At 38.5% G+C, this 133,892-nt stretch overlaps 8 protein-coding genes across 23 annotated transcripts; 6 read left to right on the top strand and 2 right to left on the bottom strand.

Annotated features, from left to right (window-relative positions):
• The first annotated feature begins 2,522 nt into the window (after positions 1 to 2,522).
• atp6v1h (ATPase H+ transporting V1 subunit H) lies at positions 2,523 to 40,219 on the top strand. 9 transcript variants are annotated; one of them, XM_079452994.1, is made up of 14 exons: positions 2,523 to 2,582; positions 3,168 to 3,289; positions 4,671 to 4,770; positions 4,984 to 5,073; positions 6,226 to 6,339; positions 8,203 to 8,307; positions 16,374 to 16,427; positions 17,397 to 17,494; positions 17,996 to 18,188; positions 24,889 to 25,067; positions 25,267 to 25,392; positions 26,142 to 26,243; positions 30,933 to 31,046; positions 39,926 to 40,219. In XM_079452994.1, exons 2-14 carry the CDS (start codon positions 3,186 to 3,188, stop codon positions 39,990 to 39,992), a joined length of 1,446 nt encoding a protein of 481 aa, XP_079309120.1. In that variant the 5' UTR covers positions 2,523 to 2,582; positions 3,168 to 3,185; the 3' UTR covers positions 39,993 to 40,219. The 9 variants fall into 9 exon arrangements, with proteins under 9 accessions (XP_079309120.1, XP_079309125.1, XP_079309122.1 ...); XM_079452996.1 differs by having other exon boundaries at positions 2,576 to 2,598; XM_079452995.1 differs by lacking the exon at positions 2,523 to 2,582 and adding an exon at positions 2,650 to 2,947.
• A 10,593-nt stretch (positions 40,220 to 50,812) lies between these two features.
• oprk1 (opioid receptor, kappa 1) lies at positions 50,813 to 53,223 on the top strand (the record flags this gene model as incomplete). The annotated part of the gene is made up of 3 exons (XM_079453690.1): positions 50,813 to 51,057; positions 52,191 to 52,543; positions 52,688 to 53,223. 3 exons carry the CDS (start codon positions 50,813 to 50,815, stop codon positions 53,221 to 53,223), a joined length of 1,134 nt encoding a protein of 377 aa, XP_079309816.1.
• Positions 53,224 to 57,205: 3,982 nt separating this feature from the next.
• Positions 57,206 to 59,333, top strand: chmp5a (charged multivesicular body protein 5a). Its single transcript, XM_079451482.1, has 8 exons — positions 57,206 to 57,342; positions 57,426 to 57,530; positions 57,631 to 57,677; positions 57,772 to 57,865; positions 57,939 to 58,010; positions 58,101 to 58,209; positions 58,292 to 58,407; positions 58,536 to 59,333. Exons 1-8 carry the CDS (start codon positions 57,277 to 57,279, stop codon positions 58,584 to 58,586), a joined length of 660 nt encoding a protein of 219 aa, XP_079307608.1. The 5' UTR covers positions 57,206 to 57,276; the 3' UTR covers positions 58,587 to 59,333.
• A 981-nt stretch (positions 59,334 to 60,314) lies between these two features.
• bag1 (BCL2 associated athanogene 1) lies at positions 60,315 to 62,710 on the top strand. The gene is made up of 7 exons (XM_079453226.1): positions 60,315 to 60,407; positions 60,706 to 60,831; positions 60,981 to 61,063; positions 61,180 to 61,293; positions 61,865 to 61,972; positions 62,083 to 62,145; positions 62,228 to 62,710. The coding sequence occupies exons 1-7, from the start codon at positions 60,371 to 60,373 to the stop codon at positions 62,315 to 62,317; spliced, it is 621 nt and encodes a 206-aa protein (XP_079309352.1). The 5' UTR covers positions 60,315 to 60,370; the 3' UTR covers positions 62,318 to 62,710.
• A 392-nt stretch (positions 62,711 to 63,102) lies between these two features.
• On the bottom strand, positions 63,103 to 64,881 carry myl12.2 (myosin, light chain 12-2). 2 transcript variants are annotated; one of them, XM_079453227.1, is made up of 4 exons: positions 64,783 to 64,881; positions 63,981 to 64,188; positions 63,717 to 63,878; positions 63,103 to 63,604 (listed from the first exon to the last, which is right to left on the bottom strand). In XM_079453227.1, exons 2-4 carry the CDS (start codon positions 64,162 to 64,164, stop codon positions 63,432 to 63,434), a joined length of 519 nt encoding a protein of 172 aa, XP_079309353.1. In that variant the 5' UTR covers positions 64,165 to 64,188; positions 64,783 to 64,881; the 3' UTR covers positions 63,103 to 63,431. The 2 variants fall into 2 exon arrangements, with proteins under 2 accessions (XP_079309353.1, XP_079309354.1); XM_079453228.1 differs by having other exon boundaries at positions 63,112 to 63,604; positions 64,789 to 64,875.
• Positions 64,882 to 64,960: 79 nt separating this feature from the next.
• Positions 64,961 to 83,930, top strand: myom1a (myomesin 1a (skelemin)). Of its 2 annotated transcripts, XM_079451492.1 has the most exons (37): positions 65,263 to 65,410; positions 65,797 to 65,982; positions 67,695 to 67,823; positions 68,037 to 68,214; positions 69,152 to 69,309; positions 69,656 to 69,748; positions 69,925 to 70,013; positions 70,345 to 70,380; positions 70,462 to 70,623; positions 70,767 to 70,928; positions 71,369 to 71,510; positions 71,596 to 71,795; positions 72,109 to 72,165; positions 72,504 to 72,628; positions 72,727 to 72,910; positions 73,092 to 73,266; positions 73,371 to 73,492; positions 74,962 to 75,158; positions 75,308 to 75,434; positions 75,531 to 75,706; positions 75,917 to 76,031; positions 76,110 to 76,266; positions 76,356 to 76,462; positions 76,663 to 76,707; positions 77,034 to 77,170; positions 77,272 to 77,416; positions 78,778 to 78,837; positions 78,931 to 78,998; positions 79,117 to 79,242; positions 80,297 to 80,384; positions 80,727 to 80,765; positions 80,907 to 81,012; positions 81,271 to 81,434; positions 81,574 to 81,610; positions 81,901 to 81,923; positions 82,219 to 82,274; positions 82,773 to 83,930. In XM_079451492.1, the coding sequence occupies exons 2-37, from the start codon at positions 65,849 to 65,851 to the stop codon at positions 83,031 to 83,033; spliced, it is 4,380 nt and encodes a 1,459-aa protein (XP_079307618.1). In that variant the 5' UTR covers positions 65,263 to 65,410; positions 65,797 to 65,848; the 3' UTR covers positions 83,034 to 83,930. The 2 variants fall into 2 exon arrangements, with proteins under 2 accessions (XP_079307619.1, XP_079307618.1); XM_079451493.1 differs by lacking the exon at positions 65,797 to 65,982 and having other exon boundaries at positions 64,961 to 65,410.
• Positions 83,931 to 84,147: 217 nt separating this feature from the next.
• lpin2 (lipin 2) lies at positions 84,148 to 102,865 on the top strand. 6 transcript variants are annotated; one of them, XM_079451497.1, is made up of 21 exons: positions 84,148 to 84,405; positions 89,715 to 89,915; positions 92,199 to 92,294; positions 92,389 to 92,687; positions 92,990 to 93,040; positions 93,583 to 93,690; positions 94,019 to 94,139; positions 94,483 to 94,807; positions 95,406 to 95,505; positions 95,657 to 95,844; positions 95,921 to 96,014; positions 96,235 to 96,304; positions 96,419 to 96,511; positions 97,202 to 97,287; positions 97,634 to 97,784; positions 98,325 to 98,473; positions 99,408 to 99,494; positions 99,625 to 99,777; positions 99,863 to 99,977; positions 100,318 to 100,421; positions 100,622 to 102,865. In XM_079451497.1, the coding sequence occupies exons 2-21, from the start codon at positions 89,724 to 89,726 to the stop codon at positions 100,767 to 100,769; spliced, it is 2,730 nt and encodes a 909-aa protein (XP_079307623.1). In that variant the 5' UTR covers positions 84,148 to 84,405; positions 89,715 to 89,723; the 3' UTR covers positions 100,770 to 102,865. The 6 variants fall into 6 exon arrangements, with proteins under 6 accessions (XP_079307623.1, XP_079307625.1, XP_079307626.1 ...); XM_079451495.1 differs by lacking the exon at positions 84,148 to 84,405 and adding an exon at positions 87,249 to 87,451; XM_079451498.1 differs by lacking the exon at positions 84,148 to 84,405 and adding an exon at positions 87,523 to 87,541.
• On the bottom strand, positions 102,814 to 115,222 carry emilin2a (elastin microfibril interfacer 2a). The gene is made up of 9 exons (XM_079451494.1): positions 114,836 to 115,222; positions 114,269 to 114,394; positions 112,947 to 113,131; positions 110,916 to 112,823; positions 105,727 to 106,071; positions 105,606 to 105,656; positions 105,078 to 105,128; positions 103,869 to 104,006; positions 102,814 to 103,645 (listed from the first exon to the last, which is right to left on the bottom strand). The coding sequence occupies exons 1-9, from the start codon at positions 114,970 to 114,972 to the stop codon at positions 103,317 to 103,319; spliced, it is 3,270 nt and encodes a 1,089-aa protein (XP_079307620.1). The 5' UTR covers positions 114,973 to 115,222; the 3' UTR covers positions 102,814 to 103,316.
• Positions 115,223 to 133,892: the final 18,670 nt, after the last annotated feature.

Consider the following 133,892-nt stretch of genomic DNA (forward strand, 5'->3'; position numbering starts at 1 on the left):
CAAGGGGCAGCATGTATATGGAGAATAGCAAGGGTCCTAAAACCGATCCCTGTGGTAATCCATAATTAACTTGCGTGAGATTTGATGATTCCCCATTTAAATGGACAAATTGATGTCTGTCTGATAAGTAAGATCTGAACCATTGTAGTGCCTGTCCCTGAATACCGGTATTATTGTGTTAGCGATCCAGAAGTATGTTATGGTCAACAGTATTGAACGCAGTACTTAGGTCAAGCAGGACTAGGAGTGAGATGTTACCTTTATCTGATGCTATAAGCAGGTCGTTTGTCATTTTAATGAGCCCAGCTTCAGTTCTATGATGCGGTCTAAAGCCTGACTGAAATTTTCTGTGTATTTCATTATTTTGTAAGAAAGAGCACAACTGAGTGGACACTACTTTTTCTAGTATTTTAGACAGGCAAGGGAGATTTAAAATCGGTCTAGTTTCCCTGTTTATTGGGGTCTAAGTTTGGTTTCTTGATAAGAGGCTTAATGACGGCCAGCGTAAAGGGTCCTGGCACATGGCCTAGATTAATTGACGAGTTGATAATGTTATAAATGGGCTTGATTGCAACGGGGTAAAACTCTTTTAATAATTTAGTTGGTATGGGATCTAATAAAGCATTTTGTAGGTTTAAACGTTCAAATAAGTTTAAATAAATCTTCCTGTTTTATAGGTGGAATACACTGTAGCCTTTCTTTTGGGGCAATGGTTGGTACTAAATCATAGGACAGACTTGAAGGTTGAGTCATGAATTAATTGCTACCAAGGTGCCGTGGAATAACCAGGTCAGGAAATGTCTGTTTATTAGTTAATAAAGCAACTGTACTAAATAAAAACCTTGGATTGTTTTTGTTAGTTTCTATGAGGTTGCCGAGGTGCTCAGCCTTTGCTGCTTTTAGTGCTTTTTGATAACAGTTTGCACTCTCTTTCCACACAATTTTAAAGACCTCTAATTGGGTTTGTTTCCATTTGCACTCCAGTTTACGTGTTTCTCTTTTAAGGGTGCGAGTGGTGCTATTGTACCATGGTGCTATGTTTTCTCATTAATCTTATTTGACATCATAAGTGTGACAGCTTCTGATCTATTAGAGGAAATAGTGCCCAATAAGCTTGTCATGCCATTGAGCGATTCTGTATATATTGGTATGGTTATGAAGGATGTCAGATCTGGCAAGCTCTTTGCAATACTATCTTTAGTAGTCGAAGTAATGGTTCTTCCCTGTCGATAACGAGTGTGTGATGTCTAGTTTTTTACAAATCTGTTCAAATTTTAAAAGTCATTTATGTATTCCAGCCTTATGTCTTAATTTGACCATTTTTAACCAAAAAACCTTTCAAGTGATGTTAAAAATTGATGGACTGTGGCAGCTATTCTTTGCATATTCTGTTCCACCAACTTAATCATGCAACCATTAAGTCAAATACTCTTAAACCCCACTGAGACAAGAATGCGCCCAGAATTAACCTGCTCACTGACAATAAATAGCATCCAGTAGCCATTTTTAGAAGTGGAATCTTTGTATCTTTTATTTCTTATCCCATCAGCCTAGTTGCCAGAAATGATGTACTTTATAATGTAAAACGTATGGTTGTATGGTTATTGGCTAGTTTAGGCTATATATTATAAGACACATTTCTAGTTTAGACATCAGAGAGGCTGGTGCATACTGTACCTGAAAGGATAGGACATCCTTTGCTCCATCGTCTCCACTGTCATCATGTTCATAACGTCTTGTTGTTAAGTAACTCTCGTTGTGCCGACAGGCCAGGAGAAGACGCCGTAGCTGCCCCAACATCCGAAAGGGAGAACGATGTATATACTCTGTACCACAGAAGACCTCCCAGACAATCCGGTTACCTTATCCTAAGCCTTTCCATGCTGTCAGAGTGCTAGTAAGTTCACAAAGATCGAAAACCACAGTGTTTATCATGATCTACGGCGGTGTCACACACCTGTCAACAAGTTCTTGGCAAATGAAATGCGGACGGTGAGAACAGCGCTTGGTGATGAAGGCAGAAAAGGGATTAGGCTACACTTATATGTCCCATTGGGCATTTCAAGGGTTTAGGGAAGATTAAAAACAGGATGTATGCGTGCACTGTGCATAGCCGTAAGTTTGTGGCTTGAACAACAGTATATGATAAATAGACCTACATGGATTCATTGAGCTTCATCTGTCAAATCGTTTGCTCTAATAGTGTCACATCAGCATATAAAGACATGTCCAAATACAAATAGCTGTACTTGACAATCAGTATATTTTAACTAATAGGTCACTTTCTACAACAACTAAAAAAGCCACTGATTTTATTGTACTGAGCATCATGCAGAAAAACATATCAGCTGCTGGAAAGATTCGGCTTCATGCGCGCTGCCCAGCAGCAATCTGCGTATCACATCAAAATACCGCGATAGCTGTACCAAAGCTCTGACTCTAACGCGGTACTTTGATGTCACACGACGATCAGTCTGCGCAGCGCTGCATGCATATCAAATTTGTGGGCCCGCTCACATGACAACATCACGTGATATTGACCCCGTGACGTCTCCTGCGTTTTGACAGCTAAGCTGCAGCAGGTAAGCAAAATCAAATGTATTTGTCACATTTATACTATAAATACTGTTTATTGCGTAAAGGTCATTTTCAGGTAACCGTGGCAGCACGTTTAAACGTTAGTGTTGACAGTGACACGATTAATCCCGCTCTATGCTTACATTAGCAAATGCTAAACTCTCAATGTGTGACGTATTTAACATCAAGTAAATTCACATTACAGATTAATCAAACTTTAAACGATATTCATCCAATGTTGTTATGTCTCAGGCTTTTTAAACGTCGTGTCTATGTCTACTTGTATTTAAACCGTAACGTTTTCTAGGGTTTGAATAAAGTGTAACCCCTATAGCTAGCCGATGACCACTGCAATGCTAAATTAATTTAGGTGTGTATTATTGACACGCCATCGTCTTATTTGGTTGTTAGTAAGTTACGTATCATTTGAACCTGTTCTCAATTTTCACTGTATTTGTTATCTATGCTAACATCACAGTTAGGTCATTGCGAAAAGAATTAGCGAGCTAGCTAGAAGGAGATGCTGCAGTGTTCATCACGGTTCCTAATGGTGGCTTCATTATTTCTATGTGTATTTTTATCTGATATAGAAGAACAAAGAGCTTAAGATGGATATCCGAGGGGCAGTGGATGCCGCCGTCCCCACCAACATCATTGCAGCCAAAGCTGCTGAGGTCCGAGCAAACAAGGTCAACTGGAAGTCCTACCTCCAGTAAGTATATCCGAATATAACTTCTGCTTTTATATATCTCTTCAAGATCTGAAACTCTTTATATATCATCTGAATGGAGTGTTTGTATTTTGTTGTAATGGGAAATAAACCTGCTAGCTAACTAGATATCATTTTGAGTTATTATAGTATGCTGTCGCTTTTTAGTTTATAATACCCAACATTACACTCAGCGGCGTTGCTCTCTGAAACAGGAACGACGTTTAAATCCTTTGAGGAAACTGAGCACCGTGTCATTGTCTTGTGACAGTTACGGGGCTCTCAAAGTTTGTGTGTTCTGCGTGTTTCTCGGTCCATTCTCCTGTCCCGGACAGGGTTTGAGCCTAGTCCCAGACTAACTGAAATGTTAGAAGTTTCTTGATCGAAAACAACTTGCAATGACATATCCTAAAATATATCATTGTGATTGTTTTGTCTCAATATGTACACTAGTAATGTTCTTTGTAAGTTATGTTTTTAAACGGACTTAAATATCCTAATTTAACTAAGTCCTTGTTTAAACGAATCCCTGTTCGGGCAAACTGCACATAAATGTTTTACAGTTTGTGATTTCGCACTTCTCACAGTGTTCTCTGAATGCTAATGATGAAATAACCATGCTACATTGTTTAAAAAATAAGTTACAGCATGTATTATTAAAAAATGTACTTATAATTGATTTCTCTAACCCATATGTGATAGTTACTCTTCAAATGGTAGAATAGAATGCTTCTCGCAGTATTGCATGGGGTTAAAGCAAGCCAGGGGTCCACAAGAAGGATTTCGGATGCAATTTTTTTTTAAATAACATGTCAATTATTGGATTGTAGGTTAGCAATTGGATTAGGTTTTCTCATTTAAATCAGAATCCTAAATGAAACTAAAGTGCTTAAAAAGGGCAAATGGTGCAGAGCATTACAGGTTTTGTGTTCAATTTTCATCTCTATGTCAATCACAATTTTGACCAAACCTCTTCTATGTTAGTAAGATAGATACTTGCTGACATATGAGCACAATTCACAACAACACAATACGCCACAGAAAACCAGTTTAAAAGCCATAATGATACGCATTACGTGAACAAGATCAATAACGCAATAGGGCCGAATAGGGCACAGGACCGTTTTGCCCAGGGCTATCTGATCATATGTTTTGTTGAGCCCTTAAAACTGTCCCTAGATAAAAGAAAGAGACTTGTGCAGGCTTCTGCGTCAAATGTTTACACTGAATGCTAGACAGCGATAAAATAAACACCTTTCTTAAACAAAGGCACTAAGAACAAATATGTTTCATTAAAGAATCTCTATGAAAGGTGCATTTTGTTGGATTGTCTTTTATTTTGTCCGTCTCTGTTTGGCCATTTATAAGTTTCATTATTCTTCAGGGGCCAAATGATCTCAGCTGAGGACTGTGAGTTTATTTCGAAGTTTGAGGTTGCCAAGTCTGAGGATAAGCAAGAGATTCTGATGAAAGAAGGACATCAGGTTGATATCTGTTTTCTTTCTAGACTAGCTTTACATTACACAACATGTTTTGTTTTTTAAAAACAGAATTTAAGAGACCCGTTCAATGGTATTTATTAGTAAATTGACTTTCATGATTTATACATTTGTCCAAATAAAGGCTCACATTGTATATTGATGTGTTGTAATGTGAGATTATACAATCAACAAACTGTCTGAAATATTTTATTTTAGTGTGCAAAGACCTTCCTCAACCTTATGTCTCACATATCCAAAGAGCAAACAGTTCAGTACATCTTGACCCTGATTGATGACACACTGCAGGTAAAACATGTACATTTTCAGATATGTAACAAATGCATTTTCTCATAGCATGAGTCTACATTCATAGCACTTAAATGACTGTAAATATAAAAATTGTGGGGTGTTATGTATTGAATTAGATGATAGAGTTGTTAACCTTCAAATTGTTCAGAAAGGAAAAACAAAGGTCTTTAGGTTGACATTGATTCATAACATTATTCTATCAGATTCTTTAGAGAAATAAATAGTAGCCAGCATCTTGATCCAGACAAAGGTTGATGCTAATGTGTAGCTTGTGGCAATAGACTGTCTGTCTTGACTTTTGATTTATTTTATACCGGTACTGTGGACTTCAGTGTGTATATATATATATATATATATATATAAATATATATATATATATATATATATAAGTATCTCTCTATTCATATAATGACTTCTCGCAACTCATTTATCCTGCAAGCCCATGATGAGATCTTCCATCCAAATGCAAAGTTGTTATAACTCTAAAACCAAGACAAACAGGCTGATCTTTCCTTTTAAAAATATTTTATTATTAAAAGCTGTCTCTTAGAGACTTAAGAGTTTGTCGGACTCTGCATGTACTGTCTCTTCAGATGTTATTAGCAGTAGATGTAAGGCACAACACATTCCAAATGCAGTGCTGGCAGTTGTACTGTATGCTGTAGTGGCACTGAAACCGAGACGGTACTTCATAGTTGCAGATGGTAGTTTTTGTAATTGGTTTCCATAAGATAAATACTTTTTTTGGCCTTTTAGTTAACCTCAAACAAACATTTACAAAGTTGAATAACTGTAAAATAAAGGACATTGAGAGTATTCACTACACATTTAAGGTCAATTGTTAAAATAGTATTTAGGTATTTTAGACTTCTTCTTATCACATTTGAAAATATTTGGAATCTCTGTTTGCTCAGAGAATCTCATCTTATTTTTGTAAAGGAATACAGAATGTTTTTTTAATGAAATATTGATTATTGATAAATGATGGTTCTGCGCACATGGTTCTGAGGAGCTCTCACCCACCAAAATGTGCTGTGATGACTTTGGTGGGAAGACAAAATGAGATAAAGACTTCATACTATTATCAGAAGATGTGCCTTATAAAGGTATCTTATGTTGGTTTAATGGTTATTTTGATTTACCGTGCAGGAAAATCATCAGAGAGTGAATATCTTCTTTGATCATGCCAAGAAGACTAAGAATACTGCCTGGTCATCTTTTCTGCCAATGCTGAACCGTCAGGACCTTTTTACTGTTCACATGGTGAGTTAAACTGCCAGCAAAGGGTTATAGATCTCTTCATCACGGATTCTGTATTGATGACAGCACATATAAATCATACATTCCACTGAATGCTTGGTCTAGCAAGAACTCATGTCATACTACCATAGTTAATTATAACTATCCAGCCGCATGGGGATACATAGCCGACTTCAATGGATTCTATATTAGAAGCCAATTATAATATCTAATTTTAGTAATAATATCTATTTTTTTCTATAAAAAGCAGTATACACTGGTCTAAAGGATTATTTGGAACACCTGTTCAATTTCTCATTTATGCAATTATCTAATCAACCAATCACATGGCAGTTGCTTCAATGCATTTAGGGGTGTAGTCCTGGTCAAGACAATCTCCTGAACTCCTGAAAGAAAGGTGATTTAAGCAATTTTGAGCGTGGCATGATCTTCTTGCACAACCATTTCTAGGGTTTAAAAAGAATGGTGTGAAAAGGGAAAAACATCCAGTATGCGGCAGTCCTGTGGGCGAAAATGCCTTGTTGATGCTAGAGGTCAGAGGAGAATGGGCCGATTGATTCAAGCTGATAGAAGAGCAACTTTGACTGAAATATCCACTCGTTACAACAGAGTGATTGATTGGACTCTAGTTGGGGACATTATGTATATTGTTAAACCAAAGATTGAGAAATTCTCACCGTATGAAATGGTGAGATGTATGAAATGTTCACAGTATTTTGATGCCTTTTTATGTTTAAAATATGGAAATTGTGAAGTGGAACTCCACCCCCCCTTGAAATTTACCCTGTGGACTCTGTTCCTCTGTGTCCCCGCCCTCCCATTTCCAGCTTTGGTGATAGATTGCCAATAAGCTATTTCAGGTCAAAAATATCCAAAGTCTGCCACTCTGTATTTCGTTGATTGCACATTATAGATGTAAAAAACAGCTTTAATAAATCGCTTTATAATAGCTTTATGACGTGTTATTCAGCTCAGTGATTAAGTGAATAACGGCAACTTTTATATCCTTTTTTAGTCTATAAATGAGTGGCCTCCCTTTTGAAAGCTCTAATTGATGTGGAGTGCATCAATAATCCATCAAAGGTCTCCATGCATTGGTTTGAACGGTCATTCAAAAGCTAATTGATTTCCTGAATACCCACATTTTTAGGACGCCTATTCCACAGGCAGAACAGCCTGAAGTCAGACATCACAGTTTAATTACCCTTCAGGCATAGGGCGATCTCAGGGCTCTGAACCGTGCATTGATTCCTCCTGCCACCCACACCTCGGCGCTTAATGAAACAGTCGCAGGTTCTCTTTATGCATTACAAGCCCAGTAAATGTCATGTCTTGTGGAAACATCCGGATGGCTCTGAATGCATTCATTACAACAGGACACTCTCAGATGAAGAAATGACTCAGTGAATTTCTTCATATGGAAAGTCATTTTTCACCAGATCCGTTTAATTGGCTAAAATGTTCATTCGGCATGCCTTGCTTCAGTTGGATGTTTCAATTGGATCTAATGCAATGGCCACCTTCACTTACTAGTAAGGCACTTCGTTGACCTTTATTGTCTTTTGGTCAGTTGCCATTTAAAATCTGTGAATGATAAACCAAATGCAAGATAAAGCTTTGATTTCTGTGAGGATGAGAGTGCTCGTCCTTTTAAAAAAGTACATTTCCTACCGCCAGATATTCCAAATGAATATATTTGAATTGACATCATCATCAACTTTTTGATAAATGACCGAACGTAAAGGCTATCTTACTTACATAGTTTCAGAAGAATTGCTGCTAGGTCTTGTGATTTGTGTGGAAGTCACGTATAACAGAAATGCATTTTTAAAGCCATCAACACAACGTTTCTTTCTTGCCCCTCAGGCTGCGAGGATCATAGCCAAGCTGGCTGCCTGGGGACGTGACCTGATGGAGGGAAGTGACCTGAACTACTACTTCAACTGGATTAAGACCCAGCTCAGCTCTCAGGTAGAAAACACCAAAATTCCATTCTACAATCATCAGAGCTTCTCTGCCCAGACTACTAAGATTTTTAATTAAGATTTTAACGTTTTTTAAATGAAAATTTTAATAGACTCTTGTTTTCAAATGTGGAGTGCAGAGGAAATCTTTCCGGCAATTTCAAGGAAGGCTTTTATTTGTGAAATAGATTCAAAACAGCCGCCTCTGAAATCAATCGTCCGCACTCACAGAACGTACTATATCTGGCTCTTCTGTGCCTTGTGATGTGAATTTTTCTATGCAATGAAACTTCAAAAGATGCAACCACTTTATTTTTGTTTGCATTGCTCTTGCTTTGTCACCGGAATGGGAAAAGCAGGTTGAGACACTGCTCAACAAAAATGAAGGGAACAATTTATCAGCACAGCATAACATAAAGTCAGTTAACCTTAAGGAAAATCAATCATCCTGGTTAGGAAGCATAAGTGATTGTGAACCATTATAACTTCTTTTGATGCAAATAAAACTGACAACAGGTACACTGGTGACGCGACATCAAGGGTGGTCTGGGAAGAACGATCCTTAGAGGGTCTCACAGACCTCCGCATGCTATGAAGTATGGGGATGAAATCCTCAGATCTATTGTCAGATCTTTTGCTGATAGAGTACAGGGTACTGCTGGTGCATGATAATGCCCGGCCTCATGTGGCCAGAGTCTGTGGGCAGTTTCTGGAGGATGAAGGCATTGACGTTCCCCAGACCTAAATCCATTTGAGAACCTCTGGGATCTCATGTATCCAAAGCTGTCAAGTAGCACCATAGAATGTCCTGTAGCTCACTTATTCTCTGAGGTGAAGATCCCCCAGGACACCATGTGCCATCTCATCAGTAGTACGCCCTGACATTGTTGGTAGTGCATATTAATGCACATTACTGACTAACATTATGAGTTACTGTGATGAAGTAGAACCAGCCAGTATTTTATTTTGTTTTACAGTGATTTTACTGAATGTGTTTATGGTTTTGGCTTTCATTGACCATTGTCTCATTATTTTGTAATCACAACATTATGCAAAGTACTGTATATGCAAAGTACTGTATATAAGTGAAGAGTTTTAACCGGGATTTTTCGTTCATTAAGATCTACACAATGAGAATACAGTGTGATTTAGGTGTATGCAGTGTATGAATTTGTGATGTATCAGGCGATTGTATGTTAGATTTATTTGGATTGAGTTACACTTATTATGTGTTTGAGTGGATGCCTGTGATATGGAAGAAAGTTGAAGTCAGAATGCACTTGTTGTATCTATTGTCCTGCAGAATTTACTAGGGATGCACCGATACCAGTATCGGTATCGGGCCCGATACCAAGCTCATGTACTCGTACTCGTGAAAAATTCCCCGATACCAAAGACCGATACCTCACGTGACGTAATTGACAGAACGTTCCAGTGCACACAGAGACACCTGCCGTAGCAGACACAATGTCATAGAGTGTTCACACCTAAATCGCGCTATTCGTGTGTAGTTGGACGCTTGAACATTTTGAGTTTACTCGCTTCATTCGCGTGTGGAATTCGCTTCAATCGCAAGTGAAATTCGCATCATGGGAGGGTTTTCTGGCAGGCGGATCCAGTCTTTTTGCGAAATGGCGAACATGGATTTTGTTGAGCAGGTAGCTGCGCATTATGTGCTATGGGAGGCTGAAGATAGACGTAGACTCGGTCTGTGCCGTGTTTGGGTCCATCAGATCCTTCAGAGGCGCAGTCCTTCATTGTTGTTTCAGATTTCTGCCTCCGCTCGCTATGTCATAATCACGTCACTACTACAGCAGGCGCCTGATTGATTAACGTGGCGAAAATTTTCGCCAAAGTTCAGATTTTTCAACTCGCGCGAATAACGCGAACGCTCAATTCGCGCCGTCTCATTCGCGTGAATCGCACCGCAAGTAGGTCTATCGCGTCTTTGCATTGACTTAACATGTAAATCACTCTCTCTTAACGCTTCATTCGCTCAGTGTGGAAATATTTCAAAATCAATGATGAGTTTTGTCCTTTGGAGGTTATTGGACACTGTGAATTTTGGCTTTGGAAAAGTTTTGATAAGCACATAAGATTTATTTATTTTTTCATAATATGAGTTGAAGTTGTTAAAAATAAAGATGATGATAGGTTCATTAGTCTCATTGTGTTGTTCTTAGAAAATTGCCACAAACAAAAAAAATCGAGCATCGGTGTTGGTATCGGTATCGGCGAGTACCAGGGAAAAAGTATCGGTATCGTACTCGACTATCGTACCTAGAATTTACAGTGTTTATATATAAAGATATATATTGTATCAGCTTTGCAAGACAAGAAGAAAAAACTGCTTTTCGTCTTTACCAGTTTAAGAGATGCTGTCCCTAAGCTCCATCTAGCACTAAACTAGTTCCTGTAACACAAAACTTCTTCTTGGCTAGTTTGGCATGTATTGGGAAATCGACCTCTATATTCTCCATCACTCAAGTGGATGTGTCACGTTTAGCACTTACTGAGCTGTACAAACACTGTAGCTTTCTAGTCTTTTCTCAATGACCGCCATCTGTGACAAAGCTCTGGAGGAGGATTAAAGCTTATTTTTCAGGACCAGTTTTTTTGGGCCAGTGGTGACGTGGAGTGGAGGTAATGTGGAGCTTTTGAACTTGCTGTTCTAGAAACTAGACATCACACCGTCAGGCTTAAAGTAAGTGTTAGCAAGTATTGACTCAAACTGAGTAACAGCTTGAGTTTCAGCACCTCGATTTTGTTTTAAACCTTGGATCAGTGAGGTAGCAAGTATATTTGTTATTGAAAGTTGGTGACGTCTTTGTGGGAGTAATTTTGAATTTTCCACATTATTTGATCATTTTGTAATTTATCAGACTGCACAATTATCTCTCCATTATCTCTAATATTCAATGTGCCCTTATTCAGTTTTCACACCGTACCTTCCGTTCCTGTTTCGACTGACGTGTCATTAGAGCTGCACGATAAATCGCAATTCCCATTCAAATCGTAATTAAATCGATGTGGCTTTTCCGTGAAGCACGGCTCTGTGATCTGTGGGAAATGCTGCTCCATCTGAAAGCACTGTGCGTTTGAGTCGCTTGAAATGCGCATTTAAAAAAGCAACAACTGTAAAACATCAACAAACATCATTATAAATATACCTATAACCATGAAAATAACTGAGAAGGCTTGAAAAACAGCGATTGAAAGTTGCCAGAAGCAGATAGTAACACGGCATTTCGTGGTTATACATGTGGTACTTCTTCTATGGAGCATTGGAGTTTCTGTGCGAGAGCGCCCTCTGGCTTTTGATTGCAGCTGCATTTAACAGTATTTCACTGACAAAATGCGCATAAAACATTGCAGCCTACTGCCAACCGGTTTCTTCTTGTTTTTCCGTTCTTAGGCTTGTCCTTGTATTTTCTAACTAATTTTTTTAGATGTAGTATCGTTCATTTAGATTTAATATCGTTTTCTGACTTATTTTGTTGTCAGATTTGTCATTAATTTGGCCAGAGGTAGTTTTGTTTTGCACATCCTGGCCATCATAATTTAGCTTTTCTCCTTTGCTTTCGTAAGATTTCATCTCTGGACAGGACACGTTTCTAATCACAGTTTAGAGTTTTTAAAACAATCAAGAGTAGCCGTGCCAGGTCATCACTGCAGCAGACTTAACTTTAAGGACAAAGCCACAAGAATGAACAGAGACGTGTCTAAAGCACGATTTCAGTCTGGAATCCTCCTGATCGGGGAATGAGGTGTTTATGTCACCTCACTGCTTGAGAGAATTCGGAGCACTGTATGCGCTCTGCTTCAATGGTCCAGCCACATTTACACATTAAGGAATTCACTTAAAGAGTTATTTACCACCAGCACATGGGAACCATGCAGGGCTTGACCTTCTTAATGATGGAACAAATCGAACACTTCCTGACTTAAAAAACAGGGGTACAACATTCTGTAGTAATCGAAATGTTATGTATTTGTTTTATGCATTTAGTTTTACCTTTTTGCGTACATAATCTTCCCAAAAGGACCTATTGTTGTACCTTAAATGTACAGTTGTTAAATGTTTTGTTATCCTAACAAAAGTGTACCTTTAAAGCCACAAGTCAGTTTAACGCCATGCATGTTAATGTATCTAAATATTTCTATTCAAGTTGCTTTGCAGAATTTACCATATTTGTCTGAGACTATTTGAAAATCTGAGTGTGCAAAAAAAGTAAATATTGAGAATCTCATTTAGAGTCGTCCATCTGAGGCACTGTAGCAGGCCGTTTGCTAGTAAGAAACAGGTTTGTTTTAAAGCTTTCTATAATTGCATTACCGCTGTAATGATTTTGTGGAGAGTAGATGAACCCGAAGGCTGAAATTCTAAGCTTCACAAGAGTTGAGTGGGCAATTGAGCCGGCAGCAGTGAGTGAAGTTTGAAGGCTTGTTTCCGTCCATCCTTTTTTCGCAATTTTGCCGCATCATCTCACAAAAAATATATACGGTAGAATTGATATATTGATGGTAGAATATTGACAAAATATCTTCATGGAGCATGATCTTTATTTCATATGCTAATGATTTTTGGCATAAAAGAAAAATGGATAATGTTGACCCACACAATGTTTTGTTGGCTAGGTTGATTACCGCCTCCACAGAAGAACATGGTTCGTGAATGACAGTACTGAAGTAACACAAGTGGCGCGGAACCAAATAGAGCGAGCAAGCAATAAACATGCCGTTAAAAAGATCGCTAAATGTTGTGCAATGCCTTGTTGTGGAAGAACAGAGTCGCTCCATAACCTGCCTTTGGATTCCGCCATAAGGAATGCGTGGTTAAAGTTTAATTTTAAAGACGTTCCAACTCTTACTGTTGCTTGCTTCACTATTGCTTTGTTAGAGATCGCTATATATGTCCTGATTATGTGTAACCTAACGTTACGTGTCTAACCAAATTCACAGAAGGCTCCAACTAAGTTTACTAAGCAAACTCCTATCCAATCATAGCTGTGGGCTTTTACTTCCTAGTCTTCATTTACATTTAGTCATTTAGCAGACGCTTTTATCCAAAGCGACTTACAGATGAGGAAACATTGGAAGCGATTATAACAACATAGGCAACAAAATACATAAGTGCATCAAACTAGTCCATTAAAGCCTAGCACAGTATACAAAGCTAAGAATAGTGAGGTTAGTAAGTGTACGTGTTGTTTTTTTTCCTTAATAAAGGAAAGGGAAGAGAATTGGGAAAAATCAATCAGCAACGTGTTGACGGAAGAGATGCGTTTTTAGGCGTTTTTTAAAGATGGCAACCGAGTCTGCTGATGAGTCTTCAATGCGGCACGCCCATAAAACAGAGCGTTGGGCCCTCGGGTAGAAAATAGTCTATTGCTTATTGATTGCTTTCGAATGTTAAAAGCACACAAACTTCGTAAGTTAGACCTCAGACAACAGTATAAAATAATTAAAACGTCCAGTTCAGGACACTTTAAAGACTGGTTTTGTGGTCCAGGGTCACAAATGTTTCGACTAAATGAAAATTGTGAGGTTTGTGTGGACTATTCAAAATCATGCTTTCACTCAAGTGTTCAGTACCCGGCAAGGTCTGTATGGCTTCAGTAGACGTATGGAAAAAAGACCCCATAAAATCACAGTGATGCACTTGTCAGCAGAATGTTTAACCTTGAGAAACAGTACATCATTGGAAACTGCATTGCCTGGCGTGATTTGATCCCAGCGCGATAACAGTGAATGAAACATTACGAAACAGATTCTTTAGAATTAATCCCTGTAGCTCAGATGCCACAGCTTTGCACTGTCAAGGCCAAGGTGAGTTGTTCACAACTGACAACCAGAACATCTTGAATGCATTGTTGCTTGCTTTGGATAAAAATGCACACTTGATGTATAAACGTAAATGCTTCGAATCTGGCAGTGCTTTATAAAGCATTGATTGTAGTGAAATGTTACCTACAGATATGACATTCGATTTACTTGAGATATTTTATGTACATAATAAATATTTTATTGAGGATGTAAACAAAATGATCAATGACAGAACTGCTTTATCATTGAATTCCATGGGTTGCAGAATCAGTAATGAAGAATCCAAAACAGTATTTTGATTGTTAAAGTGCCATCAAGCACTTTATGTACAACCCGAATTCCGGAAAAGTTGGGACGTTTAATTTGAATAAAATGAAAACCAAAGGAATTTCAAATCACATGAGCCAATATTTTATTCACATTAGAACCTAGACAACATAGCAAATGTTTAAACTGAGAAATTTTACACTTTTATCCACTAAATTAGCTCATTTAAAATTGAATGCTGCTACAGGTCTCAAAAAAGTTGGGACAGGGGCATGTTTACCATGGTGTAGCAAGCCCTGGAGTTTGGTCCCATTATTGCCTTAAATAGGTTTCCAGAGATCTGGACTACAGGCAGGCCAATTCAGTACCCAGACTCTTCTATGACGAAGCCATACTGTTATAATAGCAGTATGTGGTTTTACATTGTCCTGCTGATGTATACAAGGCTTTCCCTGAAATAGATGTCGTTTGAAGGGAAGCATATGTTGCTCTAAAACCTTCATATACCTTTCAGCATTCACAGAGCCTTCCAAAATATGCAAGCTGCCCATACCGTATGCACTCATGCACCCCCATACCATCAGAGATGCTGGCTTTTGAACTGAGCGCTGAAAGCACACTGGAAGGTCTCCCTCCTCTTTAGCCCGGAGGACACGGCGTCCGTTATTTCCAACAAGAATGTCAAATTTGGACTGACCATAGAACACTATTCCACTTTGAAATAGTCCATTTTAAATGAGCCTTGGCCCTCAGGACAAGACTGCGCTTCTGGCTTCCTTTTTGCATGATAGAGCTTTAGTTGGCATCTGATGGCACGGCGGATTGTGTTTACTGACAGTGGTTTCTGGAAGTATTCCTGTGCCCATTTAGTAATGTCATTGACACAATCATGCCGATGAAGCAGTGTCGTCTGAGGGCTGAAGACCACAGGCATCCAATAAAGGTCTGTGGCCTTGTCCCTTACGCACAGATATTTCAACAGTTTCTCTGAATCTTTTGATGATGTTATACACTGTAGATGATCTGATTTGCAAAGCCTTTGCAATTTGATATTGAGGAACATTCCACAATCTTCTTACGCAGTCTATCACAGATTGGAGAGCCTAAAACTTATTTAGTCACTAGATGCTCTTCCAGCTGAATCTTTTCAAAACCGCTTGCTTTTATAGCCATTTGTTGCCCCCATCCCAACTTTTTTGAGACCTGTAGCAGGCATTCAATTTTAAATGAGCTAATTTAGTGGATAAAAGTGTAAAATTTCTCAGTTTAAACATTTGCTGTGTTATCTAGGTTCTATTGTGAATAAAATATTGGCTCATTTGATTTGAAATTCCTTTAGCTTTCAAAAAACGTCGAGATACGAGTAGAATTCATATCTAGTATGCTAGTGTGGAGTAGCAAAAGGGTCGGCTTCAGTTATTAATATTGATAGAGGTCCTTTTGATTCATACCAATGGCTTAAAATGACTGTATCTGCTTATAGGTCATGTGGGAATGTCTAGCTTTCATTTTCAATTCCACTGTAAAGTATACTGCTGTAATAGGATGTTACGTTTTGCATTCAGTCTCATATTTTATCCTGCTCTCTGAATTAATGAATGTTTGAGAATCATAAATAGAGGGCCACTCTTACATTTCATCTTTATGAGATATTCATAAATGTGTTTTAAATATCCGAGCTGAGAAGGCTATGAATAAATGTTTTTTGCGAGGTTATGAACAAATGTTTTCACGATTCAGAAAATGTTGTCTTTACTAAGCCAAAAAACTTAAGTAATGTTTTAGTTTTGCATTTGTAATCGTTTTTTTTTCAATGCAGCTCTGAGCGAAATGAACTCATGGTCGCTCTTTCCTAGAATCTCACTTACACAGAAGTCATCTGTATTACCCCCATCATTGTTCAAGCACACCTCTCCAATATATGTTCCCTCTGACAGGGTCCAAAGTCACAGGTTTTTGTTTCTATCTTTTTTTTGTTAGAAACTACATGGTACAGGTGCTGAACCTGGAACAGGGACCATCTCTCCCAGTGAAGTGAGTATGTCAAGGAGGCTGATGTGCAGCTCTGCGAACGAGCCTCCATCGCTCTTCAGAGGTTGAGATCTTCACCCTGTTTTTGAGATCCTCTGCTTTTTCCCCATTCATTTTCACTGAATCTTTTCACTTTTCCCTGCGAATTAACACAGCTGCACTTTTCTAATTCAGCACCTTTTGTCTGCGTCCATCTAGAAGCGTGCAATGTTTTTACCACGTGCCAGTGGTTACGGTCATAATCCAGTTCTTCTGTTGTTTTTCTTTTTTTGGCTTCGAAGACCATCCCACTAGACCAGATAAAAGGACCACCAGATGGCTTTTGTCTTGCTCCATAGCAATCTTCCTCTTTCATTTGTTTCTGCGCTGTTTAGAGTTCATTTGAAAGAATATTTTGTCTTTCATCTCTTTTGTGTCGCCGAGCCTAAAGCTGCCGGTGCGACTCAAGCAGTCATACATTTTAATTCGATTTCCTCTCACGGCTCTTAAGATGTCTCCGCTGTGCTATTCTTCATGACCTTCTTATCTCTGCCAGTCTCTGGACCTCTCTGCTTTTATGCATATGGTGCTGATGTACGACGTCACCTCCCTCGGCTAATGGCCGAGTCTCTCCCCTCTTCTAACATCTCTGTGATTCACTCACTCTGTCCAGGTCTCAGGGCTGCTGTATTCTCTCTGCTGCATTGTGGGATTGTCTCTTTGATCCAGCATGTTACTCGAGGTGTTCTCAAAGTCAGAATCTGAATGCAAGTGCATAAGTGAATGTTGAAGTCGTGTCAATGCAGCCAGTTTCAGCTTATTCCTTTGCTAGTTTCTTAAAAAGGACAGGCTTGTTTTCATGCATACATTTCCGAGCTTCTCTGAACTGCTCTGTTCTTTGTGTTCTGATCGTGTTGTCCTTTGTATTTGTGTCTGTGCTAAATTATGCATGTGTGTGTTGTGTACGTGTACTTTGTCTTTGGACCCAAACAGAGCTCCCAGTACGTCCAGTGTGTCGCCGGCTGCCTGCAGCTGATGCTGAGAGTCAATGAATACAGATTCGCCTGGGTGGAGGCTGACGGAGTCAACTGGTAATGTTTCTATTTTCTGAGTTTACAGAGTTAACATGAATCAAAGTGAGTTTGAGAGTCTTATACTGGATATTGAATACATTAAAACAATGTACAATAAATACACAAAATGTGTATAAATATCACTTGTCTATAATAGACTTCCCTTTACTTTCTATTTTTAGCAATATTGAATATGTCCTCCTTTTTGCCACCCTCATCTTATCCCCTGCCATATTAAAGAAAGCACCTTGGAGAGCAAGAAAGCATCCCTTATTGTCCTAGCTCAGTCCTGTGATCATAAAGGTTCTTTTGTTTAGTCGTGTTCAGACAGGAAAAAGAAAATGTGGCTTTTATGGGAATTATGTTTTTTTTTCTTCCCCCTCAAGTAAAATGTCCTTCTTGTAATATTCCCTGTATCCATTCAACCATCAGGTCCAACTCTCTGTAGAGAATCCTCTCAGCAGACCTCTAGGAGCGAGATGTCCCGCTGTCTGCTAACTCTGACTTTTCTTTCTGCAGCATCACGGCAGTGCTGAGCAATAAGTGTGGCTTCCAGCTGCAGTATCAGATGATCTTCTGCGTCTGGCTCCTGGCCTTCAGCCCTCAACTCTGCGAACAGCTGAGGCGCTACAACGTGGTACCTGCGCTCTCCGACATCCTCCAGGAGTCTGTCAAAGAGAAGGTCACCCGCATTATCCTGGCTGCTTTCAGGGTATGTGGCATATAACATGGCAGCTCAAAGCCTGGCTCATTAGCAGCCCTATACTACTTAATGCCAATCATGCAATAACACTTTGTGTAAGATTTTTGCATTAAGACATCCAGAAAAACAGTAGCACATTGAAAAATCAGCTAAAGCCTTTATTTTGAGATTCACAATTTTCCACATTAAATCCAAAATATTCTCAGAACATTGCATATTCACATCTGGGGCTGAGCAGTCCCGCTGCGGTGAAAATCACATTTTAGATATCATTGTATGTTTATGTGGAGTTTTGAATAATCCTTTAAGATAAACCATGTGCAAATTGATCATTTTAAACCATTGCAGAAAATTTTCAGTTTTGAAAGTTTGAAACTGTTTATGTTTATGACGACATAACGCTGTTACTGGTCAGGTTAACAGATTTAAGCCATAAATATATAAGGGTGGTTTCTGCTCGTACGACGAATGAGGCATCTATGTCTATATAATCAATGTTCCGAGCAACGTCTGTTAACGGAAGTCATGCCACTCGGCATCCATGTTTGCCACGCCTCTGGGCAGTTATTTACGTCTTAGCAAGACAACAGTCCTATCTCCTTGAACGATGGATGGGGTGTCGTAATGAATCTTTGTTGTTAATAAGAAGGACTGTAGCAGGCCCTCCACTCACAAAAGAGTCTTTATATATTTACGGTAGGAAATATACAAAATATATTCATGGCACATGATCTTAACTTGATATCCTGATGATTTTGGCATAAAAGAACCATGACCAATACAATGTATTTTTGGCTAGTAAAATTTTTCCCATGCTTCTTAAAGGGACATTTCAGCCACAAAACAAATTCCCCCCATTTTTCCCAGGCACTGAATATGACTTTCTTCTTGAAGAATAATGCAGTACGAGTTGTAATACCACATATAATTTTTCTTCCATGAGAGTGAATGGGGGGCAATTTTTTGAAAAGAACTGCTCAAAACGGCTCTGTGGTCTTAACAAAGGTCTTCTGAAACTAATCAATGCATTTGTTTAAGAGAAATATCCATATTGACAATGATATTAACGATAATGTCTAACTTGCTTTTTCCCTTGGCTGCACGTGAGAGGCTTGTTTTTCCGGCAAATGATGCGTGTTGTAAGTTCCAGTGACGAACGCAGCATTTTTCATTTTGTTCCAATAGGATACCGTCTTCTCTTTTCGCCCACGTAATTTGCAGGAAAACAAGCCTCAGGTTCACACACAGCAGATGAAGTCCATTAGCCCATCAGTCATACTTTTATTCTGAAAGGATTTAATTTACCCGAAGCTCTCAGAATAAATGCACCAAGAAACCCATTATGACCTTATTAGGTTTGCAGATTCACAACAGCTGTCATAAAATTTTTTGCATGCTCTGGTTGTCATTGCTCTTTGACCGCTTGGTTTTTAGAGACAGGAAACTCATAAAAAATACCTTCCTGCACATGTTGATCATTCGAATGATTTGATTGAAGCTGTAGTGCGGCCAAATTTAGTCCCAAGGCATTTTATCTTTCGCCTGGCTTATTACTTTTAGTCTGCGGGCGCATATTTGTTGAATAAATAGCGGAGGCACAAAACAGGCTCCTTGTTATTCTTATTTGGTGTTTCATTTTCACTCACGCTGACGGCGGGCTGGCAGCAGGCTATGTTTAATGTTCAAATTAGCCCTGAAAGCCGGCTTCTGTTGTTGGCATTAGAGTTGCGTAATGAATTCATTGTCCACGTCGCTGACAGTATTGAATTAGAGCGCAGCACTTCATTCATCTCACCTGCCGGAGAGCTTATTAAGTTGCCCTGACCAGGTATTCTCGCTCTGTTCCTGTTCATTATGACATAGCTTCTATTTTGCACCTATCAATGGATCTGCCTCTGCCCATTTTCCATTATTTATGCGGCACATTTGCAGACTATTAACCACAGTTCTATATAGGTCTGAGGAAATGCTTAAAACACTCAAGATTAAGATAATTGGCTTCCAGGTTAGTTTTGTTGTAGTCTTCTATGGGTGCTTTTAAAACTAATCTAGAGATATATCTTTATGGGTGTTGAAAGTTTAGCTGCTCAGGTCTCCCTCTCTCTCTCTGTTCTTGAAATAGATATGTATGAGATTATATAGAACAAGTATGTATTCAAAGCGGTCATAACTCTTAACAGTTTCTGTATATCTCAGCTGTACGATTATTTCCGAAAACATATGACTCATGGGGTGGAACTAAAGCACTTGCGCACACATTGCCAAGAAAACACAGACATCAGTTTCACTTACCGCGTGCGGTTCATGTCCAAAATCATTTAGCACTGGGACCACTGCTCCATCTATCAGTTTCAAACAATCTCCAAATCCAGCGTTAAATCCGCCGTTTATATAACATTCATCACCCAAAGGCACATAATAAACAACACAGCTGAACTTCGCAAACATAGAGCTCTCGCTCCTGCACACAAATGAAAGTGACTTGTGCGAATGCTCCTTCTCCCGCTCTTCTTGGTTGATGCGTGGCTGTGCCGCGTGCTTTTCCAGGACATTTGTCCAATGAGGGACTAGGAAAAGTTGTTACTTAACAATTTTTCGTGTTAATAAAAAAACTTTCCGAAACCTGTACGAATGCTGTATCGAGCACAGAAATACTACGTAATACGTCCAACTCATTTTTTTGACAAGTTGACCATGTTAAGCATGAGAAGACAACACGTTTAACAGTGTTAAGAAGTCAGAATGCATGACACACAGTTGCACCACCCCTTTATATCTGATGGAGTTCTCCAACAGAACATTTGAAATGTTAAAAAATTGAATGAAATCGCTATACACGAGACAGCGGTAATAATGGTTATATATTATGAGCATTATCACTTGAGCGAGAAAACTGAATGCGATCATGGCAGTGATTCGGCTGCAGGCACCAAGCCACATTTTCAACACAATGCGGCTCATTTTTAATTCATTTTGGCTCCACTAATTTAAAAGTTCCAGCCATGAACTGTCGCACATGCAGTGAAAAGTCTAGAATTATCTCTCTATTCATATCCATTCCACAGTCGGTTGTCCAGACATTTCCTTATAAATGTCTCATTTAAAATGTTCATTTACTCTCATTCGAGCTACACCAACTAGTCATCCATCAATGCCTTATTTGCAACGAATGAGAAAGTAGTGTTTAAGAATGCATAGATGTAGAAGGCAGTGATGGGAATAACAGGCGTTATAAATTAACGGCTTTAGTTTTTTCAGTAACGAATAATCAAAGCAATTGCTATTTCCCCTTTACAATGCTGGTACTGACAAAACTCCACAGGACCTGCAAAGTCTTTTTTCTGCTGTGTGTGTTGGGGGTTGGACACATAACTGATTTTGATATGTGTGTGTGAGTGAGTGGGGTGGGAGGCTTAGGTAAAGTAAATTAGCATCTTTTGCCAACCAGAAACCGAGTAGGGTGGGTTTTCACACCCAAACACCGTCGCACATGGTACACCAATGCCTATGAGTCAGAGAGCGATAGCAAGAGCAACAAGTTCAAATGTAGCTTTCGCAAACTGGAAATATAAGCACTGCTTTTCCCTCGTAATTGTGAAACAAGGAATGTATATGTAAGGTTCAGCCTATGCTCAGGAAGAAAGGGGCTCCACGTAGGTGGCAAGTAATTCTAATCTAATGATGCACATCACATTGTCACATGCCGCCACAAAATTAGTAGCTGAGACCTTGTCCATACGTTTCCCTTTGAAAACAGAGATTTCGTTCTAAAGTGGTCCTTAACCACTCTAGCTTTTTCATTTCCAAATGCTGCCTATCCACACTGGAACGAGCTTAAACGTATACATCCATGCTGTGCAGTAAAACATATGGCATTTGTTTACTTTCTGCCTTTATGTCAAGGCAATGTGATGCAAAGCACAGAGTACAGATACTGTTTTAAAATGGATGGAATGATCAAGGATGCTGTTGCGGGAAACACAAGACTATAACATTTCTGAAGCGAAAGTGAAACTATCCTCTTAATAACTGTGAGTAATTGAATATACCTATGCATGAAATAACATTGCATATAGGCCTATGCATGAATATATAGTGCGAGTGGTTGATAGATATATATAACAGCATCCACCCTAAACTTCCATGGTGTATCCATAAACACAATGGAAAGAACGTAATATTTAAATGATATTTAATCCGTAGTTTTGATGTTAGGGTGGTACTTCAAGTTAGCATCAAGTATTTTGAAGTTATATATTAGCCTAGCCTATTAAAAGATGCTTTTTAGCATTCATGTCTATAGACACAGTCCTGGGGGTCATAAATCACTACCTCAGTAATTACCCGCTTGTCATCCATCGCGCTGCCGTCTTGTACTTTCTGAACTTACTGGAATTTATCCAATTACTATAGTTATTAATACTACAAAATATTGTAGTGTTCACTACATAAGTGTGGTAATACTATAATATATTACAGAATAATACAATTTACTAGTAAATAAAAAAGATTTCATCTAGATCTTTAGTTAGGAAATATTGGTTTATTTTGTAGATTTGAATTATGAACATGGCACAGCATTGTGATACTACTTGGAATCATGATACATCAGTTGGTATTGTATCGTAAGATATGTTTGTGGTATTGTGACAAAACTAGTACCTAGCATCCTTTGGGGAAATGAATGTATCCCTTAAATCACTGGAAATGGTGTAATCACACAAAACATGACAATATAATTTAGGGGTGTCCTCGACTAAGGATTTACATAGTCGAATCAGAATTATCAAGTCTTGCCTATAGTCGACTGGTAGACGAAACAGATGCACGCACCAGTTGGTTAACAAGGGTACAGTGTAAATTGACAGAATTTGTTTAGAACAGAATATACCTTTATAATAAATAAAAATGTAATCAGCCAGATCCAAGTCACAAGACGTGACAATTCTGATTCGACTATGTTAATCCTTAGTCGAGGACACCCCTTTTTAAAACCCTTAATTTCATTATTACAGGTAATTGGATTGCATTAAATCCAAATATACAAATATAAATATGTTATTCGCAATGCATCATGGGAGTGGAAGATAACCACCTAGCTCCAGAGGATGTTTTAGTTTCCATGGTAATAGCAACATTTCTGATTTGTGGATCTCTCTTTAGTATTATGTATGATGGAGTTCTTCTCTTGATATTTCCGTATTAAATATGATTTAACGATGCAGAAAACACATAGATTTGTGGCATGTACAGAGGCATAAACTGTACCATCGTTTAACACCTCTGATCTCATTGTATGCCTGTCTAAAACGTGTATAAACTATTGTTATTGCTACTATATATATACTAAATTTACAAGTTCATTTATTTTTTTCAGGTTGTGTTAAATTGCACCGACCAAACTACATCTAGACAGTTTATTTGTCTACTGCAGATTAAAATTCTCGAGCCGTTCATCAGCTGTTTAAAATGCATTAGTGTCGTAATTCAACACTGCGGTTCTCACTCTATTGGGAATCTGCCACTACTGCATGATAGAAACTATACCTCCACCATCACATATTCTGTTTAAAATATCTGCTTCCCTCACATTTGACATCCAGACTTCATGCAGGACAGCAGAGCTTTTTGTAACTCTAATTGCTCAGTTTTATCGGAGACATATTGTATGATAATGTCTCAATTCAACGGATTAAAAGCTGCTGGGAAGCAATGAGATGCTTAATAATTATTTGATTTGAGCTCGGCTCGCTTTAAATGAGTGTCTCGGTAACAGTGGTTCAGACCCATTGGAAATGAGATGTGGTTATGTTTCATCAAGGTAATGAATATCTAATTGACTTGAGGTTCTTCTTGGAGAGCTTGCGATGAAAGGACGTTATATTTCACTTTGAGTCTATGATAAAACTTAAAGCCAAAGGTCCAGGCTGTATTAACACAATACACATGACAAAATGTTTTCATTTGTTTCATTAGTTATCTGTTTGGGTTTTGCATCTGAGTATCCTTATATACATAATCAAGATTTGGTGTTGCGTACGGTGGGATTTAAGTTATGAACTGGTCGCATCAGGTAGGATGGTCAGAGAGGACATTTTTAGGGTAAGCAGACAGTGGCATGATTGACAAAAAAAAGAGCTTTCAAAAGCAACACCTAATCTTAGTTTCAATTGTTACATGAGTGTTTCCTGGGAAATGAACCATATCTGTTCAGTGTTTTTAAGACTGAAAAAATATGTATTTTTTGCAGAAAATCTCAGTAAAGGCAAAGAAATCCTTGAAAAGTTTTACTAAATACGCTGGCGTTCTTACAGAATACAGTCTTAATAACTGAGTTTTTATGTAAAGGGGAATTTATTTTCATGCTTCTGTATCTCACTCTCAACAACTTACTGTATCATTTGACTACAGAGGCCAAGGATTTTTTCATGGATTCTGTTGCTCTAAAATGTTTTGCAGCTCTTCAATACCATCTGTAATAATAAACAGTATCGAAACATTGTGTCCAAGACGAAACCAATCTATATTTGCGACCTTTTAAAAAATATGTCATTATATAACCAGTACATGTGTTTGTGGTTCCTAAAATATTTTTGCCACTACGCCACATTCTGTCCAAACACAACTCAACTAAATGACATGTAATGTTATCTACTTAAACTTTCTTTTGGTTATACAGTCATCACCGTCTGTTTGTCTGTTTCTGTAGAACCTCCTGGAGAAGTCAGCAGAGAGGGAGACGCGTCAGGAGTACGCTCTAGCCATGATCCAGTGCAAAGTGCTCAAACAGCTGGAGAATCTGGACCAGCAGAAATATGATGATGAGGACATCACTGATGACATCAAGCTCCTCCTGGAGAGATTAGGAGAGAGCGTTCAGGACCTCAGGTGAACACTGTTGAATACTGTATGTCCTCTTCGTAAAAAAACGTGGCTCAGGTTTTGTATGGAAATACATTTGTATGTATTCACCACACATATTATGAGTCTGTATCACTGCTGAACTATTAAATGGATAGTTCAGTGGAAATGAATACTCTATTGTTTATTATAATGTAAAGTAAATTTTCTCCTGTTGTTCATGTAGCTCTTTCGATGAGTACAGCTCTGAGCTGAAGTCTGGCCGGCTGGAGTGGAGTCCAGTACACAAGTCTGAAAAGTTCTGGAGGGAAAATGCTGTTCGCCTCAATGAAAAGAACTATGAGCTGCTCAAGTAAGACAGTAGGGCTGGACGCTATAAAACACACAAATGTGGGACGCATTGGCGGCTGGTACACACATTTTGTGAGGGGGCGTAACAAGCCTCTTGACGTGATGTCATATGACTGCTCATCTAAAACAACTTTGAACCATCAAAGGATTTAATAGTGTTTATTAACTGTAATAAGGTGCCAGTCCAAATGAATAAGAATCGGCAGCAGTCCAGATGCTCATTTTCATCATTATGTCTCAGTAGTTTAATCACGCATCACCTCGACCCTTCTGACAGCCCGCTTGAAATCCTAATCTACTCATCTCATCACCACACTCTCCACAATCAGCTCAAATTCGCTCAAATTATGATCCTCCATCTCTTGCTCTCAGTGTGTAGGTGATTTGGTACGTTTGAACCTTCTCGCTCTATCCTGAGCCCCTCATTTTGTAGTTTTCGCACGACTTATAATTTCCCAGCTTTCTATGCGACGCAGATCCATCTCGCACTTAACCTATTGTAAAGGCTTGGGAGAAATGCCTGAAACGATATTCCTCAGATCAACAAGCCTCCCGCTGCGTGTTTCTCCATATTCGCGTCTTATTGAACCGACAGAACCTTTACTATTTTCTCAGACGGAAGCGATCGCCACGTCTCCAGCTGTACAGTAAACCAATATGTATTTGCTCATTCCGGGTTTAGCTTCACCCCGGAGCTGTTTGTGATTGCTTTCAGTCACCTGAAATAACTGTGTCCGTGCTTCCCGCCAGGATTCTGACCAGGTTGTTGGAGGTGTCTGATGACCCCCAGGTTATTGCTGTGGCGGCTCACGACGTTGGAGAATATGTGAGACATTATCCTCGCGGCAAGAGGTGAGACACATCGTCCTACACGCTTTATCAGTGCATGTCGGGGATTGTTTTTTAATACCCAAATGTGTCCTGTAGCTCTGGATGATTATAGAGCTGAGAACCGCCTAGGTAAGAGATATTACCGTGCCGTGTACTAGCACACACGATCCTATCAGTCACAATTCACGTTAATATTACTTCAAAGAGCATGGCGTACCAGCTCATCCAGTCTGACCTATTGCCCGGTAATGCCACAACTCTGCAAACATTTGACATTTTGATACATAGCATTCAATGTATTTTAGACCCATGCGTATATTTTGCTTTTACTTTTTGACTTAATGTGGTATGACTTTATAAAAGTGTGTCGAATTAGATGCTGCTCAATTCCAAATCAACAATGATTGGCTGATACTTTAACCACTCCAGACTCTTCATTCCCCAAGGGTGACCAGTTAAAACACACACCTAACTTTCCACGTTCAAAAACCCAACTCTTTGAAAAGATCACATCTATAGGGAGTCGCTGGACCGAACCACCCCTGGTTTTAACCCTATAATTCAGGGCTATTCAATTAAAGTTCCAAGAGGTCTGGTCTTTATATTTTCTTCCAAACGGATGTTTTTTTTAAATGAATATTAAATAAATTTAGCAGAGTTGGATATACTGTATAAAAGATGTGATCTTTTATCAGGCCATTTATTTTATATTTTGATATATGTATGTATAGGCTCTGTGGATTTAGGGGAATAATAGAAGTCTGATAATTAATATTAGTAAATAAAAAAAACTATACCAAGACAACATGCAAACATCAAATGTAATGTAATATTTAAAATCATAGACTGAAAACAAAGTTACTTACTAAATTAGCCTTTCCATACCATTGTCACCTTTTCACTTTCATACCAGAACTACTTCTATCTTTAAATAATTTCCCAATTAAAATGTTCATCACAAAATGTGAACCCGCTTGTGAAAACCAAGCAAAAGTCCTTCATAAAACCATCCTACAGAATATTCTGTGAAAATGATCAGCCTTTCATCCAAATCTGGTTGAAAGGTTGGAGACATATAGCAAACAGTAAACAGACTGACGGAAACAAACACTTGCTGCATTTTGTTTACTGTTACCTGCTCTGTCCGCGGTCCGCCTATTGACGATGACTGATATACAGTGGGTACGGAAAGTATTCAGACCCCCTCAAATTTTTCACTCTTTGTTATATTGCAGGCATTTGCTAAAATCATTTAAGTTCGTTTTTTTCTCATTAATGTGCACACAGCACCCCATGTTGACAGAAAAACACAGAATTTTTGACATTTTTGCAGATTTATTAAAAAAGAAAAACTCAAATATCACATGGACCTAAGTATTCAGACCCTTTGCTGTGACACTCATATATTTAACTCGGGTGCTGTACATTTCTTCTGATCATCCTTGAGATGGTTCTACACCAACATATAACATTGGCCAACATACAACTTTATAAAACTCTAGAATCTGAGGGTGCAAAATATTGAGAAAATAACCTTTGAAGTTGTCAAATCGCCTTTGAAGCAAGCCGTGGCTAAGAACAGGTTTGTAACATGGAACATGATCTGAGGGAAAATCATTATTTGATCCACTGCTGATTTTGTAAGTTTGCCTGCCTGAAGGGTCTATGATTTTTATGGTTGGTTTATTTTAACTGATAGAAACCGAATATCAACCAAAAAATCTGGGATTTTTTTATATAAACGTTATAAATTGAAGAACGACGTAGACTCGTTCGGCGCTGTGTCTGGGTCCATGTTCATATTATAAATTTTAAATAGAATACTTATTGGCGTTTTAGAGCACCCTGGTGGCAATTAGGGGATTACCATAATAGCTTACAGGAACCTGTTTATGATGTGATGTACTGGAATTAGAAAAATATCTGTAGGACTTTGAGACCACTGTGGACATCTATACTTTATATGTGTGAAGTAAAGATATTTTATTTAAACATATAATTATCTTGCAGGCCACAAATTGTTGAGCAATCTTTTTTCTCTCCAATTTATCAAGTTTCTCCTTGTGTATACGACGAAAATATTGGGAAAGGATAATTCTACTCCAAAAGACTACAGAGCCTATTATCAGTTGTCTCATTTAGCAGATGCTTTATCAAAGTAGGAGAACATTTAACATACATGGGATTGTGCGCGACGTGACAAGTTTCTTAACAGGTTCTATCAGCTTTTGTCGCTTCGCATGACTGCACCCTTTACAGTAGGTAAAGCGTCATCATAACGTAAAATTTGGATCACCTGATCGCATTTCTTCACGACATAACACATACTTACAGTGTGTGTTTCTGCGCGGAATTTTGCTCCCTAACGGATGAATGACAGAATGAACGAAAGGCAAAAATAAGATTTGTATCTAATGACAGAGGCTCCCAGAGGGCTTGTGATTGGATGAATGTTAGTTCGCTCAAATCGAAGTAACAAACCAGAGAACAAGGGCGGAAATATTGGCGATTGGTCAAAAAAAGTGAAGAAACCTTAAAGATTTACAGAGGAGTGGACTAAAATTACACATGTGCAAACCTGGTGACCAACTATCAGAAATGTCTTACGTGCTTGCCAACAAGAGTTTTTCCACCAAGTGAAAAGTCACGTTTGGCTCGGGGGTCAAACTTATTTCACTGACTGAAATGCAAATTAGCCTTCAGGTAAAGAAAAATAAAGATTATTATTGGTTTCTATCAGTTAAAATAAACCTACGATAAAAATAATAGACCCTTTATTTCTTAGTAAGTAGGCAAACCTACAAAATCAGCAGGGGATCAAATAATGATTTCCCTCACTGTAATATCCTAGTGAATTTTGCCATAAACGAAAAATGAATAATTTTGACCCATACAATGTTTTTTTTGTCTATTGCCACAAATATTCCTGTGCTACTTAAGATTGCTTTTTTTATTTTTTTAAGAGCCACATAACATGAACTTACATTTTAAATGACGTACTTTTAGTTATCCTGTTGTGTGTACAGTACATCTTCCCCCTCATAGGTTGTGGGGGACTTTTCTGCAGACTTTTCATGTTAATTCCGCACTAAAATTTTGGGGAAATTGCAGAATTCTGTGGAATAGTATCAAATGTCTTTACATTTGTCCACAAATATAATTATGTGTAAATGTATTCATATATAGTCTTAAATTCTGCAGATTTAGTTCATCTTTGAAGCTTTGTTATTTATTGATGCTAAGACAACTGTTTAAACTCTGAATACACCAGACCACATTTGTACTCTGAATTAATTTGAACCAACAGAAAAGGTGCATGTCAAGACCATATTCATATATTATATGTATACTATATGAAAGAGTTATAATTTTATTGCTTAAAGAGTAGTTTAGTGTTAAACGTCTCAAACATCACATTGGCAATGAAGTCGAGTGCTCTTACTACACGCTATGCCACCTCTTGGGGTCGGGAAGTGAGGTTTACCTCCAGAGCTCCCTTTCGCTCTCGTTGCCATTCGCTATAATGGATTTTCTAAGTGCACCGCTTTCGTTGGATTTTATTTTTAAAAGTAGTAAATAATATAACTCGCAAATTTTTAGTCGCAAGTGCGACCGTTTTAGTTGCAGTCTGGAGCCCTGTGTGGGTGAAAAATCCTCTTAATTCATGTATGAACGTGTTATAAAGATGTTTTGGCTGTCTCATGTATTTATCAGTTCCAACAAATCCAATCAGCTCCAACCAAGATTAACAGCTGCTTTTTTGGGGGGTTTTGTTGATAGATATAAAGACAGTTTATATTTATATGGTTTATGTCAGTTAAAAAAATGGTGTTTGATATTTTTATTAACATGGGCATGGGTCAACTGCCTGGGTCACGAAACACTGAAACATCATGGCAGTAAAAGTTTTCATTATAAAACATATAACACAAAAAAGGATCACAATGACGTAAATGGGCTTCTCTACCTTGCACATAGCATCATTCGAAATATTTATTGAATTATGAGCACATTTAATGTTGTAATTTAACCAGTTAAATTAAACAGTCTGAAAAAAAAACAATTGGACAAGATTTTCTGGAATGACAAAAAAAATTGTAACAAATCTTAGCCGTATATTCATGTAAAATAAAAATGAATAAGAAGTAGAAATAATACGTGTGATATTCTGATAATCTCACTCTCCATTTTTAAAGGACTGTTACACACACACACACACACAAACGTATTTACATCAAGAAGAAACCTTTCAAACGGGTTACCAGATTACTTAATATTTTTCTAGTTATTCTTGCTACGTGTACTTCGTTTTGCGATACAGGTAGTTTTCCGAATTTAAAAAGATTTTACATATAAAATATACTTCAATAATTTGCCATTATGTATGATTAATAAAATCTTGCTTAGGCATCATGGCTTCGTATTTTTAGCTAAGGAATCGTGAGAATCACCCTCATCCCAACAATAGACTTGCATCTTGTTGAAATCAAGGCCGGGATTAAAACTGTCTCCTGTAACAGCGTGATTTTTGTCATTTTGTTTCTGCTTTACCGCGGAGTCGCTGATTGTACTGAGCATTGCCTGAGAACTCCAATTGTTGTTCTGCATCCTTCCCAGCATTAGATTGAAATACAAAAACCCCCAGACCGCTTTGTGCTCAAGCATCTGACAGAATATAGTAATCTTGACCTGCATCTTTCTGTCCTTCAGGGTGATTGAGCAGCTGGGTGGTAAACAGCTAGTGATGAACCACATGCATCATGAAGATCAGCTCGTCCGCTACAACGCCCTGCTGGCCGTCCAGAAGCTCATGGTGCATAACTGGTAAGAACGAATGCGAAATGAAAGTAATTGTGCCGAACAATGTTCTTAGCAAACATCAATTTAGTGTATAAACACTTAAATCTGCAAATGTATCTTAACAATATAAGTTTAGCATATTCCTTGTGCATAATGTAATGAATTATTCAGTGGACATTTTGTCCTTCTAACATTGATGTTCGATGAAGATCCGGAGCACACAAAAACCAGAACAACATGACTAACTTTCCTCTCCACTGTGTATGGTGTAGCGCACTGTTGTATTAGGCTGCCAAGTTGCCAGCTCGGCTTCAGGTAGAGCGCGTGCAACCCAACCCAAGCACCTCATTACAGTGCCTGTATTCATCCCTGTGAGCCTCAGATTATACTTTCAACAACAATGATAAACCCCACAACACAGCCGATGCGTTTAAAATGCAACAGACGTTCATCCACTCCTTCAGTGACTTCACACTCGGGTGTCATACATAGAAATAGTTCCCTGTTACTATTATATTCAAATAACTTTCAATCTCTTTATTCAAATGGAAGATTTAGCCCCAAATTGAGTAGAATCAAGTGGCGTTAAATGCTGTCCGACTTGTGTTACCACGGGATAGGGGGCGTGCGACCAAAAAAAGTAAAGTACCTGAATAATTCATCTTGACCATTGGTCTCGCCTGAGGACAAATAAATATAAGAAGGTGCAGTTCCCTGCCGGCTCTCAAATGCCCTCTTTGCAATCCGCTTGCATCCTCAAACCCTGTTTCCTTTTACCGTATTCTTCTCAAGAATTTTCAGGCTTGTTTTTCCGTCGTGATTATCAGATGTGTCCTCACAGGAGGGACATCTGTTTCCATGGCATTCATTGCTATGCATCACACATTGTTTTTTTTGGGTACTGATCAAAATGGATCTTCTTTTGCTGTTGTTGTTGTGCATCCTCTTTTTGTTTGCACTCAGCGGGATACAAAAATTAACCCATCAGGAGAGGTTTTGCTGTCGCCACGCTATGGCTGACGTTTTTCCCTGTTCTCACTCTGTGGAGACTGTTTGGTGTCATGGCAACGGCAGAGGCGAAGATGCTTGAGTTGGCACAGTTTTGGATGGCTTTCTTGCACAGCGCTGGCTTTACTGTATCTCTGGAGACGTGGTGATGTGATGCCCAGTCTGAGATGTTGCCATAGTGCAGGTTGTTCGATGGAGCGTAGCGAGAAATCTCTCAGCCGTGCCCAGTGGTGTAGTCTAGGTTTTGTAGTGAGTATACTCTGATCTCCCCAGCCTACTCACCCATCCCAGAGCCCATGAGCACCACCACACTCACGAATGCATAGAGGAGGCCACTGATCAAGAGCATTCTGGAAGATTTATTGCAAGCTAGATTTCAATAGCCAGCGACAGCTGGGGGGACTTACTGGTTTTGTTAATCACTGTATAACAAGGGTTTTACACACTGGGTCACACTTATGAGTGCATTTGAGCCTATTATTTACACTGATAGTGTAATGATCCCTTAAAAATTGACATTTGTGTAGTTTTATCAAGCACCCGTTGCAGTATCTCTAGCCTGTCTTTTACAATGCTGGCCGGGAGTTCTCAGGATCTCTTATCATGTAAAATAATGATGAACATTGTGGTGTTTTTCTCCTCCCTTCTCCCTCAATTGATTCATCACACAAACTAACGTTTGTGGCTAGTTAGATACGATTGAATATGCCAACAATCCCTTTGCAGTTATGTTAATGATAACAAATATGCTCATTTTCTAAAGATAAAGCACACACGCAAGTGTGCACACAAAACAGTGTTTCTAACATACGCTGTTCCTTTGATTTAGTAACTTTTACTAGCGCTTTAGACGCTTTTGTTCAGGAGTAGCACAAAGTGAAATATATACTGTATATGTTTATATTGATATAATGTTGATCAGGTCTAACTACCTTACTTTTCCGATTTTTAGCCTTCGATATTAGAATATCCAGAGTGCTTTGCAAAATGTTTACTTTCACAGACTCGTAAAGGCTAAAGAAGTATATCTATAAGATTCATTAATGCCTTTTAACACATTACACGCTTACATAAGAACGTGAGTCGCGAGGTGTTTGTTACGCAAATAAAGTTGAACAAATGGACAAATGACTCTTATAGTATAATCATTGACAAAATGTGCCCTTTTATTCTTAGAAAAATGAAGTTGTTTATAAGAAAATATTTGCGAATTACACTTAAGAATATTCTTAAGAACGTCCTATAATTTATCTTAACAAAGTTCTTATAATTTCTCTTAAGAACCGTTTTGTGAGACCGGCATGTTTGTGTGTGAATTCTGGAAGAATCTGATAGAACTGAATAAATAGGTAGAGGTGAGGCAGTGTGTGCTTGCAAATGCCAGTGAGCAGGGAATTGTCTTGATATTGTTGTTGCTGGTCCAGAAAAGCATTGTTGTGGTGTGAATCCTGTATGTCGGAGAATGTGACCAGGTGTTGATATTGTCCTTCAGGTTGTGACCATAGTTCGTATCTTGGCAATATAATCCTGTATAAGATAGAGGTGTTTCCTACACATAGTACCCTGTAGGCTAATTCAAAACTTTATTGTGAGCACGTGTGTATGGAGGGGATCTACAAGACACTTGTGCCCAGGGACCCCTGAATTCTTAATCCGGGTCTGTTGAAACGCGATAGTGATCCCGGGACGGAGGGGGACCCCCTGTAGCGTAGCATGAGCCTCATGGGGCAATTTTCTGAAACGCATGCTGCAGGTACAGCGTCACCAGAAGCGGCAGTAGCTCAAGGGGGAAGGCTTACGAAAACACTGAAATAGTGTTGATTAAATGCTTGCCTTTCATCATCTCCTTTTGTTTCATATCTCCCGGTTGCACCAATAGTCCAAAAGTCAGTGTTGATGTTACATATCCTCGTGCTTTTTTAAGTGGGTATAGAAATCCTTGATCTTTTCTAGTGGATATATATCGTATACCTGCGTATTTTAGATACGCTTATCCTTCGGGAGTAGAATCCAAGACTTTGCCGTTGTTAGGACCGTGCTTTGTTAAACTGCCTGACAGATACATGAATTGTGGATTTGAAGACAGGTGCTGTGTAGTGGAATGTGAAAGGATATTTCACATTACAGCCATTTGCTGACTAAAGAAGTTCTAGAGATATCTACAGTCCTAAGGCAGTAATGTTCATCGCTAGACTGCGGTTACATCTGTGAGTCTGGAAACTCATTATAACAATTTCTTAAAGTGGGAATCATTTGAAATGTGGATTCATCATGAATCATCGTAATGATAAAAGTTTCACACTAGAGACTGAGACAGATTATTAACTAGACTTCAGCGCAAGGCTCGTAAAAAATCTGTCAAAATCTATTTTACCCGTCACTATGGTGCAAGGTGATATTAGCCGCTAATTAGCATGTTTGTGACATCATCGTGACGTACCGGCTTATACTCGAACTGAATACCCACTAAAGCCGAAGTCATTTACATATTTACTGTCAGACATAAAATAATAATTACAGACAAATGTTTATGTTCATATGTCCAGTCACAATGACAATGACAGGTGCTTGTAAAGGTGCTGTTTTGTAATCATTCATTCATTGACTTACAAGTAACTGTAAGCTGCTGTTTGGTCATGAACGGAGAAGACACAGAAAGACATTTTTACACTCACTGAAAGTCAAGGGGTCTTGGGTGTGTTATAGTTGCCCATGTGTGTATTAGACACGTAAAACGGCTAAAATGAAAATGTCGGAACAAAAGATGCATTCTTTCTAAAAGCGAATGCTCACCCAGACCTGCCTGAAACGCCTTGTGTAACCACACCCCCACAAATCTACATCAGTTCGTGGTATGATTTGACTAAGACCGCACAAATTTATACACAAGTAAGGTGGGCGTACCTGTCAGTACAATTGCTATGGTAAGAGGCGTTACATTTCCGTTACACGCTTGCAGTATTCGACCAATCACTACGCACTGGTTAACTGGCCAATCATAGCACACCTCCATGTTATGAGCGATGAGCTTTGTAAAAAATCTGCGCGTTTCAGAGAGGTGGGGCGAAGAGATTTTAAACCTTAAATCGTGTATACACATTGCATTACATCTAAAATAAACAATAATATTCGTTTTAGCCGTGTCATATGACCCCTTTAAAGTTTATCCAAAATAAGGCTCGTCCCTATCGCTCTCTGTAGGAAAAAGGTCCACTGCACCACTGGTTGTGCACGCCTGTGTATGACGCGGAGGTCCGATTGAGTGAAAGATGCATGCTTTGCAGAAATAACACCACAAAGTACGCTAGAGATCGCTGCGTAAAAAGATTTTCAGTTTTAAACTATGGCGAAACAAATTAGATGGTGGCAGGCCGTCATAGTCTGATGTCTTGTTGTTTATACACATGCCTGAGTCTTTGCTGATCCCGTGTGGGGTTTCCGTGCGTTTACACGTAATGAATGGGAAACATGCGTCCTTCACGATCGCGTTCAGGACAGGGGTACTTCTGGCTGCTTATGAACACGTTCCGATGAAAATGAATGATTGGATGCTACAAACTCCACAAAAAGGGGAATTACAAACCGCCCTCATTGTAATCCGTCAAAATGACGGAAGGCCTTCAGATTTTTCGTTTAATAAATCTGTCAATGAAGAAAAATCTGTCATTTTTCGGTTAATGGGACCTCTACATTTTTGTACTTCTGAATTAAAAAAATTCAGTATTAAAGGTATTTTACTTTTTCGCCACTCATAAGATCACTTTATTATTCCTTGCTACAATTCCACAATAGAGGACGAACAAGGATAAAAAATGACATTGACAGATTTGCTGACTTTCCTTTGCTGTACCTTTATAATACCCTGATGTCAAAAACACAAGATTGCGTCCATGAAAAGAAAGTCAAAAGGCTCTTAAACACATCAAGTGGGCATTTCGCTTCATCTGAACGTTGGGAAAATTTTGTGCATCCTTTTTGTTTTTAAGCACTTTATTTGCATTTGTTTTGTTCTTCAATGCCCTTCGGAGATGCAGTATGTAAGTTAAACAAAACACTTTATATTAACACCGTGTCTACACCGGAAGCGACACGACAAAATACATTAGACTCAACTGCCCAATCAGAGCACACCGCGCTTTCCAGAGCACACTGTTTTCTTCAAATCAACGCGTTTTAGAAGGGGGGGCATAGAGGAGCTAAAATAATGTACGGTGAAAAATAATGATTTTTCCCTCCTTAAAACGTATAAACACATTGTATTGCACCGAAGCCCCAAGTTCATGTTTTTAATCATGTCATATCACCCCTTTAACAAAAAATTAAAAATACTTCTACAGCATTTATGTGCCCCGGTATCTGATATCTGAGCGTATATTAAAGCACGATGAAGAAGTACAATCCAAAAAGGGTATATCAATAAATCCACAGGAGAAATGAGCATCTACACGAAGTAACAAACAATAACCGACCAAGAACTGAGGATAACACAGGGTTTAAATCCACGCCGAACATAGTCAGGTAGAACAGAAACGTGCGGGACTAATGATGAACTCGGGTAAAGGAACAGATTTTTTCTTTATTGTTTCATGTTAGTTAATGCATTTCCTAACGTTAACAAAGACCGCCCTATTATAAAGTGTTAACAACAGAACAACCGTATCTCAGACATTGACTCTGAAAATGAAAATGTATCCCAGTATAATGAACATCCAATGTGAACTACATTCGAGAGGTAGAGTAATGTGCTTCTCTGCATATTGATTTTAGACCGCCATTATAACTAAAGTTTCTAAATGACTTCATTCAGAGTCAAGGTGGAAATGTGCTTTTTAAAATGAACAGCCTTTATCAAAGTTAACATTTCCAAAAGACCCTTTTTAATGTGGAACATCTATTATGAGGCTGCGCTGAAGTGAACACAGAACAGTGTGGTTAATCTTACATTAATATTCAATTAAACATGCTTGAAAAAATGTTGTCGCCTGTACTATATATAAATTGTTTGCAGGTAGCTTGTCTATCTTGAATCCATAGCAACACATAATTCAGTATATATTCACAGACATTAAAGTACAATTAGTTTGTGATGCAAACACACCTGTCATTTTCTATTTATACAAGTAACTTATGAACATAAGAGGGCTAAATCCAAGATCAGGGAAATTAGTATGTTTTCTCCTTAGTAACTTAGGGACAGGTTAGCCATGTGATGTAATGACAAGCGCAACAACAGAAGTTTTGAGAGACAGGTTGCATTAACAATGTTACGTGGGTTTTGTACAAGTAAACAACACAAGTACAGCACATTCAGAGCTTTTTATTTTCATGTATTTTCCTTTTTACCTTTTAGGGCTATATGCTTTTGATAAAAGTAACCAAAGGAATTGCTGTAATATGCATTCTATTGTAGTATTAAAAATTGAATTGCGCCAAAGTGTTGATTAAAGACCTGATTAAAATGACCATTTAAGCCAGCGGTCTCCAACCTTTTTTAATCCATGGACCGGTTTTGTTTTTAAAATATTCACACGATCTGGCTGGTGGGGATGGAGGGTAGTACAATGAAAATAATTATCCATTACAAATACCTACTTATTTCGTACTTATTTATTATTAATTTAATGGAAAGTTCCTTTCCAAACTGCGCATTCATGCCAACTGTCAAAGTCAATTTAATTTTGTTGAAATCGTAAAACTTCGCCTGTATGCGCACCGGTCTCGTATCAATGAGGAGATCAGGAGCAGAAGAGGAGGAGCCACCGGACTGTCAGTGAGAGAGGAGCAGGCCTGGCTTTTGTTTGTGTGTGTCGTGGTGGGCTGCCGGCTGTCTATTTACGTTTTTATTTATTAATTAAAAGTTGTTTTATGTTCGCCGGTTCCCGCCTCCTTCCTTCCTTTTATTGAACTGTTTCAAACTTCGCCGTCATTCCAACTTCATACAACTTAATAAACAAAGACAATTTATTTACATTAATTGTTCCAACTTCTAAATAACAAAGAAGTTCTAAATAAATTCGAAATAATAAACAAAGCCATTTACAAACTCACCATAACTCAATTAATGGGAGCCTTGGGCTTGTTTCCCCGCAAAGATACTGTCCAAACAACGACAGTGAAACGCGAAGTGTGTTGCAAATGTCCAGCCTGCTTCGTAACTTTGTTTTTGTTGCTGTCATTGTTTTTCAGTGCTGGATGCTTAGTTTCAAGATTGACTCATTCGCCAATTTAACTCCACATATTACACACATTGGAGCTTGTGAGCTGCCGGTAGCGACAAACCCATAATTTCGATATGAATCGTCATACTTTTGGTTAAAGGTGGCTTTCTTTTTCTTGTAAGTAACGTTAGCTGTCTCTGAATCACAATCACTTTGTCTTTTCTTACCTCCTCCACTTAAGAATCCATCGAGCGATGTTTGTTTGGCACTCATTTTAATTCTGGTTGAACATAGAAAGTCTCATCATTGCTTAAAAAACGCGCCCTCTGTGACATTTAAACGTTTGCTCTTAAAGGGCCAAGGCATAATAAAAATATACAGGACTTTTGATAACATCTAGAATAACTAAATCCACCAAAGGGGGGTCGAGCTTTCTCATACGTAGCACCTAAACTCTGGAATTGCCTTCCCGACGCTATTCGAGGATCAGACACACTCGCCCAATTTAAATCTAGATTAAAGACACATCTTTTCAGCCAACCATTCACTTAATGCAAATATGCTAAATAAACCACAGGAAGACTGCTGACATTAGGTATTATTTACTAGAATAATGTAACTTGTTATATTAACACCATGCAATGTGTATTTTTGTTTTTTTCTTATTTTCCCCTGTATAGCTGCTTTGGACCAAGGCACATTGTTAAAAGCGCTATATAAATAAAATCGAATTGAATTGACGTAACAGGGATTTTCAGCACATTCTTGCGACCCGGCAATGTTGCATTAGCTTTACAGTAATTACAACATGTTTCATTGTTCATGAAAGTCGGCTGAGACTGTTTTGCGGGCTGTACGTGGTATTCTTTCCCGTGGGCTCATGGGATATAGAATGATCTCAAAATCCATCACAGAGTGCTTCAGAATCTGAGCTTAACCAGTACGCCATACAGGAATTTCTAACCTACTCTTTTATGAATACTTAGGATTCGAACATACTATAGTATATAGTATCGCCCACTGCTTTTTGCCTTATATACAGTATGAAAGTATGCGATTTCACATTCAGCTCTCTCCAGCTTATCACTTGATGTATTGAAGACTGCCGACTCAGTAGCTCTTTAATAAGCTGTTTTGTCCGCCAAGTGACAATTACTGAATGGCAGGTGTGTGCTAACTTAGTCATTTGGCTAAGAAATGAAGGAAAGATCTATTGTTCTCTCTTTAAATCGTCTACTCATTTAAAAGCTGAGATGTCTGAAGCAGCTGATGTCTGGAGTAAAGCAAACTGTCACGGTTTAAGGGAAACGGTTATCAGTGTTTGACATGAAGAGCAGACGGTTTTGACACCACTTCAAATGGTGGCCACTTACAGTAAGTCTCGGAAAGATTCAAATGACAGCGATAGCCTCACCTGAAACCACAGATGTCAGGATTCACTGTATAATGACGTTTTTAAGTGTTCAGAGAGGAGGGAATGCAACCTTTATTCAGATGGATAAGTTGAATTGAAGGCTGTTTGAATGAATTTGTGCTGAACTAAAGAGCTGCGGGATGAGAAATGCTGTGAACGGACTTTCATGTCTTTGTAACCTCTTTCATTTCCATTTCATTTCCACCATGCTTAAAGTGCCGATTGCAATTTACATCCATAAAGCCATGCATTTTATCCCCAATTACAAAGAGGGACGTTGCAGTTGTTAAATGCATAATGCTTCTTTTGTGTTTTTTCTGTAGGGAGTACCTGGGAAAGCAACTACAGTCCACTGAGCAGTCGACTCCAGCTGTGGCTACCCGGAGCTGAACTGGCCCTGTGCTTGTGTGTGTATGATCTAGTGTTTGTCTGTGTGAATGTTAATCTGTTCTATGTAATGAATATTTCAAACAAAAGCCATTCGGCGAGTTGATGTACTGTATCTCTTATTTTTGTTGTGAAATCACGTAATCTAGAGCATTAAGAAATTGTATTTATGTCTTTTAATGTTAAACAATGAGTATGCATTTCAATAAAGAGTCTCGTGCAACAAATAACACGGATTTATAATTACAAAACTTGAAAGATTTAGTCTTGTTGGGGCCTATATACGGTTTCAGCGGCAACAACATAAACAAACGTTGCGTGGCCCAAACTTCCTCAAAGAATCAATAACTGTTCATTTAAATCAATTCAATTGATATACAAATATAAAAATATTAGCATAAATGAATACTAATTAATTAAATCTAACCGTCTAGCCAAATCATCTTTGCATCGACATACAGTATTGCACAAAAGTGCTTAGGCCGACCCGGATTACTGTCCTTTTTCATGGACTTTTCTATTTCCCCATATACGCCTCAGACCTGCACCGCTGACACAGATTTTTGGTCTTATCACCAAGAGCACAGTCTGCAAAGGAACAACGACTAGTGGTACCATCCCAAAAAGGAAAAAAGTCCCTCTCGCGTACCTTCTCTGGATCTGTTCCACATTGGTGGAATGATCTACCAGCTGCTACAAGATCAGCAGAATATGTTCCCATCTTTAAAAAACGCCTGAAAACGCATCTCTTCCGTCAACACGTTACTATTCTTAGCTTTGTATACTGTGCTAGGCTTTAATGGACTAGATTTGATGCACTAATGCATTTTGTTGTTATAATTGCTTCCAATGTTTCTTCATCTGTAAGTCGCATTGGATAAAAGCGTCTGCAAAATGACTAAATGTAAATGTAAGAAATCTGGCCTAGACCATCTAAATTTGAATAATAACAGACCCATCTCTAACTTAACTGAGTGGCAACTACCTACTCCAAGGTTTTTGCGAGGATGTTAATAAATGATGTAAGTGCACATGATTTCTTGGAACCCTGCCAGTTGTTCTTTTGCCCACAGAAACAGCACTTGTTCTGTAATGAATGATATTCTACTATTGATGGATTCTGGGTGTACTACCATCTTAATTTTACTAGACTTAATTTCAGCATTTGTTACTGTCTGTCATCACGTTCTCATTTCTCGTCAATCAGAACTTGGCATCAAGGGCATTGTTCTTTCTTGGTTCAAATCATTTTTCGACAACAGAAAATACTTTATTGCTATTGAAAGCTATAGTTCTGCCACAGTTTCACTCACTCAAGGTGTTCCACGAGGATCTGTTCTCGGTCCATTACTTTTCATTATCTATATACAGCCACTAGGTGACATAATTCGAAAATATGGTCTACATTTTCATCTCTATGCTAATGAAATCTAAATTTATTTAACCACTGACTCAAGGATTGCATCGCTGAAATCAAACACTGACTGGATGTTGCTAAATTTCCTTAAATTAAACTGTAGCAAAACTGAAATAATGCTTATTGGATCCGCTGCATCACATACAAAGGAGGATTTATATTTCAACATTGATGGGGCTCCTCTTAAACCTTGAAACTCTTGTTTGAAATCTAGGTGTCCTTTTTGACACATCTCTTTCACTCAGCTCTCATATTGTGCGCAAGATTGCACATCTTCGCTTTTCTCTTAATCTGGTTGATACAAAAACCCTAGTGCATGCTCTAATGACATCACGGCTAGATTATTGCAATGCTCTGTTTATAGGTCTGCCAGGGAAACATATTAAAGGTTGCAATATGTCTCGACCAGTCGCACTGCTCGCATTACTCCACTTCTACACAGTCTTCACTCGCTACCTGTGTCCTCATGCATTCAGGTTAAGATTCTCCTGTTGACATTTAATGCTCTGATTGGTCTGCTGCCGATGTCCGACATTTTTTTTTTAGCTTGAAAGTGCTCACTGTAAAGCGACGTTGAGCTTGTGGAAAGGCACTATATAAAAATAACTTCTTCATAGTTAATGTGTGACAATCGAGCACTTTAAGTACATTACATAAGTGTACTTTAATAAAGTTTACTTGGCCCACTCTCATCTCGCTTTTCTTTCATCTCATTTGCTGTCAATAAAAGCTACTGTATAAAGGCCAAAAAATATTTTTCACTTACATTATTCAAAATATATTCTCTTGTGTTCTGTTAGAAAGAAAGTCATACAGGTTTGAACTAAGCGGATGAGTCAATGATGACCGAATTTGTGTGAACTGTTCCTTTTTAATGTGTTTTTGTCGGAGCTAGATGGAAAATATAACTACAATAAAGTTATTTAGGAGGTTATAAACAGGAATTGATTTTCTGTGAAGTCTCTCCTATTATAAGATTGGAATGGTAATCCTTTTAAATGAGAAATCTCTGGATCATATTACTCGTCTCAGTTGATATGAAGCATAATAACCTTCAGGTTGTAATTTGATTTCGGTCTTACTACCTTTAACTTGTGAAAAAGCCAAATAAATTACAGATTCTCAGGACTTCATTACATTTTTACATTTCAGATTTGACTCCAAAGCTAAATGTTACGGACCTTTTAGACATCTTTGTTCTTTTGAATAACTAACGTGACCTCATACACGGAAACCGATGTAAGATTCTCTTGTAACGTAATGACACTGAACCTCAGATCATAAAATATTATTTTTTATGGATACCTTAAAACTGACCAGACTTCTCTCTCGATCAGTGATACTAGAAAGAGCTCTTTACATACATTATCATATCAGTAACATACAATACACTTCATTTTAATATCATCACAAAACATTTTAATCCAATGAAAACATTTTTGTTTTGTTTTAAAGCACACTTTTTACAGCTTTGATGGTGAGGCTATAGCGCACAGAATCGTAAACAGAAATCCATTTACCAATTTCACAGTTATTTGTTGCATCCCATCTTTAAATAACCCCTAAAACCTTTTTAGTAGACGACAGGGCAGAGCATCACAGAAGAGCAGATACAGCCATTGGCTAATTTCTCTCTCTCTCTCTCTCTTTGTCCCTAAATGGAAAACCAGCTATTGCCGTAGCGCAATCGGCGCAATAGTCAGTTAGCAAATAGGTGAGTACTCCATGTGCTTTGTGGATGTCCAGATAGAGATAACCTTCAAAGCCCATTACCACTCCACTATCAGACTGATCCAGACTGGATGTTGTTATCAACTCTGCTGTAATGTGTTGAGGGTCATTTCTAACGGGGTAATCTTCGGTTGTATGCTGTGTGCCCAGGTCTGGTAAAACAAGGTTGTTAGTGGCATTATCAGATGTCTAATCAAAAACCTTGTCATTCCCCATTCACATCACATTTCTATGCAGCGTTCCCTTTGTGGTGACGATGAATTGACTGATGGCTGTGATCTTGCGTCTCAGAGCTGGAATGAATATGTATCACATGCCTATTTACTTACAGGACACTTCCCACACTGAGTGGGAGCTTTGACGGCTCAGACGTCTTTATGTTCAAAATGATGATTTTCTATAGGAGCTCTTGGAGCCATGTTGCCTTTGAGACCTTTTTGCTGAGGACTTCACCAGAATGGATGTATTTATACAAGCAGGAATCTCAAAGTAAAGTATTTCTGCATCTGTCAACAGGTGAACTGAAACGAAAATCTGAAATATTTCACACTTTGTTTTATCGTTGTATTTTTTTATAATTTTTATACATTTAAAGACGGTTCACTCGAAATGTTTTATTATATTACGATTTACTCACCCTCAAATCGTTATAAATGTCTTTGTTCTGATGAAGAAAGAAAAACATATTTGGAAGAATGTTTGTAAACAAACCGTTCTTGGACCCCATAGACTAGGAACATGTCTTTGTTAATTTCTTTGTTGAACACAAAAGAAGATATTTTGAAGAATTTAGGAAAGCTAACAGTTCTTTGACTCATTGTTATTGTTCCTATGGTAGTCAAGAACTGTTTGGTCATAAGCATTCTTCCAAATATCTTTATCTGTGTTTATCAGAACAAAGACATTTATACAGATTTGGGTGAGTAAATGATGACAGAATTTGAATTTTTGGGTGAATACAATTTTTCAGCAATATTAATCCTGGCGAGACGTCTAGCTCCCGATCAGCATCGCCCTGGAAACGGGCACAATCAGCGGTCATCAGCACCTGCCCCCCCCGTTACCAAACGGGATAAAAGCACACAGCAGAGAGAGATGGGTGAGCTACGACTCTGTTCGAGATGTGCCTACTGTGCCTTCTTTTGTCTCCCTATGAAGACTTCATTGTCTTCCCTATGAAGTGCACGGATCCTCACCGTGCACTTGGAAAGACACCTCTGGAGTCAACCCAAAAACTTTTCACTTACACGTTATTCTGCAGAAGTTAATAAATCACCCACCGGGTAATTTTGCACTGCTACTGTGTTCGTCTCGTGTCTGCTTTGCCACACTTGTTAATGTTAGTTAATGTCAATACAATTATTATTGTTAGTTTAAGGTGCATTAACTATGTTAACAGTTTCAACTTTTGATTTAAAAATGTATCAGTAAATGTTGAACTATAAATGTATGTTAGTTTGTTAACTTATGCATAATAAATACAACCTTACTGTAAAGTGTTACCATTTAACCTCATATAATGCTTTGTTTCTTTGCATTTCAGAGCTTTGTAGAAGACCGCCGTGCCTAACCAAGCCTGTTCACCTGAGCCATGGCTTTGTAATACACATGGAATAATATCGACTAGACATATTGACCAGGTCCCTCCTCTCTTGTTGACAGAGGTCACAGATTGCTTGTCGCCATGGTTACAATTAAACAGGAGCGACTTGCACAGCATTTGAGTGAGTCCCCGTCATTCTAACTCAAGACGCTCTCAGACAGAAGACAAGATTCATTGTGCCGTTTCGTTGTTATCAAATAATTCATTCCCAGTGTCTTTGAAACTGCATGAGAGTTTACACAAGAATTTAGTTTTAATTTGAATAGAGTCTGTAGATTAATTCTGATAACAAGCTAAATAAATAACAAGTAACATTAGCAAGAAAGTTAAAAGTATGTCAAGCCAGTATTCATTTGGGTTACCAGTAGAAGAACTGTTACTTAAACTTAAATGAGACGTTACACAACCCAGACGCATGTGTCCGACGAAATTGTCCGATGAAATTCTTCCCAAATACTAAGAAAGTTAAAAAAATTACCAAGGGTACATACTGTATATGAATATTGGATTTCTAGCGCTTGGTTACAATCAGGATGCATTTGATACCTTTTCTTCTCCAATGAACCTTTTACTAACAACAGGAGTCCCTTTTCATCTCCTGATTGCTGCGATCAGGGCCAGTTCATGGCATGCAGGTACTGAAACTACCTTCAACTCGACAAAATCAGCCCATCACTCCATTTATCAAGGCACAGAAATCAGACTTCCAGAACGTGTTTCTGAGATATTTTCTCATTAAATGTAGACATTGAGTATAAAGTGCAACAATTAACTAAATAACTTTGTTTTGGGGAGTCTTAACATCCTTTAACCATATATACAATAGTCATCAATAAATAACATGATAAGCTTAAACCAAAATGCCTAAATAACGCCAGCCGTCTCTTAAATATGACTTTAACTCGCTCCTTTCAGCCAGTTTGCTATTTATTACCGGGTGATATTGTAAAAGGCGCAGCCACGGCGCATAAAGCACAACTCTTTCCAGAGCCATAAATTTGTTCTCTTATACTGTACCAGCAGCACTAATGGCTGTTTAAGAGTGCTCAATCTTCTGCTGTGTGCTAGCCTGACATGGGAGGACTTTGATCAACCTTCAGCTGAGCCATCTGCTCATCATTTGGAGAGGCTCTTTTGCTGTGTACAGGTGGGCTGAAATGGAAAGTCTGAAGTTTATGTTCCTTTTTGCCTTGTGAGCATGATGCATTCTGTCCTGTTTTTAGCACAGGATGTTGCTCGCTGCATTCACGGGTAACGAGTGAATGAGACGGAGAACAACAGGCCAGAAATAATCCTAGAGCTACTTTGTCCCAAATGTGCAGTCAAGTATACAGTAGTGAATTACTTCTAAGTGTTAATGTCAACATCCGTGTGTGTGCTTTACGTATACCCAGGTGAAAAAAAAGTATTAAATGTAAAAAATGTACACTTAAATACCAGCAAGTAAATCTATGGTACATTGTTATTTTTGGTGCTCAGTAAAAGTGTAAATGTTTTACACTATAAATAGATACAAGTAAGTTTATACTCTAGTAGGACTTAAGTGCACTTGAATAATCCATTTAAATGCTATTGGTATTTAAAAAAAATCGTGTATTGATATAAAGTGTACTTAAGCAAAAATATTTTATTCGTGTATTTTTTAAAATGTGCTTTCAACGGTGCTTTCAATTTCTTAAAAGTGGTACTTAAAATCAATTTAAGTGTCATTGATAATAATGCATTTATTTTAAGATTACTTGAGTGCTGTAATTCTAAATTTAAATGATTTTTTGAAAAACATATTAGTAATATACTATTTTTAAGTAAATTTCACAAAAGTTTTACTGAAGTACATTTAATTTAAATGTATTCTTAGCACTAACACATAGGCATAGGCTTTATTAGTTTAAATTAAAAGGATTTTAAGAAAAACATATTGATAATATATTATGTATACGTACATTTCTTTAAAGTTGTACTTAAGTAAACTTTATATACTTTATTATTATAACCAACACTTAAATTGATGTTGTGTGTTGTAATTCTAAGTTTAAATTAAAATGATTTTAAGAACAAACGTGTAAGATAAACGTGTTCTGATGAAGCTAAGATACTGTTTTCTTTGTTTGTACATACCCTACCTGTGCTGTATTTTCTATGTGGTAATAGGCTTTTGAAAAAACATATAATACATATGTGAAATACAATCATTTTGAAATGCAGAGAAATTATGTTAAAAGCACCTTTTTGTTCATGGTGTCTCAACAAAACACTATTGAGTAGATGTTAAGTTTATCTTAAGAAGTTTTTAGTATATTAAGGACAAATTTAGTTTGCGGAAATAGAGCACTTTAAGTACATTATACGTAAATATACTTAAATGAAGTGTATTTTAGTGCTTTTTTTTTGATGGGTTAATACATTTTGAATATTATTTCAATATATTACTATTATACTTCAAATATTTATAAATATACTTATGATTAATTTAAGTATACTTACAGTTGTAAGTAAATATTTTTTTTGCTGAGATAGTATGTTAAAACTAGATTTTAGTTCAACTTCATGGTGTCTCAAAATAGCACAGTTGAGTACACTTAGATTATCTACTAAATACTGCTTTTTAGTATATTAAGTACAAACTTAGTGTGAGTAAATAGTGCACTTTTAGTACATTATATGGAAGTGTACTAAGTGAACTTAAAATTTGTGTATTTTGGTGACCTTCTTTTCACCTGGGTACAAGGAATCTTCCAGTGGAAAGATACAAGAAAGGAAACATTTATTCTTGCCTACTTAATCCTTTCTTCATTGAATTTGTTGTAAGGTTGGGAGAGTTTTTTTTCTTTCTCGGAATTAAGACTATGGCATTTCTACACTTTTGCCCTTCCAAGATCTAAGAAAAGTTGGTATGAATATTTATGTTGTGTGAATGTTGTGTTTGAAGGAACAGTTCTCCCAAAAATGAAAATTCTGTCTTCATTTCCTCACCCTCAAGTTGTTTAAAATCTGTGTTTATAAATTGTTTTATAAATGTCTTTGTTCTGATGAACAAAAATAAAGATATTTGGAAGAATGCTTATAACCAAGCAGGTCTTTGCCACCATTGTCTACCATAGGAAAAAGGCAAGTCAAAAGTGCCCCAGAACTGTTCGAGCTGAACTTCCGGTACACATTCACAAACAATGCCTGTAGATTATTTCTGATAGCAATCAAAAGAAACTGAGAAAAGAACCGTTAATCGGCTAAACTTGTCTCTCCAATATTTTGATTTTAGACTGCGATACCAAGATCCACCGCTAGATATCAACGTACCAAACGGTTTGTTTAAATGCGTTAAAACTACAGGACCCTTTCATCAATTTGTTTTTTTAATAAAATGAACAAACAACAACATTCTAAAAATCTTTCATTTCATTTAATCCTTATAAAACAATCTATTAATATCAATTAATATGAACATGAATTAAATTTAAATATGTTAAAATAAATGTTGACTAGACACTAGACATAAACAAACCGGAAGTTAACTGGGGGTCATCCGATGCTGCGTTCTATACACAGATTTGGAACTAAAGAGGAAACGGTGACTGAATCGTTTTTTGGGGAGGGGGGTGAATTGTTCCTTAAAGTTTAACTAAGCATTTGTGGATGTTTATGACTGCACATTAAATTGTGATTCTGCTGTTTGCTTTACGACTACCTCACAGCTACAAACACCTCCAGTAAATGCATCGTTCTTCTTAGAAACAGCATCTTAGTTGTCAGAGAAAGTGTTGATAACCTGTTCTCTGTTCTCGGTATGACGCAGATGCCGGTGTCGTCAAGGTTATGTTTGATTTCCTATTTTGTTCTGTTCAAACGGTCTAGAACGTCTCTGGTTTCTGATGCTGTCACTCTCACATGCAATCTGTGAGGCACCAATAATGCATTTCATGGATCAGAGGTCTGAAGTTTAGCATGAAATCACACACATCCTGAAGCGCAGCGCCGTGAATGTTGCGCCGTGAATACATAGAAAATAAACTTTGGTTGCCGTGACAACTGTTTCTACACAAACTTTCTTATTCAAGGTTGCTGGAGAAAAGAAAGAAACGATCTCTCTCTCTCTCTCTCTCTTTCAAACGCAAGCACACACATGCATTACAAATAAACTATGCAAACAGAATAATTTTGTTTTCTTGTATTGGCTGAAATTTTCAGAGCACCAGGGACTTTTTTCAATGTGTTTAACAGTTGCTTGTGTAAAGTTAACAATATTTAGGTTTTGAAATGGATCTGTAAACGATTCGACGATCTACTTAATTGTTTCCTTCTTTGCTTAACATCAGACCCGTCTAGACACGCATGTTATCATTTTTTAACAGGAGAAATTCAAGCGTAAAATAGAACCAATAGCTCTACTTCATATGATTTGTGCACTCAGGTCTGGAAATCATTCGTGTTTTCTTCATGAAATAGCATTAAACTACATATTCAGGGTTTGCATCTTTGGTTTTAAAGTATAAAGACCGTCTCCAGTCACCCAGTTTCTCTGGTATTTCCAGCACTGTGTGTGCACCCTATTTCACATTTTTGAAACCATATCTTATTATCACCGTGCAGTTTATTTTACACAGACATTTTACTGGCTATGTTAAGTTTCTTTACCGCTGTGTTTTCTCACTAGGATTTTGCATTAACAATTAGGCTTCTAATGTTCTTCCCCTATACACATGAGTTTATGAAGGGCAATCATACCTACCTATATGTCTCCTAGCAACCCATACAGAAACGAAAGAAAAAACAATGTGAGTTCACACTAGTACGCCATGTGAACTATGCTTAGGGCATCCGTTCATGTGACAGAACTGTGTTTTTTTATGTAAAATCAATCATGAGTAAACGGAAACATTGAAGCTAGTCATGCATTTTCTTCTTAAAGTTGTTATAGGCATCTCTTTAGTTTTTTACTCCATTTATTTTTGTTCACCATCTAAAAAACGAACACTTGTAAAAACAACCGAAGACTAGACGATGGTGTCGCATAATTAACACCATTGTGTTATGTTTCTAACATTTCTATGTTGGGATAGTTTAAATGTGACAGTAACTGGATATTCAAAAGTAAATGCAGAAGTTCAATTCAATTCTTTTTCATTTATATAGCGATGTGGATTGTGTCATAAATTAGTACATTCGGCTAATAGATGTACATTTTGCACACGCCTATAGTTTTTCGAAAATAGATATCTGCGCATTACACATTTCACAGAAAAGACACGTGGTTGTATTGTGGTAAATGTACGATCTCGTTTAACTTCGGAACAGTCAGTATTGGAGCAACGCGTACAGTCCGTACTATATATTCGAGCAATTACTGTATGCGTGACGCAACACAATTACGCGCAACTATTAATGCGTCTTTCACGTATTTCTCGCAGAGTAAGGAAGTCTTGAAATATTCGGTAGATCTTCGTTTCTCCAGTTTCCACATTATCTGTATTGAGCTCGTTCGCGTCTGTGTGGTGGATGCGCACGCGTTATGAGTCTCCAGAAATGAACTTTGATAAGACGCATCTCATTTCATCAATACTGTTTCGACATCACTTTCGAGAGGAATGTTAAGGACCTATTAGTGCATGTTTGTGTTAAGTCTTGCAGTTTGGCTCAGCGCTGTTTCACATGGAGACTGTCACATGAGGTCTGATGTCATTCGGGACGAGCGCACAGACAGCCGCTCCGGTAAGGTGGCAGTCATCAATTGAGTAGGATCGAGCCAGTGAAACCAGCGCACTGCGCACTTGCACCATTTGTTGTTGTTTTAAAACCTTTGGATTTCAATCTCAAATTGGCAGCTCGCAACTGATAATAAGGTAAGACTATTTTATTTCTCTGTTGGCCAACTGTGCAAAGAAAACCCGTGGGCATCAGCATACAGTATGCGTTCCACAAGAATACAAAATAGACTTTTAAAGCATGTTTGTGTATATATATATATATATTTCTTTATTCGTCTCATCGTGGCCTTTTATGAATCAATGCGTTATGTACAGTAGTAACTTTTCCAGTAAATCAGACACACGGTAAGCTTTCATTCTTACACAGGAGATGGACAGCAACGTGGCCCAAATTTTCAAGGAGGACAAATGCCCCTCTGCTCTCCCCGAAAAGTGTTTACCCAACTTCACGTGGCAGTCTGCCGTCTCGGACATATATAACTATTCAGTGAATGAGACCTGGGGAAGCGAGCAGGAAACGATGTCCCCCATCATTCCCATCATCACTGCTGTGTACTCTGTGGTGTTTGTTGTAGGACTAGTGGGAAACTGCCTTGTGATGTATGTCATCATCAGGTAAGGAAGACACGTCATTGTGCCACGATGTATCGCTTTGTAATAAAGATTAGATATATGTGTCTTTTAAATAAGTGGTGATAGGCTTCGGTTTGGACAGCGTTTAATACTCCTGATGGGATGGTTAATGGTTTGTTTGATAGAGCGCATGTTTTATGGGGAGTGTAAGGTATGGTTAAGGGTTCAAGAATAAATCAGCAGGTGCACTTTGTCGTCACCTTGTGGAGTGCAAATGAAAGCGCATTACGGTCAAATTACCTCAAAGTGACAAACTAAAAACAAAATTTCACCCTGTTTAACTCATCCTAACTGAATATGTTTTTCTTCTTGAAGAATAATGTAGTCGGAGTTATATTACCACGTATCATTTTACTTCCAAGCAGTAGAATGGGAGTGTATGGGTGTTGATTTTTTGAAGCTCCAAAAAGTCTCTCCATCGATCAAAGATCTGTTCAACATGGCTCTGTGCTCTTAACAAAGGTCTTATGAAGCAATCGATGCGCTTGTTTAGGATAAATATCCATATTGACAGCACTATTGAAGTTGGTGTCTAGCTTCCGTCATATCTTGTTTAGCGTGAACAAGCGGCTTGTTTTTCCGGCAGATGACGCAGGCGTGTAAGTACTGGCGATGAACGCTGCAATTTTCGATTTTTTCCAATAGGATACGTCTACTCTAGCGGGAGCTTTCGTGGCCGTCATTTGCCAGAAAAACAAGCCTCTGGTTCATGCGAATTCGAGAGATGGGAGAAGCTAGACGTCAACAAGCGCATCGATTCAGAAGACCTTTGTTAAGACCATGGAGCCGTGTCGAGCCGTTCTTTGATCGATGAACATTCTGCTTGGAAAAAGATGTGTGGTATTATAACTCCGGCTGCATTATTCTTCAAGAAGAAACCCATATTCAGCCAGGATGCCTTTAGGATGAGTAACAAATGGGGAAATTGTGATTTGGTGGTGAAATATCCATTTAAATGACTTAGACCTACAGAACACTTTATTTATTCTTGTTAAATATTGTATTCTTCTGTGTCAGACTGTTAAAGGTAATATTTCTGGTACGGTGGGCTGGTCATAGCTTGAGAATCTAAACAACAAATAATTTCTTCTGATGCTTGCTCTGCCTTTCGGCAGATACACTAAAATGAAAACTGCCACCAACATCTATATCTTCAACCTGGCCGTGGCTGATGCTCTGGTGACCACCACCATGCCCTTTCAGAGCACAGATTACCTGCTCAACTCGTGGCCATTTGGAGAGGTGGTGTGCAAGGTTTTCATCTCCATCGATTATTATAACATGTTCACCAGCATCTTCACCTTGACCATGATGAGTGTTGACCGGTACGTGGCAGTCTGCCACCCTGTGAAAGCCTTGGATTTCCGCACACCAACGAAAGCCAAGATCATCAACATCCTCATCTGGGTTTTGTCCTCTGCTGCCGGTATTCCTGCAATGGTTCTTGGGAGCACTCAGACCAACAATGGTAATATATGTTCTAATAAAACATTATCTGAATATTAATATAAAGTCACTAGATGTGTTTGATGTTTCCACCAACAGTGGTTACACATCATTACCCTGCACTCACATCCTATTAATAATTAACAGTTGTTTGTCTTTTCCACAGGCACTACTGAGTGTGCTTTACAGTTTCCAGACCCATATATCTACTGGGATACGTTAATGAAGATCTGCGTCTTTATCTTTGCCTTCGTGGCTCCTCTCATCATCATCATCGTGTGTTACACCCTTATGGTCCTGCGTCTCAAAAGCGTACGTCTGTTCTCGGGCTCACGGGAGAAGGACCGCAACCTGAGACGCATCACCCGCCTGGTGCTGGTTGTGGTTGCTGTGTTTGTAATCTGCTGGACACCCATACACATCTTCATTCTGGTCAAAGCCCTTGCAACCGGAGTGCCCGAGACCACCGCCGTCATGGCCGCATACTTCTTCTGTGTGGCATTGGGCTACACCAACAGCAGCCTCAACCCCATCCTGTACGCGTTTCTGGATGAGAACTTTAAACGGTGCTTTAGGGACTTTTGCTGCCCAGGCCGGAGAGCAGGGGACGGGCACATGGTCAGCCGGGTTAGAAGCACGCTCCGTGAGCACACATGCCCTGCGGAGGGAAAAGGGGAAGGAGGCCAGGGAAGACCTGTATGACTAGCCGTGGAGATGTCCTCCTTTCATGGTTGGGAAGACTCAAATGATCTGGGACTGACACAGATAACCACTGGAATCTGAGGAAGAACCCTTTAGACAACTTCAGACAAAGGGTGTTAGTATAACCATTGCCAGAGTAAAACAGAAGGCTGCATCCGTTCTAAATCATACACATCTTACAGACGTCTTCTAGAGGTCTATATGACATCTGACAGCAGACGTCTCAGAGATGTAGTGCAGATGTACAAAAAAAATATTTTTTGTCTTGTTCTAACTGTTTGTTTTTTTAATGTCCGGTCATTGACCAAAGATGGTGTAGTATGATGAAAGTCCTGGTCCCCTTATAACTTCTAGTTCACCTCTCATCACTGGCCCAAATAATGATATTCATATTTTTTTATCAATTTAAAATGATAGTCTACCCAAAAATATTAAAAGAAAACTAATTTATTCACCTTCATGTCGTTAAAAACCTGCACATAACTCTTTCTTCTGTGGAACACAAAAGCAGATATTTTGAGAAATGCCTCAGTGATTTTGTGTCTATAAAGTAGAAGTCAGTGATGTTTGGTTACCAGCGTTCTTCAAAACAACTGCTTTTGTGTCCTGCAGAAGAAAGTATTGGGAAAGATGTCGAAGACATGAGAGTGAGTAAATGCTTTTTTATATTTAGGTCCCTTTTAAATATATTTTGCATTAGTACACAAAGTGTAGCCTAAAAGCAACAAACAAACAAAAAACAAAGTTTGAATGCATGTGTCTATAAAAAGTCACAAAAGCCTTTATTTTGGATTTTGGGACGGTCCTAGTTTGTATAAACGAACTATGTAAAATCAATAAAGTGTATCATATTTATAACATATTGTTTATTTTATATAATTTTATTTTCATTTTATTTATATTAAAATGTCATGCAAACAGTTTCCTTAAGGCTACATCAAACTGCCTATAAGAAAAATATTCCATTGCATGCCCGGTTAATCCAACAACTCCGCTTTAAATGTGGGAGTTTGAATTAGCACTTAAAGAGTTACTATGTTAAATGTTAATGTACAAATGTTAATATTGTACTAAAGTGTAAACAAGATATATACCTATAATAACATACCTATTATTTATGAAAAAAATACAATCACGTTTTGTGTTTTTGGGCATAGGGCTTCAAAACAACTGACGGAAGGACTGAAGTTACTTAGTCAGGTTGTTCATAATACATTGTTGTTTGTATAGATATAGAAAAAAAGGTAATTCTCTGCATGTTTAACAATGATCTTTGAGTGGAATAATGTTAATGTAGATACAATATGTGACTGCAGTGATGAAACAGAGCTATTTATATCTCAAGCAAAACACTTAATACAAAATGTAAATATGCCGTGTGCTGTACGCATACTTCTTGTATTAATGATATTGATGTAAAAGTTGACTGTCTGTGAGTATTTCTCACGCGTATGGTGTGTTTTTACAAACCAAAAAAACACTGTAAAGAACTCCTGATGAAGGACATCCTCAGATGACTTTTAGGGGTGTTTGTGTTCTGTGGGTGGGTGTTACTGGATGGAAAACAAACTTTTATCGTCGTTCACGCAGTAAGGTATGACATCATCAGTAGGCTACTCTATTGCCATAGCAGTATTAATTGCAAAAGTGTTGAGTATGTTACGCCCTTTGTGCCTTTTGGTTTTAATGGTTAATATGAATATCATTACTGCTTACTCCATTTGATAGTAGATGCTTTCTTACATAGGACATTGAAATGCAGAAAAAGATGCTTTTGTTGGTTGATTTTACCGTAACGATTTGCTTGTATTATGACAGATGATTTAAGAAAAATTGCCATTCAACTTATTAATACGTACATTTTTAAACGCCTAAAAATGATTGAAATGAGCTTTGCTATGACATAAGCACAGTACCTTGCTTGTATAATATTACATGTATTTGAAATATATTGTCAATAAATAAAACCGTTAAATGAAGCCAGTGTTGAGACTAGTCATGCCTTGTTGAAAGCGCTGGACCTACATTAATTGACAATCGTCAATTATCCAACATGGTGTCAAAAAAATCATAGAAGACAAGAAAAGCATATCCATGTGACAAAGGCTGTATTGCCATGGCAACTCATTGTGCATCTTATAGCTAAATTCACACAGCAAGACGAATTATTTTTCTCACATCTTTGATGTGTGCCATGGAGTGTAATAAGGAAATGACACCGCAGAGACGATAACACTACGATAGGCTTTTGAAATCAACATACACTGATTTTCACAAATTACTTGATTCACCGTTTCAATAAAAATAATTTATGTTAAAAAACGCAATGAATAACAACGAACTTTCTCTCCAACCTTCTCCGATTGAACATTAAGACTTTTCAGACACAGCTCTTTCAACACAGAATGCAGTTCTTGGTAAGTTTGATGGTGTTGACACGGTAGACCTTAATGGATAAAGATAGTGCTTAAGGCCACTCTGTGTGGTCGCGAAACATCTGTTTCTCCGCCATAAGACATGTGCTTTTTGCATTATTCTATTGAATGAATGTCCTGTGAGGTGCAGTGTGGGTTCAGCAGTTTAGTGAGCCCATTAAAATGACAGTACTTGCACTCTTCAGTAAATTTGAAAGACAAGATGACATCTGCCATCTTTCAAGCCTGTACTTTGGAATTTAAGAAATTTATAATAAGATTACGAGGAAGGTCCGGCCACACCAACACAGCGAGAACGACACAAGAAATATATATAAAAATTGTGTTTTATTATTTCTATAAGTTAACTTTGAAATGACAATATTAAAATGACATCTCCTCAAAGACCCAGGGAAACAATAAAATCAGGGTTTGTCCAATGTTCTGTCCCAGGGTGAACAATACCCAAATCCAGTCCCGTCTGGATTTAGTTCAGTGTTTCCTCTGTCAGCAGGACTTTGAGTAGATAACGTGTTGTTGCGCTGCTTCCTTGCACTTCACGTGGGTCCATCAACAATACTGCCGTATCTGCTGCTCCACCGCTGACCACCGGACCTGGCACCTTCACAAAAATAAGCAATAACTAGAACGGGTCTTCAGCTCAATACTAAAAACAAACACACACATCAGTGTGGAAGAAAAGGACCACTTCCCTTTAGTCGGAGGTTTTGTGAGCGTTGACACTGTGAGATCTGTGAGTCAGCTCCACCAAAGCACAGGGGTTCCAGTCAGCCACAACGCTGAGGGAGAATAAAATTATCAAGTCAGTCCACAGCAGCACATCCGTCCATCCAGAGCGTTTTTCTCCTACTGGTAAGAGATCTTGCCTCCTATTTATTTGGAATGGTCTGATCAGCTGGCCAATGAATTAGTTGATTTGATCAGGGTTTACAATAAACCAATCCACCACAAACCAAAGAAAAACACAGCAACTAATATAAAATCAGAGGAAAATCGCCACATATATTAATCAGCAAAAGTTACCCATCAATCACACTGCTCCACTTGTTGTATATTACATGACATACCCAGTACACATTCTAGTTGGAAATGGAAAATGTATTTTATTTTGTGAAAGGAGAGCGTGACCGTGATTTCATTACTCGGTGCGATACTCCTCTAGTATTATCTGGACTAACTGGTTTATGAGCCAATCCAGGAGATAAATTAATTGTTTTTATGTGTGTCCCTTTTATGTGTGTTTTTTTCTTTTTTTCTTACTTTGTCTCTTTGTAATATGGACCATTATTTACGTTTCTGAAATAAATAAATAATGATAATAATAGTAAAAAAATAAAAAAAATAAAAGGCATCATATTTTAACAACATCTTATTTTTTTTAAAACGATTATACACAGATGTAGTCATAGAAAAAATAGAAATATAATAAATTGAATACACTACGTTTAAGAAAATACACATATCTTTAAAATGGTTAGTCAACTTCTGTGGGAATCAGCGCTTACGGCAGTGACTTTTATTATGTTTCTTATTCTCTGCGCAACCGGAACAAGCCCGTTGTGATACTCTGCATTTACATATCTTTACAAATCACACAAAAGCATTAGTCCCGTTAAAAATGAATCGGCTTTTCGGTCGTAGCAAGCAGACGCCAACTCCTAACCTGTCAGACTGCATAGGCAATGTAAGTACTTTTGGCTCTCAAAGATCGTTGTTTCATCCTGATGTCAAACAAGCATGTGGATGCTGTGTGATGGCCCGTTATAGGTGGATGGGAGGATCGAGTCTCTCGATAAAAAAATCGCACGAATCGACGCGGAGCTGGTGAAGTACAAAGACCAGATGAAAAAGATGAGGGATGGACCATCAAAAGTGAGCATCAGAGACACAAGTTGATACAATCTCAACATTGCACCTGTCACTCTAGCCATAAACAATTCTGTAAGCGCGAGATACTGTAATCTCTTTACAGAATACAGTGAAACAGAAGGCGATGAGAGTGCTGAAACAAAAGAGAATGTGAGTTTTTGCCCTTACTAATATGCATATTCTATTCATAACACATGAATAAAGGACTGTTTATACTGAATCAGTTTATAACTATGTTATGTAGGTATGAGGGCCAAAGAGACCAGCTCACCCAACAATCGTTTAATATGGAACAAGCCAACTATACAATCCAGTCTTTAAGAGACACCAAAACAACAGTAAAGACTTGCAGCATCATAATTTCCATTTATTTTCTTTCCAACTGCCCTATTTATATGAAATATTTTATAGGTGGAAGCCATGAAGATCGGAGCAAAAGAAATGAAGAAAGCGTATAAACAAGTGAAGATGGACCAAATTGAAGTGTGTAAATGAATTATTTGAATACCGGCTGCTGTGATAGAAATGTTCGATGGCAAAAACAAAATGTATCATTAATGTTTTGACCGATAGGACCTGCAGGATCAGCTGGAAGATATGATGGAAGAGTCCAATGAGGTCCAGGAAGCACTCAGTCGCAGCTATGGCACACCAGAAATCGATGAGGATGAACTGGAAGCAGGTAGTCGCGTGGATATGTGTGTATGCGTGCATGTGTCTGTGTGTGTTTGGAGCTTAAGCATTTGTGTTTTATTGTGTTTCAGAGTTGGATGCTCTTGGAGATGAGCTCTTGCTGGATGATGACAGCTCTTATCTTGATGAAGCTTCGTCAGCACCGTCCATTCCTGAAGGAGTACCCAGTGACTCCAAAACCAATAAGGTACAGCCTGCATTGTTAAACATCCAAAATATATATGAATATGCAAATCAGTAACCTTTTAAAAGTTGTGTTTGTGACATTTATCATTGGATTTATTTATAAATGTGTTATTTGTGCGCATTTCTTAGGATGGAGTTCTGGTTGATGAGTTTGGCCTACCACAGATCCCTGCGACTTAAAGAATATGCACTGAACCTGTTGCTGTTCTGAGATCAGTGTTTGAGTGTGACAGTGGAAGTTTCCCCTCAAACCTGTCTTTGATAATATATGGTGCTAAAGGTGCTTTGTTGTATTTATTGGCAAGTCTCCACATGACATCGTAATTTATGCTAAATATTAATTATTATTTATTCCATTAGATGTGGCCTGCAGCTGCATTCGCTACCCACCTGATAACAAGAAATGTAATTTTCGGGATTGGCTGCAGAAATCATTAAATTAATTGCAGACGTTAAAAGGTTGATAGTCAACAACTGGCGCTGGTATGCCAGGGTAGAATTTGACCAACCCAGCAGGCACTTACCCAGTTAAAGTGCTACATATGAGTCTCAGTATGTTAAATATAGAAATACCTTTTTATTTGCAATTACTGTACATATTTAAGTATTTGCTTTATTTACCTATAGCCAAATTACAAATTGGTCAACAAGACAGATTGTGTTTTTCTTTTCTGGTTGATCTAGATGTTGAAAGAATTATCCTGGATATTGTTCAGGTACAGTATTCCACTTCCACTAAGCAGGTCAGTCTAACAGAGGCAAATGCAGTTTACAAATTTAACATGATCTTGGTTCTGTTGATAATATATTTTATTAATGAATACAATATAAAAATCTGTTATACAAAATGTTTATTTCGAATGTAATATTAATGGAAAATGTATCACAACAGTTGCTTTCAGGACATTTAATAAATTGTTGTATTTGAAAATACTGGATTAAGACATTTCTTCGCAATGACACAAAAAGTGAAAAATAAATTATAGAAAAGCAAAGAATTAAAGTACAATGAGATTTGAAATAAACACAAAAATAATGGAACACGCAATGGATTTTAACCATTTTTGTTTATGAATTAAACATTTTACATACAACATAAAGTTGGCAACATAATCAAAAGAAACTAGGATGTAGAACCACTGTTTGGAGATGCAATTCCAAAGAGTCTGGTGTTTCTTTTAAGAAAGTTTTTAGTATGAATTTTGTGGATCTACAATGGTAATGTTAATATGTTAAAACAAAATGTAGTAATAAAACTAAGAAATACTTTAAAGAGGTGTTTTACAAAGTACTGAATTGACCCTTAAACATGTTTTGATATTATTTAACTCACAGGGATCAAACATTTTAAATTCTATCATTATTTACAAATTCATATTTGGAAGAATGTCAGTAGCCAAACGGATGTCATCCCCGGTTAAATCCCACAATATTCCTTTTCCCCACTATGGCAGTAAATGGGGAATGAGATGTGATGACAGAATTTTCATTTTGGGTGAACTTTCCCTTTCATATTCCTGTGAATTTTGTGGACAGGAAAAGAAAAATGTATCTACTCAAGAATAATTAGAAATTTGGGACATTTTGTAGAAATTCGTATACACAGTGTATATATATATATATATATCGAGATTTGTATATATATTTATTGTAAAAGGTAAGCACCATATTCATAAACCAATTGCGCACTTCCTAAACCAGATTCCTCACATTTCATGAATGATTTAAAATTATACTTGGAAGTGAGAAACCACAAAAATAACATGTAGCGCTCATAACTTATGTTACTCTTTTTTTGTATATGGCAACAAATGTATGAATAGCCTTTAGCCTCGTGGAACTGAATAAAAAAGTGACATTTAAAAAAATGAAGATCGATCATAAGTGAAGCGGCAACGGGAAAAGCGTGATGCGCAGAAACGCGTCACTTCCGGTTGCGAAGCGACAGCTAACAGCGTGCAGATATGTCGGACAACACATTGACAGTGACAGTTGCTTATGGTAAATATTATTTACCACATTTCAAAATCACAACAGTGATATATATGCGTTGGATATGTGTCCTTTTTCGAGACTAGCTTTATACGTTTCGGTAGATTCAAAATGAAGCTAACGTTAGCTAAGTTACATGAACTGAACATCATCTTAAACCAGCGATGTATATTGTAACGTTACCATATTCCTAATGCATCGTTCTCTCAATATTGTTATGGAGTAATAAGGCTGGTATCTCGCATGTCCTCTCATTTTGAGTAATAATCTGCACATATTTTGATCATGATGACTGTTCTTGTCTCAGGCACGACCAAACACAGCATCACTTTAACAGCACAAGATGGACACGAACCATCATTAAAGAATTTGTCCGACGCTCTGACAGAGGCCACGGGAGTACCAACACCATCCCAGAAAATTATATTTAAAGGTGCTTCTGGCTTTGTTTATGATGTATGTGTGTCACAGTTAGCATAACATTGCTGTATTGTATCACTAGTTGTTAGAATGTCTGTATTCATTGAAATATTGAAATTGATGTACTATTGATCATGTTTATCTTCATGCCTCTGACTGAAGGAAAATCATTGAAAGAGATGGAGGAATCTTTGTCCAGCTTTGGAGTAAAACAGGGCTGTAAACTAATGATGATCGGAAAGAGGGTAATAATGTGTTTTGTGCATTATCTACGTGCATGGTTCATGAATGGTGGTGAAGAAGCTGTATTATACAAGTCCGAATTGTATCAAACTATTTGAATGCTGCTTTGTTTTTATAGAACAGTCCTGAGGAGGAAGCAGAGCTTAAAAAGATTAAAGACATCGAAAAATCCGTGGAACAAACAGCTAAAAAGCTTGAGAAAGTGGATGGTGAACTTACAGGACTAAAGAATGTACGTCTGACATGTTTAAAGGGGTCATATGGTGCGAATACGTGTTTTTCTGTGTCTGTGGTGTATTGCCCATGCATGTTTTAGACACATAAAATAGCAAAAAGATGCATTCTATCTAAAAGCGAATGCTCATCCGGCCTGCCTGAGACGCCTCGTGTAACCACACCCCCACAAATCCAAGTCAGTTCGTGGTATGATTTGACTAAGACCGCCCAAATGTAAACGCAAGCGTACCTGTCAGTACAATTACTTTGGAACCTGATGTTCCAAATATGGTAAGAGGCGTTACATTTCCGTTAAACACTTGCAGTATTTGACCAATCACCACGCATTGGTTAACTGGCCAATCATAGCACATGCATGTTTTAGAGAGGCGGGGCAAGGAGGAGATACAAACAGTGTTTTGAACCTTAAACCATGTATACACATTGCATTTCGTCTAAAACAAACGATAATATTAGTTTCGGCCGTGTCATATGACCCCTTTAAAATCTGTTAATTTCTTGAACACAGTGCATTGTATACAGGGTTAGACTTTATGTACAGTTCATAATCAAAATGATCTTTTTAGGGTTTTCTTGCAAAAGAGTTGCAAGTCGAGGCTCTTAACAAACTGGACCACAGGGTGAAAGTTGCTTCTGAGCAGTTCATGAAGATCCTAGAGGAAATAGATGCTCTGGTAATTTGTGTTTCTTGTTACTGTTTAAACATGACATATTTATGGCATTGAAACATTTCATTGTTAATTGCTGTTTGTTTACTTTGAATGAACTCCAACATTACTTTCAGGGCCTGCCTGAAAGCTTTAGCGATTGCAAGATGAAGAAAAAAGGACTTGTGAAATCTGTTCAAGTAGGATTTTTATTATTTAAGGGTTTTATGTAGTATTCAAAAACATGTAAAACTGAATTCATTTTTCCCTTCTTATGCACAGGGGTTCTTAGCTCAGTGTGACAAAATTGAAGCTGGAATATCTGATCACTTGGCCAAGATTCAGACCAAAAATTTAGCCTTAGCAGAGTGAACCTAAAAAAACCTGAAGACTGACATCAGTAGTTACTGGAGCTGCTCTGTGAGCAACCGGAGGAAAAACCTCATCCAGAACTTTGGCACTCCAACAGTTAACCAACAACACACCCTGTGACCTACACATGCCTGCTATAAAAGGAAGAACAAGGCAATTTATAAAATGTAAAAAAAAATGTTCATGTTATGTTGGAATTTCTTATGGCTGTGCCAGGTTATTTGATGAATCAACTGCTTGGGCCATCCTGAATCATCAACCTCTTAGTTTTGTGATGTACCCCATGAGTTTTATAAATGTTTAAGCCATAGTGTTTTTCAATTGGAAAAGAAATGATGGTGCTGTAAAATGTCCTTAAAAAGGATCTAACCTAATTAAATTATATAATTTGTCTTGAGGTGTTAGCATTTATTTGGCTTTTCACGCTGTACATGAATCAGCGTTGTTAACACATACAATATGTATAAATACATGCAATTAAGAGTTTTGTATTTATAAAGTCAAAGGGTAGTTTGATAGTTCCTTACCAAAAATAAATCTCAGGGTGCCTCGTGGTTGTCTCCTAAGATGTTTTTGAAGGCAATTAAACATTTGAAGACAGTTTTCCATCTGGTGTCATTCCAGCAACGTAACCATTCGTCTCCCATGGTGGTTTGCTTTACATTCTGTACAACTGAGCTGAAATCAATCTTTGTAAGTTAACTTTTTCTTTTAAAATATACGAGGAAAGACCCACTGCCTTGTTTTTCCATCCATTAGCTCACATTCTGTAATAAAAATGGGAGGACTTGCATACATTATTTCAAATCGTTTATTAATTATAAAATGTGAATTCACCTAAAACTCCAATGGCTATACAATAACGTCATATATTCAGAATTTATTTTTCAACATTTACTTACCACAACAGCATTGTTTTATTTTGAGGTTTATCACATATTACTAATCTTCGTGTGTGTTATAATTATGTACAAGTCTACTTAGACTGTGTAAGAGAAGGTCCATAAGCAATGTCAAATTATATCACCTTGCTCTAGCCCATGTGGGAAAAGGAGACCAAACACATAATATTACAGTGTAGTTTCCATTAGTGTCAGTAGTGCCCAGCCCTGTCCTAATCATCTTTGTCTCTAGCCCCGTGCTTCAGGATACGTGTGAATTCCACATAGTTGAAGTTTCCCTTCTTGTCAATAGGGGCCTCTCTGAACAGCTCATCTACTTCATCATCTGTGAACCTGTCTCCCATTGTGGTTAAGAGATCCCTAAGGTAGTCCTCCTGAATGGAACCTACGACCAAATATTTAGCGGGTCACCAACATTATACTGATTGTGATGACAGACTATTCGCTAAGTGCTACTTTATTACAGTAGTTGATGTTTCCCATTTCGTAAAGCTTACCTGTGCCCTCCTCGTCGAAACAAGCGAAGGCATTTTTAATAACATCCTCAGGATCCGTTCCATTAAGTTTCTCTCCAAACATTGTGAGAAACATTGTGAAATTGATGGGACCCGGTGCTTCGTTCATCATCGCTTCGAGGTAATCTTCCGTAGGGTTCTTACCTGCCAAAATAAACCAGCATGTCATTCGATCAAAATCGGTTTTTATCTTACTAGGACTGGCAGATAGAAGGGTTTCCTTGACCAACTTTACTGTGTCTTTACCTAATGAGGCCAACATATCATGCAGATCCTCCTTATCAATGAAGCCATCCCGATTCTGATCAATCATGTTGAAAGCTTCTTTGAATTCTTGGATCTGTGACTGGTCAAACATGGCAAACACATTTGAGGTGGCCCGCTGGGGGCGCTTTTTGGTGGTCTTTCCCTTAGCCCTTTTGCTTGACATTTTGACACTTCTGTGCTGTTACAACTGAAATAAAACATTTTAAGATAACAAGTAAGCAACAGCACACACGTATTGTGTAAAGATGACATGAAGACAAGAGGTATTAGTAAACACACACACACACAGACACACATACATAGATACACATATACAACAACAAAACACATTCTGCCTTCATTAAACAAGACTATTTCTTTATAATGTCTTTATTGAGCACTCATGCTAACAACTGACACTATTTTAAACACGCGCATTAAAACAGCTGACTATCTATAGGACTTTTTCTGATTGTTTTGCTAACTGCGGTGACATTAGCTGAACAGCAGACTAGCTAACGTTAGCTAGTCAACTGAACGCCACAAATAGTTATGATTATTTAGATACATTTCATATTCGTTTGGACACATTCAGTTATGATGTCTTTGATGAGCACAAATAAAACACGAAGGAAGTTAACGTCACTAATAATGCGCCCGTTAGCAGACGAGCTCCCTTATTTGTAATCACATCAATAATGTGTCGTTCGCGAATGAATGAAAACTATTAAGGCGGACAGAACCACTATGAAAATATCGGGATCGCGATGACATGCATGAAAGAAATGACACTTAACGTTACCTATACCCTGCGGTAACAAAAAGCCGGGACACCTCAGAGAACGCCTGCCACGCTAGTCACTGGAGCTCGGATCACCCCTGTGAAGTTGACCGCAATGGGAAAGTCCCTTAGACATATCATTACATCACCGACTGGAATAGTCCATGAGTTTTTCTGCGGGGTGGAGACAAGTAGTCGGGACGAATGCCAAAACGACTCCCACTAGAGCGAAAGATGAAATGTAACGGGTGTAGATCGCACACCTTAAACACGTTAAATTGCGATGTGTATATATAAGCGTAATGTCAAATATTGTGAGCATTATTTCATTAGCGCCCAAGTTACGCTAAGTCAAGACCACCTTTAGTATCAATTGGTCATTTTGTTGATCTTTCATTGTATGAACATCTTGAATTTCGCGCGTGTGTCAGTGTGCACAGGTTGAAACAGGCTGCCCCTCTCGGGGTCTATATTTAACGGAGCCGGTGGCCATACAAGGTCGTGGCTGTCCACAGCAATCTGCAGAGTGGCAGCATTATTTTGGTTCCCGTCGGCTGCCTCATACCCTCCGCAGTGCCTGGATTCTCACACGCGTCTCAATTTTGGGGATTTTTCCCGTTTTACAACTTTTCCTGCCACTTTGACTTTGGTGAGTGACAGTGTATTTACAACAGAGGCCCACAAATAGAAAATATAGTGTTTGCTCGGCCAGTTATGTGGAAATTGACATGCTGTGACTTACCATCACAACAAAACGGGTTACTGAGCAAATGTCTTGTCATTTTCGTGTTGTCCTATAGACACGCTTTACTTTAAACGTATCTATACTGTCTGCTCATGTACTATTTCACTGTCATCTTATCATCATTTTATTTTTCCAAATAACTCTTTTAAATGAAAGCAGAATGTGTATTTGAAACTATGTTGGAAAAACAAGCAAGAAACATACGTCGACCTATTTGTTTCCTAGTTCCTTTCAGCATTTGTTGTCAATTCTGTTTTATTTTGTGCATTAACATTCAATGGGAATTTGAGGCCGCCAAGAGAGAGAAAGGGGTTCGTGGGCCGATCATAAAGCACACTCAGGATGTCGGGATCCATGGAAGTACGCAAGGAGCAGCAGCAACGGGACCTCGAGACGCACTATGAGAGCAGCTATCATCACAGCTCCTTGTCATCTGTTAGCAGCCATTCTTACGCGGCTTATGTGAGCGGCCATGGGTAAGAGGACAGAGGGGACGCGTGCCCCCCGTGCTCATGCTGCCCTCAAGAATGACTCCTGTGGCGCAACCCCTTACAAGTGCTGCTTTCCCCCCTCTTTAACACAATTCCTCCTGCTTTTCTAAAGACTTCTTCCGTATAACCTATTGATGTTTATCTGCCTTCTCCTAAACAAAGCTGGTTGGCTTAGTAATAGGGTTAGAAGAACTCTTTACTGGAAATCTTTTATCCGGCTAGTACAAATCTTCCAGGTTTCTTGGTATCTATTGCTTTGATCATGCTCGTGTTAATGAGTTTTGTGACTTTGTATGTTTACAGCATTTCGCAACTTTTATTATAGAGGAACGGTTGTGCTGTTTAGGACAGCTTGACTGTCAGCGGCAGGAAGAATTTGAGCCTCTGTGAGAATGAGCCAAAGTTATTAATGGTTGTAAAAAGTTTATTTATAGTCGTTGAAACTTGAAATCACATTAGTTGGGGTGGACTGTAACTGTACATACATAAACCTGATGGGCTTGGAATACTGAGGAAAGTGTCTGCACTCTTAAGTGCATTTATTGTTATATGTAAAGCAGTGGCCTTGCGGTCTGTAGCTTGTCATTTTTTTACAGTTTCGTAGTGATTTGATTTGTAGATTATGTTCCTGACAATATTTGTTGAACTATAGTGAATATGTGTAAATAATTCTGACACTGTCTGTTGTAATTTGTTCATCTTCACTTAATGTTTCGTCAGCGCTTCTGAATGACTGTATTTATTAGGAAACAAATCCTCAGAAGGACTTGAAGCTGCTGTAATCCAATTATATTTTCCAACCGTGTAAGCGATAAAAAGATCAGACTGGAATTCAAATTGAACGCTCTGCTTTATCTTTAAACCTGACTAAAGCCCATAATACTGTTGGCAGAGTGTCAGGATCAGTTGGATATGATTAGGTTTATCTTCTGATGATATGTGTTTTTAGAAATGTTTCCCAACTGCTCAGGATCTTTTGTACGAAACGAGGGAAAATGATATCAAATGTATATTTAAATCGAATCATAGGCTATATTTCTGCTATATTAATAAGGTGGTCATGTGTTGAAGTGATGTGCTGCAGACAACAACAAGCGAGTCTATATCTATTTCTTTATATTCTACAATGCCGCTGCTTCTCTTGTTTACAATAACATTTTTAATAAATGCTTAATATTCAGAGTGTCTCTGCAAATATTTACCGGCCACTAACACACAAGACTCTGTTTCATCCCATTCTGTTAAGGGGGTAGTTCACCCAAAAATTTCAATTCTGTCATCATTTACACACCAATGAGTTGCTCCGAATTTGTATAAATGTCTTTTTGTGATGAACACAAAGAAAGATATTTGATAGAATGCTGATTACCAAATATATCTTGGACCCCATTGACTTCCATGGTATATAGGGAAATTGTTTTGTTCAACGTAGATGTTTTCAATAATGTAGGACAGTAAAACGTCTGGAGCACTTTTGACTACCATGTAATTTCTTCCTATTATGGTAGTCAAGAACTGTTTTGTTACAAGCATTCGTCAAAATATCTTTCTCTGTGTTCAACCATAAAAATAAATTGTGTCCAGGTTTGGAACAAGAGTGAGTAATTCATGACAGGATTTTATATTATTATATTGAACAGTTTGCTTCTGTTTATCAGTTTTCCCTTTTAGTTTTTGATCTGACTCTTGTTGTTTAGGGTCAAGACGTCAACTAAGAAGAAGGAGAAGACAATAAGTGCAGTCACCAAAAAAGACAAGCGAGCTCGCCTGGCAGTGGACAAAGAAAACGAGGTCATCGGATACGTTGTGCCGGTCTTTAGAAGCAGGTGATTGCACACATCAGTTGGGTCACATTCCATAGTGCGATCGGGAAGTCTGTAAACTGATACACTTTGTAAAGACGTTATATCAGTACAGCTGAAATTGACCATTTGATTTTAAATATTGTTATGCGCATCATGGTTATATCTACGATGTACCAAATAGCATGAATAGTTTCAAGGGCAGTTTGTGCTTATTAATTTAATCTTGTTGTTCAGTCATTTAGCCACCCAAGAGCTGATGGAGAGCCAGGAGGAGGTGAAGGAAGAGGGTGTGGGGTATGTCGTCATGAGGAACCTGTTCTCCAGGGATACCGACTTCAAGATGAGAGTTCATAAGAAGACCAGGGAGACCAGTATGAGAGAGTCCGCCGATCGCATGACTCTGAGCAAAAAGGTTTGATCCAATATTTAAGATGTTTCAGTGACTTCCGATCTTCTGGGTGATTAATGGGATCGTTCACCTGAAAATACTTACCTCTTTGCTGCAAAAATGTTGAGGATACGAAAGCTGCGTCCTAATTTGAAGGCTGCTACCTTCTAAGGGCGCGGACTTTAAAACCAGGACTTGCTCTTCCGGTGCACCCTCAGAAGTTCACGAAGCGAACTGAAATGATACGGTTTAGCTTTGCGGAGGATTTCCTAATGCTCCTGTTGCCTGTTGACAGCAGCGGTACATTTATTGAAACAAATTTTCATTTGAGAGAATATGATGAATATGGCGTTTAAGTAGATTGAAACAGTCTAACTGTATATTAAATTAACCTACCTAGAAATGTAAAACAATAATGCACCAATTATGTTAATGATCAGCATCATATATAATATTAAAACACTGACGGAATATTTTTGCTTATTACATTCTTATATTTAACTAAAGTTTTAAATGATTATAAAAAATGTCCAGCCATAACAGGCGTGCAGTGAATCTCAGGATAGCCTAGGGATAGGTTTTTAACGATACATTCGTTCTATCCTTAAAAACCTGTGGAAAAAAGGTTGCCTTTTCGAATTGGGATAAGCATTACCAGCCTCAGTCGCGCCGCTGTGATGCAATTGACATTAAAATGCACCCTTCAAGGGACGCAGTCCCCGAATTGGGTCACACATAATTTTAGCAAATGGGGACTGGGGCTGTCAGCCACTAGGATTTGGGTCATACAGGCCTCGATCTGTAATTATCGTGTAACCTTTACTATTTAAAGAGTTGTTTTTTCCTCACAGCTTTGTCCAAACTATTTAAATTGAAAGTGGACTTATTGTAACAGGTGTCAATCAACTTGATTTTCGAATAAGATCAGTATTCCTCTCATGTCTTACTTTTTTTACTCAAGCTGTATGAGAAAGATGAGTTCCAGAAGAAGATGAATACAGACAGTTTGACTCACCCACCGGAGTTCATTGTGAATCCACGTGGCCAGACCGTGTGGGAGGGAAGGAGTGTGACCTTGCACTGCACCGTGGCTGGATGGCCCAAACCCCGTGTGGCCTGGTTAGAAACCACATAGAAAATGTTACTATTAAAATTACTTGGGTTACACTTAACTAATTTGGTTGCACTTTATTTTAATAGTTGACTTTAGACAACATATTCGATGTACAGTATACGTGACTGTGAGAGTTAGTTGACATGTAGTTGCAATGATTTCATAGAAAGTATTTGCATTGTCTTAATATTCTACTGACTGGTAGTTGCCAAAATGTTGCAAAGTTACTTATCATTTGTAAAATAAGTGAACTATCAAAATTGAGTGTTACCCCATACATATTTAATGTAGAGTGATACGAGTATTGTTTATTGTAAACTCTGATCAATTGCCCTTCACCTCTTCTTTCAGGTACAAAAACAATGTTGTAATCGATGCAAAAGCTCACCCTGAGAAATACATCACAGAGAGCCAATACAACATGCATTCTCTGGAAATCAAGAAGTAAAGAAAGTTTTTATTTAATTGTATTATGTGTTTTGTGCTACCGCGTTCCCTTATTATTTTGCATAAAATGCGTTAAGTTCATTCTTCATTAATATCAGCAACATGAAGTGTTGCTAAAATAATATAATATGATATAAGAATATTTATTTTGTGTGTATTCTTGTGGATTGCAGCTGTAATTTCAATGACACTGCTGAGTATCGGATCTCTGCTCTCAATGTGAAGGGAGAAAGTTCTGCTTTTGCTTCTGTCATAATTAAAAGTGAGTATATTTACATGCATTTTTCTGTCTGCATTGCCATGAATGATCAACAGTTGTTGTCTTCTCAAATTTAAATTATGTAAGTGTTATAAGTTAATGAAGGTGATAATGAACTGTTGTACGTGTATGTTTACTCTAACAAGCCGTGTCTAATCTACATCTTTCTATTGAATGTAAGAGCTGTGTTTAGGTTCTCCAGGTCTATTCTATTTCCATTTGTTCTCTGCGAAGGCCAATTAATTGTAATTAATTGTTTCCCTAGAATACTATGTATAACCTTTCATGTAGCACAACTCATTTGTTTGTCTAATCCTTTGCTTCCATTCTGAAGGGTTCAAGGATGAAGAGGAGGTGATCGAAAGGCCTCGTAAGTTTCACATACCATAGAATTCTCTACAACTGTTGGACTTGTTTTCCTTTGAGCTGTTTCTGTTCATGCTCTCTTTAGATGGTTTCAGTCCTGAGTATGGGGTCACCTTTCATACCACCATCATTGACAAGTTTGCCGTTTCATTTGGCTGCGAGGGAGAGACTATGAGTTTGGGATGTACGGTCATTGTCTACCCCAATGTCAAACGCTACCAGCCAGAGATTGTGTGGTCCAGAAATGGTGGGTCCTGTTTGAACTCATTGTTAACTGCACTGTAAAACTTGCCTCCTCTGTCATCATGTTGGAGATCTGTACTGTTGTAAGGATCTGATAAATAATAAGTAGTCTAGCAGTCTTTGATGCTGACTTCACTAATTCATCAGGTGTCGCCTTGTCACCTTCTAAGTGGGTAACCATGCATTGGAGTGGAGAGCGGGCCACTTTGACTCTTGTGCACCTCAACAAAGAAGATGAGGGTCTCTACACCCTGCGTGTCAACACAAAGTCAGGCTTCGACTCCTACTCTTCCTATGTTTTTGTTAGAGGTCAGTCCTACTTTATATTTTGCCACATGTGCTGTAAACCGTGCACTTTGCCTGGTCTTACTATAAAGAGCACATTAACTTTGGAAAGTCTTCTTCAAAAAATGAATGATCATTTAATGTCGTTTCTCGGGCATGTGTACTGCATCTTTAAGAAGCAAGTTGCCATGGGTATTGAGTTTCACTTTGAGAATGATGCTTCTATTTTTGGTTGACGGCACCAAAGGCAGTCAGTGCTGGGAACAAGCTAACCTAAATCCCTAAAATATCTTTAAGTGTACTTTCATCAGAATATATGTTTCCTTGTTCTTACCTGAATAAAGAAACACAAGTTAGGATATTATATGAGTTATTATGTTCACGAAGCGTAGGTGTTGACTTGTATCTTACCGTGACATAATTAGATATGACAGTAGAGAGAAATGTGTGTATGTGTGAATCAGATGCTGATGTGGAGGAGGAGGGCGTCCCTGTTGCTCCTCTTGATGTGCGTTGCCATGACGCTAATAAAGATTATGTGGTCGTCACCTGGAAGCAGCCAGCGGTGGAGGGCAGCAGTTCCATCATGGGCTATTACATTGACAGGTGAGTCAGATGGGATTTTAAGGTTCATCACCGAAAGGATCTTAAAGGCCAGGTCAATATTCCTCATTGAAATATGTCTTCACAGGTGTGAGGTTGGCACTCATCACTGGGCCCAGTGTAATGACACTCCAGTGAAATACGCCCGCTTTCCTGTGACCGGGCTTATTGAGGGTCGCTCCTACACATTTAGAGTGCGAGCCTTTAATACAGCAGGCGTGAGCCGCCCGTCCCGTCCCTCTGACCCCATAGCTGCAGTGGACCCTGCAGATCGTGCCCGTCTCAGAGGTAAGAGAGTGAATGTCTATCATTATTTATTCACTCTCAAGTCTTTCAGAACCTTTCTGTGGAACACAAAAGAAGATATTTTGAGAAATATCTCGGTTGCTTTGTTCATACAATGGAAGTCAATGGGGATCGGTGGTGTTTGGTTACCAAAGTTCTTCCAAATATCTTCTTTTGAGTTCTGCAGAAGAAAGAAACTCATACAGGCTTGAAATGACGTAAGGGGGAGTAAATGATGACAGAATGTTCATTTTTGGTTATTTAAGAACTTATTTAAGTTCATCTGAATGTATACATTCTCTTTTGTATGACACAGCCGGTCCTTCTGCTCCATGGACTGGAATGATCAAATTTACTGAGGAAGATCCCACAGGTAAAATATTCATTCAAACATTCAATTTTAGACACTATAAAGAACTTGAAACATGATGCGATTTTAGAAAGTGAACAGAAAAAGTTTGATTTTGGAAAGTGACATTTTACAGTGAAACTGGATGGGGCTCCATTGAATTTATATTTGGAAAAAAGGGTTCCATTTTTATTAACAATTGGAAAGTAAACGTTTATTGATAATACATTTGCTATGAAACCAAAAAGGGTCCATTTTAATTGTATGCTTATGTACTGGTCATAAATAAAAATAATATCCAGCATGACCTTGCCGTCAGAGTGATTTAAAATTCTCCGCATTATTTTCCTTGTCTCTTTCAGTTGGGGTAGTCCCTGGTCCAACAACTGACTTGGCTGTCACCGAAGCTACCAAGAGTTACGTGGTGTTGAGCTGGAAGCCCCCTGCGCAGAGAGGCCATGAGGGTGTCATGTATTATGTGGAGAAGGTGAGGAAAAAATAACAAATGCAAATACCATCTTGTGAGAAATTGTATTGGTTTTACCTCGTGTGACCCTACTGTTTATATTACAAATAATTTTTCAGTGTTTGGTGGAAACTGACACATGGCAGAGGGTAAACCCCGGGATGCCTGTGAAATCTCCCCGCTTTGCCCTCTTTGACCTTGCTGAGGGTAAATCCTACAGCTTCCGTGTCCGCAGCTGCAACTCTGCTGGTGTCGGCGAGCCGTCGGAAGAAACTGGGGCGACCACAGTGGGAGACAGATTGGGTAGGAGCTCTTAACACAAAAATAGAAAATAGGTTACTCAAACACGTTAAGTATTGCATGACAGAGAGTGTTTCAGTAGTTCTTGATTCATAGGCTTATTTTTATGGTATATCAAGCCTCAACGTGATTATTTACATTTACTGTATTTATATAAGCAGTATGCTGTTTGTTTTGCTTTCAGACCTGCCGTCTATTCCAGGTCCTATCATTCCCATCAGAACCACTGACACTTCTGTGGTTGTGACCTGGGGGGCATCCAAAGAGGTTAAGAATCTGGTGGGTTATTACATTGAGGTTAGCGTCAATGGCAGCGGCGTTTGGGTTCCCTCCAACAACAAGCCAGTCAAAGGCACGAGGTATGCCCACCAGAAAACTAGTGTTTATGTTCTGTTATTACATGGTACATTTATGAACCTAGTCAAAGCTGGTTTAGAAACCTGTCAATCTCTTTTGTTTGCAGGTTTGAATGCCACGGGCTGAACGCTGGAGACAAGTGTGTGTTTAGGGTGAAGGCTGTCAACGCTGCTGGATACAGTCAAAGCACTGCGGATTCTGAGGTCTGCGTTGTGCAGGCAGCAATTGGTGAGTATTGTTGCAGCTGTCAGTACAACTGTGAAATTTAATCGGCGCTTCAAAACACTTCATACTACATTTGACGCAACTCACTACATTTTTAGGTTTGTAGCTTGCAGTATTCTTGATGACTTCACATGCAACCCGTTTACAATGTGCATGTTTTGTACACTTTACTCACAACAGCAGTCTTGTTCCTGTAGCTTTCGGAGAAAGAAAAATCTTTACAGAACCATTTTATATCTGTGATTTCCAACATAATCTCCCCCACCAGCACAAAAGCATCTCTGATTCTCTTTTGTTGTACGATGGCGTCTGTTCTCAAATCTTTATTATGCAGTACCACTCATACTTTGCTTTTCACCCAGATGAAAAAACCAAACTGAGCTTGCATGCGGCATGAATATCATCAAGCCAATCCTGCTGTTGCATGCCCTACTGTCCTTACTCATTTCATTCTGTAAGAAACACCTGTGACACAGACACCTAGATACGCAAAGCAGTCACAGTAGAACGCAAATTACACATTGACACATTGTAAATAGGACAGTGTGTTTTTGTGTGTTGTCATACAAGCCTGTGCTGTATGTCTGTTTTTGTGAATGATGTCAGGGTGTGTGACATACAAGCCAGTGCATGAGCAGGGTGGGTGAGAGAAGGTCATCCTGCATGAGTTTTGAAGAGCACAGTAAGTACAGTTGACCTGTTCAGACTGTGACAGATCTATGTGTGTCAGTATGTACAAGCACAGGCAAGTTAATATCACACAATCCTGGGTTGTCCTTCACTCCAAATATGAAACAAAATAATGTATAGTTATATAACTGTATAATTCCATTCAAGACTCCTGTTTTTGACATTATTCTCATGACAATAAAGCACATTTTCCCCTAAATTATCATTACCACAATGAGAATACATTGTAACTAAAAACACAATATTGTCATTTGAAAAATCTTTCATTACTATAAATTCTCGAGACATACGTTATAATAATTTTTGTTTACACTTTATTTTTAAATATTGAAATACTAAGTAATAATGATTAACTACACGCACTTAGGCTACTGTAGAGTTTAGGGATTACTATAGAGTTATGGTTTAAGGTTAGTTACATGTAATTGTGCAAAATCGAAATACTATAGGAAAGACAAATGTAACAAGGGCACTGTAAATCGTGTTACACTTACTTTTGTTATCACTTTTCTAATAAAAACATGACTTTGTGAAGATGTAGCACGTTACACTGTATAACCTGCATGCTTACGGACTTATTAACTGATTGTTTGTAGAGTTTGGGCAGTTGTAATATTGTGTTCTTTAATAAAGAAAACCTGTTAAATATTTGTCACATTTATATTCATATGCTGATGACATTCTATGAAGACACACAGGCAGCCTTGGTGCTCTCTCTAGGAGACAAAATGCATGGATAACGAATGTGATGCTAGGCTAAACTATGCCTATTCCTGCTGCAGCCACCCCGAGCGCTCCCACCGGTGTGACCCTGCAGGAGAGTGTCCGTGACTACATGGTGCTGGGCTGGACGGCTCCTGCAAACAACGGAGGAGCAGATATCAGAGGTTACTATCTGGACTACAGGACGGTTAAAGATGGAGTCACAAGCAAGTGGAATGAGCTCAACACTCAGGCAGTCACTGGCACATCTTATAAGGCAGGTCTTTGTGTCTTGATGTTGGATTTATGGCAGATCTGACGTTGTCATTGATAATAAGTTCAAGTACATACAACTTGAAATAAGCAATTGTAACATGCAAAAGACTGAAATAATAAACTACTCTTGCTTTTTTCTTTTTGGCTTAGGTGACAGACCTGAAGGAAAACACTTTCTATCAGTTCCAGGTGCGTGCATTCAACCAGGCTGGCGTTGGTGATGCCTCCACACCTGGTGTCCCCTTGGAATGCAAGGAATGGACTGTTGCTGTTCCAGGTACACCACATCGCTCATCAGCATTACATTTTAATGTTAGATCTAGTACTAAATAATCACTAGTTAAGTTCATATTTCACTTTGTATGAAACCCAGGTCCTCCTCACGGTCTGCGTGTCCTCGAGGTGCGTAAGAACTCATTGGTGCTACTGTGGGAACCACCAACGTTCAACGGCCGCAGTTCTGTGACCGGGTATTATGTGGACTTTAAAGAGGAGGACGGCCGATGGAGATGTGTCCAAGAGAGGTCCACAAATCAGACTTTTATGAAGGTAGTGACTTTTTATAAAGTTGCATTTAGTTTTAAATATGAATTTTGTCAATGTTGGGAGGCACACTAGTTTATAGATAACATTAAGGCTAACACATTCGTACTAAAAGCCAAATAACTTTAATGAAGCAACTATACATGAAACCTGTTTAGTTGAGGAATTTAGGTGGTATTCAAAGGGGCCATAACTCTGCATTTCTCTGTTTATTAGGTGACTGGTCTCCAAGAGGGTGTTTCCTACAGGCTGCGTGTTCACGCCAAAAATCTGGCAGGTGTCGGTGGACCCTCAAAGTCAACTGATGCTATTTTGGCTCAGACTCGCCCTGGTGAGTCTAAAGACACATATCTTTGTTTTTTACTACCTTGTGCCTTTAATTTTATTTCACATGTTGGGTTTTCCTCAGGAACCAATGAGATTGTTGTGGATGTGGATGATGACGGTGTGATCTCTATGAACTTTGAGTGCTCCGCCCTTAAAGAAGGCTCTCAGTTTATGTGGTCTAAAAATTATAAGGCCTTCACTGACACTTCTCGTCTTGCCATTGAGACTGTCGGGGGCAAGTGAGTTGGTTTAGAATGATCTAAGACACTCTTCTACAAATCAATGACCATCTTCACTTTTCGCGAACTATTCATTTTCCTTCTTGCAGGTCAAGAGCAATCTTCAATGATCCATCAGTGGAGGACTTGGGCATTTACTCTTGTGTGGTGACAAACACTGAAGGTGTCTCGGCCAGCTACGAGCTAACTGAGGAAGGTGAGTCACTTTTATTTCTGGCCGATATTCCATCCTGTTACATTTTATCAAATCCCGTGCAAGCATAAACACAAGCATCTCAAAGTCATTTCCTTAAGCCCTGTTACTATTTGTTTTTCCTCTGCAAACCATAAACAAACAATGATACACAATTGAACAAAACACAAATCAAAGGCTTGTTGATCATTTTCTCTTTGTAGGACTTAAGCGTTTGTTGGAGATCAGCCATGACCACAAGTTCCCCAGTAAGTAGGATTACTGTACTTCAAATACACCTTAAAGGCACAGTTTACCCAACAAGACAAATTCTGTCTTCATTTACTCACCTTCGAGTTGTTCCAAATCTTTGTTTGATGAACACAGAGAAAGATATTTGGAAGAATGCTTATAACCAGACAGTTCTTGGACCCTGTTGACTAGCATTGTAGGAAAATTGCTTTGTAATTTTTTTCGTTCTGTTAAACAAAAAAGAAGATATTTTGAAGAATGTATGAAGGCAAACAGTTCTGGGGCACTTTTGACATATCACTCAGTATGTTGTTGTAAGCTAACCGTTTTCAATATTCTGCAGTAATTCCCTTTAAAACGGAAATGGCCATTGAGCTTCAGGAGAAGGGACGTGTGCGTTTCTGGGCCCAAGTTGGCAAGTTTACTTCTAACTGCCAAGTGGAGAATGTTTTCAATGATAATATCATCTCTCAAGGAAAGGTACTGCATATCAAAACATTACCTCATATTGCATTCACAAACATTGCTGTTTATGACAGAACGTTGGAAACATGCAGCATGTTTTTCATAATACTTTTTAGAAGTACACAATGAACTTTGACAAGAGCACTGGGATCATCGAATTGTTCATGGACTCATTGGAAGTTACTGATGAAGGAACCTACACATTCAACCTCATTGATGGCAAAGCAACGGGTCGCACCAGCTTAGTGCTTATCGGAGAAGGTAAGTCGGTCGAGTTGGCTGAATGATACAAACAATATCACTAGAATAAACTATAAAGTCACTTTACAGAGATATAAACTATATTTGAACATGTTTGTAATGTTATTACATCATCAAATATCTTTATTGCTGCAATAATGCGTCAGGAATCATCAGTTTTAACAAATGACTTTCTGCGAAACAACACTGTTAAAAATGTGCCTTGATAGTTTTTATGAAAAGAAGTTATTAAAATATACTTAATAAAATTATGTATCTGTTTTTTATCAGCAAAGTCATCAAAATCTTAACAACCAAAATTAGTAGATTTTATTCCCAAGATTTGTAGGTTATTTTAACTCGATTGTTTTGAGTAATTTGAATTAAGTAAATCCAACTTAATATTTAATGATGCTAAACCCATCCAAATTGGTCAAATTAAGTTTACTCATTATTTTGTGTTGAGACTACATAAATCATTTTTGTAGATATAACTTCCTTGGATGTGATCTTTAGTTCCCAGCGTGCTTTGTATCTGACTGCATTAGGAGATTCATTTTCAAGATTAACTGTCATATTAAGTGTTTTTCTGTAAAAAGAAAGACTTTTTGCTGATTTATCTTTGAGATTTAGGAGAGTTTTTGGTATTATTTTAAGTTTGGGTGTTTTAAGTTGTTACCGTTGTTCAGAAGAGTGTTGCTTGTTCCTGGTCTGAGGGAGGCACGATAGTGAGCAGTAACTGTGCTAATGCCAGTACAGAGACAACCAGTCTCTTCTTACTTGACCATCTATGTTGCAAAAATAGTCGATTTCAATATGAAAGTAAGTGATCTGTGAAGTTTGAGTTAGACCCATGTTTTTGTTCAGCGTAATTACTTTTTGTTTACTTCTTTAAGTAACATGTACATGATATTTTAACAAAAGCTATATGTATTTAATAAGTAGAATTTACTTTATTCTGGTTAGGAAGGTGTACTTGTAACAATTTTTTAAAGGAATTATATCAGCAGATTTTAAAGTGATTTTTTTCAGTGAAATATTCCCTAATATCATATTTGAAAAGTACCAGACTGTGTTTGCTGTAAAAAATGTATCTTCACTCTTAATACAAGTAGATCATTAAATATGTATTAAACATTGGACAAGTTACACAAAATATAAGTTACTAATAAAATAGTTATTTTATTCTTCTGTACAAGAACGATCTATCAGAGCTATGTATGAGGATTTACTTTAGAGGGCAGTAGAGTACCATTTATAACTAAAAATGAACCTACAGACTGTATTACATGTTCTAGCTCTATGACCAAGCAGCACTCAAAATATACTGCATTCTTTACGCTTTCATAATTTCTTCACATTTCCCTAATGATGTTTTTCAGAGTTTGCAGAACTTCAAAAGAAGTCTGAGTTTGAGAGAGCAGAGTGGGTCAGAAGGCAAGGTACGGTGAACAATGTTCCCAAAGTCCTTTCAGTTTTAATTCAGTCCTGATTCAGTTATTCAAAGATGTCTAAAATAATTCTCCCACCCACAGGTCCTCATTTCGTAGAGTATCTCGGTTTCGAGGTCACCCTGGAGTGTGACGTGCATCTTAAGTGCAAGGTCAGGATTCATGAGTCAGTGATGGTGGCATGAAATCGTATTGCAGTTTTTCGGGTTGAAAAGATGTTCATCTTTACAATCCCCTCATTCATTTTGTTCCTCTCATTTCCTGCTACAGGTTGGAAACATCAAACCTGCCACTGAGATTGCCTGGTTTAAGGATGGAATTGAGATTGAAGAGGATGATGAGGATGCGAAGAAGATCGGAAAATCTGCTGAGGACTTGACCTTTGACATTGGCAAGGTCAGACAGTGGTTGGCCAGGGATAATATTATTTCGGATACGGGGTTCGAGCAGTATGCTATAAGCTTTGCTATGCTAAAGGCCACTTTCCTCTCTGACACACGGACCCATAAATGATGAGATTTTTGCACCTTTTAAGCACCTTTATTTTTTAGAATGTAGGATCAGATATATGAGAAGAGATAGACACAGTGTTTAAGCTGTTTTGTTAAATTGTTTTTATTTCAAGAGCCGTGATTAAAAATAATAGCCAGTATTTAAATACACCATAAAATCAATATTGGTTTAGTATTCTAATTCACAGTGAAAATGAAAAGTTGCGAATGCCATTTCATGTTGACTTTAATGTTAGATTCTGTATATTTTCTGTGTATCATGTTCTGTAAATTGAACCAGGGAGATACATACAATTTTCAACATTTATGTCCATATATCATAAATATATGGTTATTCCGTGTGTGAACCTTGGTTATAAAGGAAGCCACTTCCTGAAATCAATCAGACTTAGGTGGTATTTCTTAAAATTGTTATATCATGTCAAGTCTTCAAGACCTCCATTTTGGATTGGTAATTGGGAACAAAGATTTAAAACCATCTAAGTTTGACTGAATTCAACTACCAATAAGGTGCCAGTCCAGACGGGCTGAGAGAGAAGCGGAGTTAGTGCATGCCGCAATGGAGAGGAAGACTCCCTTGCCACTACTGTAGTGGGCGCTGCCATTAACTGCAATGTTTGTTTAATTCACAGCTTGTTATTAAGAGCGAAAAAGAGAAAGAAGGGAAAAAGAAACCCGCCACCGAAGAAATCCCAACCAAGCCAAAAGTCTGAAGTTCTTATTTATAAGTTGGCATCACTGTCACTGTGTTGTTTTTATGTGATGGTGCTGTCTTTTTCTCTCGTACTCTGTCGGCCTGCAGCATCCTTCGCAGGAGAAAAGCTTGGCTTTTCGGTGTTTCCTGTTTTGTTTATTTAAATGTCTTTTGGTGTTGTTTTGACTGTGATGGATAAATCTGTGTCTATCTGTATCTTACTGTTCACAAAATTCCTCGACAGATTTCAAAGAAAGATGCAGGAATATATGAAGTCAAATTGAAGGACGAAAGAGGAAAAGACACGACTTTGCTGAATCTGACAGAAGCAGGTATGTATGAGGTTATTGGTCAAAGGCCGGGCGGATTTCTCAATTGCCTCATGTACAAATGATTATATGATATTATCTAATTTAATATTGTGTTATTATACAGTAATATCATGTATTGATTGAAATATACAGGATGCTGAATTTGTAATCAATGAAGTAAATTCAAAGGTCATATAAGTGAAGAATTTCAATAATCTAACAAAATGACAAATACGTAACATTTTTTCAAAAGGGTTCATGATTTCTAATATAATGACATGATTATTAAATCCAGACTTCTATAGGTGACAATTGAAACATTAATAATATCTCAAAATCTTTCATGCGATCCTTCCTCAACAGGTTATCAGGCAGTGCTGAACGAAGTGTTTAGAGTTATCGGTGAGTGTTCTGCAGTCAATCCCTCACCACTCAACGTTATTAAACGTTACATGATACTCCATTAGGAATGAGCTTTCAAGCACCATCTACGCAGAGCTCGTCGTGCAATTTTCATGTCCCTTTTTTTCTCTGTTCTTATAGCCAACTCTTCTACTGAGCTCAAGGTTATGAGCACAGAGCATGGAATCATTCTGTACTCCTTTGTTGTGCACCACATTGAAGAGCTCCGTGTTGGCTGGCTGAACAAGTAGGCTTTTTGTAGTTTGCCACTGTATAGTCCTACTGCATGCACTATGCACCGATTTCATTGGTTTCATGTGACATCAGGTGTGATTGTAAAGAATGTATCTATTCACCAGCTCTGGAAGTGTCGCTGATGTCTGGTTTATAATCTTTCAATGTCAAGCATATTTCTTCCAACATGTGATTTCCCGAGTATCATTTTTTTGAACTTATGGCATCATGATCTCACCAATGCTTTTTGTGTGTTTCTGTCTGGTACCAGAGAATCAAAGATCTCCCACTCAGAAAGAGTTCAAAGTGGAGTCACTGGAGAACAGCTGTGGCTTAAAATTAATGAGCCCACGGAGAAGGATAAGGGAAAATATGCCATTGATATCTTCGATGGCAAAGGCAGTGTCAAGAGGGTCCTTGACCTCTCAGGACAAGGTGAGGGTTCAAGTGTTCCTAGTACACATTCATAGAATTTTTTTCTGTGAACTTTTTTAGTTTTCTATAGTTTATTGTTATATATTATATTACAGTTTAAATGTATAATATTATAACATTCATTCCTCTCATTGTGTAGTATGGGAGGAGGCATTTGAAGAATTCAAGAGGCTGAAGTAAGTCTTTATATTAGTTTAACTCTTTCTTTTACTGTACTTTTATATGCAAATACAACAATACATAATCTTATAGTTCATATTGTTGTTGTTATTTGGTCAAGATCTCATTGCATAAGTTGTCACATAAACATTCAAATAAACAACTCCAGTGCGTCATAATGTGTACCCGTGCTTCAGCATTTCCTGATATTGAAAAGTTTAAGAAGCATGTAGCCTTTCACCTTTCCAGGTGCTAATGCTATTTAAAGACCTAAATAACCGTGTGTTTATCTCTCTTCCTTCCTCAGGGCGGCGGCCATAGCCGAGAGAAGTACGTAATTGTCTTTGCTCTTATTTTTGTGCTCTGACCTTGTGTACAAATTCAGAAGCATTAGATTAACAGACAAGCCATCTTCCTCGAATGTTATTTTTGTGGAATTGTTATTCTGTTCGAGAGAGAAAATGAATACGTCTGAAGAAATATTCCAGACAGCTTGTTTAGAATGCAAATCATTTCCTCTGAGAACAGTTATTGATTTGGTCATAGAAAACAGAACGTATTCAAGTTTTTATATCTGAAGTGTATTACGTTTATTTTCAATTTGTTTAAATTTGTGTGTCTATAGACCGTGCCCGTGTGGTGGGTGGCCTGCCAGATGTCGTCACCATTCAGGAGGGCAAGGTACCTAATATACAAGCGATATCCTTTAAATTGTACAGTGAGGTTTAAAATCCACATACAAACGTCATAATATAATAATATCATAACATTAAGATTCGTAATATAATTTCAACCTGAAAGTACATTTAATTTTGAAATATTTAACAAAAGGAAACATTGTGGCATAAATTGAAAAGATATACGAAATGTAAATTTTCTTATTTCTATATCACGAATCATTCCTTTTACAAAAGGAGTCATATTTTCTTGCATCCGCTGAAACATTCTCAGATCTTTCTGGGATAACGTGGATAGTCCGGTTTTGCTAAATTTTGTCGAGTCCATGCCTTTTGGAATACACCGCATACTTGGAAATTTCGAAACAAAAATGTTATTTGTAATTTGTTTTAAATTAAATACAAAATATATGTACTTGTGGTCTCAGATTTTCTGGACCTCATTCCACGTGGTCTTGTCACTTGCTTTAGAAGACCTCACTTCTTTCCCTGCCTTATACAGTCTCTGAACCTCACTGGCAACGTATGGGGTGATCCTGTTCCTGAGGTCAGCTGGATAAAGAACGACAGGCAGCTGGTGGGTGATGAGCGCTATACGCTGAAGTTCGAGCACGGCAAGTTTGCCAGCATCACCATCGCTGCTGTCAGCACAGCCGACTCTGGGAAATATGCCCTGCTGGTGAAGAACAAGTACGGCACGGAGGCAGGAGAGTTCACTGTCAGCGTCTACATCCCAGAGGACGAAGGCTTGAAGAAGGAGTAAAGATGGAGAAAGGGTTTTAAATGATCAGTATATATTTCAATGCGGTTTTTTTTCAAAGCATGCCCAGATAATATTTTTCATATATGGGAAATCCATGTATCTTTGTAATCAAACACACCGAAAGCAAAAATGTGTGGAGTGCCTGCGTCTGAAAGGCCTGATTTTATTGTAAGGCTCTATTACATTAGACTTAAGACCTGGGTTGACCTTTATTTTGTAAGAAGGTTGCTAGTATTAACCTTAGAGTCATGAACCTCTACTGTAGAGGTGTTAACCAAGATTTTGCTAATACGGCAATTTACAAACCCAGGGTAAACTATGAGAAAGTATTGTTTTAACAATCCTAAAGACTAAATACTTTTTAGAAAACTAACTATTACTGTGCTGTTTGTAATCACAATGTACCCAGATATCATAATAATACTTTGGAAGTGAAATGGACATGATTTGAATTAAAAAGCTTTGAGTGTTGATTTGTTTATAAACATAAACCGGAAGCAGTGCAAAAAAAGGGATGTACCGATCTGCTGTTGTCTTGTTTTAATTAAACGTGTGCGCCGTGGACCTACTGCTCTGACACAATGTATCACATCACAAAAGTGACGTCAAATTCTGCTTTAAAGCAAGAAACGTCAAAGATGAAAGTGAAAATGAGGTCTGTAAAAAAACCTCGACTAGTTCTTATCTGCCTCGTCGTGTTTTGTGTTAAATGTCTGTATATGCTGTAATAAACGTTAAAAAATAGCGTTAAAAACCTGCAAGGAGGAAGACGCACGATGTAATGCCTCACAAGACTAGCTGTTCTGTTACGCATTTGTTTTGTTCCGTGTTATCAGTTGACAAAGATCTTAAAACCAACAGTCCGTGCTATGTAATAAAATGAAACCACTACAATGCAAATGTGTTTGCTTGATAACCCGTGACGCTTGGATTGATGCACTGGACAGATTACATCCACCACTTGTGTTTTATCAATGAATGTAACATAATTCAAGCGGTTATATGCACTGATAGCAAATGACCATTAGGAACTTTTTAGGAAGCGTTTAGTGCCCTGCCGCACTCGGGGAATTCTGCTGTGTCACGTGAGCGAGAGGCCTCTGCTGAAGTGCCTGCGTCGCGTCGCGTCACGTCACGTCAACCGCCGCAGCCGTGCGTGCAGCTGCCTGACTGACCGTCTTCACTAAAACCGGTCCACTGTTATGGTACTGGAAAGAGCCAGGAAGGGTCCGGTTGGCGCTGAGAAGAACACACATACGGGGCTGTTCGACCACGAATGAATGAACAACGTTGGCGCGATAGAGCAGCGGACAAACAGACGGCGATAAACGTCCAGTTTCACAGAAACAGCGGCAGCGGCGGCGGCTGACAGGTAAACACGAGCGAAAGTCTTTATTTACTTTGATGTATAGTCGTGTATGCGTATTTTGACGACAGAAACATGTCGTCTTTTGACACTGTAACGTCACAGATGTAGATGGCAGTTTAGCCGGTGGGCTAGTCAGGCTAACCAGCTTCCAGTTAGCTTCCGCTGTCACAGTACATGACATTAAACCTCTGCGTCAACATACAAATGTTTATGTCTCAACAAACACGGTTAAGCGGTATAAGATGAGTATTTTGGAAGGCTTATACATTTAGAGTTGGCTGATGTTGCAGTATGACACAATGACATTTGTCCTGCTCACGTGGGTATGCAAAACAATGCAACTTAACTGCATAATATACAGGCCAGACTGTTTGCATTGCAAAGTTGTTTGCACGTTATGTAATTGGCTGCGTGATTTGATATTTATTGGATAGGAATTAAAGGAGCATTCAATACGTTAAGTACAAAAAAACGCCATTTGCATTTGCCACAAGCTGGCTATAAAAAATGAGTCAGTAGCTTCAGCTACCTTTAGACTTTTGCCACCTCGTTTGTTTTTCCAAATAACCTGTTTTTGTGGTGATAACCGACAAAGTTCTTCAAAAGACACACCTTAAGCAATAAGCAATTACATGACTATTATCTATTGTGAGATTTGAGCTGATGAAGACAGGTGTACACAAACTTGTCCGAACTTGGTTAAAACTGAGTGAAATCATTAGATTCTAACCATCTAGACTTTGTAAGCCATCACATGCACGGCAGCATGTTAACTTCCATCCGTAGCCATTTTATGTTACCTTGGTTGTGTAATATGAGTATCAGCAATGTCTCTTGTTATGAGTTTGCTGTTTTTCTTTATACGTTCATGGTATTTCTGACTGATAGTGAAACTCGCGGCTATATTATGTTTAGTTTACTACCAAATGTCAAAACAAACACGGGTAACTAATGAATTGAGGAACTGAACTGATACATGTTAAACGCAATGATTTACTATTTCTTTATAACACAGCTGAAGGAATGCATACGTCTAGTTCCGCTAGTTTGTTTGTTCTTTGTAACTGAACTTGAACCTAATCTCTATAATTTTTTCATGTTATGTAAGTGAGAGACTTTTACCCCACATCGCCTGACCCAGCAAAGTACAAAGCATTGCTTAAAGGGGTCATATGGCACGGATACTTTAAGGTTTGTTATACACCCATGCTTGCGTTAGACACATCGCTAAAATTAAAGTGTCGGAAACCAAAGATGCATTCTATCTAAATAGGGTAAGAAGAGTTACATTTCCGTCACACGCTTGCAGTATTCGACCAAGCACTACGCACTGGTCAACTGGCCAATAATAGCGCACCTCAATTTTCAGAGCGATCAGAAATAAGAAAACACCCCTTGCTACTTTATCTGATGTCTTTTCAATTAACAAAGAATTCATGATACACCTGATATTTTCATAAAAACAGCAGAGTAGAGAACAAGTTCATGACAAATACACATGTCTACTATAATTACAGGTGTTCATGGAACACAGAACAATTTGGTCTTGTTTGTCATCTAAACAAAGCAGATGACTTTGAAAGAAACAGGAGTGCGAAAACATATTTTTGTGTGTCATGAACTGGGTTGATTTCCCATTATGCATGCTCTCTTATGTTATGATACATAGCTAACATTGTATAGGTTTAATAATTAACCAAAGTATGATGAATGTTTGTCAGAATCAGCAGGGAGGATGGTTTTCTCATGTGATTGCTCAGAGGTTGTCCACACTAATCTTCTTCTCTCCATTTTGGCCTTTCGTCCACACTGAAACAGCGTTTTTGTCAACGAAAACATAGCTTTTCGAAAACGCATTCAAACGTGGAAACATTTGAAAACGTCGTTTTCGCGTTGTAGTGTGGATGAGGAAAACGGAGGGGCTTTTTCGTCATGTGAAGCAGTTGATTCAGCTGTTCGATAGCATTATTTTAGGAAACAGAATTTTTAAAGTGGCAGGAACTCACACAGTTTCTGCATATCCAGGGCTTTACGTTAACTTTTTTTGAATAAAGTTGTTTGTTTGCGCACAAAAAGTATCCTTGTCGCATTGTTTCTTTATACTTAACCACCGGAGTCGCATGGACAATTTTAAAAGTCTTTACGCACTTTCAATGCTTTGAAGATTGTTTGTTGCAATCTAAGGAGGAGTCAGTAAGCTTCCTAAACTACCTTCATTTGCATTTTGGGACAAATGGTTTGGTCATGCAGATGTTAAACTACTTGAGTGTGAGTGATTAATGGTTCCGCTTTAAGTTTCACTTTCGCATTTAGAGCTTTATAGTCTTCTGTCACCTGCATCAACATCCAAGTTACCTCGTTGTCGATATATTTAAAAAACAGTGCATTTGCTCCATATTTACATGAGATAATAAGGCAGAAAGTAAATAAACGCCTGACAGAAATGACACATGCTGACGTGTCTTAGGTTTTTCTCATGCACAGTAAATGGATGGGCAGCGTTTGGGAAACGCTTGAAAAATGCTAGTTTGGACAATGAAAACTAAGTTTTCAAATGGATACGCACAAGTGTAGACAGCATCTCAGATGGGTTAAAGAAAACCCCCTTTTCAAGGCCCTTATCAGAAGTCAGCCCCTTGCCGAAAACATTTCTTATCCGTAGCAGAACCCCTGACATGGTACTCTCAATTGATTGGCTAGAAAATATGTTGTTTTACCTTATTGGTTGATTTGTTAGGCCTTCCTGGAAATGACATGATTCAAAGAAAAGAAAATACGACCCCTGTTATGCAAGTATATCTTGTGTTGTGAGACGAGTTACATTAGTTTATGCTTGTATAGCATAATGTCATTAAGTCAGACCAGGTAGGTCATCACAGAATGAGTTTAGGATGACGGAGGAAAAAAGGGAGTAATGAATGACATTATGTGAGCAGTGATGAAAAGAGTTAGTCCTGAGGCAGAACCAGAACCCTCTGGCAGCTGCACTGAGGAGGACAATAGTGAACAAGATGAATCCTCATCATCCCTTAGGGCGTCATGGTCCTTGGTGAGTGAGGAATTCAGATGAGGCATTTGATCTTTGATATTTGGACATAAACAATATTTAACTAGTAATGAAAATAATAACTGTGCCAAGGTAAGTAATGAGAGCAGATTGATCTCTTAAATATTTACTTTAGGCTTATATTTAAGTTTATTTCAAGACACTTCTGTGCACACTGATTTAGGAGATTGGATTATATATATATATATATATGTTTTTTTTTTCAAATTAAGCTGATAAATCTGATGTGATCACACATCTTTTTGCTGTATTTTATTGATTTCGTATATGGATAAGGAGTGTGCAATTAATGGAAAAGTGACAGAATGGTACATTTTATTGTTCATCAATTATGATTTGTGTCATAATCGAGCAGCCCTAATATGGATCTCATACATTTGTTGTTCTGGTTTTTATTTGGTAGGTTAAGCCTGTATTCTCAGAATCAAATATTTAGACAAGTAGAGATGTGATCATGTGCTCACTGTGTACCAGTGTTTTAGTCGAGACCAGAGGGGATTGAGACCAAATCAAGACCAAGACTTTGAGGGGCCTCATCAGATGTTATAAAATAAAATAAAAAGTGGGCCTCAGATATTGTGGGCCTTTGTATGTATTCATTTTCTTGACAGATTTCTTTATGACAATCCCCCATTCTTCTCTTACCAGCAGGAAGAGTAACAAAAGTAACAGAAGAAGCAAATACGGAACAAGTGATGTATGCTTTTAAAGCCAGAAGTTTTACATCTAATCACATGAATGATGTTAACACACAAATCGGACCATGTATCAGCAATTTTGTGTAATTTCCACAGTTGTGGTCTTGACCGGTCTTGAAATAAAATCCTGAGAGATAACTAAATCTAAGACCGAGACCAAAGACAATCGAGACCGAGACAAGACCAACAAGACTGGTCCCTAGTACTACAGCACTACTGTGTACTCAATACATTTCTGCCCCACATGGCCATTGCCAAAACTGCACAAAAAGTTAAGTTTCTATTTTTGTCATGAATCTGCTGATGTTTTAGATGGATTTGTCGTCCAATGGTCCAATGCTCTGATGTTAATTATTGCAAAAAACAGAAGTACCCGTGTTATTTATAGGCTACTCCTAAATGCACATTTTCTGTTCTGTACATCTCCTTTCTTTCTCTAAGTATAAACTTTGAAAATGTTGTGAAACTGTGCACAAGCCTCACACAATAATGGCAGCGAATGCTTCTCAGTTCCTGTAAACAGTGACTGTTAAGCTACAGTAGAAAAAAGTAGGTTATCCATTGCTGTTAAAGTCCTTGTTGGACCCCTGTGGCGAGAGAGGATTTTTCCAGACTTGAATACACAAGATGTGTTAGAAGTTCATCTTGAGGTTTCCTTGATCTGATGTTAAAAATAACTTCCCAATTTGAATGTTGTTTCTTAGACCTCACAAAGACTTAAATGACTCCTTATGCTTGAGATGTTAAATCAGATTTTACTCATTGTCATTAGCATAATAATAATACATTCCCAAAATAACTTTTTGTGAACTTTAGTAACACAATCTGCAATTTGATTAATTTATACTGTGACCTTGACTCCATATCCGGGGGGGTTTTCTTGGAGAATGTCATGTTTTCATAACTAGAGTCTTGTGAGATTAGAATAGAAACAATATTATATAAACATTTTTAAACTTAACAGAATGCAAATAAATCCATAACATGAATCTTTGTTTGAAAGAAATGATTGTATTTATTGACAATTTTAAATGTTATGTCCCGGATTTAAATTAAAATAATTTTGCTATTAGAGATTCACTTGACAATAGAGGTTTAGGATGCCTGTCAATAATAACATACCAGCCCGTGTCCTCTCAGCTGTTTGCACAAAGGTTGAACCGTTTGTTTGTGCTCTTATTCTCGTGAAACAGATACAGGAAGACAGCCAGCAATGCAAGAGAAATGTGCATCGATCGTTTACACTTAAAGTTTGTCCGAAAACAGAATGGCTGTATGTTTCCCCCTCCCTTACTCACACTTTTCAACTGTGGTTTTGATAAACATTCAGACCACCAAAAAGCAAACAACACTGGGCTCTTCCGCAAGTCCCCTGATAACAGGTTTTAAATGGCACATGGCCAAAGAGAACTTATAGTTTCACTTTTACAATGAGTTAAATTCTTACTTTACAAGAAGGGATATTACTTTTTATTGAATGTTTATAGATGTCTTGTGGTGAAATACTTTTGTCATAGTAACGTTTCACTTTCTGTTCCTTTGTGTAGACTGACACCATGAATTACGTGGGGCAGCTGGCAGGCCAGGTGCTGGTGACTATGAAGGAGCTGTATAAGGGCATTAATCAGGCCACCCTCTCAGGCTGTATCGATGTAGTGGTGGTCCGCCAGAAGGACGGCTCCTATCAGTGCTCTCCTTTCCACGTCCGCTTTGGCAAACTAGGTGTGCTACGCTCCAAAGAGAAAGTGGTGAGTGAAGAACTGCAAGCAAAATATTTAGCTTATTGACTAATTGTAAATGCTCTCTTATTTGCAAGTCGGTTTGGAAAGTAGTGCTTTTCCTCATCTGCATTGTTGCAAAGAATCTTTATTGACTTTGATTTTAGCGCAAAAACAGGATTGTCAAAAAAATAAAGGATATCACAATTTATAAAAAGAAATTTGCTTTAAAAATGCTTAAGCTGCTATTATAATAAAGTTTTTGAGTTAATGCAGATGTATTAAACAACCTGAGAACTTTTCAATAAGCCAAAATAATGCATTTTAAATACATGGGAGTTATTGTCAATATTGGTCTGAGCTATGGACAATATTTACTTTCTGAAATCCATGACAGCATTAATGCCCATAGTCCTGCAGTGAAATTGTTGGATGAAAGAACAAACACTCATTTGTTCAAAGAATCTCTGCTTTAATCTCCTGTTGATTTTCCGACCCTTTATCTAAAGTTTATAAAATATCTGACACCTTTCTAAAATCAGATGTCTTGGCCTTTGGAATGTTTGGAAAGTTTCTCTTTGTGTAAAAGCATCCATCAGATGTATAAAGGTAAAATGAGGTCTTGGTTCATTTCAAAGTACACTCACTTAACAGTGTGCATGCCGGCCAGTGTCTTTCCAGATGTTCCACGTTGGCTCCGGCAAAACACATCTCTGTACTGGCATGTTTGCCACGCTGTTTGTGACACAGTATCCCAGCGGGGGGTAGAGAGTCTGCTGCATGTAAACAGATCAAGTTTTTTATGTTTTGTGTTGTAGCTTTTGTTTGACAGAACAGGCCGAGTAAATGCTTACATCCGTCTGAAAGGACAGGAAAAGCATAATTTATTTATTACTGCAGTGGTGGGAGGGCTATGACCGTGTTTTGTTCATCTTATTTAAACAGAGTGAAATGTGGTTTCTGTAGCTGTTGCTGAGAAAATGGGCAGACGCTCATTTGTTTTAATACAAGATTGTACAATTATTTACACATTTGAATGCATTCTAGTCATATTGATAGCTATCTGCTGTTTTTAACCACCTACAGTACAGAAACAGCATGTGTTGTGTTTTGCATAAAACATTTACCAACTGTGCATGAAAAACAACACAGAATGGGGGATGGAGCAGTTCTCACCAGCTACAGGATGTGTGAAGAGATTTCAAAAAGGGAAAGAAGTGGTTGCTATGGCAACAGGTTTCTCTGAAATGGAGGGAGAGAGAGAGGTTTTGTCAAGGTTACTTCTACGATTGGAAGATGGTCATAGAATCACATCTGTAATGTTTCTAAAAGTATTTCAAGCCCAGGTCTGCCATTTTAATCCTGCTGCAGTTTCTATCCACAGATAAAATAATGTAATAATGTGGTGTACCCCAGCACCCCACAGCGCAGATAAGAGACCATTGACCTCTTACCATGATGAAATGTGGTAATGAACAAATGAGGTTGTATATACAAAAGCCACTCAAAAATCACGACAGCATTCATTTCTTGTCTCGTGTGTCTTGAATGAGATCTGGATCTTGTTGCTCTGTTTAAGATTTATTTGAGGGCAATGATTTATACAGACATTAAAATTCTGCCCCATTACTCTGCACACATGAATCACCCTGAAACTGAGGCTCGGAGGTCCCCAATAGACAAAAACAAATCTGCTGTGAGATGAGCCCACAGAAAAACTGAGAAAACTGAAAAGGGATCCAAATCAATACTCCCCTGGACTTTTAACTGAAGGATAATGTTTCTGTGGATGTCATTGCAAACTAAGCTCAAGGTAAGGTGGCCTTTCTGCTGGGCCGTGTAGCGCCGCTGTATCAGATTTGTGATGTGATCCTTATTGCAGGTCAGCTGACTGCAGGACTGCAGCACAAATTCATTGATTGTGTTTGGTGTCTGGATCCCTGTGCACGGGTATTGTGTCTCTGCGAGCGAATGATTCAAAGTGCATGCGTGGACAAACCCACTGTTTGTCTGAGTTTGGATGAGCGGGGTGAAAAGTTACAAGTTCAGATGGGAATCGCAGGGTAAATGTCAACTGACATTGGCTTTTTAAGGGCGCCTGAAACAAATACCATGCGAATGCGAGAAATGTTTTTAATAAATATAAAAAGGCACATTCCAAAGGTCAAGACATCTGATTTAGAAAGGTGTCAGATATTTATAAATGGCACGAGTCTCTCGCTTCATGAGTTGAAGTGTAACTTATGAAAGTATGAATGTGAGGCTTTTTGAAATAAACCGGTGTTACAAATGAATCCTCTGCAATTCCTCTAGATTGACATAGAGATCAATGGGGAGCCTGTGGATCTTCACATGAAGCTTGGAGATAATGGAGAAGCCTTCTTTGTGCAGGAAACAGAGGAGAAGAATGTAAGCGTCCATTACAGTAACAAGCATAGCCAAAACCTAAAGTGGCTTTTTGTTTTGAAAAATTAAAAGTGTTGACCCAGTTTTTTTTTTGTAGGAGATTGTTCCAGCTCATCTGGTCACCTCACCCATTCCAACTGATGCTCACCTGTTTTGGATCGGAGGTGATCACAGGCAAAGTCAGAACCTGGATGACGACCCACTGGACCCTGAGGATCCTCCAGAGCCCTCTGTTTCCAGCACAGGGGCTGCTAAAAAGAAGAAGAGGCGAAGGAAGAAGCACAAAGGCGATCCACGGCGTGAGGAGCTGACCCCTCCTGTTGCCATCAGCTCCACTGCGTCGACAGACGACATCTTTGAGATGGACCTGAGTTCTGATGAGGAAGCAAACACCAGGTAACTAACAGATATACAAATCAGAAATCAAACTGATGGTTTAGACGACGTGAACCGACTATATTGCAGAGTTGCTTTATTCTATAGTCTATACTCTGCAATCTATACAGTACATTCATTTGCCGTTTGGTCCGTCTACAGCTTTCCTGAAATATGAGACTTTCCTGAAATATGATTTTGAACTTAATATAAAGAGCAACAAAAAATACTTTTGTTCAAGTTACACATATTAATTGTTAAATACTTGCTTATGAACATGCATAATGGTTGTACAGTGAGGGAAATAATCATTTGTTCCCCAGCACCAACAGTTGTCTCCGTCTCACCAAGCTTCTGTCTGTAGCCAATTCAAGGTTTGTGCAGGTCTACAATCTTGTCCCTGACATCCTTTAAAACCTATTTGGTCTTGACCATGGTGGTTGAAATGGAAGATACAGATTCTGTTGGCATGCATCTTTTATATGCATAACAAGCTGATTTAGGAGTACTTTCTTAAAGTGAAGGAATAATCTGTGGTCCATATAGGCACTAAACTGCTGGTTGGTAGGGGATCAAATACTTATTTCACCGACTGAAATGCAAATACATTCATAACATTATCTTCCCTGATTTCTTTGGATGATATTACGTTTTAATCAGTTAAAATAAACCTACCATAAAAATTTCATTGTAAACAGGCAAAATTACAAAAGCAGCGGGGGTCAAATAATGATTTCCCCCGCTGTATATTAGTACATATAAAGCACATATGAATGCCTTATTCTGCATGACCGATACTACATCCCTTAAATCTTATACGCTGTAATTAGGAGTTTAATGAGGCAAAAGTCATAGTTAATAGTTAGTTAATGGTGAGAAATTGGCCCTAATCTAAAGTGTGACCCATTTTTTTCAGATCACCCTCAATCAGTACAGTCCGCGACATTGATCCCAAGTTACCAACAGTCTGTCATTCTTTGGACAACTACCCTTTTTCTGATGGTGACTGGTCTCCTTCATATAGGTTTGTACCACTACACTGTAAAGAATTACTTAAAAACTTAAGTTAAATAGTAAATAAAATGAGCTTTGAGTCAAATTAAACTTAACTTATATTGATCTGACTTTTAAAAAAATCAAGTAAGATTATTAAAGTCAGGTAAATATAGTTGAGTTTACTTGAGTTATAAAGCTCATTTGATTTAGCTTGAAACAATTTACATTGTACTTGCACTGTACATACTTGCATATGTTTGATGAGAAGACTTCTGTGAGACGTCTGCTGTAAGACATTACCATTTTTCAGTTTTTGTCAATCTGTATATCTAAATTGGTGGGTTTTTGTTGTGCAGTCATGTCATGGGCTTTTCTCCCAAGAGTGACTCTGAGCTAGTGGTTCGGCCCTCAGAGAGTCTGCTTAAAATGGAGTCACACATGCAGTGGACATGGGGAGAGTTTCCAGAATCTACCAGGGTAAATGGCTTTTTTTGCAGTTCATTTTGAAGTTTATTTCCTTTTTTTATTCAAATGAGTAATATAGAAGTCCATATGCATTGGGTAATCTATATATATGTATATATACAATAATACAATTTAATTGATTTCCTATATAATCGTAATTTATTGTTTGTATGGTTCTACATTTTCTACATGCTTTCCTTTCAATTTATCATAGTACTAAAGTAGCTTAAAATCAGCATAGAAAAATTCTACATATGTTTTTAAATTGCCCTATAACTATGCCCAAAATTAATCCATTATACATTTAAGTTTAAGTGTCTAAGTAAGGTCATGATTATACTCTCAAAATTACCAGGTTTCTAAGAAAAAGATAGAGCTGCCGAAGACCGTGACCATAACGCCTTCAGAGAACACTCACTTCAGAGTCATCCTGAGCTCAGAGGCCATGGAGACAGATGACAGAGGACCAGCCTCAGGGGCTTCTGACTGTACCATAGTTAAACCTGAACCCCGCACCCCTGTGACTCCCAAAACTCCCACAGAGTCAGAGTTGGAGACGGTGCCCAGTGCAGTGATGACCTCCACTCCTTCAGACAGCCCTCCTGCCATCTGTGCTGTTCCTATAGGTGGAGAGGTGGGAGATGCTGCTCCCAAGACTGACTCGCCCTCCAAGAAAAAAGGTGAGCCTGTTCATGTTTTCGTCCGATACCTCCTAGGATATTCTGGCCGCAGTTGATCGGATTGGCTTGTCAGTGACGTTATCTTGATCTGACAAAAGAGAAAGAGATAAAAAAAAGAAGAGATAAAGTTTCAGCTGTTTCATGTTGAACAAGCCTGATGTTGTTGCATCCTAGATAAACTCTAAAACATTGCAGCCGTCATGATAATGTTGGCTCAGTTGTAGCACACTGAGAGCTAGTTACTAAAGCAATAAGTAAAATGGTAAAATCAAAAAAGACTCCAGTGGCTTATTGTTTTTATAAAGCAGTGGAAATAATGTTACGATAAAAGACACACATGCTCTGTAAATTCACTTACATTTATTATTTATACTCGGAATAAACAGTTCTTAAAGCACATTATCCCGGTGTGTTCAGGCTGGTGTGGTTTGCCAAACAACACATCAACTTGGCACATTAATGCAGAATGTGCCGGGTTAGATATGAGTTTATCTGTATTTTTTGAAGACTTAAAAGTTTTGCAAAGCAAGTTACAGCTTTCTGCTCTGGTAAGATTATTGTTTTAAACTAAAGCGCTGACTGTGAATTTGTTGTTCAGGCGTCCCAAAAAGGAGTCAGCACCAGGGCCCTGAGGACATCTACCTGGATGACTTGAATGTGCTGGAGCCCGATGTTGCTGCTCGCTATTTTCCTAAAAGGTATAACAGAGTCATACATCTGACCTACATGCGGTTGAGATTACATAATGTCAGAGCAGTTCATAACACATCCGGTGTCTCGCATTACCTTTTCGGCATTATGACTTACATGGGATGAATGCTGAATGTTTGTTTGTGTGTGTGTTTGTAGTGATTCTGACCCCAGCTCCAAGCACTGGATGGATTCTGAGATGCACTCAGGCTCCCAGTCGCCGCAGTCTGTCGGCAGCGCTGCGGCTGACAGTGGCACAGAATGCCTGTCTGATTCTGCCAGTGATCTCCCTGATGTCACTCTGTCTCTGTGTGGAGGACTCGGTGAGAACGGAGAGATTTCCAAAGGTAACTTGACATCTAATGTAAGTGTTAAATCACTAATTCTGCTCTATTCGTTTACATAGTTTCTGCTTGTTTCTAGAAAGATTTATGGAGCACATCATCACGTATCATGAGTTTGCTGAGAATCCAGCTATCATAGACAATCCCAATCTGGTTGTAAAAATAGGAAACAGGTGGGTTTGAATTTCAAACAAGTGATCTGTGTAAACTCTAGTGAGCTGCCTATGTGGATTTCCAACTTCCAGAGAGTAGGCTGCAAGTAGGTGGATTTGCTTCCTACGTTGAGTATTCTGTGAATATAAGGATGCTGCTTAAATAAACAGCGGATATGACAGGTCACTAGGTTTTGGAACAGACCCGAAAAAAACCTCGCAACTTTTGTTCTTGTTTTAGGTATTACAATTGGACACTGGCTTCCCCTTTGATCTTAAGTTTGCAGGCATTTCAGAAGAATCTACCCAAGGTATGTGCTCTTACTAATAGGATAATTTATTACTTTGATAGGTCTCTGAAGTTTGTTTTGTAGTTATTGTGTCGGCTGAGTGGGTATTGCAGCTATTGTCAATGATCTATTCAGGCTACAGAGGAAGCATGGGTAAAAGAGAGGATGCCAAAGAAATCTGGCCGCTGGTGGTTCTGGAGGAAAAGAGCAGACAGCACTAATAAACAGGTAAGACAGCAATATCAATAGAGCAGATTAGTTGAGCAAGCGTTTGCAGAGCGTTCTGTAAATTAAAAGAGCAAAAAACAACTTTGTTTGAATATAAAGGTTTCGTTCCTAGTCATTGATTACAGGTCAATGAAGAGCTTTAAGCAGTTATTGGACTTTTACGCCACTTGTGTTCAGACCCTGTGGGCCGGGAATCAACTTTCACATAATGAACGAAAGGATGAGGGCACATCTGTGTTGTATAGAGGATATAAAGCAGTTGCCTTCTTCTAGACCAGAGCTTTTCCAGTCATTCAGTCTACATCAGACTCATTCGCTGCCCTCATACAGTGTTTCTGAAATTAGCATGACACCGCAGTGTGGAATTTTACAGCCTGTTTGTGGAAATAGACCAGGCAGCTCATAACCGCTCCTCAATTAATCTCTTTAACCTGAATCGCTAGGGGTCATGATATCACAACATCGTGAGAGTTACGGTTCATAGAAGCTCTGAACAACAATACCTACATGTATACACACAAACACTGTATATTATTTCTAGATTTACATTTATGTTTTCGGCATTTAGTTTTTATTCCAATCCCACTCTCACTGTATTTAAAATATATATTTTTTTTCATCAGTGTGTTCATGGTTTTTTTTGTTCGATTTATTTGTGTATTGATATGTTTTATGTGATATGTTATACAGTCGGAAAGCACTGGAAAATTGGAAATAAAACAGTCCCAACTGGAGGAACGCAGCTCGTCTTTGTCCTTGGAAAGCCATGCCCGCAAGTGAGTCTGTCCCCCACAACGTCATTTTCGTGGAATACATGCAGATATTAAAGACAACCAGTTTTTGAATAACTCATAAAATGCAACCAAAGGTTATAGATTGGAACACACAACTAGCTGTATCATTGTGCCAGGCTGTAAAAAAATGAGTAAAAGATAGAGGTATCAGTTTTACCCTTGGCCCTTTCTCGGATTACTAGCTACAGATTTTCCACCTCAATGTAGTGGAAGTGAATCAGGACAACCCAGCTTATTTCGAGTATCAATCTCTGCGGTATTCTTGTAGTCTAAATTAGGATCGTGGACACTGTTGCAAATTTAGTTCACCTGTTCCCTGTTTGCACAGAGCGGACACCAGGGATTCGTCCAGCGATGAGGAGGGGAAGGAGGTGAGCGCAGCCGCATTATCCATGGAGCGTAAGGTCCAGTGTGAGCCCCACGGCCACACCTCAACTCACGCTTACCGCAAGTCCCTGCGCCTCTCCTCTGACCAGATTGTGAGTCTTTTTGTAAACCTGTTTAGGCTAGAAGTGCTACACTTTCTGTATGAGCCAAGCACTCACATCTGGTTTAGACATTCAGATCTTGTGTTTCCTGTGGTGGAAAACTGTGGCTTGGTTCAAATCTATTGTTAAAAGCCGTCCCTGAATCTTCCTCTTGAGATATTATGTAAAAGTCAACTCGGTGACTCATTCTGAAAGGGTTTGTATCGTTGCTCTGCACTAGAGCTCCCCCTGTCTGCAGCTTCAGAGACAGTTTTGTACATGCAAGCCGTTAATAAATGAATGATGTGATGTATAAATGAAGACCATGTAGTACAGTTTTACAGATTGAATTTTGTCAAAAGAATTGGCTGAGGTGAAAATAGTTTCAGTCTTTGATAAATGAATAGCAGTAGTGTATATACTGACAGAAGAAGCGGGCTTGGGGAACATTTGCTGAGTCGCGCTTGCCATGTTTTTAGTCTAATCTAGGCTGGAAAAGCGAAGATAAACAAATGAGTTGATCCGTGAATAATGAAGGTAATTTACCCACAGGCGAGTCTAAAATTAAAGGAAGGACCCAATGATGTCACGTTCAGCATCACAACACAGTACCAGGGCACGTGCCGCTGCGAAGGCACCATCTACCTTTGGAATTGGAATGATAAAGTCATCATCTCAGACATCGATGGAACCATCACAAAGTATGTATTTCATTATGTTTTATCAATGAAAAACATTCGCCGTGTTGTATATGTGTTAGGGCTCAGCTTAATTGTTCTTTGTAATTAGTTTGTTTTTGTAGCAAGCGTTAAGAAAGAAACATTTATGGTGCCCATAAATGTTTCTCAAAATCTGCCTGGTTTTATTGCCAAAACCACAAAAAAGGCTATTTTAGAAGAAGGCAGAGCTGGCTGTATCAAAACAAGCACTTTGAGTATGTGGGCAAATAATGAACCACTAATAATGATCTCGCATGGCTGCCCTCTCCACTAATGCTCTGAACAAAGACAACGCGTGATTTAACGGACACCGTCCGACCACCGGCCGTTTGATCGAGTTCACAGCTCTAGGGCTTGCACGACACCGCTCCGTCTTCTATGGTTTTTAATTACTGCAAAGCCGGCTGTAATATCAACGTGCCTATGCAAACGAATGCTCTCCGCCTCCAGACTCGTGCCCTCAGTGGCTCGTGGGCGGCAACATCAAACAGACAGATTGACTGCCGCTTATTATTTTTCTGACCTGCTTGCCTGACACATCTCGCCGAGGCTGTGAAGCAGAGCGGCTGACTGTGGTGCGCCCAGACCAGGGTTGGACTAGGAGGATGTCACCATAATGAGCCAATTTAAATCTTGCTTTCTCTTAATGCCACTCAGACCGAGTCTGAGATAAAACGCTAAAGCGGGGAGAAGATCCTCATTAGTAGACGACACTGAGTTTTGCCCAAGCTGAGGAAAAATCTCTCTCCTTCACAAGTCTATTAATTCGGCGAATAAAACAGATGTCAGAAGCTATATTTAGGAATCCGGTCAGACTTCCTTCTGAGCAGAACAAATATGCGCTGGGAGATTTTGCTGTTTGTCTCTGTTTGTGATGGTACATGTCATGTTAAACCCGATGTCTGTGTGTTTGCAGATCTGATGTTTTTGGACAGATTTTGCCTCAGTTTGGGAAGGACTGGACGCATCAGGGCATTGCAAAACTGTACCACTCAGTGGCTGAGTGAGTTTCAATGCTTGAACTTTGTTCTTAAATGTTTGATTTGTTCTCCACTAGTGAGGCACAAACAAGAAACAGTTTTATGACATGTTCTGACCGGAAAAACTGAGATGAAACATTTTGTGTTTTCCAGAAATGGATATAAGTTCCTGTACTGCTCAGCCAGGGCAATTGGCATGGCAGACATGACACGAGGATATCTGCAGTGGGTAAATGACGGCGGTATCATCCTGCCCCGTGGACCCCTCATGCTCTCTCCCAGCAGCCTCTTCTCTGCATTTCACAGGTATCATGAAAACAAAATACTTTTAGTGATCAGAATTAGTATGCATTTTGTTTTTCATTTACTCTGTGTCTTTTTTTCCTTTAAGGGAGGTGATCGAGAAGAAGCCAGAAATCTTCAAAATCGAATGTCTTACTGACATCAAGAACCTTTTCTCTCCCAACAAACATCCCTTTTATGCCGCATTTGGAAACCGAACCAATGTGAGTTTGACCGCAGTAAAATTACTTTTCCTAGTGAGCGTCAACGCATGCTGACGTCAGCGGGCAGGCGAAAGAACAGTGTTGTTTGAGGCGATGATGTCACCTTAGAAGCGCTGTCCCCTCAGGATACGTCCTGGGTCTCGGACTGTATGACCAGCTGCATTCCCGCTGATCATTCCCAGCTGAATAAATTATGATGTTTGGGTGGAGTGTTTATGCAAGCCTAAAAACATGCTGCATAACAAATCAGTTGTCAATGAACAGAAATGTCCATTTTCACATTAAAAACAGCTGCGATCGTTCATGGCTGATGCTTGGATCGTCTGACTCTATCTTTCAGGACGTCTTTGCCTATAAAGAGGTCGGAGTGCCACTCTGCCGGATCTTTACAGTCAACCCCAAAGGAGAGCTGATACAGGAACAAACCAAGGGCAACAAGTCCTCGTAAGTACTTTCAGTGCTACATAAAAGAGCTTTGAAATCAGCATCAGTTAAAGATTATGCTGATCCGAATTAATTTTATGAAGAGCTCATGCTCAGTTTGTTCAAGGTGGTCTTTCGAGTTATTTTGAGGATGTCTTTGGAGGCCCATGTCTGTTTTAGATTAGCTGGTTTACGCTCTTTGTGTGTTTGTTTGTGTGCAGGTACAGTAGATTGAGTGAGCTGGTGGATCACGTCTTTCCCTTGCTGAGTAAAGAACAAAGCTCTGCTTTCAATTTCCCAGAATTCAGTACCTTCTGTTTCTGGCGTCAGCCCATCGCTGAAATCCGTCCCGAGGACCTGATTTTATAGACCGTCCCCGGAGGCCCATTTTCAGTTGCTAAATCTAAAACACGTTAACAATCTGTCATCAGCACCACTTAACCGATACTCTAGATGAGACGCATGAACTGCACAAAAGCACCTCTAAAGGTGTTTTCCACAAGTGTGAACACCAAAATAGTTCAAATTCAACATATATGGAATCTAGGTTGAGCTTCCTCAAACAAACAACAAATGTACTTGGTGCTGCTCTGTCTGAGACCATTAAGAAAATGTAATATTTGGTATCATTTTGATTTAGCTGCTATGATTGGGCTGCTTCAGCTCTGAAGGAATCTATTGCTGATGGGTTAATGTTTACATTATTAGTTAGTATTATCTAGAATGACCAATGGCCTCTAAGCTAGCCAAATGACTATGACAGATGAGCACTTGTAGGGGTACTTGTGAGGATAAAGCTGGCATAATGCTGTATGTTATGCATTTATTATTTATATAGATAGGTATTAGTTAGACTGAACTACACGCACTGCCTGTAAGATGTGGTGAAGTTATGCCAGTTTGAATATGCATTGCCAGATGGTGGGAAATGAGCTCAGAATCTCTGACACTGGGAAGTATGCTTCGAATGAGCCGGGGCCAGAAGACACCGCTCATCATTTACATTACTCCACTTAGACTGACTAGAGTCCTAGGAAAGTAACACAGAGCGATCCGTCGTAATTGGGGTTTCTGGTATTGTTTCTCTGCCGTTGACATTTTCATCGTCTGGCTGCTGCAAAACGCCTTACCGATCGCACTTTCAGCTGCAGCCAAGAGAGGAAAAACAACACATTTTGCACTTGACTCGTGATTGGAAGGAAATATTGTGCACAATGCAAATATTTGATCAGTTTTAGATCCTTAGTCAACCTCAGCAAGATATCTGTATTAAGTTATGAAGTGTGTAGAATATACAGTATTTGCTTTCATTTTGAAGGTATGGTGTTATACCTTAATGTAGTTTGTAGTGGTTTCAAAACGTTGTTGACTTTTAAAAGGCCTTTCTTTTTTTCTAATAATCAGGCCTTTGCATGCTTCGTTTGATAAATGAATACGACAGAGTTCATGTTTTACGTATTGATGCGTTCCGATACTGTAACCAGTTTAAAGGGGTCTTGCCATTGTACATTTTCACTATTCATGCACTCGTGAGTTATTTTTTTATTACAAAATCTTGAAGTTGATGAGCAAGTGAAGGAAGGGAGTGTTAGAATTGACTGAAGTAATAAGCTCTTTATTCGGTAGCTGGGGTCTTGGCCCTCAACTAACTGTAATGTTTTAAAGACATCTTTCTTAATCATTTGTCGGGTTCCTTTAAGATCTCTAAAGGGTAGATGTTTTAGAGCACCGTGTGCTGAAATGAACCGTAGATGTACAAACTTAGAGCACAGTGAAATGATTTCTTGTCTATTCATTTAAGTAAAACAATTATTTAGGGAGATATTTGGCCATTACATGGTAAAATTGACTGTTGTAATTTAATAAATGTGTGTGTGTGTGTGTTGCTCTTCTTGTCTAAAGTTGTAATGTTTGCAAGTGAAATATGTTAACTGTTAACAAAGAAATCCCATTCTTTCTATGAAAGTAATACCTCTTGTGTGGGATGAACACACTTATGGATTTAAGATGAATGAAAAAAATTGCTTTAGAAACTGCTGTTATAAGTGCTGAATGTTTTCATTATTTCTCTTGATTTTTGTCTTTTGTTTTACTTGCTTTTATTTCTAGCTGCTTTCTTGATTTTGATGTGTATCTTCACATTGCATTTGGACAGCATAAGTTCCTTTAAGTGTATAATTGTATGGTTTGGACAATGTTTATGAATCTATTAAAGATGTATTTACTAAAGTGCTGTTGAGTGTTTACAGAGAAAACTCGCTTATATGAATACGTTGCGTTGAACTTCATGGCCCTTTTACTGTTAGTAACTTTACCGGTTGAACAAAAGCTCAGTGTGTGGGGACAAAAGGTTTTACAGCCTTTCAATCACACATTACTTGGATATGAAGGTACTGCTGAATATCACAAAGTTAGTTTGTAGGTTTTTAACTGACCAATCTTTAACAGAATTATCTGAGTATTACGTCTGTGCAAGCGAGTGAGGAAAACTCATTCAACACCCTGTGAGTAACAGCAAACAAGTGCTTCATGCTAAGTAGCAAAACGTTTCATTCACACTGACACCACGTGAGCTTTATCTTATGTGTGAGATGAGCTTTTTTAGGAAGATAAAAAGCATTTGTTAATTTATTGGGGTAAAAATATACCTGCTGTTACATTTATAAATGTTTGGTAAATTCACAATTTGAAAATAAACTATATAGATTATTGCAATATACTTCAATCTAAAAGTAGTATGCTCCATTTTTTGGTACATTTACAGTAGTTGCCTGGCTGGGTTGGTATTTCAACACATTTTTTAAACATTACTCCGTTAAAATACTCATTGCCAAATTGCAAACAATTGTCTCAGTCCTGCGTTTCTGATAAATAACCGAAGCCAAACTCTCATATAAAGGAGTAGTGATTTATGGGTTATCTCCTGGCCTGGGGGGCATACAGGAATATAGCGCTGAAGGTGGAGAGGATCTCTCTAGATTCCGAAATGGCCAGTTTTCCAGCGGTGCGGACCAAAGCCACTGTGTCCCCTTGCCTGAGTGGAAGGATAAGACTAAAGGAAGCCGACCCGCCACACATGCACTGATCTCGGGTCTGCCGCGGGTGGCCACTCCAGTAACCCGCTGTGTCTAGCTTCTGCACGCTGCGATTGGACACCGAGAGCGCGGCTTCTGCATGCTCGCCCCGTGGAGCTGTAAGAACTGCAGTGACCAGATAACGACCATCGGTGGGCACTGAGAAGATCCCTACACAGGGGAAGAGAACAAGGGGTGTTAAATTCAAGTCCGTCTAAGCACATACTGTATCTCTTATTGGTGCAGGATAGTGCCTTGGACCCTGGGGTGACCCTTCGTGAGATCATTGATGCACCATTGATGACAAAATTGGTCATGATAAAAATGCTCTATAACAGCTTTGTGTCATAATAACCACTGATGTAGACTATTGTAGTTCAACATATCAGTATACCTGTGTTAGGATTATAATGTCCTCCATCATTGACTAGCACCCTATCAAAGCGAATGATGCCAAAGTCTCCAGAGAAAGTCTGTCTTGCGAGGCCAGCTGAGAACGAAAAGGGGTCCATGAAGGAGTTCTGCTGTGACACTGTTGTAAAAAAAGAGGTATATGCGTAAGTTGAAGAGTTTAAGAAACGTTTCATTACAGTGTATCAGGTACACGATTTGTATCTTGAGCTGGGTGAATAAGTCTAGATGGTACAATGCACTGATCTTAAGCCCCTATTGCAGGCACTAAGAAACGTCAACAAGTGTTTGAAGCACTTTTGAATAAAATGGATCTCATTACTAAAATCAAAAACAAATTGTGTCAGTGTGCGAGTCATTTTAAGTACATTGCCTAGAGGCAACACTGTGTGACAAAGGAAAGAAAATTAATAAAAGGCAGATTTTAATTTATTCAAACATGTGGCTAATCTTTTTACTGCCTAACAGACTTTAACTAAAATTACAGAAATATAAAATGATCTCTACTATAATTTCATAACAATTCCTTTATTTTATTTAAAAACTATTTAAATAAACACTGTGATAATATCATTATTGTGAATTATTTTTGAAATAATATTAACGTTGACAAAATCTGATATTGCACTGAAAAAGGAAATCAAGTTAAATCAACATCATTTTGTTACAATTTTATCACGACATGAATTGGTCATGTTCAGTTAACTTAATCCATTCATGTTGGCACTACATACATTATTTGTGTTGTGTAAACATATAATTGTTACAACTAGGATCTATATTTCCCAGCATGCTTTGCGTAAGACTCCAACATGTCCTTTTCCCTACATCTCTGCTGTCTGTGCAAATAGGTATTTTCTGTAAAGCTGCTCGCACAATTCACAATTGTTAAAGGTGTTATACTGGAAATTGTATTTGTTACACAGAAGCAACATCAAGCAATAAAAGGTCAACATTGTGTCCAGACGAAAAAAAGGTATCTTTTGCATATTTTTTTCGAAATATTTTTCTACACACTAGCCACCACAGTGATGAACCACAGTGATATGATGTATTGCAACAATTGTAATGCATCGCACCATTTAATAACCCTTAATAATGCATTCTACCTAAAGGCTTTAAGTAACGTCTTACCGTTGTTTTTGTAGAATGTAATGTGAAAACTATATTTTACTATATGCTAAATAGTTACCTGGAGTTGCAATGGGCATGTGATGTGCAGTATTCCATGGAATATGAGCAGCTATTGTAAGAATAAAGGGTTTTAAATCAGTTAGTTATAACAAAAATACAGCAACATGTTTATTTGTGTTTTAAGAAATAGATGAAATCCTTTAAAGGTCCAGTGCGTAATTTCTTTATGGATCTATTGACAGAAATGCAATACAATATATATAACTATGGCTTCAGAGGTTTATAAAGTGAGCTATTTCTATCTACATACACGCGGGTCCCCTTGCATGGAATTCACCATGTTGTTTCCACAGTAGCCCTTAGCGGACAAACTGCTCAACAGAGCACAAAATACATATTCTTTTTCAGCAAAGCGAAAACATGACACCATTTTAGTTCTGTGTCAGCCACCGTAGTGCTTTCAAAGGGAGGAGGAGGGGTGGAGTTGGTTGCAATTCGCAGCGTCGCGGCTAGATGCCGCTAAATTTCATCCACTGGACCTTTAACTAATAAATGCAATACAGCATATAACCAAATCACGCTTTACCTGGATGTGGTTGTTTTACATTATATGAGACAGGATTAACTGGACGATAGCCTATGAAAGAGAAGCAAAGTTATTCCAACGCTGCGATTCGCTGAAAAAGTGCAACCTTTTGACATCATACCTGGTGCACCTGCGAATCCAGACATGGGTGTCTTTGTGTCCTCTGAGGTCTGATCCCGTCTGACCGTTACTCTGCGTACATACCCAGGTGGGCCGGCTTGCCCTGTGACTTCCACCGGGTGATGTGGAGGAGGTCGGTTGGGTTGTGCGGGGTGACTGGGCTGCCTGGGGCTGCTGGGTGACTGGGGAAAGTAGGGCTGGCGGACGGGGGGATGATTGGTCACCGGTACTGTTCTATGGGGTATTACCAAAGGTATGTGGATATGAGGAATATACGGCCTATTGGGTTGTACTGGAGGTCTAGTGTTAGGGACAGACACGGGTCTCTCTTGCCTCACAGGCAATCCTGTGTGAGGGGAAAATTAAATGTTAGTTTTTGTTGGCAGTATGAATACAGAGTAGAACCAAATGAACAAATCAGATGTCACCAATAATGGGATAGTTCACGTATATATATATATATATATATATATGGAAATTCTTTCATCATTTATTTATCTTCACCTGTTTGACAAATATTGGCAAATATTTTGAAGTAGTATGGTAACTGAACATTATTGACTCCACAAGTTTTGAATGACATGAGTATTTAATAGAACAATTTAACTTGTTATAAACACCATGTACTGTGTTTTACCTTTTTGTGTTTTTCGGTTTTCTTATTTTTCCCTGTTAAGCTGCTTTGGAGCAATGCACGTTGTGAAAAGCGCTATATAGATAAAATTGAGTTGAATGTTTTGGCGAACTATCCCTTTAAAGGAACAAATAGAGAAGTTTTGAAGAATATCCTATATCTAATATTTCCATATGATACAAGTGAATCCGTTGTCACATTCTATAATGGCAATATATCAGCACGGTATAATATGTCCAATTGACTCAATATTCCAGATCATTTTTGCCCATATGATTAAAATTTAAATTCTTCACATTTTTGATGTATATATGTTGCAGCATTACAATCCTAGTCTTTATTTATTTAACATGGAAAGCGGATGCCTGGGATATTCTAGAAATATTCATCTCAGTTTCTATGGAATGAAGAAACACATACCGGTTTAAAACAAAACAAATGTTAGTAAATAATGCCATATAATGTTTTTCGCACAGATTTCCAGGCCTCGTTTTACAACATCACCCATAAAGTCTCCTAATGGCTTGCAAACCATATTGTAAAATTTCCCATTAAACTTGTTACCTTCTTATTCTGTTCAAAGATTTCATCCAGACTTCAAACAGCATGTAAAGCAATAGTGATACTTTTAAAAAGACACCAGAGAAAGCTTTAACACCCCATTCAAGATCGTTTTTTAACTTCGGACATCTAATATTTACAAAGTCTTGGGTGTTTAAACGGTGCTGTCAGCTGTGCTTCTAATGAGGGAAAAATATTTTTTTAGTTTAAAACTCTTTCACACGTTCTCATATCTCACAAGCATCTGTTTTTCCCAAACCCACATCTTCCCTTTTAGAGTGGGTTATAAGCCACGGAAAAAACAATCGCCTCACCAGATGCTGTTGTCTAAACTGAGAAGTGAAGTGCGTCATTTCACAATGGGCTCTATTTTAACTCCTGGTTTTATTGAAATCGATCCAAAAGGGGGCGGAGCCCAAGTCCCACGAGTTCACTTGAAAGCTAATCGGCTGATGCTGGCACTCATCTCAAACCCTGCGTCAGTGCTGTTTGTCTGCATTTAGCTGCTCAAATATCAGCTTTCACACAAACACATTCCAACTCACATGCATTACATCCCTCGAGGGATTATAGGCATCTATCTCTGTGTTTCCCACAACTCTGTTTGGCAGAGACTCATCACACACATGAATACAATATCACAAAAATGGATGGAGGGACTCGGGTGACACGCTCTTACAGGTCTGAGCTTTAAATGAGTCACAATGACTACGCCACAAATGGATTCGCCACCGTTTTCGGTCTGGAAAGCGAAATGATCAGCGGGGCGTGGTGATCCACGCACGTGCACAAAGTGAAAGTTGCACCCTGGCGTAATGGGCAGGCGTCTGCGCGTAAACCTCGCTTTGAGAATTTCCAGATGGGTTCCTGGAACCGAAGCGAAACATGAACCGGGACCCAGATGGGGAACACCTTTATTGGCAATTAAAAAATCTCTTCACATCCTCACACAACGTTTCAAAAACAATACGTCCAAAAAGCATCAAATACCGAGCCATTCATTGAGAGCAGGAAAGAGTTTCTTCAGCATCCTCTAACTGAGAGATGTCAATCAGCAGGATGTGAGTGAAAGGACACGAGGCGTGGGACACCGCTAAATAAGAGAGTGGAGGGGAAGAGGGTTTTGGGAGAACCTCAAGCCGTTAGATGATGCGTTGTTGTGAATGTTTCTTACAAACATAGTGTCCAAAACAAACCAAAGTGAGAATTTTTCAGATCGCCGGCCAGAAATATGAATCGGCAATGGGTGTGGTTGTTTCATCCCTAAAACACTACCGATCCTAATTGATGCCTTGAACCGCGACGACACAATAATGAAAAATCAATGAAGAGCCATTAGAGTCAATTAGGACAATCCGAGCTGCGAGGCTTCACGGCACGCCGTTCAAGGATTTATCATAGAGAAACGGTCAGATGTGCTGCATTCAGTATTCCAGTATTGTACAACGTGCCATGATCTGAAGCCAAAGAGTTTGAGTAATGCTGAAGCTATTCAGGCTTGAAGTCGATTGTGTTTCTCACTTGAAATTTTTAACTGTGTGGTGTCTCACAATGGAACAACAAATGCAAGCAAGGAGAAACATGTGTTACCAGAAACATACACACACACGCACACAGAGAGAGAGGAACCGTCACGGTACATTTAGATTTATCATCAGCAGAAACCCTTTTTCTTTAAGATTAAAAACCCACAATTGCAGTCCAATAATACTCCAAGTCCTTTAAGGTCATCCATTAGGCAAGTTCTTGGAAGAGGGCCTTCGTGTCTGTAATAGAAGGGAGTTTGAATATCTGCCTCCGCCCTTATCAGGAATGATGACATCAGCCTTTCACAGGAGGCTCTTGGGAATGCATGTTCTCCCGTGACGTCACTCACAGTCATCTGAAAACTGCACATCTGCAGTGGGGTGTGGGAATTCATCACCCTATGAGGCCCTTACATTGACTTCAGGGTTTAATGAGTACCAGACCCGCCTGCAACTGAACTCAACTCGCTCCCTGCTTCTCAATGTTATAGGCAGCGAAAGCACGGCAGGACAAAAGATCATTAAAGACCACACATCTCTTAAAGCTTGGGAAGGGGATGTGGGCTTGGAATCAATAGCAAACGTTTTTGTGAGACCGAAGGCTGAGCGTAAAGTTCATATCTACTTTGAGCTGTGTCTAAAGCCTCTGGTGATAAGGGAAGACATGAAACCACACAATCTATATAAATCGACAAAGTTTATATTTCTTGGTGAATGTAGTCAGGTTAAGAAGTTGAATTCTGATTATTATTACTCATTTTGTATTTTTACATTTTTTCTGTAGCCGTTTATTAAAAGCAAGAAGCCACTCTGTGCAATGCTTGTGAGTAAAACGTTCACGGAAGACCAAAGAACCGTTTCTTAAAATACCTTTAAGAGCTAATGATCAGTTAATTGACTTCTGTTTACTTTAAGAGGCATAAATTGTTTACAGCAAAAGTCTTTGAAATCCAGGCTAAAATCTCAATGTTATTATCTCATTGGATGCATCAAAGTCGCCATAACCATAAAAATGATGAAAATAGGTAATGTGTGTTTATTGCTATAAATGAATGATTTTATGATTTTTATAAGTAATCTCAAAAAGTATTATGTGTCATTTTAACTCATTTTGTATCAAATAAATGAAAGGGACATCACAAGTCGAGTTAAAAGTAACACAAAATGTGTTGTCCCAGAAAAAACTGAGATGCGTTCAGTTTTGTGTTTTGTCCTTAACTGAACATTAAATCTGTTGTTCTTAACACACCTGTTTTTAGAGCGTGATTTCAAGATGCAACACTCAATTTTACTTTCATAATGTCATAAATACAGAAATTCGTGATTTTATCGACTCTAAATTGTAGGGATGTAACAATATAATCGATATCGTGTTGTCGCAATAGCAAAATTGTCTCAATATTACCGAGTGCTTTGTATCGAGGCATTTTTGTACAGTGAGAGAGTTTGATACTGTTACATACTAAATTGTATCATTTTTCACATAATTTGGAATCCTAAAAACTGATTTCAGTCTTTGAGAAGGTCTTAGTCAGCATTAAAGGTTATCAAGGTTAGATTTTCACAGAATGTTCTTTACTTTATTTGGGATGATTTTATGTACTCGTGACTTCAGTGGGATTTCACAACTGGGTCACATATGAGATTGTTCTAAGAACTATGCTAAAACAAATCACTTACACATTACAAAGGATTTCTGAAAATGAAGTGAAACAGATCCATTCCAGTGCCTAACCGTTGCTTTGACATAATACAGGCATGTTCATATGGCACAGGAAACCTTCTCTGGCCCCCTGCATCTCAACAGCTTGGGGGCATTGTAGGTTATTGTATATGTATCCCATTATTGGTTCAGTATGAACAGAGGTTCCACCGAAAGACATGGTGTCGCAACTCCGTGCTCTTAAATGAATAACTTCAATGAGATCAATTTATATTACAGATCAAATGACGGCTAAATAAGGTCAAATGATTAATCGGGACTTATTGTATGCAAAATAAACGTTTTTGGTGACATAATATATCTGTGTGTGCCGTGTAGGCCTATAATAATTGTTGACATATTAATGCACACATATACACGTACATATTGAAAACATATTTACATGTGTATAAACATTTTTATATTTATGTTTAATTATATTATATTGTGTATAAATATAAATTTTACAGCTGTCAAATGATTAATCGTGACTTATCGCATTCAGAATAAAGGTTTGTGTTTACTTAATATAGTGTATGTCTGTGTACTGTGCAAAAAGCCCTTATTCAAATAGTGCAATACATTGAAAAAGATGAGAAAATAAGAATTGGTAGTAATAGCAGAGGATTAAAGTCTAACTGTAGTCAAATACAATGACTGACTTGTGTAATAGTGGCATTAATTCAGTTTCCATTTTCCTAAAATGACAGAAAAATCTCCCCTTGTGGCTTCCTTATTTTTCCATTAGTATAAGAATGAATGCTTACCGTGTTCTCTAGTCGTATGGTCCTTAAGGATCTGCTTAGCAACGTCAGCTAGTTGGCTTTGAAAATTCTGAAGGGACTTCTGAAGAGCTGTGATCTGTCCTGAATGGCTACCCACTGTGGCGTTCATCTTTGCCACTTGCCTCTCCAAGTGCCCTACAAGGCCCTGGAAATGATTTGTCACACCACCAAGCCGTCCACAAATCTCCTCCAAAGCAGTCACCCTGTAGTCAACAGCAGACACACCCTCAGCTACTCCATTTGTGTTCAACTTACACACGCTCAGCTCTGTTGCAACCCTTTCGTTCAGTTTGTCCACTTTGTCTCTTAACTCCTCAATATGGATATGGCCTGGTTTGCTTTCTACCTGTAGAGCAGGAATGCTGACCTGCCCTGAACGGCAGCAGGTTGAGTTTAAAATATGAAGATCTTGGCTAAATTTGCTTACAGCATCTCCCAATCCTGTTAAGGCACCAGTCAACCCATTAACATTGTCAGTCAAAGTATTAAGCCGATTGTGGGTGTCATGGATGTGTGCGGTGATAAACTGTTTTTGGGGTGACATCTTAGTTAGTGTATCCTCTAATGCATGAAGCTTCGCTGTGTTGTTGACAATCATAGAACTAAAAAAATCCAAGTTTTTTCGGAGGAGGTCCACATCCTCCACAGGACTATCCACACCGTCTGGTTTTTGGGAATCAATGGGTGTGCTGCCGGTCGGGCAGCCGGCTAAGCAGATCTGACCAATGGCATTAAATTTGTCTTCCAACCCCTGTATAAGAACATCTTTTGAGTTTACTTGAATTTGCAGGGCAGCCACAGAATCCATTAATAACCCTGGAAGGGAATTGTTGTTCATCTCCATCAGCACGTCGGTGAACTGATCCTGCACGGCGTTAAGTTTCTCATCCAGGAGTTGACGCAGCATAGCCACCTCATCTGTAATTCTCCTGTTAAGTTTCTCTTCCACGTAGAAACAATAAGTTTCTGCATTTTTCTCTGTGACGTTCATCCTGTCCTCCAAATCCTCTATACGTGTGCCAAACAGGTCTTCTATTTTCAGCATGGATAGATGTTTTAGCTCATTGTCCACTCGGGCGTTGAGCACACGATGAGCCTCTGCCACTCGATTAATTTCCCGTCTTAAGTCATCGTAGTCACCATTGTCTTTCAAATCAGTTGTTTGGTGGTTCGTGCGCACTACACCGTCCGAAACAGACCAATCCAATCGCAGTTCACGGATCTCCTTCCTTAGCTCAGCCTCCTTGTTGTGCACTAGATCAGCGAGACTACCGTAGTCTCTGTCCTTTCTTTCTTCACACGCTTTCTGAAAAGACTGAATATTATCATCGCATGTATTCTTCAAACTGGTCATCTGGTCCTCCATGTTTGAGACAACCTCCTTTTTGAGTTTCTCGAACTTCTCATCAATATAGGTCAGAAGCATGTCTATGTCCTGCTGGGTGGTACCTGTGATCGGAAAGCCTTGAGAGGTATCCATAAGCATTCGGATCTGCCCGTCGTGCCCCTTCAATGTCCCCCGCAGCTCCTCGAGCTCTTCATCTTTGCTTTTGAGGGCATCTGTCATGTCATTTAACCTGGCAAGCAGTTTTTCAATTTCCCTCTCGCCCTGGGTGTGGCCTCTCGTGGCTTGGTGGCCATCCAGATGGACGACGCTCTCCTCCGTACCACCTGTTCTAGCACTGTCGGGTGGATTCCAGTCATTGAGGAGAGTAATGAGCATCTTGCTGGTGTCCTCCTGTAGGTCTGTGCGCAGGTTCTCGCCTATACCCGTCATGGCTGACTGAAGATCCAGTACTGTTTGAGAAAGCCGCTGCACTTCTTCTTCCAACATGCGTGTTTTGTCGGCTCGTCTGACATCATATTGGCCGGTTTCTCGTCTTTCTGGTCCTACAATAGGAAAAATAAAATGATTGAAAGCAGTTTGAGATAGACTGCTGATGCCATAACTGCTATCATTTAAAATCATATACTTAAATTAAATAAATGGCAACAAAAATACAAATTTCCTACTCTGTGCATTTCGTGGTTGTCCTGGATGGGGTGGTTGGTGTGATTGTGGATGTAATGCCTGTCTGTTTGGAGAGCCTTTTAGTTCTCTGCAGTCTGGACCCTGGTATCCTGGACAGCATCTCCATTCTAGCTCTGTCACTAGCTTGTATGCTATCTTGTAAGTAGGCCGAAACCGAGTCCGGTATCTGAAAAAAAAGTGATTGAGATGACCTTTTACATCAGTTGAAAGGGGGGAAGCAAAAACAAACAGTACTCTAGACTCTCATTAAAAATGATTTGATGATTAACTTAAGCCACTTATTGCTTTTACTTTGATCCTTGAGTAATAGTCCATGAACTAAATGTATTGGCTCTATTACAGGATGAAAGGAAAGGTAAAGACAAGCGTTACCTTGACTGTCCAGATTGACGGATTAATGAAAAGAGATGGCTGGCCAAGTCTGTTTAAGATTCACATAATGATGGCTCTTGTTACTTCTGATGAATAATAAAAAGTTACAAGTTTCTAGTCCCTATAAATATTACATTTTAATTCAAATCGTAGTTGTTTTAGTGTATGTTTGTCATGAATTTCTAGTCACGCCAGACAGAAAAGAACTTGGCATGAATTTACACTAAATATGAAATGCAGTTGTTATTTATTTCTGTACATAAAATCATACTATAAATCTTATGTATTAAAAAACACAATAGCTTTCACCCTCCACACGTTTTACCATCATTGTTTCAAAGCAAAAAACAGATGACATCATTTCCAGTATTGCAAAAGAATAAATCAAATCGTTCAGATTAGTGAGTAACATTTTCTATGAAAACAACACAATTCGGTTTCCGAATCCCAGACAGGGCCAATGGAGTAAGTAAATGTCATTAACTTTCCATTTACACTAAATGTGTATAATAAAATAATAAAAAATAGCATTTTCCTTTCACTGACATTTGAAACCAGGCAAAGTTCATAAGCAAACTAAACTGCAGGCTGGGCTGTTCTTCTGCTTGAAACAAGTAAAACAACAATCCCATGTACACAGCAGATCTTAAATCTAATCCACCTTTATAAATGGAAGAAAAAGCTTTAAAACGCACTTGCAATTGCTACATTTCAGTTGTGCCTGTCTGTGATTCCCACATCTAGCCTATTCCATCATGTCTTTAAATATGAAAATGGCCCGAACTCTGATTCGCATGATCCACGCCAAAGCAAACAAACTACATTATGGTATCTAGCTCTGATTGACGCTTTTATTTGCGGATTATGGATTGGCGCAGTCCATGAGCTACCAAACGCTAAAGTTACCCAACCGGTCTCTGGAGGTACTTACATCACTTGTTTCTCGCAGTCGGACTGATGCTGTGGACAGGGCGCAGCCTCAGGTTCTGCGTAACTTTCCACGCTGCCCTGCACTGCGCAACTGACGTTCTTCTGAACAATAAATGCGCACCAGTTTCTGTAAAGAATATACAAACAAACAGGTCAAAAGAAATCAAACGATGACAGTTGGTTCTAAATAAAAAGTGGTCTGAAAACAAGCTTCATTTGAAGTGAAAGCAAATCTTTTTACGACCCACCATTGAAATGTTAAAACATGAAGAGAAAGGGAAAGTTCAATAAATCGATTTGGCCTCTTGTTACTTGTTGCTTAAGCGACCATTTAAGAAAAAAATACATTTAAGACTATTTTATTTAACTTAAGAAAGACTTTCAAAAGAAACAGTCACTGCGGGAGTTATTAAAGCGCATCATTTGCGTATCGACCCAGACAAAAATAACCCAATACACACACTTATCTTATCTAGACAAACTCGTGAATTTCGACTCGTTTATATAGAGAATATACATACGATGTCTGTTACATTCACGTCGTTTCTTTAAGTTATAGCCCACTTACTTATTTCTGTGCCTGTGAACCGTTCCTGAATATGCGTTCCCCTCGAACAAGCTTGACGGATATCCATAAGTGAGAGAAAAGCTTATGATAAAACACACTGTTAACTGTAAACCAGAGAAAGGTTGCACGCTATTCATTGTTAAAAGTTAAACCACGAAAAGAGCCGAGCACTGTGTCAGCCTCCAAAGGCTTAAGAAATGATGAGTGCATTCAAGTTGCTTCTAAGTTTGACAAAGTTCGGGACGTCCGAAGAAAGCTGAAGGTGGACTCTAGTCTACAGGGGTTCAGCTCATTCCGAGAGATGGGGGTAGGGGAAGTGCTTAAAAAACAATAGCGCCCCTGCTTACCCCACATGCCTGTTACTTGTTTTAAAAGAACAGGGTTTCCGTGCTCAATTGAAAACATCTGCCTTTTAATCTAGGATACAGGAAACTATTACTATCGTGAAGCAGTTAAAGCGATTGAAACAAGCTTGCTTTTTCTTTAAATGAATAGAGTTTTAAGGACATTTGAGCAATTGTGATATAGTCAGACAGTTCTGTCAACTGGGCCTAAATTAAAGCATAACATCAGAAATGATGTCCTGTTATAATAAACGCCATGTCTCCCCATGACCATCATTTGTGTGGTTTAAAACTTGTTTGTGACTAAAGATATATGTTGAGAAATGTGGTTTGCGTCCATAAGTGAAAGTCAATGGGGTCCAATGTTCTTCAACATATCTTTTGTTCTCTGCAGAAGATAGAAAGTCATACAGGTTTGAGGTGAGAAAATGAATTTCTAGTTTTGGTTGAACCATCCCTTTAAGTAAAGAATCTTTCATGTCTTAAGTCATTAATCCAGTTACTTAATAAAACAAGCAGAATCTGAACATTAATTTGCACACTGCTATTGTTTGTGGTTGACATACCACACCTCTCACGAAAAAGGCATATGTTATATTTAATATAATGCCAGTGAATTTAAAAATGATATTTGCTGTAAAACTATAAAGCGATCGTTCTAATGTCAATCATGATAATGATGAATTGTCCTTAGGGAAGTGAATGGCGGACAGAGAATGCAGAAGAAAGACACGAGATTAAATCACTGCTGATGCCATTAAGAAGTCTCTTCTGAGGGGCTGTTAATTGGGTAATTACTACAAAATGTGATCAAGCAAACGCATCTAAATCACAGTTATTTCACTCGATGTGGAAAGAGCAGCCTGCGTCCAATCCCTGGATGTATCATGTGTGAACATACCGAAAGAGGGCAGTACAGACCCATGAAACATTAAAGGAGTGACGTCATTTAAACACTGTCAGCGTGAAGCGCCTCTGCTTACGACATAACGCCGTTGCCTCTTGTATATTGCGTGGCTGAAAATAACTTATCACCAGGTGTCTTACGAGACAGGATCTAATGTGACAACACTATACATCGACCAAAAACACATCAACATCTTTTCTTCGAACATAAGGATATTTAGATTTCCTCATCCAAATAGAGAAAGCGGAAATATTCCTCCAACACAGGCGAGACGGGTTTGAGATGGCCGTGGGGATTTGACCTTTCAAAACGATAATAAAACCACGCGTGGCTTTAGTTACGTTTAATTGTATTCTTAGTTTTTCTATCACTCGAATAGGCTGTGAACTGTTTTTGGACCTTTAGCTTTTTTCTAAAATAAACGACACGAAACCTGTCATCAATTCTTTAGATTGTTCTGTTATTGCAAGCGTGTGACAAGTCGCACTTATGATGGATAGTAATATACTTTTGCGCGTGACCTCTGCTTGCACTTCGGGAACAAGCTCATCTTTATGTGTTCTCAGTAAACCCGCGACCGTCCAATTTGTCAGATCGGGCCGTGCAGAGGGTGACGGGGTGTGAAGCACCTTTGCCCGGCGCGTGCTGTCGGTATATGTCGCGGTGGACAAAGTGACTTGAGTTTGCGTGTAATCGGCGGGTGTGCGCGCGCGCGCACTCGTTCTGGCACAATGCCGCTGTCCTGACGGAGAGGTGAGTCACCGCGCACTGCACGGCTGCTCTCTCCCTGCCGCCGCAGATCGGCCCACAGATCTGCGGAACCAGCGAGTGCCCACACCATCACCTCGACGTGTTTTTTTGTTCCGCCGCGTCGCTTTGTCTTTAGTCTCTGTTGTTTTGTGTGAAAATCCTGCTCGGAGCACTACGCCCCCTCTCAGGCGGGCGGGTGAGACGGAGACCCTCACGCTGTTTGTGGCCGGGTAATGGACAGCGTCCCGCTCCGCTTGAACAAAGGGCAGAAAACGGCTCCGTGTTTTTCGGGGTTTCGCGCTGTCTTCGCTGGACGGGCGTGATTCGTCTGGCTACTTTAATTGGGGCGAAACGCGGCGTTTTCTGCAAACGCGGCATGCGTGTGTTGGATTGAATCTCGTTAACGGTGCTCTCTCTGCGTAACCTTTCGCTAAGGTCCTTCTCAGGAAAATATTGTTTCACTCGAGAAGACGGGTTCAAATGTAATGCGCTTGAAATGGCTTTGGTGTGCGCACCCACTCATTCCCATCTACAACTACACAGTGTGAGAACCGACAGAGAGTTTCTGTGTCTCGCTCACACGCGCAAACAGACATGGAGTGAACTGTAATTTATAGGCTCTAAAATGTTAATATGGCCATAAGCCCTGCTCATGAATTCTTCATAGGACCATGACAGTCTGGTCACCTAAAATGTTAATGAGGTGAGATTACATTGGGGAGGGAAGGCCCCCATCAGCAACTAAACAAATAGCACAGATTTGTAAGACTTTCGAACTATAACAAGACAGGCAAAGGGTTTCCATTGGGGTAGAGCCAAAACGACGGAGAACATAATAAATTGTTCCGAGGCATTTGCGGAAGGATGCAGGAACATGGGTCGTTTATATAACTTAATGTTCTTGTTTTGTGTCACAACATATGGTGAATTCATCTTTTTAATCTGTGATCTGAACACCATTCATTCATTCATTATCTGATCAACCCCAATCTTATGTAGAAATCATGAATGCATTCGTTGTACATCATTATTCATTCAATCATTACTCAAAATGTCAATATATCTGAAAGCATGGACGTGTGCCGATAGTTTGTGGTCAATAATGTCCAGGTTACTGTGGATTATTGGAATGATACATTTTATTCGTGATATCATTGAACTCAACAAATCACTCAACAGTTCATCTCCATTGTTTTCAACCTCCCACACGTTTTCACAGCACCCACTCTTGTCACTCCTCCACGTCTTGGCACTTTCGTTTCTGAAGGAATTTGTTACCTTAAATGCGTCCTTTATTTTTTCGATTTCATCAACTGTAAATTTCATTACTGGCACACAATGAGTTGACTTGTCGGAATGCTGTCCTCGTCTTTTGAATGTGCCGTTTTTTGAATAAACAGATAACCTTGAGCATTGGTATGACGTGACTTTTCTCTCCTGCTTTGCAAAGTGGTCGTCTTTGAAAGAAGCTGCAATCGCTCATACTCAAACACTGGCCGACCACACGTCTGTTTGATCAGATATCTAAGCAAATGTCTGCAGATGCATCGAGCTTTGAGCCAGAGGCACGTGTCAGACTTTGGAAGAAGTGAGATGCGTTTTGGCCGAGAAAAAGAGGTCTCGCGTGCTTCAGGTGCAATATTGCACTTTAATGTGAAAAGAATGTGTCTGTGTGGCGAATTCAATTTGATGCCTTTATCTTATGTGTGAAAACGTCTGTGCAAAGTATTGATTGCCGTTTCTCATGATTCTGTGGGCTTTTAGCAGGAAGATAATGTCATGAGATCTAATATTTTTTATTTTATCCTTCACCATAATACACCTTCTGGCTTTAAGTTGTAGTATGTTAGCCTTATTTCTGATAACAAGCTAAATAAATAACAAGTAAATAACATTAGCTAGAACGTTAAAAGTATTGTTTAGCCAGTATTTTAGGTTACCAGTAGAAAAAATGTTACTTGGCTAACCCCAAACGTGACAAAGTTACACCACCATTCAAATTGCTTATTTAATCAAAAGTAATAAACAAGGAGTTCATATAATACAATTATTGTACGATCAAATATTAATACAAATCTATATGAAATAAATCAAATAAAATGTAAATAGTTATATTATTAGGCTCCAGCCAGAGCGATCAACAAACACAGAAGATAACTTCAAGCTAGACGCATGCGTCCGATGAAACCATCAATAAACTACTGTGCTCCAAAACCTTGACTAAAATTCACATTAAGATGATAAAGGCATGAAAGGCTTCACATACTATCCATCCTAAATAGTATTTGAGATTAAAGTTATCATGCCTACGTTCACAAAGTACACCCGAAAGATTTAGGCAGCGTCACATCACAGTCTTTCTTTTTTCTGTAACATTCACAGCCAGGGTAACACGTGAAATGTTTTTATAAGCACTTTGTCTGCCCACATTACTTTATGGTTTCTATCAGTGGAGACGGTGATTAGTAGAGCCAAATCAATAATACATGCCAAAGACCAACTAATGCTCCGTGGAGAGCATCCAATCTCAGGCACACCGCGGAATTAAAGAAACACGATAGGAAAGAGAGAGAAGCAGGCACTCCTGCCCCGATTCTCCCACATGCAACAGGTTTAAGCCGCACGTACGGGCATGAGATGTAACGTTTTATGAAAATGAGAACTTGCTTTATTGAATTAACAATCTATTCCCACCGGTCCAAAGAGGAAGCCACTGTGCCAAGCAGTATTTCCCAGACTTTCGTAGAATTTACTTTATCGACTAGAAACAGCAGAGCCAGAGGAAGTGAGAAGAGCTACCAAACAAGCTTATTGCAGCCTTCCCTCTGAGAAACCCTTTCATCCCGATATTGCTGTAATGCTTCAAAAATCAATAGCAGGCTGCCAAACAGGTCAAAATGCAATAAGTGTGCAATCTGTCCGGGAAATAACATTGGCAGAACGCAGCGCCACTGTCCCCGCGGGACTACTCCTCTTCCTCGACCAGAGAACGCAGGGTTAATGCATTTCCCACATCACTGATCCCAGTTCAACATAGAGCTACGTCAGGCCACAGCGGCGTCTGAAATGCCAGATAACTAAAAAAAGACAATAGTTTGATTATGTCATTATGTGGTGATCGGCGCAACTGTCTGTTTCCTCTTCTCGGGCCGCTTTCCTGTGTCATTTCCTGTACCGGACATCTCGGTGTCATGTTATTTTTAGACCGTTACGATGAGAGAAATCACAGCAGCGTCCTGCAGGAAGTGACCATGCTGCTGTCTGTTTACAGCTGACTGTACAGTATGTCAACAGGTCAGAGGTCAGTATCAGTTTCATGCTCACTGACTTGCATTCAAACAAACAGCAGGAGGTTTTTTTTCTGTATTTATTTGCGAGGGACCAGAATTCAACGTAAATGTTACCATCACCTGTATGTTGTTATTATTTGCTGTGTTCAGGATTGTCACGCCCTGGCTTGTTTAAGAACAAAAGCATTATACTGCACATTCTGTGCCTGTTGATATCAGGTAACTACGTTTTAATATATCAAAGAAGGATCGACGTTGAACATTTTGAAAGAAACGTTTTTCAGATGTTTTCAATTAAATTCAATTTATTTGTGCAGCTCATCTTACAATACATATTGTTCCAAAGCATATTGTTCTTCCTCCCCCAAGCTGTAGGCTGTGAGAATAACTCAATAAGATGTTTAATAAGATGACGAAGAAACCTGAGAAAGAAGAACCGAGATTCAGCTGAGCTGGGGAAGCCCTCATTTTTACATTTATACAAAGCATACAAAGATAGACGCATGCATATTATACAATTTATATAAGACATACACATACACACAGTATATGCACGTATTCAAACACAAATGGTTATCCGAACACTGACTGCCACAGAGGAAGATTTAAATACAATTGTAAAAATCATAAATTGGATTATTATTCAAATACTGGTGCCATGCATATACTGTAGCAGAGACCCTTACGAAACTAAAATATACAGGAATATACTGGAAAATAAATTATATATATCAAATAATACATTTCGATATATTGGAAGCAAATGCTTATATTTTTCAGTGTATGAAAATGGCCGATTCCTAATGTATTATTCAATAAAGTATAAATAACTATCTATTATTTTATATATTTTACAATATACTTCAAATGATATAATATATTAGGAATAAATATTTTCTTTGCATAAGTGGACAGAGACAGACACAGGTTATAGCTGCTGTCGGATGAGACTCAATGGTGATGGCAGAAGGGGCTGATGGTGATGGGGTGGATATGACAGGAGTAAGTAAGCTTCACGATTGCCTTTCCAAATGGTGGATGGGGGAAAGAAATGTTAGCGCCTATAAGAAGAGATAAAAGCAATCGCTCCCAGCATACAGATTACATATAAACATTTTGGAGGAAAGATTCACATTTTCAGACCGTTGCATTAAAAAATCAAATTGAACATTTTCTAATTTCATGTGTGATGAAGTGATTATTTATTGAAAGAGATTCACAAGGGTGTGCGAGTCTTTATTGTAATGCGATTTTGTGTGATGTCTCTGCATTCACCAGCACTATTTGCAGTGTTTTAACTAGACAGCGCATGTGTTCTTGTTCAGGAAAAAAAAGATTGTGCTGCCATGCAACAAAAGCAATCAGAGACTTAGAGAGAGAGAAAGAGAGGAAGCGACATTGTACAGGTTGATTAAGTAAAAAAGTGTTCCCAGGGAAACTTCTGATAGTGCTTCATATGCGACCTTGTGGAATCTGTCAGTTCTGACAGTGACAATACGAGGAATCACAGTAGCCTTCATGCATATGTTTTGTGTGGACATCGTGTTCATAAAAATGATTATATAAAGGTCCAGTGATCATCTATTGACAGAAATGCAATATAATATACATAACTACGTCTTCAGAGGTGTATAAAGACAGCTCTGAATAATGAAGCGTTATGTTTTTATTTCCTTGGAATGAGCTATTTCTATCCACATACACCGCAGGTCCCTTTCCATGGAATTCGAACATTGAATGTGCCCTAAATGGACAAAGTGCTCTACAGACCACGTTTTGTAAATATAATATCTCCTTCCGCAGAGAAGTGAAAACGTGAAAACATCTAAGTTCTGTGTGAGCCGCCGTAGTGCTTTGAAAGGGAGGGTTGGCGAGCCGTTGGTTGCAATTCGCAACCCCACCACTAGATGCCGCTAAATCGGACACTGGACCCTCTAAGTAATTTTGGCAATTAAGTACAAGTACGATAAACATTCATATTTCGCACACACGATTATTTAAAGCAACTTAGCAATGTATATTCAGGGTAGGTTAAATGTTTTTTTACCAACATAATGTCAACATTAAAACCAATCTTGATATCTCGACTTCATTTTGGACTGTTTCCACCCATCACTCATTAAAATGCATTACATACGTATAAGGATTCTGGCGGTGGATCTGTTTTCTTAGTCATCACTGCGGAGACTCAGGTTAGCCTATGAGGAGATATTTCAGCATATAGCAGTGGGCCATCAGCAAACTGCCTGGATTGACTGGGATGGCATTTTCATTCGACCTAAAGGTGACATCCTCATAATGGAAAGGCATCAAAAAGCTATCTGTAAAATGGAATGGATTTCAATCTCCGACGGCCGCATTGATATGCAAAATCTGTAAATTCATCAACTGGCTATAAATCTCTGTTAGATGGATGCTGCACAGAATAGTCTTATTTTTAGGTCATAGTAGGATGAGTTGAATGTTTGTATAGTGTTTTGAATGATGGATTTTAGTTCATTTTCAGATGAAAAGGCTGCCCTTTATCTGAGAGCCTGGGTCTGAAATGCTCATTTTGGTGTCATTTGGGTTAATCCTGTCATTCATCATTGCACAGATTTAATGCATAAAACACAAATAGGAAATTAGTTCTGCGTGAGCCTAAAAATCAAAGGACTTGTAAATGGATCAGGTTCCGGCATTTCTTTTAAAGTTAGCCAACAGGTTCATAATTATATGTATATGATGCCTGTAATTCTATTAGAAACGCCGCATATTTAGAAAGGAAATGGAAATGAAAGCAAAATAATATCAGCTCACGATCAAATATCATTATCCTTTTAAACACGCGCAAATTCTCCACACTGCTATTTTCCCGAGACAACACCAGCCGTCACAGCAAGAACAATTACAGCGAGGCGAGTCACTAAGAGTCTTTCATTCTCCTTTATGCCTCAGATAAAATTTCTTTTATTGCTGTTTTCCCTCTTAGTTAAACCCATAATCAAGGAATATTTCCTAAGAGCTGGAGCACTGGGCTAGGTTTTACATTCGGAAACTTCATTAAACACATAAAAACGCTGCCTTTTATTGCCTCCTTTTGAAAGATATATACAAGAAACAATTAAAGTCATCAAAATAAAACCCAGTGATGGTAATATTTGAAAATTACACTAATATTTTTCAAAGCTAATGATTCTTAAAGCACGAGATGGGTCAGTATTTCAGGATTTTAATGAAATGCTGTGCAATAACGTTTAAACTAATGATCAGTGGGAGGTTCATGCAATGTGCCACGATGTTTTGAGTTGAATGTTTTCAGATTATTACACGTATAAAAGTATCGGAGCTTCTATGTTGTATACGTCTCGTTTCACTTTTAAGAGGGCATTTGTGAAGCTTTTCACCAGCTAGAGTTTACCAAGAGAGCTGGAAGATACCTTCACATGGTGATTCATTTACTTATAAATATATTTAAAGTGTAAACACAAATGATTTACTAAAGCATAAAATGTGAAGATCATTTAATCCCAACTCAATAAACTCAATATCACCAGAAGTATGTCAATGTTGTTTCTCCTAAGGACATTTGAGGATGTTTTCAAAGTATAATTCAATTTCCGCTGTCCTATCTGTCAGAAATCTGAATGCACACTAAATAATTTACTTCATTAATATTCAACAAGCCTAACTGACTGTTATCATTGAAGAGAGAACTCTGCTTGCATTTACAAAACATCATTTTGATCAATATCCCAGAGAAAATCGCCAATATCTCGAGGCATTGTTATTTCTCACTGTTTGAAGATGAAGATCCACTCGGGGCAACAGTAATTGATGTACTACATCTTGCCACACCTGCTCATAACTTTCCCCACTCTCATCCATCTATTCTTCTGAAGTGTTGCCATAGAAACCGTTTCAGCCCACATCACATCTCATTCTCCTATCAACGTACTCAGATTTTTTGGTTTACCGAGTAAACAAGAGTTCAAAGATTAACATTCGTATTGCGCTCGCATAAAGCACAGCAGACACTGTTGCGAATTTTACATTTTCTCAGGCGGAATATCCAGCTGTTTTTTCATGCTTGTCGGGGTCATTTTATTAGACAGAAGATGCCCGTGCCTTCGCTGATAGATGAGAAACATCAGGGATGGGAACAGATTCCAATGTTATTATTTCCTGAATCTTATAGGCTTACCTGTGACCCATCATTCAATGTTGGACTGACTACCATGTATTCAGCTCTGGGTGAAATAGATCCTCTCCTTGGCTTTAATCTGCATTTCCTTACATGTATTGTGACCATTTAATTCCATTCTCTGCTGAATTTCAACAAGAATGACAAAATCCACCAACAGTGTGAAAGTACGAAAGTAAACTGTCATCAAAAATCCGACTTTTCCCATCAAATATTAGTTTTGTAAATTTTCTGGAAGATGCAATGTGAATGCTTAATGAGGATCTATTGACAGAAATGCAACATAACTATGCCTTCAGATATGTATAAAGACCTGACATATGAAACGTTATGTTTTTATTACCTTAGAATGAGCTATTTCTATCTAAATACACCTTCCCCTTACATGGAATTCAGCATGTTGTTTCTACAGTACAACTAAACTGACAACCTGCTCTACAGAATGCGTTTCGGAAATACGTTATCTCTCTTGGCAAAGAAGCGAGAATGTGACGAAATCTCAGTCCTGAGTCAGCCACCTTAGTGCTTCGAAAGGGAGCCGTGGAGTGAGATTGTTGCAATTTGCTACCTCACCACTAGTTGCCGCTAAATTTTATACACTGGACCTTTAAAGGGATAGTTCACCAAATAATGAAACTTCTGTCGGGAATTACTCACCCTCAAGCTATAACCTTAAGACCTCTGTTTATCTTTGGAACACAAAATAAGAGATTTAATGAGGTTCAAGAGCTTTCTGATTCTCCCCCCATAGACATCAAAACAACGTGGACAACGCAAACGTTACTAAAGAAGACATTATAAAAAATTATGACAAGTGATGAGAATACTTTCACACAAATAACTTTAATCAACAATTTCCTCCATTCTGTGTCAGTCTCCAACGTACGTGCATGGGAGCATGCATTTTTTCACTCTGTAGTGAACTATCCCTTAAATACATGTAAGGGATCCAGTGACTTGACCATAGTCATTTTTATTCCGTTTATAGAAAGTCAATGGGGTCAATCGTTTTTTGGGTGAACTCCTTTAAAAATGAATATGAACTTTCTATTTGAGGTCTGAAAATATATTTTCTGTATTTTGACCCGAATTTGGTAGAAGTGTTGTCAGTAGTTCACAGAACGAAACAAAACGAATTGTTTTACCTATACCAATAAATAGTAAATTAATTCCAACAAACTGAGATGATTTTGGAGTGGTCTCTTCATTTTGCCCAGAGCTGTATGTGTGGTTCTATTTAATTAAATAGTTACGTAATTTCTGGCATGAGGAAATTATCAAAATAGAGCCGTATGAAATATGCATTTGAGTTAATTTGGCTTGGCTCAACTGTAATTGGAACGCTTGATTATTAGTCAAGGCAATATGCTTTTGAGGCATGACAGAAAACGAATTCTCATCAATTAAACTGACATCACTTCTTGGCTGTAATGTGAACAACGTCTCCAATACCCCAAATTTCATTTCCTTATCTATCATTAGAAAATCCCTCCTTAGATCTTCATTACATCAAAGAACTCAGTCAGATCTTTCACAGGATCTTCTTGATATAACCCCCCTCCCAAACAGACAATATGTCTTTCTCTCTGTCTGTAATGAGCCCATTCATCAAACGTGTTGTCAACTCAATTCTCTTTACTTACATCACATAAGCAATATCATACGCCTTTATTTATTTATAACAGCTGTTCGAGTCTGACACAGGTCTGTGTGATACAACAATAGAATAAAGTACGAGCAAAACTAGGCATTACCGAGGCAGATTGCATTGGACGAACCTACACTCGTCCTAACAGTTTTGCCATTGCTTCACACCGTGTCTACACCGGACTCGTTGCAATGAGACGCGGCAAAAGACATTAGAACGCATTAGAACCAATTATAATTTTACGTTTTGTCCTCATGGATGCGACGCGGTATTTACGCATTAGAACAAGCTTTGTGTCATGTTGTGTCACGTCCGGTGTAGACACGGGGTTACCAAAAGAAGCAAAAACCAAAAAGGTGCCATGTGTCCCCCGAGGTGTGTTTGACAAAGGAAATGCTGTGACTGGCAGATGTGCAGAGTTGGGCTGAGCCTGAGAGCCACAGCGGTGCTGTGTGAAGAGTCATGTGGGATGAGTGGATAAGGCTATTTATCATGTCCTCCGACAGGATGATGAATTGGCTAACACGACTGTCAGAAGTGCTGTCATATTCTTCATTTTTCTTGAGACTTTAAGCAGCTCACTGTCCAAAATAGTACCACCACAAATACTTCTTTGTGACGTCATACAGAGTTTATTGTGCTTAACCGATGAGGAAAATGTATCTGTTTATCAAAGTTTTAAAAGTATCATTTCTATGAGAAGTCTATGTCGTTTAATGATTGACTCCAGACAGTCAGATTGATGTATTTGAGGTAAAAGAAGTGATTGCGTTTCTCGCCCTCTACCCACGCTAAAAAGGGTAGCCCTAAAATCAGGATCTGGGAAATGTTGTCAAACCCAAAGTGTAAACATCGATGAGGATCAAGGCCTTTCTTGGCTGGCTGCTCCAAATAATCACCTGCTGGAGAAAATCTCATTATTCCACAACCTGAACTCAGTGCAAAGGGCAGAACGGCAACTATGGCTCAGGTTGAATTAAAACTTTGACCCGTGCGATAATCAAGCATAGCCGAGCAGGGGTCAATGGCAGCACGGACCCCACTGGGACTCCTTTTAAATGACCCGACAATCCCAAACCCGAGCTGGAGCCAGTTAAGGGCTAGAGACCGGTTCGTCATCCTGAAGGTCAAGGAGATGGACCATGATGGTCATAATGTGAAAACGCCACAGCATGTTCATGTTCATGAGTCTGCACACACATAGCATCCAGTGAATGTCAGAATGAAAGTTTTACTTAACTTTACTTTAAACCAATGTGTTGCATTATTAGAGATCGAGACCATTTTCTGCAGTTTTTCTCACAACAAAAGTTTAGATATCCGCATTGTATGTCAATAGCCATATCTTCTCAGTTCCATAGCGCTACACACAAAAAAGTATTAACACGTCTAACTTTACTGGAAATCCATCCATTCTTTGAGAAAAGCCTATAAGAAGAGAGGATGTTCTTGTGAAAAGTAATTACTCTCCGCTTTGAAACTTTTTAAAACTGGAATGTGTGAATGAACCATTCATAAATTCAGTAGACCATACAGCCACGGAAAAAAATTGTTTTTCAATAGTTCCGTTTTTCTGTATATTCTATTAGGCATGTGATATATTATAATTATAATTTTTGTTTCATTCTGTGAACTACTAACAACATTTTTTACAAATTGCAAATAAAATTGTTGTTTCTTTTGCATTTATCCGCAGAAAATGAAAACAGTGCAATGGGGCACAAGGCACAGCGCAAGTGTTTTTGCTAGTTTCAGCCCGACGCAGATCTCATTTTCCCATCCTGCGCTGCGTTGTTTAAATGGTAAATGCATTTGGTCTCATACGTGCGTCCATGGGTGTGCTGGTCTAGAAAAGAGGTGTGTTCAGTCACATTATTGGTGCATTGCTATTTTAAAAACTGAAAATAGACTGCGCCATAGACCAACTCAAACCTGGTCTAAAAAACTAATTTTGCTAGTTAACTAGCAAAAGTGGATTCGGACACGGTCTGAGCGCACCTGCGCGCTTTAGACCATGTGCTTAGATCCCCTTCATAGGGCCCTTCATGTGTCTTGTCATGCTGTCAGTCTTTGACATTGCGATTGAATGACTGAATGTCACTCCTGAGGTTTGTTTTTGTTGAAATTCAACAGACCTTTCATCTAGAAATTGTGATTAAAGGAAAATTTGGAATGGTCTCTTCATATTTCCCATAGCTGTATATATCATTACTTCCTGATAACATTTTTCCAGACTCTTCTTTGTTTATCGAACATATCTGGGAATGACTAATTACAGGTGATGAGTGTTCACGCTGCACGACCCAAAACAGCAGTTGTTGTATTACATTTCACACTCACCTCAAAGGAACGCTATTGATTTGATATTTTAAAGTAAGAAAAACATGAATTTGTTTCATCAAATCAGATTTCTTGAGGGTAATCTCTCATAATGTCGTCATCCCGCTGTACAATGAAATGTCAGTCTTGACATCGCGATCGATCAAATAAATCAGATCAATATGTCGAAATTCATTAAACGTGTTCCCTTTAATGTCTGTTTATGTGAAAGGAATGGATGGTAAACAAAAAAGGGAGATTCGAGACACAGTTTGATTCACCACTTTTCTTTAACACTAATGAAGCATCCGTTTTGCTGCGTTTAACACATCGTATTACGTAAGTGCCAAAATGTATTAGCGCCACAAGTTTGCACAGCAAACGGCACAGGAAAATAACATAGCATATCTCAATGTCCCCATTAATATTAATATTACTTATAAAGAAAACCTAACAGTTACATACTCAAATTCAGAATTAAAGAAACTGTGAGATCAGAAAAAAATATGTGCTGTGACATTTGAATTCTCTAGAGAAACGGACAAAATATGTTGAAGTCAGAGTGATGAGAGACCCTTTACAGCGCAAAGTAATGCATGTGATGTGAAAAATTGTACATTATAAAATTGAGTGAAATCTTGTCTGACTTCTCTCAAGTTTTACTTCAACAGCATTTGTAAACACTACACACAATGTACCCAGACCTTAGACTGAAAACAAGACAACAGTCATGGATCCTCACATGTTATTTTCCAAAAGCTTAGTCATTATACAAGCTGTTGAAATCCATTGTGCCAAAACTCCATTAGGTTTCAAATAGAAAGTAATCTCTCTCCAGCCGATAAGACTCATGCTGATGAGCAGCCGAGTTGTGACACGACGGCATCCATATGTGGTTTTAAAGTGATCTCCAGTAATACATTAGGCAGGAGCAAACTGTCCTTTTCCTTCCTCAATACCCACATAGTATCTTCGGGGGTTAGGAACCTTTTTAAATTACTTCAAGCAGAAGTCATGAAATAAATGACAAGGCATTTCCTGCTCACGCCACTCGCAACAGATGATGATAATAAGAGAACAGGGGCAGAGCGCACCCTTGAGAATAGCAGGATTTGATGGTCACTGGTTTGATGGGATTCTGAGCAGTCACATTGAAACATAATCCCATTTTCCAGACATGTGCGAATATCTTCAAGACATATTCGCACGTTTCTGATGGAAGTGTGAAGATCTCTTATGGTTGTGTGAACAACCGCTCTTCCGCCGCCCCTTGCTGACCCAACGTAACCCTGAGAATCCTCAAAAAACGACAAATCTTTATTAAATTTTATTTCCGGACAGGTGATATCCGTCTCTTCTCCATCTGTCTACTTGTAGCCATCTGCGTGTGTCTCTCTCCCTCACTTGATCTCTCTGCATCTTCTCCCTCACTTTAATGTCATAAAGGGTATTCCTAAAAAGAAGCCGGTGACATTCTAGCAGTCATCACAAAGAGGAATGACTTTCATTAGATGCGATCTTCACCATTGAGAATGTTTCATCTTGGCTGTTGCATGGACCGGGAAGCAACAAGATATTTACATTCAGGTGTAGCCAGAAGGAAGGCCTCGGATTTTATAGGGTCATCAAAGGCTCAGTTGTGTTGGAGTGAAGGGGAATCCCGACATCAATCATAATTGTATTGTTTCCCATTCTGCCTCTCATCCAACCCTCCTCCTGCACAATCCCAGCCCCGGAGACACGGTCGCTCGCTTATCCCCCTGTCTGTTATAATGATGCAGAGTCTCTGATCCTTATTCTCGACACACCACGCTGCACTTCAAAGCCTAATTTATGAAAACACATCCGCGGAGACGAGCAAAGTCATTCCAGCGAAATGAAAAACAAAAGCGATGTGAGCGCTATCCTTTTCTAAGCCCGTCAGTAAATACCTGCTTTTCCAATGTTACATTTCTATTACGTATATGGTTGTATGTGACATAACGGGTCTGGAAAAACTTGATTTACTTTGTACATATTGTGCAAGTCGTATGAGATCATGTCGAATTAGCTCGCCGATACCTTTCCAGCTGTTTAGCTGAGCACAGGGCATGTCTTATCCTTAATAATGGAATCATCTTAACATTGTGAGTGTTATTTGGATTACAATTTACAAAAGCAAGAAATGCAGCTGCTCATTAAACAGGAGTTTTATAATCCAGGCAATTTAATTCAACTGCGCTTTAACTCAGATTTTTATATTTGCTCTGTCAAGCACTAGATATTTATTTGTGCTACATTATAATAACGGCTCAAAGGTCCTTCCTTGTAAAGGTCAATATGTGTTTCTTCTCAGAGATATCATTTCAATTTAGTCATTTATTACAGTAACGCAGATTATTATAATTACTGCCGAGAGAATCCCCACCCCACTCACTAAAATATCAAACAGCTTTTCAAATGTTAGATCATAAGCCATTTAATGTCACCTGCAACAAAAGAACATTTAAATAAAGTGCTCTCTCTTGAAAAAGAAGCACATTGTCTCCTTTAAAGTGTGTGACCTAATATTTTTCATTAAATGTGAGAATTGAACATTTATAATATGTTGCTTGGTTATGCATAATTTGGGTTGAGGGGTAGAATTGTGTCTCTTGAGCCGTGACTTCTCCTATACAGTTGCGGAAGAATATTAAGAGACCGTTCCAAATGTTCAATTCATCTCTCGCTTTTAGATTTGTGGCAAAAAATACTCAGCATATTTTCTGTTATTTTGACCTGTTTCTCTGGTTTTCTTTTTCTGCAAATAGTATCAATATTTTATTTAATTTGGTAGAAATATTGTAGTTCACAGAATGAAACAGAAATAACCATTTTACACATATCCATAAATGATAAAGTCACTTTCAGTTTTTAATAGTGTATTAGTATCCCAGAAGAAAATTTCATTGCTCAGAACTTGCTTTCACATATCTCAGGAAATTTGACGAGTTATTAGTTGGTCTCTCCGAAAATTGCTTAAAATAAATAAAAACTGTAATAAATGAGACATTTATTATATTGCATGTAGAGTTTGGGGGTGTAAAATCCCAGGAGGTAAAGGTAAAATCATCTAGATTTGGATGCATTTAATAATAGATATTTGATATTAATATTGACTTGATGGCAAGCTTTACAAACCTGATCTCAGTCTGAGATCATTTCATAAATGATAAAGGAGATATTTGTCAAATGTGTGGGTGTTTTTGTCAGGAGAAATATCTGAAATGCAGGAGACTTAAAGGGACAGTTCACTGAAAAGTATAAATTCTGTCATCATTTACTCACCCACGGGTTGTTTTAAATCTGTATAAATGTCTTTGTTCTGATGAACACAGAGAAAGATATTTGGAAGAATGCTTGTAACCAAACAGATCTTGACCACCAATTGCTATCCTAGTAGGACAAATCACAATGGTACAGTCAGAAGTGCCCGAGAACTGTGTGCTTTCCTACATTCTTCTAAATATCTTCTTTTGTGTTTAAGACATTTATTTAAAAAAATAGACTAGTCGGTGGTGGCCAAGAGCTGTTTGGTCACAAGGGTTCTTCCAAACATCTTTCTCTAAGTTTATCAGAACAAAAAAAACCTTGAGAGTCAGTAAATCAGTAAAGACAGTCACTCTCTCTTTGCCTCTGTTTCTGATATGTGCACAATGAGCAAGAACTAGATGAAAGTCAGAGCCAACATGTGACTAACAGCTAACTGCTGTGTAGTTGTAAATGGTTGATAGATTTTAATTATCAGCGGCCCATAATTCTTATTTAATACTCAGATGTCTGCCAGCCACCAAATTTACCGGATTACTGTAGTTTTCCGGCAAGTGTGCTTGCTCATATGCGGGGCGGCAGTAAGTATCATTAGATCTGTCTTAATGCATCATTGGTCGCTGGAGAAGGAGGCCCGGAAGATGTTGTTGACACCATCATGCATGTCTGACTCCCTTGAAAACACAGCACAGAAAATACATTCTGTCTAATTAGTGCTATCATTAGGATGGCAGTCTGTACTATGAGACACTTAAAATTAACCACAGCTCGTGACAGGAGAGCTCCAGTGCGTGGTCCGTGTATCAACAATGTACAATATTCACATTGTTAGTGAGATATATGCAAGTTCCTGGGAAAAAGAAAAGTTCTCCTCTTGAATCATGCAAGGCCTGATCAATTAAAGTAACATGCCGTGTGAAGAAAAGTATTGTAAGCAAAAACACGAATTATGTTAAATTGTATAATAAACTGTGTCACCGTATAACTGTATTACATGGAATTGCATTGAATTCCCCATCTGCCATCGGTCAGCCAAATCAGTAGCCACGGCCCATCTCATGCCAGTGGTCGAGCCAACGTTCTGTCTGTCTATTTGGGATGCTTTAAAAATCTAAAGCAATAATGATTTATACGTTTGTGGGACATAAGCTTATAAATTCCACCTGTTCTGGTCATTGTAACATTGCAAAAATGACACACGACACTTTCAAAGTGCAAATATAATACAGTTTTTCAGCAACGCTTTAAACGTCTTTCGTTTCATGACTAAAGAACCAGATCTACTTTCTATGATTTGCTTTTAAAAGAGAAGATAAGAAAGTAACAGCTACAATTAGACGTTTGTACGTCTACTGTGTGTAAGCGTGCTGAATGACTTGATAGCATAATCATTAACAGAATTTACTTTCAGTAAGTATCAGACAGACCATTCGCTCCCGGCATCACGCTCAGTCTCTGTCAGTTTAAATGGAAACTGCATTTGCATTTAAATCATATTTAACTGCACCGCGACTTGTCATTGAAACTGTCAGTGACAAGAAATGGAAATGGGATATGTGTGTCTAAGTTACAAAGCTTCTCCAAAATAGTTTAAAGATGAGGGAATAAAAGATGATATAAAAGAAGATTCAATTGGAAGATCGAAAAACGTACCGTATGTTCTGAACTATAATGTGCTGTGTATGGTATAGGGTATAATTTATATGGTTTGTTTGACATTTTTCTTTATTTTTGTTTATATGTGTGTGTCCATGTTACTGTGTTTGTTTGGTCTTGCAGTGTGGGGACCATTTTTTGTCAAATAAATAAGACTAGATGATGTTTATTTGAAAGTGTAAAAAAGAAGAATGTTTTCTGTTATGATTAGGTTTAGATGATATACTGTATGATATGTCCTACATTGTAAAGACACAAAATGGCTTACTACACTAAACATGCCAAAAATCTGGAATGAAAAGGTAAAAAAGGGGTTAGGAGAAAATCTCACTCATTCAGTAGAACAAAGCATCAAGTCATAATGATGGGAGTAGCAACATGTGGTTGAGTATCTGAGGGTGTTTGTGGGCGTTTAAATGTGTTGTGTCTAACAGAGGTGGTGAGGATAACAGGCTGTGTCTGAAATGATCATTCATCATTTACAGAAGGCAGTGGGATTCACACTTTAAGCTAACATCTCTCTCTTCTGCACACACGCTTACAGACTGTGCTGTCCATTCCCTGTTTGGGGATCCAGACGAAGGCTACATTTATTGGCTTCTCACGTAGCATTGCACAGTACAGAGTCATTTCTTCAAAAGAAGAAAGTCGCACAGATGTACAACAGTATTT

The sequence above is a fragment of the Barbatula barbatula genome (genome assembly GCF_947034865.1).
Source record: "Barbatula barbatula genome assembly, chromosome: 3".
NCBI lineage: Eukaryota > Metazoa > Chordata > Actinopteri > Cypriniformes > Nemacheilidae > Barbatula > Barbatula barbatula.

Excerpts from the sequence above, each read along its gene's own strand:
- atp6v1h (XM_079452994.1), top strand. The coding sequence starts at position 3,186 with ATGGATATCCGAGGGGCAGTGGATGCCGCCGTCCCCACCAACATCATT. Across the intron at positions 8,308-16,373 it reads AGACCCAGCTCAGCTCTCAG|AAACTACATGGTACAGGTGC; the intron begins GTAGAAAACACC and ends TTTTTTTGTTAG. Across the intron at positions 16,428-17,396 it reads GGACCATCTCTCCCAGTGAA|AGCTCCCAGTACGTCCAGTG; the intron begins GTGAGTATGTCA and ends GGACCCAAACAG.
- chmp5a (XM_079451482.1), top strand. The coding sequence starts at position 57,277 with ATGAATCGGCTTTTCGGTCGTAGCAAGCAGACGCCAACTCCTAACCTG. Across the intron at positions 57,531-57,630 it reads TGAGGGATGGACCATCAAAA|AATACAGTGAAACAGAAGGC; the intron begins GTGAGCATCAGA and ends ATCTCTTTACAG. Across the intron at positions 58,408-58,535 it reads GTGACTCCAAAACCAATAAG|GATGGAGTTCTGGTTGATGA; the intron begins GTACAGCCTGCA and ends CGCATTTCTTAG.
- bag1 (XM_079453226.1), top strand. The coding sequence starts at position 60,371 with ATGTCGGACAACACATTGACAGTGACAGTTGCTTATG. Across the intron at positions 61,064-61,179 it reads TAATGATGATCGGAAAGAGG|AACAGTCCTGAGGAGGAAGC; the intron begins GTAATAATGTGT and ends TTGTTTTTATAG. Across the intron at positions 61,973-62,082 it reads TAGAGGAAATAGATGCTCTG|GGCCTGCCTGAAAGCTTTAG; the intron begins GTAATTTGTGTT and ends CATTACTTTCAG.
- myl12.2 (XM_079453227.1), bottom strand. The coding sequence starts at position 64,164 with ATGTCAAGCAAAAGGGCTAAGGGAAAGACCACCAAAAAGCGCCCCCAG. Across the intron at positions 63,879-63,980 it reads TGATATGTTGGCCTCATTAG|GTAAGAACCCTACGGAAGAT; the intron begins GTAAAGACACAG and ends TTATTTTGGCAG. Across the intron at positions 63,605-63,716 it reads TTTCGACGAGGAGGGCACAG|GTTCCATTCAGGAGGACTAC; the intron begins GTAAGCTTTACG and ends ATTTGGTCGTAG.
- myom1a (XM_079451492.1), top strand. The coding sequence starts at position 65,849 with ATGTCGGGATCCATGGAAGTACGCAAGGAGCAGCAGCAACGGGACCTC. Across the intron at positions 73,493-74,961 it reads CGTTGTGCAGGCAGCAATTG|CCACCCCGAGCGCTCCCACC; the intron begins GTGAGTATTGTT and ends TTCCTGCTGCAG. Across the intron at positions 80,385-80,726 it reads GCTGAATCTGACAGAAGCAG|GTTATCAGGCAGTGCTGAAC; the intron begins GTATGTATGAGG and ends CTTCCTCAACAG.
- lpin2 (XM_079451495.1), top strand. The coding sequence starts at position 87,341 with ATGAAAAGAGTTAGTCCTGAGGCAGAACCAGAACCCTCTGGCAGCTGC. Across the intron at positions 92,295-92,388 it reads AGGAAACAGAGGAGAAGAAT|GAGATTGTTCCAGCTCATCT; the intron begins GTAAGCGTCCAT and ends TTTTTTTTGTAG. Across the intron at positions 99,495-99,624 it reads CTGTACCACTCAGTGGCTGA|AAATGGATATAAGTTCCTGT; the intron begins GTGAGTTTCAAT and ends TGTGTTTTCCAG.
- emilin2a (XM_079451494.1), bottom strand. The coding sequence starts at position 114,972 with ATGAATAGCGTGCAACCTTTCTCTGGTTTACAGTTAACAGTGTGTTTT. Across the intron at positions 106,072-110,915 it reads CCATACGACTAGAGAACACG|GATTGCCTGTGAGGCAAGAG; the intron begins GTAAGCATTCAT and ends CCCCTCACACAG. Across the intron at positions 104,007-105,077 it reads CATGCCCATTGCAACTCCAG|TGTCACAGCAGAACTCCTTC; the intron begins GTAACTATTTAG and ends TTTTTACAACAG.